A 115,467-nucleotide genomic window follows, 5' to 3' on the forward strand; every position below is an offset into this window, starting at 1 on the left:
CCCTTTCCTGCACCAGAGCAAGTCTTACAGGACGGGTGGCACTGCTCACAGTCACCACCACCTGGTGACATAAATACAACAAACTTAGGACATAAATAACTGACAGTAGAGTACAAACGTATTAAACATTAACATTTAGAGTAGTGGTGGGTGGACTCATAGAATGATCCTTGCTTAATGCTGAGAAATTATAAGGCAGAGCGAAATGGGCTGCGTGGTGGCTTATCCAGTTGGCAAAAGCAGAGTTTTTCAACTGGTGGTCTGTGGACCACTGGTGGTCGGTGAAGGTAGTGCATGTGGTCCCTTGCTATGCATTTAGTAATGTGGGAAAGTGAAGACTAGTGAAACAGCACAATAAATGACCTGGTGACCTATGATGACGTGTCAATATTGTCAGTTACTGGGCAGTCAGATGTTAAGAAAAGGAGTTCTCAAGAAGGGAAAGTGTACCGGATTGACTGGTTGAGTCATCATTGTTAGGAAATGTATCCATACTAGAGGTTCGCGGCCTTCGGCCGCTCACATCTAGAGTCCACGCCCGCTTCTTTACTAAAAAAAAAATTTTTTTCTAAAAAATTTTTTTTTTTTAAAAAGTAAAAAAAAGAAAAAAAAAAATGTTTTGGGGGGGAACTATTGTGGCGGAACTATTGTGCCGCAGCGCACGTTTCCGGTCGGACATATTTGACCGGCGGACGCACTGGAGAGAAGTGACTGTTATGCCCATAGGGCAGGGGTCCTCAAATACAAATCTTGAAGGTCCAGAAATATTTTTTTGAAAGGGGTCCGGGTCCGAAAAAAAGGCGAAGGCGAAATAAGGCGGATACATTTATACAGTATGTACTGTATGTATGTATGTTTATTATAATCATTAGAATTGTTTATTTTGATTATTATTATTATTATTAAGGAACTTTGGAAATCTCAGTTGGAACTGTTACCCCTGCTACCCGATGCTGGATAAGCGGTTGAAGATGAATGGATGGATGGATGGCTAATTATTTATGCATGTAGAGTAGGCTACATTATTTACCATTTATTGTGTAGCAATAAAACACTGGCTTATAGTTTAATTATTGGAAACTAATGAGCCTAAATGCAATATTAGGCTTGTCGTTCAGAATGGAAAATAAAGTGGAACTTAGCGTGAGGGGGAGAGGATTACTTGACATTCAGTTGACACACGTACTGCACAAGCCAGACTGTGCTGGATTGCCTGTCAAATGACCGGTCAAATGAGGGTCAACGAGTCATAGTTATTAACCTAACACAGCCTAGGATAGCTGGCGATAATATGCGACGATCACATTGTTAAAGACGCATGATCACGCATCGCCACCATTTCTCGTCTATGCAAGCAGTTGGAGCCTTACATCGTGGATTTTAATGTGACGATCAAATTGTTAAAGACGCATGATCACGCATCGCCACAATTTCTCGTCTATGCAAGCAGTTGGAGCCTTACATCGTGGATTTTAATGTGTTGCTGTTGTCCTCTCCAATTGAACAGCCAAAGGTAGAAGATATCTAGTTATTAATCCAGTGGGAGCAATGGTTTCCAAGAGGTTTTAGCAACTTTTTTCGGGCAGCGAGCGGCTCAGCGGCATGGAGGCATGAGTGTGTGGAGAGGGGAGGGGAGGGGGGCGCAGCAGCATGGAGAGCAGACTGCGTCGGAGGGGAGGAAAACCTTTGATCTGCAAGGCCACAGCACGTTGCATCCGCGACGCTTTGTGGGCTTGCAAATTGGCGGAGGGGTGTGTCTTGTGAGCCTGTGTATGTGTTTGAGCAAATGAGCGCACACACACACAAACGCACATGACACACAGTCAGTCCGATACAACTGTGCGGAGATTTCTCAGAAATGTGCCGCGGTCTCTCTCTCTCTCTCTCTCTCGCTTGGCCGCCCCCCCTCCCCTGTTGCCTCCTCTCTCTCGTGCTTAGCGAATGAGCGGACGGCATAGGGTTATGGGCGGTATTCCTTACGTCCTGACGACTACCGACTACCTATGCGACGACTACCTATGCGACGACTACCTATGCGACTACCTATGAGTTGGAGTGGATGTAAAGGGGGCGTGGACGGGCGTGGAAGTGGGATGCGGCAATAAGAACAATGTAATAATAGATAATTGCATGTGTCTGCTTGTTAAAATCAGTTAACATGAGTGTAATATACAGTAGAAGTATGGACTGGGATAGGAACCACTGGCATATTTCAGTTAAATAATGACTGATAATGGCATGATTTAAATCGTTGCAGGTAGTGTTGTATCGTGCAACAAATTAAATCAAGCCCTTAACAATAATTGACAGTTTTTTTGACACTTTACTATATATATATATATATATATATATATATATATATATATATATATACTGTATATATATATATATATATATATATATATTATTCGTTCCCTTTCTTTGTTGTACCTTGCTCTTTACTGTACTCTCTACTTTTTTTATTCTTTCCATACTTCTCTGTAACATTGTAAATATCCTTATACTTCCAGAGAGAACTGGATGCTGATGAGTCATGAGAAAGTATTTCGAAAAAATAACAAGATGGTTCAGAATAAGAAAAAAACGACCCTTGTTGCAGTTCTATTACAAAATGTACACTTTCATATTTGTATTGTTATTATCAGACCCTTTTTTCCTGCCGATTTAGTGTTACTGTAGTCCCTTGTCACTTCTGACCCCTACTACGAGCATGTGTGTCCCTCCGATGCAGCTAGTGAAGAGTTTCACCTGGAGGATGTAAGACATTTCTTCTGCTTCCCACTGAACACATTTGGTGTAACACTCACTCCTATGGTTCTGTGCTGCATCGCTGACTGGCTGTGGCTTTCACAGACAACTCAGCTGTTTAACTGAACAGTGTGTTGGTGTGTGTGTGTGTGTGTGTGTAGGGGGGGAAATTGCTGTGCGACCTGATGGTCGCTTCTCGCCCTTACGGCGTGTTACTTGTTTAATCTACTCTCTGCGGTGGTGGCCACGAAATGTACCCATGCATTACCTGAGCAGTAAGCATCCAAAGATGTTTGGAATGTAGATTTACCTTTGACATTAAATGTTAACCTATGTGGCTAGTAAGTTGAATCTAACAGCATTTAGATGGTGGCTGGTATCTAGGTACTCTTCCTAACCTGTGACCCCCAACATATTACTTTGGTACTGAGTTAAAGCAAATGTCCGCCGACCAACGTACTGTTTCTGAAGTGCTTGTCAGTGCAGGAGGCCAACCTCCGGTTATCCAAACACTCCCCATCCTCCAGTGTGAAGCCGTCCTCGCAGGAGTCACAGTCATTGTATTTTGGCCCGCCACAGGTTTTGCAAGCACGATGACAAGGCTCACAGTCCTCACTCTCTTCATCCACAAAGAAGCCCTCGCTACAATGATCAACGCATTCTCCCTCTGGGGGGGGTTAAGACACAAAAAACACGAGCACTGATACACTGTCAAATCCTCAATGTTCATTTAAAAGTGTACAAATACATTTGTATATTCAAGGTCCACAGTAATTCTCACTTAAGCAGTAAACAAACAACATACAGTATAAGTGCATTTATGGACTTTTAATACCTTTTTAATACAACTAAATTAAAATAAAAAATAAGACCATTACTGCGTCAAAGGTGATCAACAAACTATACAAAAAAAGGCAAATTATCAAATAATTACCTATACCTAAATATTACCTTAAAGAGGTGGTGCCATTCTGTTTTGTATGTGTCTATGGAGTTAACATGACTCTAATAGACCACCGGGTGTGGTTATAATGTGCAAATTTGTCTTCCCTGTATATTTTTGGTTTCTTCCTGAAAGCTGAACGCTTCTGAGTCAAAAGGCCTGATCAAAAAACACTGATTTAATGTCATCAATAAAATCATCTCCTCCTCTTTTACCATACCGTACATCCAACACTGTTGGTGTCTAACTTCAGCTGGGCCATACTTAATGAACTGGTGGGTGTGGCCACATAATAACATCATTTTAACTCTTTCTGTATAATAGTACACTTCATTTAAAGCATGTCATGTACGTGTGGCATAAGACTTTCGAGCAGTATTGTTTCTTTCAAATTCATATGCATAATGCATCCTAAATTGTAATTGGTACCGAAAACATAGAATCCTTCTTCACACCAGTAGCACTGGTCCTGGTCACAGTTAGCACAGTGGGGGTCCTCACATCCAGCACAGGTCATTGAATCGTTTGCATTGTAAGTCCGATCTGGGCATGACCTATGGCAGTCTGTATTATACCTGAGAGAGGAAAAGGAAAGGAGATACTGTATTACGATCTATTTGTACACTCTCAGAGTTACACTCTCAGAGTTAAAATAACATTGAGGTTTTAGAATGCATGTAGGCCAAATTATATATAGAGAGATACAGTTTGATCTGAATCATCTATTTCATACAACAGTCTTTTACAAAACAGGTCAATGTCAATCAAGGTATATTTCTGGTTTACACTCTCTCCCCAAAATGTGATGATTTTATACATCAATAACGACTACACAAGCGAGAAACGGAGGTGAGCCATAAACAGGGTCAAATATGTAAAATAAATGTCAATAAATGTATAAAAACAGTACTTGTAGTAGCCTTCTTCACAGCGGAGGCACACAGTACCCTGTTGATGTAGCCCGGTGTCCTCTGCAATGGAGAATGAGAGAAAAACAAAGTAGATAGAAGTAATTAATTTACATGCTATCATCCTATAGTATGTGTACACGTATATGTAGTTATAGGTCAAGTGACAGATTCAGGAGCAGTTTCCCCCATCATAAATTTCCTTTTTCTTGATTACTAAACCGAAGAATTCCATTAGGAAAATCACATACAGAGTGTTTTTCATCAATGTTTGCACAAAGTGTTAGTTGTTTTTGAAGATAAACAGAATAGTTACAGTATACAAGATAGATTATTATACTGACCTCTCATCACATTATAAACCATTTAGGCTACTTCCAAATTATTTTGAAGACCCCTCTCTTAATGTAGCACAATAGGCTATTTTGTTCTCTTGCAGAACTCAGTTTCTCTTCTAACCAGCAGAGGGCACTCTAACATCAGACAATAAAGTTACCCTGCTCACTGTGGAAATGAAAGGGATGCTAGCCTAAAGTCAAACATCTGTTCAGCTGGATCAATGCAGAACAAGCAGGCAAGCATTTGAACTTAAGAGTCTCCAGGCAGTAAATACTGTGAAGGCTTATTAGGCTTATTATTTTCCATTTTAGCTAAAGTCTAATGCTGTCACTAAGCATGTTGTGGATGTGTGTGCTTATGCTGTGTGTGTGTGTGTGTGTGTGTGTGTGTGTGTGTGTGTGTGTGTGTGTGTGTGTGTGTGTGTGTGTGTGTGTGTGTGTGTGCGTGCGTGTACACGCGTGCGTGCGTGCGTGCATGCATGCATGTGTGAGGAAGATAATTTCTCCTTCAACCTAATTAATTCCTCCTGTCAATCAAAACCATCCGACGGGTAACCATGGTAACGCTATCCTGTCATCCTGCTGCGCCATAGGCCTACTGTCAGAACAACCCCCAAGGACCTTGAGATCTAGGGCAGGGGTCTTCAACGTTTTCAGACCAAGGACCCCTTAGTTGAGAGAGAGATGAAGCAGGGACCCCCACAACCTGTTCATAGATTCCATATAGTTTCATTGTTTGACAGCACGATCATCAGTATGTTTTGGATTCATGTCCATTTGTGTTTTCATATATTTAACTAGTTGAACCGTCAATCCTTAATAAACGTGACCTTTTCACTCTGTACTTAGTCTGCTGTTTTTCCCCTCTACACCAAACCTCTTGCCAAAAATAGCCGATCTACAAGCTCACAACGCCTCGCAGCGTTGAGATAATGCAAGGTTAGTTTAGTTAACTTTTGATCCTTTTTTAGTGTTAGTTGAAGATTTTTTTGTAATATAGGGTAGTCAGCTTAAGTACAGTACTTGCGTAAATGCACTTAGTTTACTTTCACCCACTGAGGAGATAAAGCAACAGCAAGAGTGAGAGAGGAGGAAGAAAGAGCAAAAGACAGAAAGGTCAGGTGTGCTTAGTGCAAGTCTCCACCAGGATACAGGCTGGGATGGAATGCATTTCCATAGTGCCTTTACCCAAAGCGCAATCCACAAGTTTCCCAACAAGCTTACTGGGGAAAAAATGTGTGCTTCAATTCCTACACACAGCTGATTCAAATCACTGAACAAGCACCATGTAATCACCATGCAGAGATTCAGGTGTGACAGTAGCAACAGCAACCAGTCAGAATGAAACAGCAACCAGTCAGAATCTTTGAATATATGTATTTTTTAAGCAAACATTTGCAACTCAAATTTTGCTTCTGGGGGGTCCCTGGAACTAAATATTTTGAGTTGGGGGTCCGTGACCAAATACATATCATTTTGGGGTCCTTCACATGAAAAAGTTTGAGCACCACTGACAAAATAAATCACGAAACAGCAACCAGTCAGAATGAAACAGCAACCAGTCAGAATGAAGCAGCAACCAGCCAGAATGAAGCAGCAACCAGTCAGAATGAAACAGCAACCAGTCAGAATGAAGCAGCAACCAGTCAGAATGAAGCAGCAACCAGTCAGAATGAAGCAGCAACCAGCCAGAATGAAACAGCAACCAGTCAGAATGAAACAGCAACCAGTCAGAATGAAGCAGCAACCAGTCAGAATGAAGCAGCAACCAGCCAGAATGAAACAGCAACCAGTCAGAATGAAGCAGCAACCAGTCAGAATGAAACAGCAACCAGTCAGAATTAAAGGGGAACAGGAAGTCATTCCCATTTTCACGCAAGGGCTCACTGGACTCAGGAAACTTGTGGATATAATGTTCTTTAATTAGCAGTGTAAGGTACACCAAACTGCGAATAATGTAAATGATATAATAAAGGACTGTCCCATTATGGTGCAACCACTTGCACAGTAGAGACCCGGCTTGTCTCTACTGTAAACCGAAATCGGACAGAGCGACCTTTACAATAAACGTATAATTTATAAACACACAGACTCACAGACAGACAAACGGGGGTGAATGCAACATCTCTGCCTTGTGGAGACAATAAAAAGCTGAATCTGTAGACACAGCCCTTATGGGACATTCTTACATCTTACTGTTGAGAGAAGCAACACCACCCAGCAGCACCCACAACCTAACACACATTATAGGTTTGAACGTCAGTACTGTCGACAAGCCACTACCTGTGAGGGTAATTACTCATGCAGAGAGAGAGAGACTGACAGCAGACATGTGGGAGGGACAGAGGTAAAGAATAAAAGACAGAGCACGAGGAGCCGGAAATCATGCCTTTGGGCTATCTGTATGACGAGACAAATTTGTGCCCACATAAATATTAATTGCGCAAGATGGTGCAGAAAGATGGTGCAGAAACCTCTTCTGTTTGCATGCACAATCTGTCAAGTATATACTACTCATGTGCACATGTTTACAAAAATAAATGAAAATGTAAATTAAATATATATAAATGAAATATGTGAAATTGTGTATACTGGACATACAGTAAACACACACACACACACACACACACACACACACACACACACACACACACACACACACACACACACACACACACACAAACAGAATGTACAGTAGTAGTGAACAACAGTAGTGAATATAGCTCCTGATCACGTGGCTCGGGAACTGTTGGTTCCCAAGGCTACTTACTTCTACTGTACATTAGCAGTACAGGCCTTTTTCCCATGTGCACATGGACGAGCACATGCACGCACAGACATGCGCACAAGACAAGTTTATTCATGCATGCAGATACACACACAAACCGAGCGTACACACTCTAGTTCACTGTTAGTCTATACTGTATACTGTACAGCAGGGGTCTTCAACGTTTTCAGACCAAGGACCCCTTAGTTGAAAGAGAGATGAAGCAGGGACCCCCACAACCTTTTCAGATTCCATATAGTTTCATTGTTTGACAGCACAATCATCAATTGTGTCAATTTGTGTTTTCAGATATTTAACCACTTGAGCCGTCATTATGTAATAAACCTGACCTTTCACTCTGTACTTTCTTTGCAGAAATAGCTGAGAGCTTGTAGATCAGCAATTTTCGGCTACAGTTCTCAGAATATGGACACTAGGGTTCAAGTTGTTAATATAAAAAGGATTGGAAGATTTGGAGGACCCCCTGTAGTAACTCTGAGGACCCCCTAGGGGTCCCGGACCACCTGTTGAAGACCCCTGCAGTACAGTGAAGACAGCTGACACTAAACTGAAGCATAAATTAGGCTTAAGTCTACAATGGAGTTATAATCACTTGGAATCAGGACGTGGTGTGATTTGCACTTCATGTCACCACTTGGAGTGAAAACGATGGGGCAGGATGTATTTCAAACAAAAGGTGAGGAGAGAAGGATTACAGAGAGCAAAGAGAAAGTTTGGCACATTTTCTCGAATATCAATCCTCCAGCCTTTTTATTCTATTATACTGTAACAAACTAAACGGCTGACATTCTCTCTTTTCTGGGAACCATTGAGCATGTTCACTACTGCATGTAAGCATACCGTTTAACCTGTGCACTGCAGCTCAGTGGGTAAAGCATGGCATTAACACTGCCACAGGGCATCCATTCCTACTGGGACCACCCAAGAATATCTACTCTCACGGTACTGTATGGAAAAAACCCAACATCTACCAACTGGATGCAGTCACTTGCTTGTTTCATTTAATTTCCGTTCCTTTCTCCAACCAAGCTCTCTACAGTCAATCTAATTAAAGAATGGGGAATGTTTTATTACATTTCATAGGCAAACAACACACCCGTGCTCCATTCAACTGAATATAAATATGAATGCTCAGGGATGGGTAAATAAGAAATGTTTCAGTCTGAGTTGGCAGGATGATCTAGAGAGGTAGAAGAGAGGCTTGCTAACAATGAGAAGATTGCCCTTCTCCTGGCCACTGGCAGTGATCGTAGCCATGCTGTATGAATTAGGTGAGGGAGAATATCAGAAACAATGCCCAGCTTCCCTCACCTCTTAATGACACATGACCAATGTTTGCGCAACATTGCAACCACTGAGTTAAATGACATAAGTACTGTACATGGAGTGAATCCAAAATCATGTGAACTGACGCGACACCTGCTCTCCATACACAGACAGTGGAGGCTCCCACTCATAGTCAGGGGCGTCACAAGGGGGGGGGGGTCTGTAGATCTGCTATTTTTCAATAATTAAAGCACTAAATAATGCATAATAATGTGTTCCCAGTCTAAATGGGTTAAACCCCTCCCCCTATGAAGAACATTCATGGGGGGCCCGCAGTGAATCCTTGTACCCAGGGCCCAGAATTTGGTGCGACACCCCTGCTCATAGTCACAGTGCCATGCTTTGAAACTACAGAACTACAGTCAGCCCGGTTATCCCACAACTCCACTGATCCCTATAGTGTAGATGTAGCCAAAGGATCTGAGAGATGAGAAGATGAGAGAGTGTAAAAAGTGATGATAAGCAGAGAAGAAAAGGACAGAAATTACGTGATATGAGAGATGGGAATGGAATGGATAGGGGCTGCTGCTTCTTATCACATGCTATCAGGCTGGTATGCTCTGAAATGGGAGCGCACACACCACAATAAAGAATAAACTAGCATTCACTGTGAATACGCAGTGACAAACACGTACGTCCGTGTCAACTAAGATTCAAATGAATTCAGATTCCAAACAGATACAGACACTGACGCACGCACATGTAAAAAAAAAAAACACACACACACACACACACACACACACACACACACACACACACACACACACACACACACACACACACACACACACACACACACTCTCTCTCTCTCTCTCTCTCTCTCTCTCTCTCTCTCTCTCTCTCTCTCTCTCTCTCTCTCAATTTCTTTTTATCATCATGCTGATTACTCCATTCATTCCGTCTTACTTTAGCCTGTGGCATCACATTGCAAGGGCAACAATCTCCAAGTTTCCACCTAATCTGCTGACTGACTCGTTTACAGTGTCAGAATTGTGATTGCTGAAGGAGAGTGGGTGGTGGGTTGGCTGTGATGGCAGAGAGAGTGAAGAGAGATATTCCACCCAGAATGTATAATAACGGTAGGTTCCGTACGGAACCATTGTTTACTTAGATATGGAAGGATGACCTCCCACTTGGGTAATGACGCCCCCTGGCGATCATTCAGAGAAACTACTTCAGCTCCCGTACTAACGTAGGTAGGAAGGGCCTGTCACTCAAACCGGAGTGACCCGCCTCCAGGCTATATAAGCCCCCGGAGGCGGAAGTAACATCCTCTTAATACCACTCTCTGCCACATTCAGTGAAACAGAGGGGCATTACGTGGGAGGTCATCCTTCCATATCTAAGTAAACAATGGTTCCGTACGGAACCTACCGTTTACTGTCAATATTCCAGGATGACCTCCCACTTGGGATTCTTAAACTCCCCTCTAAGCCACAACCTACTCTCATACCCCCACACACCCCTCATACGGGTGAGCACAGCCCAAACGGGCGTGACCCATCACCCAGAAGGTCCCAGGCCCACCGGACCTGGGTGTGAAGGCATGAGAAAATAAGGAGAGACCCTGACAGACCGAAGTCCGCCTCATTCAACTAAATGAAAAGGACAAGTCCGCCTTATAAGTAAGACACACTATATAAGGAAAACACAGGGTCCCCCCCAAAATACCCCAGGTGGCTACATGCCCACCTGTGGGAGGGGAAGATCCGACTCCTCTATGACGTAGAGGAGGCAACTGCACCCAGAACCGAATGCGCTAGCGAAGAGGATTCGATATCCAGGTGATAGTAGGCTGCAAAGGTAGAAGGCGAAGACCAATTCGCCGAAACACAAATCTCCTGAACGGAGACTCCCTTTGCCAGTGCCCATGAAGTAGCCACACCTCTAGTGCTATGGGCTTTAAGTGCCGCCGGCACTTCCACACCCGCACTAGAGTAAGCCAGCCTAATAGCATCCACAATCCACCTCGAAAGAGTGGGTCTAGACACCGGCTTTCTGACAAGAACATTGCCCATTTCTACAAAGAGCTGAGAAGAAGCTCTAGAACCAGCAGTCCTGTCACAGTAGGCCTTCAATGCCCTGACAGGACAAAGGCAATTCAGCCGCTCATCCTCCGCCGAGACAAACGGAGGAGGATGAAAAGCCAGAAGAACAACAGGCTCCTTAGGGACCACCATGTTCTTAGGAACAAACTTAAGATGAGGCTTGAGCAACACCTTGAGATCATTGTTCATAAACTGCATGCACTCCGCAGACACCGAGAGAGCTTGCAGGTCACCAACTCTTTTAGCCGTGGCCAAAGCCAGCAAAAGAGCCGTCTTGAAACTCAAAAGTTTCAAAGGCATCCCTACAAGCGGCTCAAAGGGAGCCCGACATAGGCCCCCTAGAACCCCCTGCAGATCCCAAACTGGGAACAAAGACCTAGTCACCGGCCTCAAACGTTCAACTCCTTGCATGAACTTGATGACCTCCGGGACTTTAGAAGGTGCCTTGCCCGCCACCCCCAGGTGACAGGCATTAATAGCCGCCAAATACCCCCTAAGGGTAGAAAATGCTAGACCACTTCTCAAGCGGTTCTGCATAAATTCCAGAATTTCCTGGGCTGACGCCACATGAGCCACCACAGGTGGAACCCGCGACTCGCACCAGTCCTCAAAGGCATTCCACCTTCCATCATAAGACGCCCTCGTAGAGGGCGCCTTAGCACTCTGAATGGTATCAACCACTTCAGAAGAAAAACCGGCTGCCAGCAGGTTTAACCTTTCACGTGCCAAACCCACAGGTCTAGGACCTGCAGGCCTTGGTGGAAGATCTCCCCCCTGGCCTGACTCAACAGGTCCCTGCACTGAGGCAGCTGCCAACCCGGTTCGCAAAGGAGAGGGGCGATCGCCGATCTCCACGTGCCCTTGTAGGGAGCCACCAGGAGCATCTCCAGACCGAACCTCCTGACTCTCTCCAGAGTGGGTCGGATTAAGTCGAAGGGGGGAAACGCGTACAGTAGACCTCTCGGCCACGTGTGCGCTAAGGCGTCCAACCCCAAGGGAGGACTGCCCTTCACCGCGAAGAACAACGGACACTTCGTATTCTCCGCTGACGCAAACAGGTCCGCCACTGGCTGACCAAACTTGCGAAAAATCTGGCTCACCACCCTGGGGTGGAGAGACCAATCCTCGTAGCGAGGACCTCCCCTGGACAGGAGATCTGCTCCGCTGTTGAGGAGACCTGGGACGTGTGAGGCCCTGATCGACTTGAGGCGCGACAAGCACCAAACCGTCAATTCTCGAGCCAGACGGTCCAGTGGCAACGACGACAGGCCCCCCTGTTTGTTGACATAAAACATGGCCGTCGTATTGTCTGTCCTGACCAGGACGTGACAATGCAAAATCCAAGGCTCGAAATGCTTGAGCGCCAGGAGTATAGCCATCAACTCCAAATAGTTGATGTGACGACCCCTCATCTCCAGAGGCCAAAGCCCCTGCGCTGTGCGCCCCTCGAAAGTGGCTCCCCATCCACTGAGACTGGCGTCTGTCGTGATCGACTTGTGGGAAACCACCTCGCCAATCGAGACTCCGCTGGTGAGGAACCCCTCCACCAGCCACGGAGACAGGGCGATCGCGCAGGAAGGGGAAACCGTAACCTTCTTGTACTTCAAGGAGGGCGGGATCCCGAGGGATAACATCCATCTTTGAAAAGGTCTCATATGAAACCTGCCCAAACGCAACAGATGTACTGCGGAAGCCATCATTCCCGTCAGTACCATGCAACTCCTGTAAGTGACCTCCTGGCCCACTTGAAAGGAGTCGAGACATTCCCGAAACCTGTCCACCCTCTCCTCTGAGAGACGGGCCGACATGTCGGATGAGTCCAGAAGGACCCCAATGAATGTAAGACGACTTGCTGGAGTCAGCATGCTCTTGCCGTGGTTGACTATGAAACCTAAGGCCTTCAGGTGAGCCAAAACCACTTGTGTGTGACGCGCCACTTCGTGGGCGGAGCTCGCTGAAATCATCCAATCGTCGATGTACGTCGCCAACCTGACGCCCTGCCGTCTCAGCGGTGCGATGGCTGCTTCGGTCACTTTCACGAAAACCCTCGGGCTCAGTGACAGACCGAAAGGGAGTACTGTATACTCGTACAGGCGACCCTCGAAGGCGAACCGAAGGAATTTCCTGTGTGGGGGATAAATCTGGACGTGCTGATAAGCATCCTTCAGATCCACTGAACAGTGGAAATCCCCTTGCCTGACCGACCGTAACATGGTGGGTACTGTTAGCATCCTGAAAACGTACTTCTTCAGGTACACGTTTAGTGCCTTTAGGTCCAGGATGGGACGTAGCCCCCCCCCCTTTTTGGGCACCAGGAAATAACGGCTCCAAAATCCCATGCGGGATTGGGTCCTGTCCAGCTCCACTATAGCACCCTTGCTTAGCAATGAGCTGATCTCTTCTCTCAAAAGACTTGCTTTTAAACCACGTGCTCTGGTATGAATAACCCTGCTCGAAAGCGGGGGTATGTCTGCGAACTGTAACCTGTAACCCCTGGTTATCGTTCGAAATACCCAATGGCTCGGGTTGCATAACTTCCACTGGCGCGCACAGCGTGCTAGCGTGTTTTGAGCGAGAGAAACCCCACCACTGTGCTTCCGTGACGGCGGAGCTTTTTGGCGGCCGGACCGGAAGTGGGGAACCTGCGTATCCGTATCCGGAGCGACCGGATGCGGAGCGCAAGGGTTCAATAGGCCGCATGGCGGAAACACCTTCTGGTTGTACCGCTTGACTAGCGGAGCTATTTTGCGGCGGGACCGGAAGTGGGGAACCTGCGTATCCGTATCCGGAACACCCGGATGCGGAGCGCAGGGGTTCAATAGGCCGCAAGGTGGGAACACCTTCCGATTGTACCGCTTGACTAGCGGAGCTCTTTTGCGGCCGGACCGGAAGCGGGGAGCTAGCGAATCCGTATCCGGTGAAACCGGAAGCGTTCGGTTTTGGCTCGATAGAGCGACAGGAAGAGCAAAGCGATTCGACTGATAAACAGACTCGCCCACAACTAAAGCATTCTCCCCTGACAGGAGAGGAACTTTTACGTTTAATACCTGCTCTAAGGCCTTTATGCTTGTCCCTTGACCCGGGCTCATAGTAGGCCGACAGAATTTCTGACTCAAGGTTAAATTCATAGCATCGCTCACGCGAGGGAAAATCCACTCGCGCGCATGAGGAACCATATAATTGTTTGACGTTAACATTACTGGTTGTTGATAAAACCTCTGACTGATTAAAGAGTCCTGACGGGACTCCATCATTCTTACAGGAGGCATGCATAAAGGATTCATATTGTCGACGCGAGGGATATCCCACTCGCGCGCTTGAGGAACCACATAATTGTTTGACATTAACATTACTGGTTTCTGATAAAACCTGTGATTGATTATCGAGTCCTGACAGGACTTCATCATTACTACAGGAGGCATGCACGATGGGGTCGTCTGTGCTAGTGCGAGAGAGTTGGACAGAGACAGACTTTGTTCTTTCAACATGTTTATTGCCGACACAGGAGGCATCAAAATTAACATTTTCATTTCCCCGACACGGGGTACCGAAAAACGCCCTCGTTTGGGGGGAGGGGGACCGAGAGACACCTCGGACCCCCGCCCCAGCACAATTCCCCTCTTCAGAGTGTCATTTGCGCTGTCCCCTACCGCGGCCACCGCGGTATGAAGACTGCTGCCTGCCATCCTTGGACGGGCGGCGCGGCTGAGCGCGCTCGGGAACCACAGCCTTGGTGCGGGGCCTGTCAGGCGCCCTGGCTGCAGAGGCTCCCCTGGAGGAAGACGAGTGCTTCTTAAAAGAAGCAGAGCGGCCCCTTTCCTTGGCGCGGGAGGAGCGGGACGTCCTCCTAGCTTGCTGCGGTTCATCCTGTGGCACTGTGGTGGACTCGACGATGTCCTTAGCCGCCTTGAAGAAGGTAACTCTACCCTGCAGCAGCTCCAAGCCCCCCACCCATGAGGGTGGTGGGACTGTTCTCCATATTTATGAGAGACTTGTACATCTCCCCGCGAGGACCTAGAGGCTTCTCGCCCACGTCCCTCTTAGGCTCGAGGTCGACATAGTCGAGCCAGCGGGCTCTCTCAGACTGGAGGTTGTAGTCCATGGACCTGCCCATCCACTTAACCGCATGCCAATTGACCTTCAGCATGATGTCAAATAGAGTGTTCAGTTCAGCTGTGTGCTCCCCCGTGGGCAGACCTTTGACCAGGTCCTTGGTGGAAGCGAGCAAGAGCTGGATCAGATTTAGGTCCTTAGCGGCCAGAGCAGCGGACCGGTAGGCGTTACGAGCCCTGTCCGACTGCAGCTTGTCCTCCAGGACAGTGAACCCCGGCGGGTTGGTGCCGACGGGGCCAACAAACGGCCCGTTTTTAGCCGTGCCTACATCTTTGTACTGGGGTCTGACGGAACTCAGAAAAGATTGTGCCAACAGGTGGTCCAGGTTAGGGCAGGTGGACATGCCTGCCTCCGCACCGCCCACCAAATCCAGCACAGAGAAAGGCAGCTTCCTGGGGTCTTTATGTGTCTTCCATGAGGAATGGAGGGCCTTGGTGAAACCTTTCACCAGCGGCAGCCTGGAGAGGACATACGGGGCGGGAACCGAAGGCTCCTGCCCGGGCATTTCATCATCATCCTCTGCCTCTTCAGAGGGGAGAGGAGGTGGCAACTCCTCTCCAACTCTGGCCAGAGCTCTCATGTAGACTGTGAGATGATCCAGCATTTCTGCTGCAGAATCGACGTCCTCTGCTCCCGCTTCACTCGCTTGACTGGCGGGTGGAGGGGCAGTGGTGCCTGAGGAGGCCTGGGAGCTCCCTGCGGCGTCCAGTTGACGTGCTGGAGCCGCAGGGGCATTACCTTTCACAGTGACCGTGAGTCGAGAACCCTCGTCCTCGACGGAGTCCTCCTCCTCCTCGGCCGTGTATCCAGAGTATTCAGAACCAGAACCCTCGCTCTGACCGGAGCTCAGGTCCGACTCTCGCCTGAAGGTCTGGACTGTTTTGGTGATGCTCACGTCGAGGGGGACGTCCCCGACGGTCACATCCAAGCGTTTCTTTTTGGGCACCGCGCCCGAAGGGGAAAAGGCTACCGGAGATTTCGTCTGGGTATTAGCCTTCTTGGTCGCCTTCTTAGCGGCGACTTCACCAGACCCGCCAGCTCCAGTGACAGTGGAGCTAGCTGCGGTCGGTTGCGCGGCAGGCGGTGTCTCATGTAGCACGGCGCCATCTTGACTTGGAATGGCGCGCTGGTTGTCAAGCGGATCTCCGGAAGGCAGCGCCGCACCTTGACCAACGGTGCGGGCCGCCTGGGGAAGGAAAGACTGGGCTGTGGGGTTGAGAGCAGTGGACCCACCTGGTGGAGCGCAGGCCCCGAGGCCTGCCCTGGCTAGGAAGAACCGGTGTATCAGTACATCGTGGTCGTAGGCCACGCAGCAGTCACAGAAAGGTCCTGCTCTCCCCTGAGGACTCAGTGCAGAGAAGGCGTGTGCAACGCCCATGCAGCCGACACAGAGATGGTGAAGATCCTGTCCGTCGATGAGTCCTGGACAGCCTGGACATTGCCTCGGCAGGAAGGCCAGAGGATCCATGGCGAAGCACTGTAGATAGAGTTAACCAGAAGCAGACGAGCTAACAAGCTAACGGCTAAGGCTAGGCCACGCTTGATTCGGGCAGGGCCTGAACAAGCGGTGAGCAGTGTAGCTAACGTTAACAATAGCAGACGAGCTAACAAGCTAACGGCTAATGCTATGCCACGCTTGCTTCGGCGGAGGCCTGAACAAGCAGTAATAATCCTTTGTTATAAAAGGAAATAACCGTCGATTTAGGACGGAACAAGAATAAGTATTCTTAAGTACGGGTTAATTCAACACTCGCCAGTGGGCGACTCCTAATGCCACCGCTTTAGGCTAATGCGCGAAGAATAATAATACAAAGGCTGAGTTTCAACTTATCTGAATGTGATATCGCAGAGAGTGAAAAGAGGATGTTACTTCCGCCTCCGGGGGCTTATATAGCCTGGAGGCGGGTCACTCCGGTTTGAGTGACAGGCCCTTCCTACCTACGTTAGTACGGGAGCTGAAGTAGTTTCTCTGAATGATCGCCAGGGGGCGTCATTACCCAAGTGGGAGGTCATCCTGGAATATTGACAGTAAACACTGTGTCGGCCTGGCTCCTCCTCACACCAGCTCAACACAATGACAGTGTTCTTATCACCTACAGAAGAAAGAAGGATTCTCCACTGATGTGGCTTCTGCTGAATTGAGAGTTATTAGCGATAATGTTTCAGAAGTGATCCGAGGTTGTCATATTTAGGGACGACTCAGAGAGAGAAAACCAATATTATGTACAGATATGTATTAACATTATTATTAGTAGTAGCAGCAGCCGTAGTAGTAGTACTTAGTAGTAGTAGTAGTATCCTTTTATGCTCTTTTTTGTATGGTTCTCATGGTTCTCTTGTTTATGATGTTTTTTTTTTTTTTAACAATAGTATATTGGCTGTTTTCATGATTTCTTGTTTTAATATTTATGGAAATATTTTGTTTAAAAAAAAATCTGAAATAGAGGTTTTTAATATTTTTGAAATAATATATATACTGTGTATATATATTGTTTAGTAAACTTTAATATAAAAAATGGTATAGCTAAAAAGAGAAGATTCAAGTTCCACATGGTGTTCAACTCTTCATGCTATCACAAGATTACTAAATTGAAGTAAAGTCATAAACCTTGATCTTTTCTAACGAAATGAATCTTGGCAATACAGTGGCTTCTGTGAAGGTGGTGAGAAATGTTGTCTACATCTAACCAGACGTGGTCTGAGGTTGTCTATTGTACTTCTAGACAGCATCAATTACATTCTCAGACATCCCAACTGACAGCTGCATTGTCACATGCAAAATATGCAGCGCTAGCACACAATTGAGTATAAATACACACAATTGTGTGTGTGTATTCCAACTGCTCTTCTTTGGGTTTCATTTAGCTACTTTATTTATTTGCTGAGACTTGTAAGAAGATATTCCAACTGTGAATTTGACAAAAAAAAGAAGAATCTGTATTATTATTATACAAGAAGTGTGACAGGATGGTATCCAACAAATGCATCTGTCTGGTCCTGGTGTGTTACGCCATCACACCATCTCATAGCATTTCCATGAAAGAAATGAAGATGAACCAGAGAGAGACAGGGAAAGAAAGAGACACAGGGAGGGGGAGGGGGGTGCTTAGTTAACTCACTTTGTTGGCATTTCTTACAGCCCTCCTCACAGGGTATACAGTCCTCATACTCCGGGTCCGCCACTTCACCTGGTGGGCAGAGAGGACAACAGTAAGGACACAGAGAAACACATGTTCCGCAGTAACTAAATAGACAACAGAGGAGATGCAATGTGATTTTAGGAAATGGAATAAAGCAAAGCGTCAGTCGACAGTGACATTGGGTTTCCTTTTTCCCCTGTCACATCAAAAATGGATATTTGAACTGAGCATGAACAACAGCAGAGAGAGAGAGACAGAGACAGAAAGACAGAGAGAGGCAGACAGATACATAGACACAGAGAGAGAGAGAGAGAGAATATACAGTGAGAGACAAAGTGGACAGATAAATGGACAGTGATGTATGAGGCCTCCCGTGCCAGCCATAGGTGTGGATGCAGGTTCTTGTTGAGTCTGTCTGAAGGGCTCTGGGTACACAATGTGTTCAGACGTGTCTGCCACATGTGGTAAGAATTTCCCCTCTTCCTTCCCCTGCTTGACCTTACACACTCTAATCCTTCCTCCACACTCTGGCTGGCTTTTTCTCAAAGCTTCCATTTCTCTCTCTCTCTCTCTCTCTCACTCACTCTCTCTCTCTCTCTCTTTCTCAATGCTGCCATTTCTCTTTCTCTCTCTCTCTCTCTCTCTCTCTCTCTCTCTCTCTCTTCTCTCTCTCTCTCTCTCTCTCTCTCTCTCTCTCTCTCTCTCGTTTCTAGTCCAATTGCCTGAACCCTATATACAGAAATTACGAAATACATACATTCTCAAAACACATCGCGACCCCACGTGTTGCGAGCTTATATTTTACTGGATATTTGTCTCTTCTCGCCTATCATGACATGGCCAGACTAGGGAAGCTGGTGTTCATTTGGTTAACTGGGACTTGGTGCAGTCCTTGAAGTGATATGGTGTGATGTCTCTCCTAAATTGAACAAACTCTGTTGTATTGTGCAAATTGTCTACTATCCTTATTCTGTGCACGTCACAGGCAAACATTCAGCAAATATAATAGGCGAACATTCAGGTAAAATTGTAGATTCACCAAAATGTTGCGATGCATTGTGAACTTGTACATCTGCCATTTCTGGGATTTCTGGGAGTGACATGCGGCAAAGGTCGTCCGGATCGGGAATGCCTATGTGGCAATGCCTATGTGGTATGCGCCTGGACCAGTAGGCCAGTGGGCGCCCTGTACATCAGCTATTTCATGTACAACAAACTAGGATTTAAGTTGTTAAAATCCTGAATTGCTGCTGGCACGGGGAGGAAACCGTTGTTATTGGGGGCGGGCATCTCCAGCATCTCTCACCATCACCACAATCCAGTGGGACACAGAGTCCATCTCTGAGGTTGTGTGCTGGACTGCAGTGGAGGCATCGGTCAGCTGCAGTACAAACGGTACAGTTGGCGGAACATGGCTCACAACGTCTCCTCCAAGAGTGGAAATACCCCTCAGGGCAGGTGTCACGACACTCGCCCTCAAACAGATATCTGTCCACCCCCATCTTATCTAGATGGACGATGAATAGAGAGAGAGAGAGAGAGAGAGAGAGAGAGAGAGAGAGAGAGAGAGAGAGAGAGAGAGAGAGAGAGAGAGAGAGAGAGAGAACACACAGGGAATTACTATGTGAGGAGCATGTTTTTAAAAGTACTTGAACACACAAATTATATTCAGACACACTCGGTTCTAAACACATGCATTAAATACAGAAATACACCTGTCATGTACGCAACTGTACAAATCTAGTTTGAATTATGAATCTGATGAAAATAGCTGTTCATAACAAGACATCCGAGTTACTGCACATTGTTTAATCCAATCCAAATCTCCCCTTGACTTTTATCCAACTCACTCTCAATCTCTTCCATTGTTCCCTCTTGAGAGAGCAATAGGAAAATCAGTGACATTAAATGGTTGTTGGACGTCTACCAGTGTTTGTGCATGCATTCATGTGCATCTGCCTTTGAGTGTGTGCGGACGGATGCGGCACGCTATCAAGTGTACCCCGTATGACTGGCTGAGATAACGGAGGTTCATTTGAGTGAGAAATGAATCCGACACACAGACACACGGAGGGTCTTGTCGTGTTATTATTGTTATGTCTCATTGAGCTTCAGACAAACCCGCAGTTAAATGGAACCACATTTTCAAACACTGTCTGACAAACTAACTGGTTAATTGAGAGTGTCTGTACACACGTGAGAAAGTGTGTGAAGGAGAAATCTGGTATTAATCATCTCCTTGGCTGTCTGGTCTGTAAGGGCGTGTGTGAGTGTGTAACCGTATCTCACTAGTGTAAATACACATTCTGAGAGCCATAATACTGCCTGTAACACACACACACAGTTATTATTTTAATATATTTATTTATTTTATGCATTTTTATTGCTTTAACCAAATTCCTTGCTAAACCAGGACCTGCGCATACCAGTACATACATTGGAATGCCAGAATAAAGGAGAAAAAGCGGTATCTGGGAGGGCTTTGGACACAAATAAAAAGAAGTAAGCATTATTTATTTTGTTACAGCTAACATCACTGTCCTTTTTGAGCGGTGGTCACAACGCTCCTATACGTGGCCGTGTGTGTGGGTCTCCGTCCGTCCGTCCGTGTCTGTATGTAGCCTAAACTTCGGCGCGTAACTAGTCACCATTTACGCCACTCGCGCAATATATACATCAAAATGTGCGGCTCGGCCGGGAATGGTGTGCTATTACCTTTCGTTCCGATCCGCCTTACCATGCCGACGTAATCGGCAAAAAACGACGCTTAATTGTCCCCATTGACTTATAATGGGACAATGCAAGAAATCACTTTCAAGTATTTTTCTCTCGTAAACCATAGGAGCTACAGTTTCAAACCTCGGAGAGGAGATTCATAATGATTTTAAGAATGAATCCAAAAATAATTACATCACTCGGCCTCATGGTGGCGCTATAACGGCCCACTTTGCGTTTTGCCCCGTAACTCTTGAACCGTAGATTCTTTTTTCCCTGGATTCCTGAGCCTTACCTGATTGCAGGCCACGGCACGGGGCGGAGTGACCGCGGCAAGGGGCGTAGTGAACGCGGCGGTTATCGTGGGCTTCGGTGACGTGTGCAGTGGGGCAACGGTGAGATTCGAACTAGTGATCTCTGGCACTCAAGTCGGCGACGCTATCCATTCAGCCATCAATGCTGATGTTTATCGTGGGCTTGCCCAGGCCTTACGGCCTGGGCATAAATATAACGATTGCATTCACCACGGCTTCGTAACTCGCGCGGCCCTGGCCCGCTCTTCGCGGCCACTCGCGCCTGCGGCGCTCGGGGGCGAAGAGCAGGACCAAGGTCCGCTGGCCTGCGCGCCGCTTGCAGTGTCGTGGACAATAATCAAACGCCTCCGCCCCTTGCCGCGTTCACTACGCCCCTTGCCGCGTTCACTCCCCTTGCCGCGTTCACTCCGCCCCGTGCTCCGGTCTGCAATCAGGTATACTACGGATTCCTTGGGTCAAGACGCATCTCCTCATATAGGCCACGCCCATTTGTGCCAGGATAGATTTTCCGCCATCTTGAATTTTCTCCAAAACACACTTTTTGCTCCTTTTCCTACATATTTTCTTCAAATGTCACAAAAATCGGTACACATGATCTATGAGGTGGGTAAACCACCGCTCAGATCACACTGGTGTGATTTTTATTGATTCAATTGCTTTTATGTTGAGGTTTTTATAGGTGTTTCTACAAGTTATATAGAAGGTACTTGTCAATGCATTGTGAAAACAACACAGATTACAACACTATTTTCCCCAGTGGATCCCGGGACCCCATGGCCACAACCACTTGCAATTTCACAACATTGTAGCTTACTGAAAATGTTTAAATTTCTACCTTTGTCACAGCTGATGCACTTGTCAGGACCCCCGTCAATGCACTCTTGGCAGGTATGGTGACAGAGATGACACTGCCTCTCCATGGCATAGCGCCCCCTCCGGCAACGAATGTCACAGCGCCCTTCATCAAAGAACCTGTATGTTTGGGTTTGGTTGACATGAACATGCAACATTAGTTTAAAATGCACAGTTCATCACAGATCCTTGTTGTGGCAAAAACAGACACTGCCATTCCCACTTATAACTTTTCAGGCCCACATGTTCAGTTTTCTTTGGTATTTCTTTAATACATATTGATTATTTTCTGGTTATTGTATCCATTCTCATTTTATACATTGCCATACTTTATATTTTCATCATTACTTGTTACAGATACAGATCATTTCCTCAACCACATGGTCACCAAACATTTGGCCAGGTATGCTAGCATCAGAGATGAGCATGGTCAGTCGAAGATCTTCCCAGAGCACAGTCGCGAATAGTTTGGTGGCGTTTCCGTCGTGCTCATGGGGTATTTCAACCAGTTACCTCTTGTCCTCGACCTTCCCATGTTTTCAAAAGCCCCTGCAGAAGTCTTGAGCGATGCAGGGAGGAGAGTTTTTGCTCTATTTAAACAGGCTGTCGTGCTTGACACAGTAGAGCGCATCACAGCCAACACACCACACTCAAAGGCCTTCACGGACCTTCTCGCCCGCCTTCGACACGGCGAAGTGACACTCGCCGATTGGACATTTCTCATGCAGTGTTCCCACCACATGCTCTCCGCACAAGAACAGTCCAGTTTCAGTGACGCCCAGGTACTTGTCAGCACACACGAGGTGGAGACAATCATCAACAAGGCTGAACTTGACAGATTGCCCACACCAAAAGCCACGCTAAAGGCTGTCAACGCAGGTCCTGGATCCATGTTTGTCAAAGCTGATGATGCCGGAGGCCTCCCCAACTTCTTGCACCTTGCAGAGGGTGCACGAGTGATGCTTCGACAAAACCTTTGTGTCGATCCTGGCTTGACCAACGGGGCCTTGGGAACAGTCCTAGGAATCCTATACGACCCCAATGGTGCACAGCCACGGTGAGCCACCTGCCCTGCCTCTTGTTGTCTTTGTGCAATTTGACGTCTATAAAGGGCCAAGCTTCCACCCCCATCATGCCCGCACTGTACCAGTTGCAGGTGGATGAAGGCTGACAACGTCTGAACACGCACCCAAATTCCTCTTTGTCTGGCCTTCACTATAAATAGTGACTATTTACAAGAGCCAAGGTTGGACTCGCGAAAAGGTGCGCCTTGACATCGGAACATCTGAGCACTCCCTGGGTATCACTTACGTTGTCTGTTTCAGAGTTACCTCCCCGCAAGGCTTGTGCCTCCATCCGGCAGATTAGCGCGCAAACGAGTGGACGTGCTTCCAGAAAATCAACAACGCCAAGGGGCTATTGACAAGGCCCTGCAGCGAATGCATGGACGAATGCATGGACTGACATCTAGACCTACAGCGAATGCATGGACTGACATCTAGACCTACTGCACATACAGTATGAAACAGAGCTGATACAAAATACCTGTATTTTGAGGAAAATAATGTTGCTATTTGCACCCTGTATATAAAATGTCACAATGCGACATAGCTCTGTTTACACAATGCTGTACCCCCTCCAACTATTATGTTCCCCATTTTCAACTGTTTTGTATTGTATTTGTGATACTTTCTTTGGCAATGTAAACGTATGTTTTCTCATGCCAATAAAGCTCCTTTGAATTGAAATTGAATTGCATGCCACGCTGCAGCGCCAGACTCTGCAACCCTGTTTGTCTACGCCTATCTGTGCCAGCACCAAATCTACTTATCACCCTCACACAACCAAACCACCTCCCGCTCAACTGCCTCTGTGTCTGCTTTCACTCATTTTGTTTCACAAACTTGCACAAGTGCAAACCATATGTCTGTGAGACACTGTGTGTCACACCTTGCATGCTTTGAGATCATGTGTTTACTCCCTTCTTTGCTACATGGGACTGCGCTTTACCATGCTTCTGTGAAGCTTACTCTTCTTACAATAAACTGTCTCTAAAGGAAAACGCCTGTCTGCATTCTTATCAATGACCCACAATGCCCAGCAGAACAGAATGTGTCAGACATAATTCAACACAATACCTATGTTACACATTTGCTCCACCTACATACCAACATATTCTTACTACTTCAACACCACCCCATTACAGCTAAACACCACATTCTCTCGCCCTACCTAAGCAATACATTTGGCACGCACATCCCCTACATCCAGGAACCAATGCCACTTACAGGCCAATTTGTGTATAGAGTCTTAGTTTTTTTTGTCTATTATATATTTTTGAACTTTACGTTTTTGAGCTTTATTAAAGATAAAGCTCAAAAAACGTTCCAAGTTCAAAAATTGCCAGAAGAAAATAAATCGACATCTTTGTAATTTGGTAATCAAGACAATTTCGCTCTTGCACTCACATCATCTGCTGATTGGAACTGTGACAGAATGCTTAAAGGAAGACTTCACCCATTCTACCTCTCTTCATATAATTGGTCCTCACTAATGTTCAAGATAATATGGCACCATTTTTATCTACTCAGTCTGTCTCAGAGGAGAGCTGTTGACCATTCTGAAACCTATCAAATTTCACATAAAATAAATCACGGTCAGGTTGCAATGACACTTGCTCAGTGCATTAATGCTCCCTGGAGAATGACTTTGGTGATCCCATGTCATTTCTAGCACCAGGCTTAGGGCCAAATTGACTTATGTATAACAGTACATTTTACTCTCTTTTGCTGTGTGACCGGATAACTGTGGAGAAGGAAGGGAAGTCATCAGGTCTGCTGAAGACTCACATGGGTCAAAACATCATGCTCTAATATTAAAATGTTATACTGGGAGCTAAGAGCAGTGTGCAGACTTCCCTTCCTTCTCACTCAAGTGCATGTATTTTTGTTCAGCACCTGTCAATTTTATAGTTGAGATGTGCGTGCTTCCCTTTGGACTCGATGAACTGATGATGTGACTGGATAAATCATTGCTAAGTCTCACCTTGTTTGGGGACAGCTGGTGCAGTCCTCTCTCTCAGGACCCATGCACTGCTGACAAGTGGCATCACACAAGTGACATGTCTCGTGTCGACTCATATACTGTCCTGTGGACAATGACAGTGAACAGCAATTAAATATAAAAAAACATTTCACCATCGAAATGGTTTTTGAACATGAAAACATTCAGAATCTATTCAAAACAAGCTCCTACTGTTTTAATTGTGGTTAAAATGGTTGGTAAAGGGGATTTTTCTTACTTGAATGAAAACAGACTTCCCCACCCAACCCCTCCAAACTACAATAAACACATTGTGCCTACAACCAGAAACAGAAAAAAATCTACTCAAATAGTTTTTCATGGTTTTAAAACTGGCTGGATTTAAGTACAATTGAGCCGTTACATTATGAATATAAACATAATGCCTAGCACACAATGGTAATTATTCCGGCATTGGTTTCACTCTCAATATACATAAACAGCACTGTGTGTCTGTACATCATCTTTCGTATTCCAAGTCGACGCAAAAGCTCAAATGATCCAGCTTGGACACATGGCAGCATTATGAAAGAGCTCTTACAGCTCTCCTGCTCCCCTGCCACCTTTGTATCAAAAGGATTTTAGCTGAGGGTGGGGGAGAGGTGGTATGATGTGTGTGTGAATACTTCAAGGCAGTGGCAAGGATCTTGTCTCTGGCTTTCTCTGAAAAAACGGATTGTTCTTTTCAAAACAAAAGAGCTTTTTTGTGTACAAACACAAGAGACAGAAGCTTCCCATTCAGCCGAGCTGGGCTGCAGCCTTTCAAACAGACCCTGAATGTGCACCATCACACTCTCGCTTATACACATACTGCATTTCACCCTCCCTCTCACTCACTCATGCATTTTGTGCGCGCGAGGCACGCACGCACGCACGCACGCGCACACACACACACACACTGAGGGAGCCAACTCCTTAAGGGACAGAAAGCAGCATTCCTCTACTCAGCAAAAAGAGACATTTCTGACTCCACAAGGAGAAGAATGGAGTGCATCCCTCAGGGATCTCAACTCAAGCTTTCTTCTGTTATGGAAAAAAGGACCGACCTTGTGATGGAGGACATTATCCACGTACCTGAATCTCAATTCTTTACCTCCTCCATCCCTAGATAGATACTGTACTTATACAGTATCTAGGTAGTAGGTACAGAATTTAATAGTGTGAAATGTATTCAGCCTCTTGTAGAGAGGTGTTTTTGTATTTATTAATTTAATATATTTAAAGGACAACTTTGTTTTTTTTACAACTAGGGTTCATATTTGAGATTGTAATTAGAGAAAAGAAAAGGAGAGTTAAAATGTTTTAATTTACTGCTTCCTATCGTTCAAGCGATTATAGCGAGTTTGATTTCAGTGGTTTGGGGCATGCGTACAAGTGGCTAAATATGTCTTTTTAGACACAATAAGCAGGCGATTTCTTTATTACTATTTTCAGTAACACTACTAGCACATGAAAGTCACATCTGCACATGAAATATTGTGGAGCATCTTGGGAATGGGCTTCTTGGGTCTAAAAATACATATTTAGCCACTTGGGACGCATGCCCCCACCCACTGAAATCTAAATCGTTAAAATCGCTAAGACGATAGGGAAAGCAGTAAATGAAAACATTTTAACACTCATCTATTTTCTCTAATTACAATCTAAAATATGAACCCCTGTCCTTTAACTCCAGTCTCACCCTCATCTTTGTTTTAAAATTGTAACGGAATGCCGCTCAGATTCTTTGGTTTGAGTGTGGAAATGGGAATATATTCTGTGCCCAATACCATTGTTCTAGAATACATGACTAACATTATGCAATTTCTTTTTGTAAAAATAATGAAAATTAAATTCAAATTGGGGATGTAACACTAACTCATAAATGAGTCACATCATGAATAAGAAATATAAAGAAAAAAGCGTGAACAGATTAAACATTTTAATATGAACATTTAAGTAAAAAAAATGATTTTCAAAACTAGGCCTTTGAGTAACATTAATAATGCATTGTCAGGTATATCACAGGTACACAATAAAACAGTTTTCATAGGAGGAGAGGGGTGAATGCGTGCTTCCTACCACACAATCTAAAAGTCAATTTGAGTCATCTTAAACAATGACCAAAAATACGTTTTTGTTAACCAAAAAAAGGGATTCATCAATTTTTATTACAAATCATCAAGAACCATAAACAGTCAACAGTACAACAATTCATCTAATACTGTAATTGCTCAAGCTGCAGGAGTGAAAACCCACACAAATAGAATAAAATCTTAAACATTTTGTTGTTCTTTATTGGAATCCAGTACCAGACGAATGGAACCTTGGAGTTCCATAGGTTGAAAGGTTCTGAGATTCAGACAGACAGACAGAGACAGACAGACAGACAGACAGACAGACAGACAGACAGACAGACAGACACCCTGATCCAAAGCCACACATCTGAAGCTTGTTTTGTTGTGGGGGCTGCAACACCCCAGTTTTCGCCCAAAAATGCATGGGTGAGAGCAATTCGAAGTGCCTTTGTACAATAAAGGCTCAATGTTTGACATTTCAGAAAGAAAACATGAATATGAAACCTGAACATACCCCTGTAGTGCTTAAATCCCTTTTCCTGCTCTTGATACTGAAACATTTACACCAGGGTGACCATTCACTCACGATCGAACTCTATACTTTATTGATAAGGCATTATTATTATTTTAATTATGTCTTATTACTATAACTACTCTTCCTGTGAAGCAAGTTTAAATATTGGAATTTTTAATCTACTTCCTGAACAAACTGAGATGAAAGTGAATAGAACAACCCCCCCCCCTCATCTGTCTACCTGTTATGCTTAATATTCTGTCGTCCGACTGTGTCACATGTAAAAAATAGCAGATCTAAAATCTCACAATATGTCATGGATGTGAACTTGCATATCAGCTATTTTTGCCATGTGAGCCCATCCTACGACAAAGTATAAATCAGGCTTTAGAGATCACAACCAGCAAATGAAACACACTTAAAATGAAAACATTTGTTTTTGTGATCGCTGAGCCTCCATACCAGATATGTTGAGCAATACTTCAGTTGGTATACGCCGCCATTACAATAAAATAATCTTATATACTCCTAGAAGTTTTGTTTGAAAATATAGAGATGCACCAATACTAGCCGGCTGAAAAATGTATTGTGGAACTTCTGCCAACAGCCACGTGATATATTTGATATATTTTTCACACATACAAGGATCTTCCATTTTCTCTAATGGAGGGATAGGGATTATACCTCAATTGTTTGATCAAACAACTGCAAACTAATCATCCAAGTGTGGATTGTTCATCAGTGGTAATTGTTTGGATCAGTACATGATAACAATGTTTAACCACATGAACCTCCAGGGATCCCCAGGGGTCCTTAAGGGGGTCCCAGGAGGTCCACAGCAAAATGAGAAACAGTTTTAAACACTTATGCCCTATTTTAGTGTTTAGCTAATCGCTTATAAGGTCGCTGACACAAACTCTTTTCAAATGGGGGTCTGTGACCAAATACAGTACATATCAATGTGGGGGTCCTTGACATGAACATATTTGAGAACCACTGGCTTAAGTGGTTAAACCTTTTAGTAGTGTGAATCATTATTGGCAGTAAAATAAAAAGGGTATTGGTGCATCCATACTAACACAGTAATTTCCACTCACTGCCAGGTTTATTACTCCATACAGAAAGATCCGGAAGGAATGACTATTGATGTGCTTAATAGTTCCACAGTAATGAATCAATGCTGTCTGGTCTTACATCAAGGATCCTTGGCCTCCCCCTCCCCCACACCAATAGAGACAAAAACACGCAATCATGCACGCACGCACACACACACACAAGCTCTCTCTCACTCACACCCACACACGCGCGCTTCACAAACTGAGGTGATTTTGTTCAGTCATGTGCATCAGTTTGTATATGGTGCCACTGTAAATCCTAATTCATACTCCGTGGTACGGTGGTGTCGCTTGACGAGAAGTTATTTTCAAGCCAACACATGGACTATAATTTAAGTGTCTGTTTGAGTTTATGTATACATTAGATATCCGTGTGTGTGTGTGTATGTGTGTGTGTGTGTGTGTGTGTGTGTGTGTGTGTGTGTGTGTGTGTGTGTGTGTGTGTGTGTATATGCATGCATGTTTATCTGCATAAGGTGTATAATGACCTGCATGTATGGATTGTTGTTTATTTACACACAGACAAACTGGGGCCTTTCCTAATGTACATGAATCGATGTGCATCGTTGATATTGGATAGCAGAGGAGGAACAGGAGCCAAAATGAAAAATGCACAAAGACGTAACCAGAGATTCACTGGCTGAATGGCTCCTGCTTACTGTAGCTACACACCCTACACAGGCAACAACAAAAATAGAAGGTACAATTATTTTGGCATCGATGCTTTGGTCACAAAATACCGACACTTTTGCTCATTTGTGTGTTCCGTTTCACTTTTGCTTTTGTTTGCTTGTTTGCTCTTGAAGTAAGTCCCAGTCACTTTACACCCTGACCGCGTGCGCATGTCCCACTACAGGAAAAAAAAGGTAGGTTTGTTGTAGTCCTGTCATCGCACCTCCGATGCAGTCCCTTAAAGAGGCACAGATTCTCTTATAAATTATGTGACTATGAATGTGTGGGCTGAGAGGCTTGAGGAAGAGGGGTGCCCCCTGTTCCCCTGCATCCGGTTACGCCCCCCACTTGTGCCCGCCGAGGACGTTCTGTCACCCCTTTTGCGAACACGTTCTGCAGCAGAGCTGCTGCAGCACTTTCCTCTGGCAGAGATTGTTCTTTTTTACGAGCACACAGAAACTGCCTTCCGCCCAAGATTCTTCATTTGCTTTCCATAGAGCAGAAAGAAGAGATAAAGGGGAATGGCAGGAGGAGGGAGGAAAAAAACAACAACAAGGTTGCATACACAGTGTAGAACCATCATAGGTTGGTCAGGAGCAAAAGGCAGAGCCATGTGATTGGTCAGGAGAGGGGTCAGGTGACAGGAAGAGTTTTGAGGATCCAATCACAGTTGTGATGTTCATCGAGGTGGGAAAAACGATCGTAGTCCCGCAGGAATGATTGGATCCATGTCAGGAAAAAGGGAAAACAGATTTGGGAGGGGAAAAAAAGAGAAACAGTAAGAGGACAAACGTCACACAACAGATGTTTGATTTCAAAAAGTCAAAAGGTAGTTTTGCATGGGTTGAAAATATTTGAAGTGGACCACCAGTCTGCAATGAGAATGAAGTTTTAAGCAGTCTTGTTGCCAACTGCACTAAACAGTTACCAGTAAAAGTGTGAGCTTCATCGGGCATTCAGATCTGATAAAGGGCCAAAACATGACCAAAATATTGTGATAATAAAATATTGGGAGCATAAAGCTACATTATATAACTTTCTTAGTGATTTTTTATTTTATTTTGACCAATCTGTATGGTATAGAGTATGCTAATACAATATAACCAACATAACAGTGGTGGTTGTATTTGGTCTCCCAGCTCTTCTATCGAGACATTTATAATTTTGTGGTCTGGCATAATGACCAAGTATAAAATAGTGCATTGAAATGAAATATGGACATAAGATTTCTGCACGACAGTGACAATATAAGCTCACTTTTTTTTTTCAATAAAAAAATAACTGGTGATAAACAGACTGATGGTGCACATTGACTAGGTAAAGCTATCCATCATCATAGTCAACATGACCAGAAAGGACACACAGGAGAAATATTCTTATCCTGAAATGTATCACAGACTGGTAAGGTTAATGGGCGTTTTAGTGAAAAGGTCAGAGTAAAGACAAAAACCAGGAATTTGGGACCTTGTTAGTAACCTTGTTAACAACCAGATCATCACCTTGACCAGTCTGTAATATACAGTATATAGGAAATGAACCACATTAAATTAGCAAATGTGCTGTATTAAAATAGCCTTTCCTAATGCCAAAACATGCACAATTTAATCAAGACTGGCTCAATAAAGCATGCAGCAATGAAAATAGAGTGAGTGCAGTAGTGTAAAGTAAAGCAGACAAGCCAGTGTTGAGAAGATAAGACAAAGCACAAGGAAGCTGTTGAAAAGCAGATAATGAAATAATATTCTTCTTAAAGAGACGTAAAGAATATGTTGGCAGTGTGTGCCGGTGTGAGTGCGCCAGCCCGTGCGTCAAAACCAATTACACCATTTAATTAGTACTCTTGAATGGAACCATTCAATGTTATATGAGATACATGAAGGTTTCCTGTGTAAATAAGCTGAACAGCTTACTACTGTAGGGTCTCCTTTTAGTTGACCATGTACCAGTGAACTGTACTGTCATGAAACTGTACCTTTTCCTATGCAAACTTCAATATAAGTCTTCAAGCAATCAATCAAACCTTTAGAGAAATAGTGACAAAGTTGGACAGACACGACTGAGCCACTTTGCAGAGCAGAGCATATCAGATCAGTGAGCAGTTTGTTAGTAAAAAGCTGAAAATGAAAGACGAGAACATTGTGTTCTCTGCTGTTATTTTACACCAAAGCTCCCTTTTGGCAGCCACTGTGCAGCTGCCCTAGGGACAATTCAATTCAATTAGGAATGCAAAATAGCATGCATTTAAGCAGTGCATTCTGAAAGCGTGTGGAGATCCATCTACAACTTAGGCCTATAGTGTGTGCCAACGGTGACGCAATTGTAGTCCTTAGCGGCCATCTTTTGGGTAAAAACACAGGTGTTTCAATTGTTTGATTAATAGAACTAATGCTTTACTCCAATCAGAACACCTGTGTAAGGCTGTGTTGACCCAAGAAATGGCCACTCTTAGAACTACATTTGGCACACCCTATAGCACACTTGATCTACACAGTAAAATCCTCAGTGTTATTTTAACTCAGCGGTATTGTATAAATAGATAAATTAACCAGCCACATGAACATTGGAAAATAACCCATCTAAAAGCTCAACAATAGCTTGTAGATTGGCTATTTTTGGCAAAGATATTTGGTATACTATTGAGGGGGGAAAAGGGATTGGGCCAAGCCCAGAGCCCTGGGGGACCCCATTTAACAAAGTTTATAGTTATTAATTTATTTCACTGTAAAATGTAATTACAATTACATTGATGTTATTCTTTAAATGCCTTACAATATGTACATGTAGGATAAAGTATGTTTTTTCGGGGGGCGCTTATATCGGATCCAATACACCAGTTGAACAAGGGTTTCATTCAATTTCCAGATGCTAGTCAAGAACAGAACAGAAAGCTGATAACTCACCATCTTTGCAGATGGTGCTGACCACACAAGATGTGGCCTCCAGGTTGTAGCCACTGACACAGCTGCTGCAATTCCTTTCACCAGGCCCTGTGCACTCATAGCAGCTATGGTCACACCTATGGGTGCAGATTTGGTAGTGTCATCAGTCTGTAGAATATTACTTTGTATTACTATATCTCTCACTAAGAATTTGGGTTACACTATTACACACAGAAATAGGGACAAAATCAAACGTCACAATAGTTTTGACAAAAGCAGATCTATCGCATCTAGATGTGATACGTGATCTTGTAGATCGGTTAATGGTAAGAATAATGGTAAGAATAATATCCAAGTCTCTCATTTTTGGAAATAAAGTTCACTGATGGTTCAAGGGAACCCAGGAAATATGCCAATACTGCCAAGGATTTGACACAACACAGGTTTGCCGAGTTGAGGTTGAGCTAATTTAGGGGTTGACAGACATTTATTTTGGTCACAGGGTTGGTTCTGATCCCCAAGAGAAAAATGTATTGGTTATTTTAGCTTGGAGGCCTGAAACCTCTCAGTTCAAGTTGGTTGATGTCATGAGCACATTAAGAGCATGATTGACATCTACACACAGTATATTAGCATTGATATCCACAGTTAATGTAGAAGCTGTTTATATGTGTGATGACTCAAATAGTCGTATTGCAGATATGAAAGATTATGTTGATATAGATACCTAGACTGTATGAGACACAGGGGTAAATAAACATGGGGAAAAGTATAACTTCACGTCTATTTTTACACAGGGTAAAGCTGTGGTAGACTACCGGTATATTGTGACCCCACATGCTAATTTAAAAACGTTAACTGAATTTAGTGTTTGTAGACAAGAGTTAGTGAAGCTGCTAAATTGTTGGATGAGCACAACAAGGCAGAGATGTGAAATGATTAGACTGTGGAACTGCCCTACTCAGCTGCCAGAACAGAGGCTTGATAAAACTATATTTAATTGGAACAGAATACATAATCATCCGTGGATAAGAGGTTTCTTCAACTTTCTTTCTCTCTCTGATCTAAATATATATATTTTATGTATAACCTATAATAGTGTAACATAAATATGGTTAAACAGAGATTGTTAATGTTACATCAGGAGCAATTTAGGCTAGACAATTGGAACATTAATATGTCACAGTCAACTGTACTGGTGTATGTATGTGAATCATGTAAGTGTCTTGAGAGCCTGTGTGGACAGGGCATCTTGTGGTGGAGGACACTTACTTCTTGCATGACCGTTGCACCTGTCCACCCTCTGAGGTCTGCTCTGCCAGGTAGTAGCCAGCACTGCACGTTGTCACACACCTCCATTCCTCTAGCAAGTATCCCTCTGCACACTTGGTACATGCCTCTATCCCTGTACCTGTGACAGGATGCAAACAAGCTTACCATGTGATCAATGCAACTAATTGATTTAATCGATTATAAAAAATAAAAATAATAATCTATCAATATTTTGGCCATATCTAAATACATCATATACAAAAAAAGAAAAAGATGCAGCACATTGTAAGATTGTAGATCAGATCAATATATATATATATATATATATATATATATATATATATATATATATATATATATTCCTTTGAAACACCATTGTGCAACAAATTATAAAGTAAGTAATAATTCAATAAGACGTTCTGTACCTGCACAGGTGGCACACGCCCGATGGCAGGGCTCACAGGTCCTTCTATGGCCATTGTAATAAGTTCCTGGGTCGCAGGTCATCTGACACTTGTTTCCTTGGAGACTGGACACAAACAATGTCATGCATACAGTTACGAGCCTTTCACACAGGACTGGCAGAGGCGGCACGTAACCTTGATGCTCGATGATCTACATCTACAAGCTCACAATGCAGCACGATGTGAGCTAGCAAATTGTCTATTTTCAGCAAAGAGATTTGGTGTAGAAGTGTAAAAAGGAGGGGGCCACTTAGAGCCCGGGGGAACCCCAGAAAATGAAATACATAGGGCTTAACTGTAAGTCGTTATCTTTAAGAGCAGCAAACTTGTTTGTGATTAAAATAGGGATGTTCTATTCTAAATCAACAGGACTTGTTAATCCAAAAAGGTTTCCATCACTGATTAAAATAATATTGTATGTCTTTGAATGAGACAGAATGAGTTTCTTTTCCCCTTACAACTGCAGTGAAATATAAAGGCAGAATTGCGGGGAAAGAAACTCAATAAATTATTAACTATATTATTTAGTGGCGGAAATGGACTTCAATTAATTAACTAAAGAACTAAAAAGAAAAAAAGGAACCTGACAAATGACACTTTAAGGGAGAACTACTGCTGAATTATAAGCCATCATGCTGATTTGTAGTAGTGATTTACAGTAAATCTGGAAATTGCAGCCAAGTAGAAGTTAATCACTAAGCTCTGAGATAACGCTTGTAGGAAAACAACCCAACTCTAGCTCCAATGATACTTAGTGTGGGTGGCCAGGACAATATTTAGGATCAGGAATGTGACCATCAGGCAGTTTAATTTAAGGTATCTATGTACTTGTGCACTTAAAAGTGCATTTATTTTAACTCATACATTAAAATCCTTGCTGCTTAGTTATCCATTTGTAACACAGAGGGTGTACAAATCATGTAACCAAATGTAACTAAATGGAGCCATTTAGTTTACCTTTGTACACTCTTAGACTTAAATAAACACTATTTTTACAATGTCAAATGGAGGGGCAAAAGTCCATTAGAGAGCAGGGTTGGAGGTTATAAACCCATTTCTAAGAAGTCAAAGTGAGGACAGGTTGGTGCTGACTCTATGCTGAGTTGAAAACCAGCTGGGCTGTGTTAGCTAATGTTTCCCAGAAAGGGTCTGGTTTGGTCCTCACTTCCTCCTCTCCTCCCCACCAACCATAAACGGTGTGCTGAACTGGAGAGGGGAGACATTGTGTCTGAGTGCATGTGTGTGTACAGTACGTGCATCTGTCTTATTGTGGTCTCGTCGGTGCTTGGAGACTACTATCCACATGTGTCCCACAGCTCCGTCTCTGACTACGGGCTGGGTTCAGGACTACAATGTATCAAAAATGTTTCACAAGTGCTTCCTTCATGACCTATCAAGAATCCCAGCACTCTGCAACGCCCTATCCCGTATCAGGTCAAGTGCGGTCACTGTGGTTTAAAGAGGTTGCCGTGGAAGTGGCCAGAAAATGAACTTGGGCACGTCAGAATAGATGACTGCCTGGTTCAGATCAGGGGCTCTTAAAATTCAGGTTAGAAGTTAAAACCGGCCACAGGTTTACTTGTTGTGGGTCTCCACATGACAAGAGTACAAGGACTTCTTTTTAATATGCCTGGGTCACAGGGTAAAACTTGCAGTAATTTACTTTTTAAGTCCAAAGTGGAAAAGGTTTTAGAACCCTTGGATTCAATGGTTTAAAAAGCTAACCCAAACCGCAAAGAGAAACACACACTAGCTGAGTATAGCAAGACTCCTACTGCTTTGGACTCGACAGTTTTAAAAAAAGTTTTACATGAATTCCTATTGCTTTGACTGGACACTCACACAAGTAGTACTATGCAATGTTATGCACTATATATGGCCTTTTGGGGCTATACGCTATAGGATACCATGTCAGCATTTGTCCCACTGTATCAATGATTCTGTTGCATTTGTTTTGATAGATACGGTGCAAAATAATGCTCAGGTTAAGCCAAAATACCACATTCTGATGGAAATCATACATTGTAAAACATTTATTAATTTACAACTATATTTCAAACAGCTGTTAGAAGGCATAGGTCAGCTGTCTGCCATAGTGAATGGCATGACAGTTAAGAGTTCAATGGGAACAAATTAAGTGCTTGATTCAGCTATCGGTTGAATCCTACCTTCATGTTGGTGTGTGTCTGGAAATGGGATAATGTGTAGCGTATGCTAGTGGTTTTCAAACATTTTCATGTCAAGGACCCCAAATTGATGTATAATGTCGTATATTCCCATTTAAAAATGCTTTGTGCCGGCCACCCCCATAAGAGTAGATGTTCAACATTTGTCAAGATCTTTCTACATTAAAAAAGCTGAAAAAAAAAGTATTTCAAAAGGGCTCATATGTTTAAACTGTTCCTAATTTTGCTGTTGACCCCCTGGAATGCTCCCCGCCTTCCTGCTCAAATAATCAATTTTGTAAAGAGAATTACAACGTCCACCCATGATAACATGCCCAAAATAGAGATGCTGGGTTGAAAGTAGTTAAGTTACCTCATCCCTGGTTTACATTCTGTGCAGATACTCGAGGTGGTGCACCTCTTGCAGTTCTCAGGACATCTCCTGCACATGTTGGAATCTGGAAGACGGAAGGTCAGTCAAGTCATACACAGTGACTAATATGAACCAGAAGTCTGGTCACATTCAAAATGAAGGAGGGGATGAAGGGAGATGGGGGAACAGCGAGGGTAAGGGTGAATAGATGGTCAGGGACTCAGGAATGTATTATACTGTAAAATAGACTGCAGTAGCCGTGAGGACGGACAGCAGTGCAGAGTATGAACATTTCAAAGCAAGGTTAGACTATATGCCATGATACACCTTTGAGGCTTGATACACCTTTGAGGCTTTGCACAACTGTATCCCCATTTTCAACAGTTTTTTTATTATGTTTTGAAACTTGCTTTGGCAATGTAAAATTATATTTTACAATTGAATTGTCTTCAGTAGAGCCATGGATTAGAAAATGCCCCCCCCCCCCTCCCCCCCACACCCCAAAGAAAAATAAACTGCTTTCACCTTGTGGATATCGTCACTATTTATCTTACAACAACGCATATAGGGCTTAATTAGTTAAATCTATATGGATAGCAGTTTTACTTCTCATAGACTGTCACAGAACACACCAAGCATTGCCTCTGCTGTAGAACATTCCCTATGAATCATGACATATGTTGCATCATGAAAATAGGATTGTGTTTCTGAATTCTGAATTAGGGGGGAGACTAAAGCCTAGTTCAGAGCAAAGATTTGTGACAATCAACTGATTTAAACATTTTTACTTCATTATACAACTGTGTCGCAAGTCGAAACTAAAAAATAAGCTCACAACGCGTTGCATCCGTGACGCGTTGTGAGCTTGTATGTCTGCTATTTTTGGTGTGCCACAGCATCGTAGAACAGAGCATACATTTAGTGAATTAAAACGCTGCAGAGAAAATTCTTAGTGCTATGAATTACCCTTTAGAGTGTTTTTACTTCCCAGAATTTGAAAATACAAGGTGCTTTGCACAAAGATATAGAAGTTGATTTCTTTATTTCTTTCCACGGGAAATGGAGATATTTCTGTGAAAAGCATCGGCAGTGAAAGGGGCATTGTTTTCAATTCATAATCAAATTGATTTGTTTTCAGTGAGGAACTTTGTTTGTGTAGAGAATAGAACAGATTTTATGGTTAAAATGTTCAGTAATTGGGGCCCAAGTCAGTCATCACAGTCAATAAAACCAAAGCCCATTGATGTTGAAAACAAATGTAATAATTATTTCCAAAACTGTTTACTTCTCAAATAATGCAGAGGATTGTTAACCCATCAAAACTGGGAAAGCATCTGTGTTATCTTAGATCTTAAAATTCAAAAATAGCAGATATACCAATAAGACACCCTAAGGGCGAGAAGCGACCTCACCCTAAAGGGCACATGGGCACGTGCAGACTGCTGGGCGAGCGCTGACGCTCCGGCATGGGATCAACTTTGACCAAATAAAATGCACAGACCTGGTTGGTTGTTTAAGTTGTACAAAATGTGGCCAAGATGTGTCCATATTTTCCCAAATATGGAGATGACTGACGTTTGACATAGATGTTTGATGTCATAGACCACATGAGACTTCATTTAATTTGCAAGTGAGACTCGCGTTTGCGGTTGGTTGTTTAAGTTGGACAAGATGTGGCCATATTTTCCCAAATATGGATATGACTGACGTCTGACAGAATTCATTTCCACTGACCTGTCCTGACATCGACAACAACTCATCCACAGCTCAGAAGAAGGATATAGCTACGGGATATAGCATATCATTGTGATGTCAGAACAGGTCAGCTACATCCTTCTGCTGAGCTGGGATGATATTGGTGACATCAGGGATCTCCATATTATGGGCATAAAAGGGACAAGCACAGAATTAATTTGCAACAACATTGTGATGTCAGAACAGGTCAGCTATATCCTTCTGCCGAGCTGGGTTGATATTGATGTCAGAACAAGGCTATAGACAATGTTTTAATTCTAGTAATTAAAGAGTTATTAATAGGTTTGTATGGCTGGCATTAAAGTCTGCAACGCACCATGTTCCAAGAAGAACCCGTCCGCACAGCTGGCAACGCAGGTGTTGGAACCCTCGCTGAGGTGGTACCCCACCCTACAGGTGGTGCACTGGTCACTGCGGCTACCAACACATGTCTCACATGACGACCAACACTTCTTGCAGCGCTTCCTGTCGTCACGGAAAAACCCACTGGGACACTCAGACACACACATCCTAGAAAAGAGACAGACAGATACAATAAGAAGGAGAGTGGAATGGAGTGGAATGGAAGAGAGAGTGTGTTAGGGATAGATGGTGCGGTGATGGTGAGGGGAAAAAGCAGGTTAACATTTTTTGGGAGAATCATCTGAGTGATAAGGTGTAAAGGGTCCATCTATTTTACACTGTCAGGGGCAAATTCACAAAAGGATTGCACAGCTTTAATGTTAAGCTGCTCAAACGAAGCAAAAGTAAAGTGTTTAAAGCTAAAGGGTTGTCCACACCAGGAATGATAACCATAAACTCCAGCAACCTCTCGAAAACAAGTTTTAAAACTATACATTTATAGTTATTGTTAAAGTTATTGTTTGATTAAACACTTCATTGGCATCTTTAAAAGTACTCAGTGCAATCATAAAAAATGCAAAAATGTATACAAATCACAGAAAAGGCATCGGCTTGTTTCCACTGCGATCCAGTGTTCTTATTATGGATGCCACTTCATTCTCAAAGCACCAAGAAAAGGGTGAAATGCACACTTTTATTGCACTGCCAAGTAAATACCATCTCAGTGCACCAGTACCTTTTGCACATTTTTATATAGAGGTACATATTTGGCCCAAAAAAAGAAAGAAATCCAATTCAAAAACACCAACACCAGTGAAAGTTATTGGCGTCTTCAAAGAGTTGGTGGTAACTGAAGCACATGTATACGGTCTGTCACGCCCTGACTTTCAAGTGATCACGGCAGCAGTTATTATAACCAGACGAAGGAATCATGCTCGTGAGCAGATATTTAAACCCTCTACTACAGGTGTGTCAAACTAATTTTAGGTCATGGGCCGATTGACCAAAATGCCACATTACTTTTTGTCTGTACATGGGTGCATGCTCCTAACGCTGAAAGGCGCAGATGCGGTCATCATCAAATTTAGGGTAATGTCCTTAGGCTTTTGATTTCAGGTGTAGAACTAAACAGGAATGGTGTACGCTAGTATACAGTATTTTATTTGTAATTCATACGTTGTCGAGTGGACAGCAGCTTTCAGCCTGTACTAGGGTCCAAGCATTTAGTGATATGATATGATATAGTACTTTATTGTCAGTTCACACTGAAAATTGTCTTGCGACACAGCAGCCATGTATGCGAAACATATACTGTATACAAACATTTGACACAAGGGAACAAAAACAAGACAGGTTTACATACATTACATTTAACAGCCATTCAACGTGCCTATGGTGCACAGCTGTGCGTTCTATGATGAAGCCAGTGTGCAACCAGTGGACTTAATTGTGGCAAAGTAAGCTGTGTACATATTTACAAAAACTCTTCGGTTGAGTGCATTGGCTCTAATATAAACTACATGTTTTTCTTTGTACACTGGCATTGTCCATTTTAAGGCTTATGTTAAGCTTACTTAATGCCTTGGCAACAGTTCTACAAACTCCTCAGTGACCGTCAAAGATGCATCAGTATTCAGCACACAAATAAATAGTGCAGCGTAAAGCCACCATTTAGTTATACTTTGCCACATAGATAATTGCAATCAGATGCAAAACGAGGGCAAATTGCACTCAGCTGCAAAATGTTATGGGTGTGTTTGTGCTCCCATATCATTAGCGTAATATCTTTTGTGAATCAAACTTTAAGACGGGGCTGATAGCGGGTGCAAGTGATGTGCAATACAAGTTGCTATCAGTGGCCGGAATCTCTAAAGCAGGGGTCTTCAACGTTTTCAGGCCAAGGACCCCTTAACTGAGAGGGAGATAAAGTAGGGACCCCAGGTACATACTGTATACAATTGTGTTGCAGATTTTCATTGATTTCATGACAGCACTGTCATCAGTCTATGTTGGATTTGTGTTCATCTTTAGTTAGTCTTTTCAGACATTTAACCAAATCACTGATACTCAGTAAATTTGACCTTTTCACTCTCTACACCAAACCTATTTGCCAAAAATAGACGATCTACAGGCTCTCAACGACTCGCAGAAGTTCTCCTCAGAATAGGGATGCAAGAGTTCAAGTTGTTCATTGAAAATAATGATCCTATCACACAAAGATTTGGTGGACCCCCCTGAAGTAACTCTGAGGACCCCCTAGGGGTCCCGGACGTGAAGACCCCTGCCCTAAAGAGTTAAATGAACGCACTGGATTTTTGCAGTGTATGCTTGTGCTTACAGTAAGAGGAGGGAGAGAAAGTGTGCGTGTCTGTAATTGTCTGTCTTATATGGGGAACAGGTGTCACATCTGTTGGATAACTTCACAGCCCTGCACTCATTAACACTTTTTCACACATTACAAATGTTCCCACATATGGCACGCATGCAGCACATTAAGTCTACTTAGTTGCACACTGGTGGCACCGAAAAGAGCAGATCTACAAGCTTACGACACCCACATACAGCTACGTAAAACTCAGGCCTACGGCATGTGCACAGAGTCAGAGACGCACACAGCATTGCATTATGCCATTTTTCTCCTTGTATCACGCTGGATTTCTCTATGTGGGTGAGACAACAGTACAACACACACCCATAAACTATCCTTCCCTCCAGTTAGTCAAGGCCATCAAAGACATAAGGAGGGATGTAATTACCTGAACATTAAACAGCACTTCTGCTTCTCTAGCCCCACCCCTCCAAGCGTCATTCATCAATTGCTCCCAATGGAAGTGCAGTGCATCTCTAAAGTGGACTAATGATAAGGCAGTGCCTGAGCTTCCCAGCTTGCCTTCATGCACCTGCACAGCTCGTCTTTTATTAGACCCACAACACAAAGGCAATTACAAAAGACTTTGATCCGGGAACAAACACTGTTGCACAGAGACACACAGAGGAACTATTCCCCATCACCTTGATACTTCGAACATCTATGTGTGTAATACTAATAAATATGTAGTCCCACAATCGTACACACACACACACACACACACACACACACACACACACACACACACACACACACACACACACACACACACACACACACACACACACACACACACACACACACACACACACACACACACACACACACACACACACACACACTCTTAATAACGTAAAACTAGGAGACTTAACACTGGTATTCAGCAACATGAGGAGAACAGAGATTAGAGTACTCAACGGGCCTGAAAATTTAAGCCCGGCCCTAACTGGGCCGGCCCGAGGCCCTACCCGGTCCGACTAATTAGCATACATTTTAGGCCCTACCCTACCCTAAACGTCGGGTCGGGTTCGGGCAGAATTTGAGAACTCTAATAGAGATATTCAAGTGTTTGTGGAAATTGCAATGTGCCCCGTTAGCCTCCAAAAAGAGGACTACAATTTCATGCTTAGAGTGGAATCTGACCTGGTATTGTTCTTGAACTTGAGGAAATAATGGAGGCAGTTGATACAGTGATGGGGTCCAGGACCCTCACAGCCATTCTCATTGCATTCCGAGTCGCATGGGCCTAGAGAGACAGAGATTAATTAACACAGGTAAATGTTTTAGAGTATAATCCAGACAAAGTACAGTATGTGCCATGGATGTCATGTTGCTACCAATTCTGTAAAATGATGAAAACATGCCATCTGAAATAATAATAATAATGCCATAGCTAAATATGAGTCATGTGGACAAAAATAAAAATAAAAGAAAACGCAAAAGAGAAAGAAAACAAAGACAAATCATCCGTCATAGAGCTGTGTTTGATAGATGGAAAAACACAGATGCCAGATACATAAAGACAACCAGGTGCTACAGCGGCTGCACCTGTTTGTCTGGCCTCCATTCCGTACCATTGTACTCCTCTGTGAACTCCTCGTCGGTGGGTGCCACCAGGTCTGTGGAGCGGGGCTTGTCACTGCGCAGGGGCGTAGAGTAGGGATGCACGGACGTACCATAAAGCACCAGGGACCACTCCTTCAGCTTACCTTCACACAAAAAAAGGCATCAGGAAAATGTTTTGTTTGTTTGTCTGGTGGACGCTGTTCCATATCCTAAAACTGTTGCTGCAGTCTAGATTAGTAGCTAGTGATACAACAGTGAATTTAACTAATCAATTTAATCGATAACAAACAGTAATAGATAATAGATTTTAATTAAAAGAATAGCTGAATAGGGCAACAATAGCAGATCTACTGCGTCACAATGTGATGTGTCGCGAGCTATTTTGTGCGAATACAAAGTATTAAATAGGGCTTAAGTGGCCAATCAGACCAATCAATTTAGTATAAAATATATATATATATATATTGTTTTATTCAATTAATCAAAAAAGGTAATCGATAGAATAATCGCCAAGAAAGCAATCGATAGCTGCAGCCCAGTTAATAGCTATTCCATACCAGGTACTTTCTGGCTACGGAGCTGAGATGGTGAGTCATGGATCTCTAGGATCCAGTCTCCGGCAGCCTTCTCTCCCCAGCAGTGGGTGGTCATGAACTCCCAGTTCTTAAAGCCCTCCATGGAATGGTCAAACAACCTAAACAGAACACGCACAGCAAATACATCATCTTCGTAAAATCTCCATATTTAAACTTCCCGAGAAAAAGCCCGAGAATTTAACTTGATTTAATTTATAAAAAAGAATCCAAAATCAGATCGCCGATCAGCTCCTCAGCATTTCCCAGTTAGTTTACTTCCCGATTAGGCTGGTAACCCGTAACCGGAAGCCATAACCCATAACCGGAAGAAGCCGTTTGTTGTTCGGCCGTAGTCCTTTCGTTTGTTTACGTTCTAACTAAGCACTGCTGAGGCTAACTGGGGAACGGTGAATTGGATTCACATGCACTTGTTTGTGTTCACTAACGGCGTGCACGTGTCGCATGCGATCCTTGCATGATCGTGTGCGATGGACACACCCACGTTATAAGGTAAGAAAAGTCTGGCAGTCAACTATATAAGTCGATTAAAAATCGACTTTCCGGGTTAGACGCCGATTTCCTTACCTTTTAACGTGGTCGCGTGTGTCCGTGCGTGACCATAGTCCACGATAGTGCACAAAAAAAAAACGTAGGTAGACCAAGAACCTATTCAGTAGGTCTCTGATGATGAGTCTTACCTGTTGGCAAGTAGCTGAGACTTGGTCCCTGAGGGGGAGGTGAGGTTGATCGACAGGTCCCCTCGACGGGGGTGTGTGATTGTAATGCGTACAACCACATGCTCCAGGTAGATCACATGGTGGTTCGAGTTGTCAGTGCAGCCCGTCGCCTTGTACACAGTGCGCACTACATGCTCCGGGCGAATAGTTCTGAAACATAAGAAAAACAATCAGTCGGCATATGGGATTATACTGTAAAAGTTACTTTTTAGGATTTTTACTGTACTTTGGGCTTTGTCTAAACATATACTTAAAAGTAAAAACCAATCCACAACCACTTGTGCCCTAGAGCATCGCCATTCTGGGAGAAGTGTTTGACAAAAATAATTAACAATGTGTGCGTTGCAACACGTTAACTGCTATTTTTTCCAAGATATTTTGTGTAGAGGGCGGAAAAAAAGAGCAGACCAAGTACAGAGGGTTTAAGCGTTAAACCCTTAGTAATATGTTATTATAACCTATGAGGTTGGACAGTTTGTGATTAAGGGACATTTCTAAGAGCAGGTCCATAGAAGTTAAGACAATGAACATTGTCTGTGTTTCAAAGTATTCTTGACTTAGACATTTTCAAATGTATAAATAAGAAAACATTTATGCACTGTGGTAAGTAGGTTTTTTCTCAGTTGATGGAAAGTAGTCATTCAAGCTAAAAATAGTGCTTTAATAATAGAACATTTGAAGGAGCTTTGTGAGCTTTGTAGAGTTATTCAACTCATTCCTCAGAATATTCTGTAGCGCACAAAAACGTCAGCATGATAACATTGTGACAAGTTCGTCAGTATACAATGGGGGAAAGTCAACTTGCACAACATTGTTCATCAGATGCCTAGTTCCGTAGAAACTCAGACAAGCATCATAACAGGAACAGTGTTATTTGTTCTGTCTGCCATACATACAACTAACAGCAGCACATGGTCCAATAGCCAATACAAATATCTGTTGTATGACATAAGAATAACAGACTAAAACAGCTGTGTTATGATGTCATACATGAGCCATAGAATAACCAAACAAAACACCAACGGTCTGGTCCAGTACATGAAGCAGTGGATGTCATCATGCCAGAATTGGGCTTAGGAGAATAGAAGAGTCATAAGTTATTATTCTACAGCAGTACAACGTGAGGCTAGCCAGTGCCTGGGCCAAATCAACATGTCGACAACACTGGATCAGAGACAGGTTCTGTTGCTGGAAACTATAACCTAGCTGGCAGAAATGCACAAAAGAATCACTGTGATTTAATTTCTCTGTCTCTGTGATGGTAATGACTTGCCTTGTTTAGTCTTGTATTGGAAACCTGGCCATTGGAATCCCTGTTGTCAGGGTGGCATTGATATTTTAACCTCTTAAACTCAACAATATATAGTTTGTTTTTCTGTCAAGTAGTGGCAATAGCCGATCTGCCGAACTCACAACACGTCACATTGCACTTGCAACACGTTTTTGAGCTTGAAAGATGTTAACAAACCCAGAGTTATGTGTGGTTAAAAAGGACTTAACTGATACAACACAGATGTAAATTAATATAATCCAATAAATCTACAAGGGGAAAAAATAGGTTCATTTTGTCCTGAAGATAAAACATTTCTTGGAATGTATTCCTTAAACTTGGCTCAATGATTAAATGTGAACATATAATAATGAGGGTCCTTTGACAGCTGAAACTTGTTACTTGCCATAAAAATCATGACAGATCTTTCTTTCCCAAAAGAGGTCGGAAAAATTCTATATATACACTCGAAATATTTTTGCAGGATTTTATTGTTATATTGTTTTTCATGCATATGATCATTTTCCTCATATATCTAGTTTAATGTGCCAACTTTTAACCAAGTTGAAATGATGTAATCATTTTCCTGATGATTTATTATTGAAGGTGGCAGTATCATCGTTATCCCCTTACAGAATACCCTATATACTGTACTTAATTGACCAGGTCCCCCTGGGGTTTATCCTTGGTCTACTCCTATTTTCCTCTACACCAAATCTTTTCTACAAATTAGACAATCTACAAGCTCACAACGCATTTCAACACATTGTGAGCTTGTAGATCTGTTATTTTCACAAACTGCTCACCCAAGAAATATGGCTAAAGTTCAATAATGAACGTTAATACAACTTTTCTCCATAAAGGTAGCTGTTAGGCTTCTTGCATGCCTTTTATTTTTTCGTCTGACAGCAATGTCATAGAAGGCTAAATCCCTGTGGAGTTCTCTTTTTCCAAGGAAGAGCAAGCTAAGGAAGCCATGATGACATGGAATTACAGAGACAGACAAAGCAATCCAAAAAGGACTCTCTCTCCTAGTCCTTGCTCCAATCTGGCCTGAATCCATCTCATCTTCCAACAGTAGTCGATTACTTATTGGAAGGCTGACAGCTGACGCAAAAGGCAAACTTCATGGCACTGGCACCGCTACACAACAACGTCCAGAAGTAGCAATACCAGAGAAGTATCTAACACAAGGGTCTTCAACATTTGCAGGATAAGGACCCCTTAGCAGAAGCAGGGACCCCCTCTACATATTGTATAAGATTGTGTTGCAGATAAAAAATGTTCATAGATTTGTGTATTTTTCAGACATTTAACCACTTGAACCGTCAAATACTTAGTCTGCTCTTCTTTTCCCTCTACAAGCCTCTTTACCAAAAATAGCAGATCTACAAGCTTACAACGCCTCGCAGCGTGAGGCGCTGTAAGCTTGTAGATCTGCTATTTTTGGCTAATGTTCCACTCAAAATAGGAATGCTTCTTCATGATCCTATCACACAATGATTTGGCGGTCCCCCTGTAGTAACTCTGAGGACCCCCTAGGGGACCCCCCTGATACTCTATACTTGGTCACCTCATTTCTTCCCCCTCTACACCAAATCTCTGGACCAGAATTAGCCCATCTACTCACAACGTACCGCAGAGCAATGCATTGTGAGCTTAGAAAAACGAGAGTAAGACAACACTGGCATTACGGAACACACGTTTACTGTGCAGTCTTTTCAGTTCAAGCATTGCTACAAGAAGTCCTGTTTCCAGTTGAGGTCCAGAAATGCTAGAGAGGGCTAGCAAAGTCTTTGTTTACCACCGAGTTCCATTGTTTTCCTTAACATTAATTTAACCAGATTAGCCCTCATGAGATCTCCTTTTCTTCTTCAAACAACTCAGTCCATCTACTCTCTTAGTGGTAGTGGATTACTGGCCCAGGAACCAATAGCAAATGTAAATATTTAATATTAAAATCATTGAAAACAGAGAAACAGACCATAGTGATATTTTACTCTTGCATAAGCTATGGAATGAAAAGATAATTTTTTTTAATACAAAATAAAAACAAAAATAAATGCCTCTTCCAAAAGTAGTCTATTACTGATTGGGTGGATGACAGGAGTAATGGTTGGGGAGAACAGGGCTGACATCACACCTCTGGCTTCTCAACAACAACACAGATTTCGAAACCATACGCATAGAACTGACCAGAGCAGATGCAGGGCCAATTAGGACATGTCTGCAGGGGTGTCGCACCAAATTCTGGGCCCTGGGTACTTTAACTATTGAAAAATAGCAGATATACAAGCTCAGAGTGCCGCGCTGTGAGCTCGTAGATTTGCTATTTTTGGAAAATCGTGAACATTTGTGCAAGAAAAAACTATGTTTCTACGTCAGTGGTGCTCAAACCTTTTCATGTCAAGGACCCCTAGAATTACATGTATTTGACCCCCCCCCCCCCCCCCCCCCCCACAGAAGCAAAATTTGTGTTACAAATGTTCGCTTAAAAAATACATATATTCAAAGATTTACATATATTCAAAGATCTACAAGCTCACAGCGCGGCCGGACCGCACTGTGAGCTTGAATATCTTCTATTTTTCAATAGTTAAAGCATACAATAATAATTAAGGCCCCTCCACCTTGGGCCCTCGTATCTCAGTCCCCCCCCCCCCCCCTTGTGACACCCCTGCATGTCTGATGGCACACAGATCAGCCAGTTTTCCCCGCGTGTGCTGCTCCAAGGGGAGTGAAGCAAACGATTGCAGACAGACATTACCGAACGCCCTCTGAGGGGCCAGCCAGAGGGTGTGTGGGAATGCGGCAAATCTGCGGCGGCTGTGGTTATGTAGCAAGCTAAAGGTGCAATAGCACAAGGACACAGCCACACGCACACGTGCCGTAGGTTCTCATATGCACACAGACAAGTGACACATGCACTCAACAACAAAAAACTAATAAAATGAATAGCCGATCAGCAAGCATCATAACGCATCGCAATGTGATGTGTAGTGAACTTGTAGATCTGCCATTTGAAAAGTAATATTAATAGTAAAATTTCACCTACAATGACATGCCCTAAATAGAGAAGCCAGGTTGTAAGTGGTTAATCAAGGGCAGACCAAAAACCTTTAAGGCTCATTAAAATGTCTTTGTCTGTCACTGGCAACCTTGTGCACTTAGCTACCGGTACATGTACTCAACCACAGGATCAATGTCAGAACCACCAATGTTCACAGACTAAACCCTTAATCCATACTTTGAGGATAGGGATGTTTTGTTTTCCAGCTTGTTTTGGGCAGATTAACATGGCCTTTTTGCAGCGTGAACTTGTTTACCTTGCTGTTTGTTGAACAAACAGTACGGTTTGTCACTTTTCATTCAGCTTAAAAATGTCACACATGGCAAAAAGTGTGTGTGTGTGTGTGTGTGTGTGTGTGTGTGTGTGTGTGTGTGTGTGTGTGTGTGTGTGTGTGTGTGTGTGTGTGCCTCCGCCAGGTGTGCATATGCGTGCATGTGTTTGTCTACCTGATCTGTCGGTCTGCACTCTCCACACAAACGTGCTGGGCGGGAACCTGCTTCCATTGCTCTGCCTCCTTTACCATTGCCTCTGCATCCATCAGGCCAAAGCCATACAGGTGGCTGACTATTAAACACACAGAGCTGTCAGTCAAAAAGCACCCCAGAGCTTTCCTCTGGAGTGCCACCAACATTGGTAAAGATTTTTCAAGACATTTTCCAAGAAATTGGTCAAGACTTTGCTCTTGCCACATACTGTATTCAATAGCTGTTTGCAGTGATTGCAGCATATAAGAAATCCCCAAAGGGACAGAGGATTTCTAATGACGTAACCTGAATAAAGAGCCCTTGATAAGAATTTCAGTTTTTATTTGTAGCAGTCAATGCATAGCCAGGAGCTAAATTAATGTGTATATTGTGAAAATGTATCCCCAAATTGCTTATTAAAGTCCTAAACTACTCCCAGTATGCAGTGTCATAACTTCCCAAGTTAATGTGTGTAAAGCAGAAAGGGCACATTTTATTAACACAGCCTTCACGAAAGCCTGCAGAATCCATTTTTCATTAAGAAACTGAAACATCAGTAAAAGGGTTTCTACAGTAACTTGTCTGTATAGCTAATCAAATATGGAACCCTTCAATACTTCTGTCCACATTTTTAGCTCCAATATACTTTTGCCTGCGATCCCTGCCTGTGTTATGTTGCCCTCCCAGACACACACACACACTCCTAAATTCCTCTCCACTTGGAAAGTCACTGGGCCTGCTGCCTGGCTGACCCCCGGTTCACACACACTCTCACACACACACACACACACACACACACACACACACACACACACACACACACACACACACACACACACACACACACACACACACACACACACACACACACACACACACACACACACACACACACACACACACACACACACACACACACACACACACACACACACACACACACACACACTTATGAATCAAGACAGATTCTGCTAACAGCAGAGTCTGTCAGCACCACTGCCGTAAACATGTAGTGTTGTTGTTAGAAGGAATAAACACAGAAGCACCCGGGAAAAAGTGGACTACGAAAGGGGAGGAGACAAACCCGAGTTCCTGTTTCTACTCCAAAAAGGAGGTGGTCCCCCCAGGGGCAAAAACAAAAGGAGGAAAATATATATTTATTTCCTTTTTTACAGAATGGGTTCCCAGATTGTGAAACAAAGAACGTCACATAGCTGGCTGCAAGTAATGAGCCAGTCTATGTAGATTATATGATATATCTAGACAGAAACATGGAGATATGAGTGAGGAGGATTGTGTAAACCAAAGTGTAGGGGCTGTGGTAAAATGACTCGCACAGCAAGATCGGTTCCACCCTAATTTACAGTACACTAATAAGACAGAATGAGACAGAATAAAGCCAGAATAAGAAATAATGTGTTGGTAGGTAGGACCGGCATCGCTGGCAACTGCCGCGGCAGCCACCACCACACGGTCCGGCAGTTTACCGTGACGGCCCGACGGGACCTGCAGGTTCTATCGCCGGCGATGCAGTGTGACTGCTGGTAGAACTGCCAGTGCCTGCCGTGGCAGTTCCGTTCAGTTCTGTTATTCTGTCTTTGTTTCTGTCTAATAAAATAATATTAGTTCTAATTACCAACACATTATTTCTTATTATGGCTTTATTCTGTCTTATTATTGTACTGTAAATTAGGTGGGACCGCAAGATCTTGAGTGTCAAATCAAGTCAAATAACACTTACCATTGTAACCAGCCGCATTGGTCTTCCAGTCAGGGGCGTTGAGATGTCCTGCTCTTGAGGTCTTCACAATAATATGTTGCACATCTCTCCATGACAGCAGAGTACTGGTGGAAGTGAAACCAAATAATAATATTGCTAAGTTAGAGGAGTAACCAATTAAAAACAACAAAAAGTAAAATGTATGGTGCCAACAACTTTTACATAATCATTTGGATATTCACACAATGAGGTCATTGGAAGAGGGCGAAAGAACTGAAAGGCAGAGGAGGAGATGAGATTTACGAAATCAACGTAATACGGATGATCAGTAAGACAGAAAGATCACGGACAGGAATAGAAGGGTCACAGAGATGCCTACCAACCTCTCCCCCTTCCCTACCACCCTCATACCCTCCCTCCATCCATCCATCCATCCATGCCCACTTCTTCTCAGATCTCACGTGAGATCCATTTACAAGATGGCAGACATGTGTCTCAACCCCTTTGATGTCCAAACGCTACATTAAAAAAGAAAAACCAGGAAGAAGTGGGTCACCAAGTTTCCTGGGAATCCCTTCTATCTCATATGCCAACCAGATGCTCAGTTCCCTCCCCTCGTGCCGCTGCCTCGCCCTCCTGGAGGACCCAATTCCACGGTCTGAATTGAAATTCTGAGGCAGCAGTGTTTCTGTGCAGCTTGTAACTTTAATGTGAGTACACCATTGCAGCTGTTTTAGCATTAAAACTTTACGTCCCACAGCAGGATTTGACAATTTGTTAAAGGTTATTCTAAGGCCTGATTGGGTGGTATACTACACTGAAGAGAATAACAGGACTGATGTGAGAGAGCAGAGAGAGAGCAGCAAAGAATCTGATTTGAGCACTTTGAGCAACTCATCCTTGGCCTCCTCCACTCCCGTATGTCATGAGAGATGATAACATCTGACAGTAGTTAAGCTAACAGTGGTGGACTATCTAACAATCACAGCACAATCACAAGAGCTTGAATAAGAGCTCATCTTGTCAAATGGATCAACAAACTGCCAATATGCTTTTGGTGGTCATCAAGATTTAAAACGCTTAATGAATCAATTGGGAACACGAGGGGAAAGCCTCACTAGAAATGACTTTGTGTCTGAGAGTGCCTAACTCTGATGCCAGAATTATTACAGCCACTCACTTTGACATAAACAGGTTGCTACACATGTTCACAATTTGTTACTGCTGCACATCTCTCAAGCCTTCTCATCCTCACCGATTTACTCAGACAGAAAAGAAAAATCAAAATTAAAATATTGTTATATTACAAAATAGATGTGGAGAAGAGCTATGAAAAGCCAGAATAATTAATGATCAGATCAATATTAAATAGGCTCAGCTTTCCCCCTGTAACTATGTCTCCATGAATGTTTCATGGTCATTAATTAAAAGTGGCTTTGGCGTCATTATCTAGGCCACAACAGACTTCCTATAAACAAGCCAATGCTAATTAATGGAGCCGCTCTCATGTTGGGTAAAAAACCATAGTCAAACATATCTCAACATCTTAAATACTGTAGGCTTTTCTCTGTGCTCCTCCCAAGTGTGACTGTGGATGAAATGCACTCGAGATTGGAGATGGGGAAAGAGGGAGGAGAAGGAAAGATGTGGAGGAAAGGACAAAGATGCTGCATACAGGGGTGTCGCACCACATTCTGGGCCCTGGGTACTTTAACTATTGAAAAATAGCAGATATACAAGCTCACAGCGTGCCACGCTGCAAGCTTGTAGATCTGCTATTTTTTTACAATTGTGAAAATTTGTGCAAGTTTTTGAATATTTCAAATCCTTCTAAGGTTTTTTGAAAAACCTATGTTTCTATGTCAGCGGTGCTCAAACTTTTTCATGTGAAGGACCCCCAAAATGATATGTATTTGCCCACAGACCCCCATCTCAAAATATTTCGTTCCAGGGACCCCCAGAAGCAGAATTTGAGTTACAAATGTTTGCTTAAAAAAATACATATACTCAAAGATTTGCACACATTTTCACAACTTCAAAGATAGGAGATCTACAAGCTTGCAGCGCGGCACTTGGTGCTGCGCTGTGAGCTTGTATATCTGCTATTTTTCAATAGCTAAAGTATAAAATAATTAAGGCCCCTCCACCTTGGGCCCTAGTAACTCAGTCCCACTTTCGCCCCCCCTGTGACGCCCTTGGCTGTACAGTAAGTGTGTAGCTAATCAGTATGAAATATGCAAAATCTGACAGGTCTTGATATGACTATAGAGATAATGTAGGAAATAGGAATAATAACAAAATAACTGTGTTTCGTAAAAATTGGCCTGTTGTGTCGCTATAATAGGCCTATGTAAAAAGCGTTGCATTTCTTTGTTGGCCTAATGAGAATGTGCGTGCAAAGTGTCACTGCCAAGTTGTGTTCAAAACTAGTCACTCCTGCCAATCTCAGCCAATCAGGACGGAATATGAAAATGCAGATAGATCCGTCTTGATCACATGACTAGAGATTTGCAGCGATTTGTGTGATGTTTACTACACAGTGTCACCACCATGGTAAGAGCCGCATGCTGAAACAATGCCCAAATTTGAGATGAGCATGGTGACATCCACCGTGGTAACAGCCGCAAGCTGAAACAATGCCCAAATTTGGAGATGATGTCTGCCATCTGTCTGCATGCTGAAACAATGCCTACATCACCATTGACCTCCATTTGAGCAAAACCTGTGTATTGCACAACTGGATGTCAATGGCGACTATTCTGCCCAACGGGCACCGGTCTGGGTTCTCCAACATTACTTCTGAGAATCCTACATTCAATCCCTCATATACTGTACATACCCCCCGGGCATAGGACTAGTACAGAGTAAAGTAATGTATAGAGATCTACAATAGCTCTCCCTGAGCTAGTGTCCTTGAGCAAGACACTGAACCCCAAACTGCTCCCGATGAGCAGGGTGGTGCCTTGCATGGTTTCCCCTGCCGTCGGTGTGTGAATGGGTGATTGTAACGCACATTAGAAAGCGCTTTCGATAAATGCACTATATAAATGCACCATTTACCATCTACAATACGGAGTAAACCTCAGTGTGTAAGAGAGGTTTGGCGTAATGGTGTCTTGCTGTGCAAGCAGCCCACTTGCTTAAATTCAGCAGATAAAAGGGCAGTTATCATCAGCACCACTCAAAGAGTTTCTACAAATAGTTTTCTTGCAGTATAATGTTGCCTGCATGCCTATTCAAGCAAGGGACTGAATGGAAGGATAAGAAAGAGAACATTTGCATGACAGGAAATTCTGAGAGAAAGAAAGGGAGAGAGAGAGAGAGAGATAGAGAGTGTGTGTGTATGTGTGTGTGTGTGTGTGTGTGTGTGTGTGTGTGTGTGTGTGTGTGTGTGTGTGTGTGTGTGTGTGTGCGCGCGCATGTGCGTGTGTGTGTGTGCGTGTGTGAGAGAGAGAGAGAGAGAGAGAGAGAGAGAGAGAGAGAGAGAGAGGGGAGAGATAGAGAGGGAGAGAAGAGAGACTCATATGGCAGGCAAGCAAGAAGCAGTTTGAGATAATCTTGTTGAGGAAACTGGCTTAGGTGGCCATGACTGCCAGGATACAGAGTATATTTTCTACGGAGTGGATTTAAATTGGATTATCCAGGTTAAATAAAATGACCTCAGCTGACGGAGCTTCTCAACTTGTGATAATAGGGAAAAGCCCAATTCAGAGTCTCCGCAGCTGCACTGCACACACTATGATTGAAGAACCAGGTACATACAGTAGGGTTGATGGGTTCAAAGAGGGCCAGGGAAGGGGGGTTCAGGCATGCCATGGACCACAAACCTCTCTTATGTTGCCATTTATAAATGGGACAGAAACTGAAAAGGTCACTCTCACTCTAACCCTCTCTCAACATTAGCTCCAGGCCACTAAAATGTCTGTACAGCACTTTTTGTTACAGAAAGATTGAAATTGACTGAATCCACTGTGCTTTTGCCTTAGGTTGTATAGCTACCTGCGCATGATTTAAGTTCAAACATTGTCAATCATCTTTGTTTGCTGCTTCTGTGCTACACGTGCTGGATAACCTTTTTCCTTTCTCCGTTCACTCTCACCTCCGGAAAAAGTCTCAGAATCACACTTCCGATTGATTGATTGATTATTTTGGGATGTTGACCTCCCTCTCTTCAGAATAGTTATATGAGGAGAAGGGAAGAGGGATATTGTTGTTGGAACATAAATTCATGACATGTTATTAGTGTAAACGCTTCAGGAGCAACACAATGGCTGATGTTTAGGCATACTACATGGGTGCAATGCTCCTACCAGCCCTGGTTCGATTCCAGGCTGCCCGGATGATTTGCTGAATGTCATCACCCAACACTCTCCGCTCTAAAGTGATCTATCTATTTAAAAAATCACAATTAGTGTGAAGTGAGGGGTGCTATTTTTATGAGTTAATAAATCATCAAGCGTCCCGCTGGCCAATCACAGTACGTCCTGTGAAGCTTGGCCAATGGGACCCTGGGCGGACAACAAACTGTGAGCTGTTTGTGCCAAGATGTAGGCCAAAATGTTGTCTATATGTTAATATAATGCATGGTCAAACACACCTTGTTGGCTATTCTGGAATGTCAATGTATCCCAACCATCCATAAATCCATCTTCAACCGCTTATCTGGAATCGGGTCATGGGGTAACAGTTCCAACAGAGATTCCCAGTGTTCCCTCTCCTGAGCAACATTATCCACTTCCCCTTGGGGATCTCCAGGCTTTCGCAGGCCAGTGTGGAGATGTAATCCCTCCATTTGGTCTTTGTTGGTCTGCCAGGGGTCTACCCCCAGTGGGACGTGGGAAGACCTCCCTAGGGAGCGCTCGGGAGACTAGATGCCCGAACCACCTAAACTGCCTCCTTTCCAAGTGTAGGATCAGCGGTTCTACTCAAAGTCTATCTCAGGTCTTGAGAGAAAACTAATTTCGGAAGCTTGTATCCGGGACCTTATTCTTTCGGTCATGACCCACACTTCATGACCATAGGTGAGAGTAAAAACGAAGATTGCTCGGTAGACAGAGAGCTTTGCTTTCTGGCTCAACTCTCTTTTCATCACAACAATGTGATTCGATGACTGCAATACCGCTCCTGCTGCTCCGATTCTCCGGCTGATCTCCTGCTCCGTCTTCCCCTTTCTCTCATTCTCTTAAACTCCTTCACCTGGGGTCTCATTCCCTAATTGGAGTGAACTCTCCATCGGTTCCCTGCTGAGAACACCACCTGTCCCCTTTTTATGAAGCAACAGAGGGTATGCGCGTGACATCATCGTATCTGGAAGTAATACAGGAACGCCTACTGAGTGGCAAAAAAAGTCAGTAGGAGTCATAAGGAGTCAGCAGGAGTGAGGAGGAGCGCTTCTTAACAAATGCTTCCAATGATTTGCCACTCAGTTTTACCAATGAGTGGCATATGATGCATACCCTCTATTGAGGGGGCTGTATATGATAATCAGAATATCACTTGCATGCATGATGATACTCTGAAAGGAACCATTAAGTGGCGGTGTTCATGTGGCACTGAGGTAAAGAACCTGCCCACCACCTAGGATACTGGGATTTGGTTCATCTACAGTGCGCTTCTTGCTTAGGCACCCGGCCCAACGAACACAACTGACCCATTGTCAGCCTTCTGATTGGTGCCTAGTTCAGCCCTGGTTCCACCTCCTTCTGGATGTCGTGCAATGGAGCTTGATGCCGTTTTTATTGTCAAGATATGAGCACACACTACAGCTCTGAACACCATGCAAGGAGGGGGTGATGGGGGCTTGGAAAGCTCAAGTATAACTGAAAAGGCAGGGGCATCCGTTTAGCAGGAAGCAGAACTGGGATGGATAAAGCGTTCACCCTCCTGTCAGATGATTCATGTGTATCGGAGGAGACGTGGTTGTCTACACCTTCTCAAGACCAACAGTGAGGGGGAGGACAGGGGGAATTGACATAATGCAACAAAAAGAAAAGGGAGAAGAATATAATAAAGGAACCATAAAGGTTTCACCATCAGTCAAAAGTCAGTAACCATCATCAGCTGCTCCACATTCTACCAGCAAGTAAATCATACCAGTTCTTATACTACTCCAATAAAGGTAAGAATACTTATTGATCTGCAGAAGAAACTTGTGTTCCATTACACAAACGACTCCCTGTTTTACTGTGTACGCAACGCAAAATCCATAAAAACTAGACCAGGTCAACCTGGTTGTGCCAGACCCCCTGTCTGTCATCATCATTTATGACATCATGCCTTTTGTAGGCATGTCATCATCATGTCATCATCATATATACCCTTTATATAGAAAACCCGGACAGACCGACATTTGCTTATGTAGGCCTACCCATTTCATGGGTCTGGCAAAAAGGCAAACTGATCTCACCAAGACAAATCCCTCTTGATTACATTTTTCTTTTACTTCATCTTGACTGCAAGTCTAATTGTTGAATGTATTGATTCTAACAGAATCAATGCATTTCTTTGTTGCTGGCCCTGGAGTGCCTCTTTGGCACCAATTTGACAATAAAATGCAGAGAAAAGAACACTGTGTGCTCTCCCCTTAAAAAGCCAGCAGGGGAGAGATGGAAGGTTACCAAAGGTAAGGAGAAGACGGGGTCAAAGAAGGTATAAAGATATGTGGATCTTACTTTGCCTCCAGGGCGAGTGCAATGATGGCGGCAGCCATGGGAGCCGAGGCCGACGTGCCCGTGTGACTGTCTGTGCACCGATGTCTCAGGTCTGTTGTGATCTGGAGAGAGAGAGGAGTAAAGAGATAGTAGATGGAGAGCAATAGAGAGATAGATCAGGGAAAGAGGATGCAGGAGTAATGAGGTTGGCAGAGTAGGAACAGGAGGAGAGAAAAGGGGGAGGTGAAAGAGACCGTTAAGTCTTGAGGATCAGGAGGAGATTTAGACACACCTGAAACTCACATTCCAGCTTTGACACATTGACCTGCTTGAGATAACATAGACATACAAATACACACACACTCACAAATAACCGTGCCATACACTGACACTCACATATAACTGTGGTTTTCTATAAGAAACCAATCCAATGAACGAAGAGCAAATAAGGACATGCGATGGAAGTAATACTAGATGTTGAAGTTTGTTGTTAAAACATGGTATATTCATTCCGACTGTATGGACCTCAGTCAGCCAGTTAGTCAGTCTGTTGGTTTGCCAAGAAAAGCTTGGCTAACTCCCAGTCTGAGCCCCCATCAAAGGACCTTTCCCTAACCAAAGGGTTTGAAGGATTATCTGAAGCCACACATACACACACAAAGTTTGATACGGTTTAGCAAGATTTTTAGTTCCAGCCGTACAGAAGCTACTGTAGACCGGATAGAGGAACTCAGGTAGATTACATCGATTGACCTCATGTGTACATAAGTGAACACAGTAGAATCTTGCAAGTCAAACCCCATAGGAATGGAAATTCTTCCAACCGATTAAATCTGTATGGAATACATTGAAATACAAGCACAACTGGTATTCCAAATTATGTACATGCACATTCCAGAATGCCCAGTTTGGTTTAAATTGATATTATCAACCCAGGAAGGTTAAACAATCCTGTGTGAACTGTATTTGTGGTTTATGGTAAAAGGTTTATGGTTTCAAAACGGGTATACTTCTGAGTTTGAACAAGGGTGCATGCTTTCTATGTATGTACGCTTTGTGGCGTTATTTTTCTTTATTGTCAGGCTATGCCTGACAATAAAGAAAAGCACGTCATTTTCAGAGCCGTCAAACAAACCGCTACAACGTTTCCTGTCCATCTCTACAATGAAGTATAAATAAAATCAGAAAAAGACCCCCAAAAATAAGCTCTTTATGTGACTATAAAAAAATTCTCAGAAAACTGCAAAGGAAAGCATCATACTGTATGCCCTGAGCTGGCATATGATGCCATGAATGAATGATGAATGTTTTGAAGAATATAACACTACAAAAAAACGTTGCAATTGTGACTCTGACTCCTTGGTGGGTTTATTTTCTGTTCATCATTGTGGCCATAACATTTAGGTGCTGCCTTACCTCTTATCCTTAAACCTTTTTGCCATTTTTACCATTTTGAAAAACATTTTAAAATAGTTCAAATAGCAGATCTACAAACTCACGACATGTTGATGTAGATCAGAAAGTTCAATGATTTTAAAATGTTTTTTAAAATAGTAAAATATGGCAAATAATAATGAAAGAATTAGCCAAGTCCTGAGGAAGTGCGTCTGAGACCTGTCCTGATCTGCTTGTGGCTGGCTGCAATCTGATTCTGTTCGCGAATGACTCGGCTCTCCTAGTCTCAATGACTATAAACTTTAAATAAACCTAGACAAAACCGAAGCCATCCTCTGAACAAACTGATTAGGGTCCTGCTTGGCCTCCCTTCTCGGGCCCACCGCACCGCTTATCACTATATAAGTGTGGGGTGGCTCATGGTAGCTGACAGAGTACAGCATCTTGCAATGGGCCTGGTGTACAAGATATACTACGCCACCAAGATACCCATGTACCTTCTTAAACGTCAAAGATGTCCACAATTACAACACCAGAGGCAGCTCCACAAATCACGTTCAACCCATATTTGACTCTAAAAAAGGCTCAAGCTCGTTCTCCTGCTATACCATTAACATGTGGAACGCCCTACCGCAAGCCTTAAAGGAGTGTAAATCCCCAACTTCCTTTCACTGTCACGAAACTGTACTTTTTCCTATGCAACCTTCTAATAAATTCTTCAATCAATCAATCACATACTCCCAATAGTACCTCCGCATGTACCCCCATTAGAGAAACACTTGTGTACACCTCTGCATCCCCTGTCGGAATCATTTCAATTTGCTGAACGTTGGTCACAATGGAAGTCAGAAATGTAAGTTAAGATCTACTGCAAATGTACTAGGCACTGCTACAATGGTTTGTGTGTGCGTGCCCGTGTGAGGGGAAGAGCAGATAGAATCTAAATCTCTCAACACCAAGGATTAAAAAATGTGTGTGTGTGTGTAGCATTAGTGCGAGGAATGTAGAAAGCGATCTCCAGACAAGCTAGCACACTATGGCAAACTGTCACTGTCCATCCCTGTTGTCATGAGAGATAGAGGTATTAGGTCACACCAGGACACAAACACAAACACAAACACACACACACACACACACACACACACACACACACACACACACACACACAGTGTGTGCTCAGTTCAGCGCCGAAGGGCTTTGTTTGTCTCAACCTTGTACAGCACTTTGGTTAGCTTCTGTCGTTTTAAATGTGTGAGTTCATGTACATGAATCTTGTTTTAAGTGTTTTGTTGTACAATTTAGGTTCAACAGCGGAGTAGACGATAATTGAATGGTGATCAAGAATCAAAGTTCCATCTCAGCACCGCAACTAACAGGAACATTTCAAAAGTATGTCTGAAGAGTGAACATTTTGTACTGTACACGAGTAAGACTCCCTAATCGGGAGATAAGCGACTGTCAGGTCGCAGTGTGATTTTAGGTCAAAAAAATGTGTTAAAAAAAATCGGACGCTATATGGGATGAGATTTTAAGAAAGACAATGGTCTTCAGTGAGTACGGCACAAAGTGTTCTAGGCTAGCTTTGCGATTTGAACTAGTAGGTACTCAGTCCCTGTATTAGGTACAAGCCTTTTGAAGTTAGTCATACTCACTAAAATAACACTCAACCACACACAGAGCCATCCTTACAATCTTTCGGTCGTAATTCTCTCCGCTGCTGTAGGTAGTAGTCAGCGTGGAGGAGCACTCCTCCAGGTACCAGGGTTTGCGTCCACTCTCAGCTGTGCTGGAGATAGAGATGGTGTAGATGGAGTTGGTGTAGCCGTCACATGAGCAGTGGTCCCGGCTGCGCCCACCATTGCCCGACGCCCACACAAAGATGGAGCCACGCCCCTTCCTCCCCTGACAGGAAATGACACAGAAAGTACACAGTAAGTAAAACTGTATTTAATCTGCACCTTTTTTCTACTTCACTTCTGCATATGTTGGTAGCAGACCTGTGAAAGGCTTCATTCAATTCATCAATTACAGCATCAAGCCAGAGTGTGACTGAAGGTTTCTTTCCCTCTTACTATAGTACTCTTTTACCTACAAAATCGGTAAAACCTTTTACCACAAAGATGAAAAGATGAAAGAAACACCTCTCTGTGCAATGTAGACCTAGTGAACACACACTTCTCGCAGGTGCTCCGCTCCAATGGGAGCAGACAGACAATGGGAGTCTTGCATTTCATCCAACTATGTCATTGGGCTCAAAGCGCTAAGTGCTATATTATGCCAAGTGTACAACGTTACACTTGGCAGTAATGTAGATTAGTAGTAGATTACTGCCAAGGCTTTTTTAGTGTTTTTACCAGATTTTAAGGGCTCCATCACACCATGTGTCCATTATGTAAACAGGAGGTCTCGGTCACGGGAGACAGTCGTCTTTTCTTTCACGCGGAAAAGAAAAAATACAACCGCGATAATTCGTGCCTAAGTTATGGTCCATAGAAAACAGGTCATTTTGACCAAACGCAATCTGGGAATAGAATCATACAGTAGATAAATCCTTTTTTCTGCAGTCATGATGAATACAAGTGGATGGACGGTAGCATATCCTGACTACATTATTTCATGCTGGATTATGGGAAAAGGAGTATTTTCATCACTCCCGCCCGTGGTAGACCGCTGGCTATTGTTTACAACGGTAATACGCTAAGACATCTGTGAACGTCTTAAGTAGAGCTACAGTACATCTCTCTTTCAATTGATTTGCATTAGGCCTACAATGTTGTTTTGGGTATGCTAATTAGTCGGGCAGAGCCACTGACAAAAAAAAAAGAAAAAAACTGTGAGTTTGAGTATCACTGGTCTAGGGAGTTTAAATAGTACTTCCAGGCCATTTATAATGTTGATCTTTGAAGAGTGTTAAAGGGATAGTTCACCCAAAAAAATAATTTTTTTCAATCGATTACTCACCCCATGGAGACTTGAATTCATGGATATCTTATTTTTTTGTTTTGCATTCCAAAGCCAATAATTTGATGACCAGCAGTGGTTCCCTATATGGAGACACAAAGAGCCTGCTTTGTTCCCTATGGAGATACAAAGAGTCTCCTCAAATGATCGATTTAGGAATGCGACAAAAACATATCCATGAATTCAAGTTTGCATGGGGTGAGTAATCGATTGAGAAAAAAGTAATTTTGGGGGTGAACTATCTGAAAGTGTAAAAAAGGGATCCCTGAGCAGCCACCAGGCAGGGCTGAGTCTGGGAGAAACCCACGTCAACCTCTGAATCCTCAGGACTTTCTACAGTAGCACAACCGAGCACAACCGAGCCATCCTGATGAGCTGCTGCATCACCACGTGGGTATGGGAAGCGCACCACCGTCAATCACAGAGCGTGGTGCGGCCAGCCAGGCACACCAGAGGAGAGCTTCTCTCCCTCCAGGACAGCAGTGTGTAGCCAATTCCGAGCATATCCTCAATTACACTTAGCACCCCAGCCACAATCTGTTAACGATGCTACCATCAAGCAGGAGACATCGCAGTACCAAATGCCGACCAGCTACTGAATAGGCAAGCAGTCCTGCTACTACTAGTAGTAGTTTTACATGCTCCCGTTACAATGGTATTCTGTGAAATATTTTCTTATATTCACTACTAGGTATGGCCTTGCTGTCTTGTGTGCTAGGCTGTATGAATCGTCTTAATGCGAAGAGGTTTGTCCTCCTTGTGAAATGTCCTAGGAGTTTGAATATCCCAAGATGCTACTCTATATCAGTGATTCTCAATCTTTTTTGGCTTGAGTACAAGTACCCCCTTCCCCTGACTACAGCAAAATGTACATCAAAAGTCCAGTTCCAATGCCAATATGTAAAAAAAAAAAAAAAAACAGACTGTCTTTATTAGACACATCTGTTTTGACTTTTGGTATTCTTAAATGTAAATACAATTTGTGGGAAGCTTACACGAAATTGTTTCACCCACTCGAACACCGGTGTAAACTTGTGATGTAACAGTAACACGTTTTTTAATCCTGTGAGGAAATACCCACATTTTAGTGATGGACAGCTGTCAGTGGTGCTGCACAGTGCACACACAGCACAGTTATCTCCAGTAAAGTGTCTCTCCAGACTGTCACACAAATACACACACACAGGGCCGTAGCGCGCCTAATCGGCGCTCTAGGCGAGCTCTCTCGAATGCGCCCCCCCCACTTTTTTTTTTTTTGCGGGTTTTGCCGTGAATTTAGTCGGTTTTGGGTCGGTTTTGGGCTGGTTTGAGTCCACTCCCTCCATTTCGGCGCCCCCTCGGCGCCCCCTCTAGGCTGGCGCTCTAGGCGACCGCCTAGTCCGCCTATAGCTAAAAACGGCCCTGCACACACACACACACTTCTCCAACTACGCTCACGTCACGAGCACTCACATAATTGCTCACCTCTCAAGGCTGAGACACACATCACCCTCGCCTTTCCGTCTTAAAAAGCCATGTCTGTCATGAGGCAGACGGGAACTCCAGCTGAGCACATCCACACACGCAAGCACAGCACACAATCACACAAAGACAAACATGGACTGCACATACAGTAGAAATAAGACCCATTCACCACCAACCAGTCTCGTCCCCATCACCTTCACCTTCTGTCAGATGCATAATCTTTTTCTTTTTTTCCCAACCTGCTACATGGTCTGTCAGGCAGTGAGTCGAGACCTTTTGTAGACTTTTTAAAAAACAGAATGACAGCAATGATGTTCCTCATGTCTAGCTTGCAAACATAATTACACTGCGGGTCCATTTTTTACACACAGATTTAAATTTACACTCAGGCTTTTGCAGGGTATACACCTGCTGAACTTGTAATCATGTCAGCCAGCCAATCTGATGGAACGAAAGTGTGTTTGTGTGTCTGCTCCTCTTAACCTCCATCATAGCGTTTCTGCTCCGCGCAGGTCATCTAGCTAGTTATGCAAATGCATAGAGGAATCTCTAAAGGATGTCATGAATATGCAAATAGATCAGGGACTGATCTAAATCTAAAAGATGGCTGGAGGTGCCTCACAGGCAGAGATAACTGGAGAAGACTGAAACACTGTCATCTAGGCATACATGCATTTCCAGTGAAAGAGAGAGAGAGGGGGGGAGATGTTTCTGTGTCCATTTCTTTCTATTCCCATGTGCACTTAGGCAGGGAAAAAGACTTTGGGTAAGTAAGGCTGTATGTATGTATATAAGTAAGGTTTACAATGGTAACCAGAACACTCACCCCAAAACACACTCGCCCACATTTCTTTTGCGGACCAATAGGTTTAGGCATAGTTTTACTGAGGTTTAGGAATAAGGCTAAGTTTAGGCATAGTTTTATTGAGGTTACGTTTAGGAATAAGGTTAGTTTTAGGCATGGTTTTACTGAGATTACATTTTGGAACACCTGGTGGCTGAGTTCGCCGGATTAGACCCTTAGTGAGCGTGTGTGTGTGTACACTTGCAAGCCTGTCTGTCACCTACCGAGCGGATCCCATTCTCAAAAGCCTGTCTGGCCAGTGAAGCTGGCCCATCCACGGTCTTTCCATCATCATCTGGACCCCAGCTGGCGCTGTAGATGTCTATGTGCCGTGGCTGCAGGCTCAGAGACTTGGCCTCCACCATGTCTGTCACATCTCCATCCAGCATACGCACACCTAGAGGTCATCAAAACAACCACATCCAATATCTAACGTAAATGAAGAATAAGACAAGAGTGAACATGTAACTCAGAATGAGCCTTCAACTCAGGGGTTCTCAAACCTTTTTAAGCCGTGGCCCCCAAAATAAACATATTTGAACTGGGGACCCGCACCCTGACAAGCACTCGGAATTGTAGGTATTACATTTAATGTGACTCGGTTCCACAGATAAATATTGTGAAAATAGCCGAACTACATGTTCACAACGCCTCGCACTGCGAGGCATTGTGAATATGTAGATCTGATATTTTCACAATGTTCGCCTCTTGCTTACTTAATATTTGACAGTTTGGTATTAAAACGCTCTTGAAAGTCCTTAAATTGTGACTTTATAAATGTGCAGAAACCCTGTATACACTTATACTGTATGTTGGTTTGTTTAATGTTGAGTGAGAAAAAGAAATTCCATTAAGCTAATCATCTGTGGACCCCACAAAATAAAACTCACTCTGAGTCACAAAGAAAAATAAAAAGTTAAAATCACTTGAAATACAAAGAAGTATTAGCAAAATGGTTCATATTATTAATTAGGCATCAGACAAGCAACTCACCTCCTATCCTGGCATTATATGCGATCCCCACAATGCAATGGGAGTTATTCGCCGCTGCAGCAACTTCACCTGCACACCGTGTCCCATGTCTGAGGAAACAACAAGAGTAGACAGTATATTACACATCTAACACATACACCACAAGCCATGTGTAGATAAGAGAATGTCAGTGACATTCTAAACTAAATGCTAAAGTAAATGTACTAGTAAACGTACACAAGCATGTTTGTACACACAATCCAAATATAAACAGCTTTTGAAGTGGAAGGCAGGGATCCTTTCAAGTAAACATACATCTACACAGATAAATGTGTACATTCCTTGTCCTGCGGAATTCCTAAACAAAACTGTACAGTCGAGTACTACATATACTTTCCGCAATTTCTCCTCTCTCGTGTCAGTCTCATGGACTTTATTAAAGACATTCATGTTGTTTAGTGAAGCTTTTATAATGTCCCTTCCCACGCATTAATGTGCAGTAATACATAGACTGTTATGTCATCATTCCAGTGACCGTAAACACATTACACGCAAGCCTGTGCTTAAGTGTACAAGACGTGTGCATGCGCGCACGCACGCACACACACACAATGTTAGTCAAATATTTGTCCATTACACATTTCTTATGCCCACGCTCCTAAGATGCCTTACCCCCCCCCCACACACACACACACACACACACACAAACACGCACGCACACACGGGTAACATTCCACCAGTAACTGCAGTGGTGACAATCGGTCCAGGTCAGCCACCAGCGTCAACAAACATGAGTGTATTTTGCATCCGCCGTCTCCTCCAAAACACTGCTCGCTGGCTCGGCACCAGACACACACACACCTCCTGCTGGGAACATCTGCACCACAACACCCCCCGGAAACTGCTCTGACCGCTGCCATGGAAACCCAGCATCTAGCTATCAAAGCCCCCAGGGGAGTGACAGAAATGGGGGGCAGGGAAGCACTTGCAGAGCACTTTAGAGTGATTCCACTAGTTTCAAGCTAAAGTTAATATTATCAATCAAACAGTATATCCATACAGGATACATAGAAGATTTGAAAAGTTCATCCAAACTGTAAAGGCCAGAAGACCTGCCCATGTCTTGGGTTCTAGTTTAGCTTTTCTACTGTGCTGCCTGTCACCACCATTTAAAAAACAATAGGCAGGGGTTGACACTAAGTTCTCAGAGGCACTTGCCCGTAGGGCAAGTACAGGTCATGTTCAACTTGCCCGAAGGTCATACCCACTTGCCCGAAAAGTAAATTGTTCATTATAAAATGATACTGTAGTTGTTAGGATTTTAATTAACGCTCAATTTAACACTTATTTCTTTACTTTCTGGGGCTGTGCGATAAAAAAAGTCATACCACAATACCTCCAAAGCAAAATACCTACTATGATTGAATATGGCTATGGTTTCACACCACAGACCAGAAGACAGAGCGCACTGGCCACGTTCAGGTGTTTAATATCTGATGTTGTGTTTATAGACGGTTGCGTCCCCTCTCAAATGAGCACTTGCCCGGTCGGCAACCTGAAAGCAAACTTCACCTGCCCGAAAGCTTTACAGGTGGGCAAGCCTTAGTGTAAATGCCTGAATAGGCCTACTTCTAATACATATAGTATACCCCCAGCATACTGTACGAAATGTAGGTACACACTCACTCATTCTTGGCGCTATTCTATACTTTTCCAAGAAGACAAAAAAAAAGCTTAAATTAAAATGTTCTAGGAAATAATATTACAATTATCCTAAGGCCATTGACACTTGACAACAAAATGATACAGACATGCCAGAAACTCATTCTGTGCATGGTAACAATCACCTTTTCCATTTAAATTTCTGTACAGCTGCGCCTGGCATTACAACTGAATGTAATCATCGCTCTCTTTTCTGACGTTTCTAATAACAAGTCTTCAGAGTCTTTGTGTCCGGGTAGCTCAGTCGATAGAGCTCTTGCCTTTTGACCACAAGGTCATCAGTTCAATCCCAGGCACCGCAAACTCGGCGTATGAGTAGCACGGCTTGGGTACAGCACATTGCGCGGTAAGTACTGGGAGCTGATCGTAGGTATGGCGCTCCACCACCGCAATCCATCTCCCAGGGGTCTGGCGCATTGTAACGGGATAACGTTCTCGGCTGATACCGACAATAAGCCCTTCCAACCTACATAAAGGTAAGAGCATTCAGTGATACTTTAAAAGCTGATTAGCAATCTTATCTTAAGAGTACCCCAATAGTCTTCTCTCACTCGATTCCACAACTCAACTTCCATAAACTTCCAAAATCTTTGCTGTTTATGGTCTTTGTTTATGCATCTATTTAAACTAGGGATGTCCCGATCAGGATCGGTGATCGGATTTGGGAGATCGGGATTTTCATATATATATATATATATATATATATATATATATATATATATATATATATATTATTTATATATATATATATATATATATATATATATATATATATATATATATATATATATATATATGAGAAAGAGAGAGAGAGAGAGAGATTCTCAAAATCAAAGATCGGGAGCAAAAGAAATTGATTGGGACATCCCTAATTTAACCATCTCTGCCAACTCTACCCTACCCAGGGTCTATTTGTGTCTTAACCAAGATAATCATACTCAGGAGGAACAACGTGCACACATGCATGCACGCACACAGTTACCTCGGTTGCACTTCCATGGGGACAAAATATCTGATGCTGTGTGTGGCACAGACGTGATCACTTCATGGCGAAGCTATGCAAGGGGGAGGGTTTTGAGTGAGGAAGGCCCCTCTTTACATCGTGTTGATTTGACTGAAATTGTAGAGAAATAAAAACTAATCCAAACTGGGGTTCATATTTTCAAAATACGCTGTGCATTTTCCAAATTGGTTGCCTCTCACCAGAAAACAGACCGTCTATTGATTTTATCTACTAATCATATCCATTGAGCTCCATTCTGCAGGGAAGGACCATGAGTGCTGTGCCGGTCTCTTCTTGAACTACACCCATATTCTTGTCTAACAATTAGACACAAAGTGCATATTATTATATCCTGCATGAGTGCTCAGACCTCAGACATTTACCACACAGAGAATGTGGCATTAAAGACTGAACAAACAAACAGTGTTCTTTTTCTTTTGACAAATAATATTGTGGTGTAGTTATGAATTCAGCCTTAGGAGGTGATCCTGTCACTGAGCTGTATGTGTAAGCCTGAGCCTCATGTCTCTTTAAGACAATACATTACCAGCTGGGTCTGAGCCCTTGCCAAGGCATTTGGGCCACAGCAGCCAAACACATACACAGCAGCCAAAACACACACACACACACACACACACACACACACACACACACACACACACACACACACACACACACACACACACACACACACACACACACACACACACACACACACACACACACACACACACACACACACACACACACACACACACACACACACACACACACACACACACACACACACACAGATAACTTGGCCAAATTGGCACAGGATGTTAGGTTCCTAGGCAGGGTAGTAGTGTGGTGACACACACGCTCTCCCAGTTATGCGCGCGCGCACACACACACACACACACACACACCACAAGAAACCACAACCCACCCACGAGTCACCTTTAAACAGACTAATATATTGAATCGCAGCCCACAACAAAATCAACAGCCAAATGTCAATTTCTGATAGATATTTATCAGGAAGACAGACGCGCACACGCACACAAACACACACACACACACACACACACACACACACACACACACACACACACAGAGTATACCTGCACTCATTTTTACACATACATGATGATGATGTAATCCTGGGATAGCGCACTGGTGTCTTACTTGTTCTCATTGTTTGCATCATAGCGAGGCATGGGGTCCATATCATTGCCATTAACGTCAAAGCTGGCTTGTGGATCCTTAAGGAGACACAGAGGAGCAGGTTCAGTAGGGTTAGTAGTCACCTTTTGAAGGCTGTTTTATACTTGGTAAAACAATAGGCTGTGGCACTGTGCATGTCAAAACTTTTTTTCATTTGGGAGTCTGTTATTTATGTTGTCCGACACTTGTATTCAAGTATAAAATAACCTACAAGCATGCAGTAAATAAGAACGGTATATTATTATTTGTTTAAAAGATTGGAGTTTAATTCCGTAGAAAAGTATTTTAGTCATTGAGTTCAAAGTCAAGAATATAAATACCCATTTAGTAGCCAAATAATTTACTTGTGTGGGAGTGGGTGTGAGAGAGGGAATGTGACATCTTAACAAATGCAAGGAGCTTCCCAAACCTAATAAAGCTGTGAATGGAATGCAATCAGTGCTAACCCAATTTGGTGAATTGTATGCCCAGGGCATAAACAAATCAAGGCATTAAAAGTAGCAAATAATCTCAATGTGGGGACTATTAAGCAGGGCGTAAATCATTTGATCTTCTCGTTTGACTGATGGGCTTACCTGCTGCCTCAAGAGCAGAATGAGCTTCAACTATTATGCCTTCTTCGTGTAAACACATACCTCAGCATGTGCATGCACAAGCACACTCACACAATGTATAAATATGTACACAGCAAGACTCAAGATATACAGAAAGATATACATATACATGCACACACATCGATGGGACAGATCATCTTCAAATCGACAACTGCCATGTTTCAATCAAGCCTTTCACATGTGAATTTGGAATGCCAGATTTAATGTACATTTTAATCCATAAAACAAAATGCGATAGATTGCGAAGGAACCAAATTTGTCAAATACAAAATGGAGATTAAATTAGATGACCAGTTGTTCCTCAACTTGGATGTGTTGCTCCATTAATGCAGACGTTGACACTACGTTTTAGCAGCAGCAACTTTGGGAGATAAAAGTCTCCTAGTGAACGTTCCTGATGTCATTACCTTACATCCTCCATTGGGTAAACAAAGCAGCAAGAATTTGAATGGCTATCACCGACAATGTCACCCAAAAGATCAACTATTTTCATATTTTTGGGCCACGTTCCTCCGCCCACTTTTACGTCATCACCTCATCGCCTGCTGTCGCCAGTAGTTGCCCGCTCCCATAGACAAATAACGAAGATACGACCGTCGTCCGCTGTTAAAACACACCGTAAGGGTTGCCCCCCTGACCCGGCAGGTAAATACAACTTTCAGGCAGGTGGATTTTGCTTTCAGTTTGCCCAACCGGGCAAGTGCTCGTTTGAGAGGGGACGCAACCATCCATACTATAATTTTAGAGAGAGGTCAGTCAGTGTGGTCAGTCAGTAGTACAGTCAGTCACAAAATGCATTTCCACCTTTATCTCTTCAGCAACTGATCTCTCTCTCTCTCTCTGCATGCATGCACCGGGTCATCTTTCAACGGTATGGAAAAACTATGTGGAGTAAGTGCATACATCCCCATACCTCTATTCACCTAATTTTGCTGTTAAATTATTTGTATCCATCATAAATATACACGCCTCCATGGGCTGCTCCTTACATTATGATGCTCCCACATATTCTCACGCACGCACCAGTTACAGTCACTTTCCCCACAACCCACACATATTTTGGAGCACATATCTTTGAACGGGTAAGGTCTAGTCTTTATAAACACAACACGGGATATCTGTCTAAACACCTGAACATGGCCAGAGCCATTCTGGTCTGTGGAATGTAAAATAAGACCACAGTTTACCTATAATGTGCCGTTTTCACTGTTGCTACACTTAAAAATACAAAATAAGTGTGAATATTCATAGCTATGTAGGTATTTAGCATAAATATTGAGTTACAATTTTCTTTATCGCGCAGCCCCAGAAACGGTGATTCAAGTTTTACACATTATTTTATAATGGACAGTTTACTTTTCGACCTTTGGGCAAGTAGAACATGAGCCGTCCTTGCTCGATGGCCAAGTGCCTCTGAGACCTTAGTGTCAACCTCTGATAATGACAGATGATGGTACCAGGTACAGGTGGGCTGACAGGGAAATAAACACGCAAAATATGTGTAGTGTATTTCACTTCCGTGCCTAAGGTAGGCTACCTGCTGATGTCTGGCCATTTCCATTTTTCCCTTGCCTTTGATTTCCAATGACCTGAATCGCACCTTAATTCAAAACAAACTTTTTTTTTTTTACCTTTTTGAATCTCGACCCTGACAAATACCCAATATTACAATAAAACAACTCAAACTAACGCTACAAGTAATACAAAACTATACTAAAAAGAACTACACTACCAAACCCACTTTAAATACGAAAACGTAATGAATTGAAAACAAAGAATCTAAATGTATTAAAAAAAAAGAAAAAAAAAAGAAAAAAGAAAAACTATTATAACTGTGGTCTGAGAGCAGTATTCTATTCAGACTGAATCAATTTCAAATACCTGCTTGCCTGACCCTGAAGACTACTTTTTAAAACCGCTGAAGTCTTGTGTTTCATCCTGTGGTTGCCAATCTGTCTAAAAGAAAGACCATAATGAGACCCGGCATGTAATAACAACAAAGAGGTGACCATGGCTTGTGGCCGCGGCATAGAAAGGTAATTGCGACCGTAGGTCGCATTTACTACCAAAACCTCCACGGGCTGTCTGTGGGTCAGTCAGTCAGTCAGTCAGTCACACTTTTGCCCTGCTCATATCTCCACAACCGTTGACCCGATCCATGCCAGATTTTACACACACACTCCTTGCCTGCCAAACTACAACCTCCAAGGACCCCCCCCCATCCCTGGGGGACCCCCAGATGTAAAAAATGACCAAATGTGCAAAAATGACCAAATGACCACCCCAATGGGGCTGCTCACGGGGAATTCCCGGGGACCACCGACTCCTGGTGCTCCAGAACGGATGCAGAACGGTGGCGCCCCCAGTGGAGGACCCCCTGCCACTGCAGCGCACATAAAATGGCTAGGAGCGTCCGGGAGAGCCGGGGCCGGTACCTATTCGTCCGCCAAGGCAACGCGGAGACCCCACCCCTCATTTCTCACATGGCCCTATTCTAGCGCCACCTTCAGGCCGATTTTTAAAACACATTTTTGGACACTGCTCCTACAGTTTTTGCCCTAAAATCACGAATATCACTACACAGCATGTCTACACTCATGTCATCAACATGGATCAGGAAGATTTGGGAAAAACACATTTTTGCCCTATTTGTGGAGATAAGCCACCTACGGTCGCTTATCTCCCGATTAGGGAGTCTTACTGGTCTTACAAGAGAGACATGCCTGAAATAGTGAGAAATCCACACCTCTTTTGTGCAAAATAATGGCACTCATACGTCTCAATTCTATCAACAAGCACAAGAATACAAAGTGTGCATGTGACTGTATTGAGGACTAATCTCAAATACACACATTCCTCTTCCTCTTTTTAAATCTGTGTAACAGATTTCTTTCATCAGCTCATTTTCTTAGACGAGATTCTAGCGACCGTTGGGTACCTCTTCTGGACTGGCTATCCATGTCACATGGTACTGAGTTAAGGGCCAATCGCAGGACAGTACCCCAGGAGCGCCCTGAGTTTACCGCTCCTCCAGGCTATGGGGGAAATTAGCAGTGTTGGCAAAAGTACTCAAATGTTTGTTGTCCCTGCTTAGCATTGACTTAGCATTGACAACGTTGTCATGATCGTAAAACTATCTAGTTTTAACGTTCAGAACGTTTTCTTTTTGGACAATAAAAACATTGACAGCCAGGGGGGAAAAAATCCATGAAGGACACGGAATGCAATCGTTCACTCGCCGTTGGAAAATTGACTTATTAGACTATTCTGGATGTGTGGCTAACGGCTAACGCTAACGCTAGCTAGCGCTAGCTGCAGGCTAACACTAGCTAGCGCTAGCTGCAGGCTAACGCAGGCATGTTATACACAATTACTCATGGAATAAAACGGCGACCCAACTCTATTTTTGCTCTTCTACAAGCTCACAACGCGAGGAGGTTAAGTCTGTCAGAACCGTCAGATTATCTTTCTAACTGAAGTTACACAAACACTGATTATGCTACATTTAGCACTGTTAGCCCGACCAATTTAGATAGGGCACGTAATAAATTCACTTCAACCTCGTGTTGAGCAGTTAAACCTATTTGCTACGTACGTCTACAAAAACGTTCATATTTCAAAGATAAAGTGCTTACTGAAGTCTCACAGATGTCACAGTATGGTACGCTCAAGCAGAATTACCCGTATCTTTCGTATTGTTTAATAAACAGCATTTTAATCCGATCAGACGTCATTTTCTGTTGTTTTTCAGCCATGCGACCCCATCGGTTGCGAGGTGTACTGCACTTAGATACATTAATACCTTTTTAAGGAAACAACGACCGATCGGATTAAAATGCTCCTCTTTAAATAATACGATCATTACGGGACATTCTGCTGGAGCGTACCCTATGGTGACATCCGTGAGCCTTCACTAAGCAATTTATCTTTGTAATCTGACCGTTTGTGTAGACGTACGGAGCAAATTGGTTAAACTGCTCAACAGCAGATTGTGTTGAATTCACGGTTGGCGCAGCGTAGCGTCTTTACATTTAGCCCAATAATGCTAATCTACAAAGCAATAACTACAGTTTAAAACATACATAAACCACTTTAGCCCTATGTTATACCAAGGCTATTTGAAAATAGCCGATCTACAAGCTCACAACGCATTGCGGTGCGACGCGTTGTGAGCTTGTAGATCTGCTATTTTCAAACATTTTGTACTTTTACTTTTGGTACTTTAAGTACATTTGGATACCAATACTTTTGTACTTTTACTCAAGTACATTTGTAATTCTGGACTTTTACTTGTAACAGAGTGATTCTACATTGCAGAATTGATACTTTTACTTAATTATAAAAATGTAGGTACTTTTTCCACCACTGTGTAAACGTTTGTGTTCTCATGCCAATAAAGCTTCTTTGAATTGAAGATTGAATTGAAGATTGCTCCCCATGTGGCGGAGTACACAATAATGGTAAATAAAGTAGCTTACTCTAAAATAATCCATCCATCCATCCATCCATCTTCAACCGCTTATCCAGCATCGGGTCACTGGGGTAACAGTTCCAACTGAGATTTCTAGAGTTCCTTAATAATAATAATTAAAATAAACAATACTAATGATTATAATTGCGACCATCAGGTCGCCGTTACTATGAAAACCTCCACCGCCTGTCTGTCCGTCAGTCCTGTCACGTCACATCACACTTTTTTGCCCCTATCCATGTGAAATTTTCCACACACAATCCTTGTCTGCCAATCCACAACCTCCACCCTTCCAGGGACCCCCGCAGCTCCAGGGACCCCCGCCAAATTTTTTAAAACACATTTTTGAATACTGCTCCTACAGTTTTTGCCCTAAAATCACACAAATCGCTACACAGTATGTCTACACTTATCTCATCGACATGGATCTGTCCCATATAGCGCCACCATCAGGTCGATTTTTTAACACATTTTTGGACCTAAACCTTTTTTTTCTAATTTTCTTTTTTCAAACTTTTTTTTTTTCAAAAATTTTTTTTTACAAACTTTTTTTTACACTAAAACGAGCACACAGATTTTATATTGACTGTGTCAATTCTTGTTTAAATATGGGTGCTATTCATTAAGTTCCACACCTGTGGTTGGGTCCTAAGGCTAGGGCTCCACCAAAAAGAGGGCGTTGTGCTGGCGTCAAAAAATTAACCAGGGCGAATTTGAGCGTCAGACGTTGACGTTGACGTCAGTGGAGTACCCTTCCCAGCGTTGACGTTGACGCAACGCTCGATGCGCCCGGTGGAGTCGGGGGGTAAGGACTACATTCAGGGTATGAGTGTCAAAGACAGGCAATGTTCTCAACTTCTCACCTACTGTGATAGATTAAGAAAATAAATAATCTCTGGCCCAGGAGCTCAAAACGTTTAATCCTTATCCAGGTGGATCAGATTTTGATTTTGGGTAGTTCAAAACCAAAGAACAGCACTCGGATCATTTTGATATCCGTTAAAATGAGGAAATAAAAAACAAGCTTTAATCTGAATCAAATCTTCAAAATGGGTACTGGTAGTTCAAAACATGACTGGGACAAAATCCCTTTGAACTAATGTGGATCTCTGTCATTTTGATGACGTCATATCGATGGAAGGATAATAAGTAATGTGAACTGCATACTCCAGCCCAACCTCCTTCAGTCAGCAGAAAAATAACCAGAAAATGGCGTCATTCAGAACTTCTGGAGTGCCGTTCTGACTAGCCAAAGTACTTTGGCTACTGTGATTGGTCATAAGTGAAAGTGAGTGAAAGCAAAGATTGTTTTGAAAATACTTTGGGTCAAGAGAGGTACTAGTCTCACGAGCCACGGTAGAAACCTCTCTGAAATCCCTCACTAGTGACCATGCACAAACACAACCTGTCGCAAGAAATTGCACAACCTCCTATAATGATAGCACCCACTGCATTGTTCCAAGAGCAACATGGGCTGCACTCAATACAATACACTCAATACTAATAACCTTCTTTCAGACAACTGAAGGACTTGTCCCATGGCAAGATGAGATCTTCTTAAAACATACTTCGTCGTAGGGGCAGTGCACATAGAAAGCTGCCGATTTACAAGCTCACAACGCATTGCCTCCGCAACGCGTTGTGAGCTTGTAGATCTGCAATTGTCTGTGTGAACGTGTGTGTTGCACGCACTGTCACCACACACACACACACACACACACACACATTGTGTTTGTATGAGCGGAAGACGAAGAAGTCATGTTGAATAGTGCTACCACTGGCGCTCGGTGCTCCGGTTGTCCCTGGTCATTAGACAGCAGGACATGCAGTAAAAATGTCCTCAGAACACGGGCGGAGAAAGTTAAACCATGGATAAAATCTCAGACGGCTTGTTTGTAAAAGACTTGCACATTTCTTCCTGGTAAATATGCCATGAAGTTGCGGAATCTTCATAACTATACTGTAGATGTCTTTCTCCTTCTACTCTCAGCATCCTAGCCTTTGTTAAGGCCAACATACAGCCAGTATACTCCTGCAAAATCCAGAGGTTGACATGGGCAGGGGGCGGAGAAGTGTCTACTGCACTAAGCTCTGACGCGTAGAAATTGCCTGCAGAGCATGGACGGAATTTCAAGCCTTATGGTTGCTCCCGCTTGTCCTCTTGCTCTATGACAGTCTATGTCATCCCCTCGTCTCTATGCTCTATTCTTGTACCAAGTCTCCTCCACTTCTTGTCTTACTTAACCCTGAACAACTTTGTTTAAAACAAATTTATAATAATTAGGTAGTAGTCTGTCTGTCTGTCTGTCTGTCTGTCTGTCTGTCTGTCGGCAATGTACATGCCCTAACGCTAACCCTAACGGTTACTTCAAGAAACACAAATAGAAGCCTCATTGTAGGATTGTTGGGCAGAAGTCTACGGAGCTTAGACGCAACCTACGTGCCAGTGTAACCTTGGCATGACATGGTACTGGACTGGTAGCCAACTACATCCATGTCAAGCCGCCTCTCTCCCCCTTTCTCTCTCATCCCTAGCCTGGAGTCTCTCCGGCCCCACCCAACACCCAAGTCATAGCTTGCAAAGTCAGTCGGTCATCCACCACTACGTTTCACATCAGCATGCAAACAGGATTACCTTGATCTGGTGCCACTGGAGGGGTGGATTTATAGTGTATTACCACAGCAAAATATAATATATTAAATTAACTGAAACATAATGTTTAAATATAAACAAGATGTTAATGTTTTTAAATTGAAATTAATCATGATTTGTAGCCTTTATGGTTAATAAAATCTTCATTTATCTCCCCCATATTTTCTGATCCCAGAGCAGCATTTTTATTTTGATTCATCAAAAACATATCTAACAAAATAGGCAAAAGTCCATAATCTGTGACCAACCTTAAAAAGTAATTGTGGACATTATCTCCCAATGCACAACGGTATGCAAATGCAGCAAAGCATATTACAGTCCTTTTTTAATCCATTATTTATTTTAAAGTGTTAAAATGGAAAATAAAATTCATCATTAAAGATTTATGATTTACATTTATGTATTATTTACATTAAAAGCTGGAATTCTGTCATAACACCAAACAGCTCATTAAGAATTGCAAGGTCTGAATCTTAGGTACGCCCACTGGTAATCTTATGTCTGTCTCTTAAATAGTGAGTACACTCTAAACAGTAAACATTCCTATTAATACAACCAGTAAACTCATGACAGGGACTACAGATGCAAACTAGCCATATAGACAACTCTGGCGCAACAGCTATGTGCGTGTGTGTGTGTGTGTGTGTGTGTGTGTGTGCGTGCGTGTGTGTTCTTTGTATTGTTCGTGATAGCCCCTATATGGAGATAGGAAAGATTAAAGCCGTGATATTGCTTTGAGATACCAAGACAAGATTTGGCTGGATTATCTGATCCTGGATCGCAAAATATAGGATTTCTAAATGGGCCCAGGTGCAAACAGATAAACACTCGCTCACACAACCGTTCGCTGAAAATAACACAAAACAAACACAACAAGCAACCAAGCGCTTCCAAATAGTCTTCCCAGTAGTTGTACATGCATACAGACACACATAAGTCAGTAAAACACATGCAGCCTACACCCACCCTCACCACACAAACGCATGTCAAACACACACGTGCATACATACACACTCACGTAGTTCTGAATGAGGTCTGGGTGGTTTCTCTCGATGCCATCGTCCAATATGGTCACCACAACGTCTTTACCAGTGTATCCCCTCTTCCACGCCCCCATGATGTTCATATCGGACTGGCAGTTGAAGACGTCATCATTACAATGCTAGGCATGGAGGTCAGAGAGAGAGAAAGGGACAGAGGCAGAGAGTGGGAAGGGATAGCAACAAAGATGGCAGAAAAGAAAGAATTCATTAGGTTCTCCTTTCTGTTTTCTATTCAATTAACCACTTGAACAATAACTTGATTTTCAATCTATCTTCATATAATTGGTCCTCGCTAATGCTCATCATATAAGATGGCACTGTTTGTTTCTATTTGCTCTGTGTCTTTTGGACAGTCCAGAAACATGCCTAGTACTTGCTTACATCATCGGTAGGAAGGTTTGGTAAAAAAAAAATTATGAATTCAAGGACAATGGCTTTTATTTTAACCTGCTAACTTAGCTTGGAATTCCCATTGATAAGGTCATGGCAGGCAGGATTCTGAATTGTCCATAGCCTACCAATGAGATGTAGAGTGAGTGAGTGAGTGAGTGAGTATTATTGAGGTCTGTCAAATTATACAAAGAGACGATTGAAAATGTGTGAATGTCCCGTTAAGCCTTAATTTAAAAAATATGTGTCTTGATGCTAGCTAATACGATATCACAGTAGCTATTTTAGAAAATGACAGAAAATACATGACGACATGCCCAAAATAGAGATGCCATGGTTAATGTGGTTGTACAATGAGTTGGGAGAGGAGGCACGTTGAAATAATTTTAGACTCTCTTATTAATACTTGGAAGAGAAGTTTGAGTATTGGGATATTTAAACGTTCTGTAATAAAAATGCTTTTTTCAGTACCTTTTTATTGTGATGTTCTGTGATTTTCTTGATTGGAAATGGACAGAACAAGTAAACAAACAAATTAAATAAACAGACGTCAAAGACCAGGGAGATTACAAATACATTTCTCCTCACACACACACACATTCATGCAAGCACCAGTTATTGACCCAACGTTCAGTCAGTTCTGTCCCGAGAGCTAAGAAAATAATGTTTAGGACTTGCGGTCAAAGTATTAACAGTTATCTATACAAAGTTAACGGTTAACAGAGTTGAGGTCAAACAGAGTGAAATATGACATGGTAAATAAGGGAGCGCAATGATCTCATAATTTGTATTATTTATCAAATAAGACCAGTAGCCCACACATTTCCACAGGGCGGAGGTGGTGGTGGGGGGGAGGCTACACATAACATGATAAATATCAAATAATTGGTACAAGATCTAATATCTCACAATTGTATTAGTATACCAGTGAAATTATGTGTCAACCATAACCCAGTCTCGCGTGGCCAGACTGTTGACTCCGCGATTTGGAAATGCTCCCGTCATACAGTCTGGGGCATCGAAAGAAGAACGATGAGTACCCGGTTAAGGCGGAAGTGAAGCCTCCTCGTCACTTTCGTTTCCGTCTCACATCGCGCACATTTATCATTATATAAATAAAAATCATCTAAACATGTTTAGCTTGCTGCTTAGCAGAAATGACATTTTAAAATATATTTTCTTGAACGGTAATTCCCGTTTCCATTACTCGCCGTTCGGGAGCTGTAGTTCCAGACTCTATATATATATAGCATTCAGAGATTGTGGAATAGTTGTCTGGCTACGTGAGACTAACCATAACCTAACACAAAATAGAAATTGACAACAGATGAAATTTCATAGTGGAGAGGCTTGTCCTTATCTTCCAATCCTACCACATCACACACACACACACACACACACACACACACACACACACACACACACACACACACACACACACACACACACACACACACACACACACACACACACACACACACACACACACACACACACACACACACACACACACACACACACACACACACACACACAATCCCTAAGCTCCTCTGACCCTGCAGTAATAAGGACCAGGTTATAACCTCCCTGAACCCCTGGCCCACAATCACAATGACTAGCAGAGTGGCCTTGAATGGCAGAAAAGGGCATGGAACCGAAAAGCACAAAATAGCATTGTACTTTTATATACATATATACCAACACAAGGGGATAAAAGTGCTGCAAGTACAGCTGCAAGAGCCAGAGCAAGAGAACATTAGTATGTTTTATTATAGCAAGCATACTCACAATATACCACATACTGGTCCACTTAGCGTCATTATAAAAGATGTTTTGGGCAGTGCTGGTGTAGGCGGGACTTGACAGGGAAAGGGGCGGAGATGGCTTGTAATCTCTCTTGATCCTCCTCTTCACCACCTGCTGCTCGATCCACTCCACCTGAAATCAACAAAGGGTCACATAAAATGGTGGGACTGTTTTAGCAGTGAGTGAGTACAGTATGTGGCCACAGTAATACTAGGTATATTTTACCGCAGTCCTCCTGAAAGAGAGATCGCTATTAGAGAGTGGGGAAGTTGAACTACAGCAAGGCTACAATCATTTGAAAAGACATACCGTCGTGACTGGTTCACCTTGTCACATTTCACTCAGGTTTTTTCATATCACTTACTTCACACTGTCTACTGCCTTCACCCACTTATGTATTGCAATGTAGTTTCAAATACAGCCACAGGGTGGCACTTAGGAGTCAGCAAACATCAGCAGGATATATAATGTCTCATACAAGAAATGTATTTATCCATGGCATGTTATGGAAAGTAAATACAAATGTTAATCAGAAACAGATTGGTTTCTTCTTTCCCCACCACAGTCATGCAATTTAGCTAAATTATGTTTTAATTAAGATTAAAGAAAATATTGTGTCTAAAAATGTCAAAAATCTTTCTCATTCTTATGTTCAATCACAATCAGAATTGGTTATGTTCAATCACAATCAGAATTGGTTTCTTACCTATGTCAACTACATTTGAATAATAATAGTTACCTACTCCTTGCACGAGGGAAATTCAGTATTTTCAGCCCAACCGATTTGCTGCCCACAAGGAGCACGTGAGCAATTAGGAGTTAAGAGTCTTGCTCAGGGACACACATCAACATTGCTAACATGGTCTGGAATTGAACCAGGGACAACCAGGGGCTCTGGTTTACAAAACTAACATTAACCACTTAAATCCTATTTTATACCTTGGCTTTTTGAAAATGGACGATCTACGCTTTACATAGATTGTGCATTACATTCACACCAATCTCGCGAGACAAGAGTCAATGATGGCTATGAAAGGATGAGTGGGCCGTCCCTTTTCTTGACGATGGCTTGCCAGATTGCATTCACACACACAGATGGCAGGAAACCATGCAAGGCACCAACCTGCTCACCTGTAGCAACTAGGAGTTGAGACTTCAGAGTCTTGCACAAGGATTCTTAAACACTATCTCTGGGGGAGCCCAGAATCGATCTGAAAACCTTTCGAGAAACCTCCATGTTTTATGCCAGTTTCTCTACCCCTGAGCCACCATCACACCTAATAAGAGCCTTTACTCTAGCCTACCTATCTATCTAACATTATATTGATCAATTAATCGATAGCTTAATGGCTGTCTTTGCCACGAACACATAATAGGCAAAACTCAAATTGAAAAACGAATTTACATGATGATCTTCTTCCCGGATTCAAACTGCCTTACCCAAGGATCAAGACATTACAACACATTGATTCTACCACCAAGCCATGGTAACTCTATAATCGTTTGTAAAACACACACATACATCCTTCTGAGTACATTTGCAGAGCATCAGTCTGTCTTATCAAAACTCCTTTTAATAAAATGTAGTCAGCCCATATAACACTATAAACATGTTAGTTAGTTTTGCTATTTGATTTATTAAATAAATAAAAAACTAAGCTGAAATAAATAGCGTAGCATAGCTGAATGGTTAGGGAGCCCGCCTGGGAAACCAGAGCCTCTGGTTGGCCCTGGTTCGATTCCAGGCTAAGGTAGCGATGTCAATGTTTGTCCGTGAGCAGAACTCTTAGCCCCTAATTTCTCACGCGCTCCTTGTGGGCAGCGAATCAGCTAGGTTAGGAAAATACTTAATTTCCTGACGAAATAGGTGTAGGTCTATATAATATATACTGCTCAAAAGAATGAAGGGAACAAAATGTTCCCTTAATTCTTTGAGCAGTACTACAGTATACTATACTCAAATAAATTCAAATAAATTAAGGGAACATTTTGTTCCCTTCATTTCTTTGAGCAGTATATATATATATATATTAAGGAAACAAACACATTATTATTATTTTATTTGTTCTCCCTTTTCTCAATTCAAATGAGCTGTCTTGAGGGGTTCAGAGTCTTGCCCAAGGACTCTTCGACATTAACTCAGGGGGAGCCCGGATTCGGGAACCCCTTCGGGAACCCTTCGTGCTCTAATAACAGTTTCTCTACCCCTGAGCTATGCCGCCCCATAAACATTAACAGAAAGTATGTAGTCTAGTACTTAACCACTGACCATTTGAAATACAAACAGCAACAAGGCAGTGGAGCGCCACTGCCCCTTAGTGGCGGACAGTTGAAAATCACATGACGTGCATGACATCCCTGACATGCTTGATCTGGGCAAATTGCCCCAGGAAATGTGACAAGGTGAACCAGTCACGACGGTATAGTTTGGAAAAGTAAAGCTAGAAAAAAAAAAAATCTTTGTAAAAGTCGATGACGCATTTAATCTGGGCTTGTATAACTCACATGAAAATGTAGGTTTTGTTAGTGTCATGTATTTGTTCAAACATCCCTGCCATAGGCAGGGATTTGGGGGGTTTATCTATGGTGATGCTGCATGATGTGCTAAGTGTAGGCTTATGGATGTACTGTTGAAGTCGTATTGCCTGGGCAACTGCAAATCATAGTTTGCAGTTCCAGGAGTTAACACCAAAAATAACAACATCTGAATTTGTTCAACTACTACAAAACTAGAACATTACAGCAAACTGTAGCTAACTATTTGTTACTCTGCCCAACACAGAACAGTATGAATGGTTTGTAAATAATATAAACTATACAGTAATGATTCAGTTGTGAATCTGGACAACTCAAAAAAGGAGGGGAAAAGAAAGAAATAACAGGAAATAATGGGGAGTACAGAGGGGGCAGGAAAAGCTGGGATCTCCATTAAAAAGGAGTAGGAAATAAAGAACACATCCTTTAGTTATGATTGTCTTGTAGCTGAAGACAAAAACGTAGATCATCATAGAGACTTGCGCAACAACAACTAGCAAGACAGCAAAGCAAATGACTTAAAACTGACATCTTACACCCAGAATGAACTAAGGATTAATTTAAAAAAGAATCTCTTGCAATGCAGAGTTATAAAATACAGGGATACTGTATACAATCTTAGTAAAATCAGTAAGTCATATAAAATGTATCACACAGCAATGATTTTATATCTGCAACACATCTCCATAATCTTTATATCGTATTTGCTGTACTTCTTTCGCCTTCAAAGAACTGGTACAGTGACACAGGGATTCTGTGAGGTGCACTAACACATGTGCATTCACCCACGCACAAAACACAAGTCTCTCAGGTGTCGTCAGTCTCTCTAAAACATTATGCACTGCATGCAGAATTCCTTGGCAGGAACCTTGTCTGAGAGCACCCACATTCAGACAGAATTTTCCGATTTCAAAATCGACATTGTTGGATCAGAGCAAGGCAGCTGGACCTGCTTGCCTGGCTCCAATCACCACTTTTTAAACCTCTAAAATCTTGTGTTTAGTCTACCCAAAGTCCTGCAATCTACAATCTGTCTTGAAGGCCATATGAAAACTTAGGAGGTGATAATGGAAATAAATGAACAAAGTGACCATGGCTGGTGGCCATAGCATAGACAATATTGGGAATCAAAGGGAGAGACAGGGAGAGTCTCAAACTTTGAGAACAGAAAACTATCCTTGGTATACTCATTATAATGCTCATATAGACCTCCCTAACATTTTTGTCATGTTCTCATATCAGTGAGTATAAACAGCCATACGTGTCTCCCATTTTACACAATCTATTAAGTAGAACAGACTCATAAAATGAATCTAGTGGCTCCGTTTACCGTGTCACATCCTTCAGGCTGCCCACACATGGTCAGGATGCCAAGATGCCCAGAACCCAGTCGGGTTCAAAGGACCATATTCAGGGTATTAGTGACAAAGACAGACATACTAATGTGCAGAGCTGACAACAAGGGAAGGGGTCAAAGGATCTGCAGATAATAAGATACATAGAATGGGGCCTATTACCTATAACTCATGTACTAGAATGATTTTGATGTAATATCAAAAGAGAATGTAGTCTCAGAACCCCCAAACATGCAAAAGCAAGAAATAGAGGTGCACAGGAGTCTGAGATAAAGAAAGAAGTGACTGAAATACTTCATAAGAAGATTCCCAAGTTATCAATGCAAGGTTTCTTTTAAACATTTTTTGAACAAGAACGGTTTGGCAAAAGTTTGAAGTCTTTAGAATACCAAATATTATAAACAGATAGTTTCCTTCCAAGGCATACAAATATTCCCCTAAACCTTTGAATTAATTGATAGTAAGACAGTATAGAAGCTGGCATCATGGCAGGGATCACCATGGCGATGGAGATTCATTATTAACTCTACTACTGCCAGATTATTTATTTATTTATTGGGTCTGGTGCCATCAAAAAGCGGCTTACCTTCGCGACGTTATAGTAGATAGATAGACATTTATTTATTTATTATTTTTATTTTTATTTTATTGTGCAACAATGCACTTTCGCAGACCAGGCAGCAGAGGGCGGCGTCATGCAAGAATTAATGTGAATTTGGCTGTTATGGCTTGCCATACATTGAGAGCAGTCTCTGGCCACAGAGCCTCAGGGCCAGAGAAAATCAACACGGAAGAGAATTGGTCTCCGTTGATGTTAACGCATAATGGATTTTTAAGACCATCACTGCGGGCGATGTGATTACAGTACACGGCGGCGCGACCCCTCATCAGCTTACGGACATCAACAAGGTAAACGAACGAACGGCCGTATTGGCGCGGCGCGACCCAAAGAATTGGGGCGAACGGGAACGTCCGTAGCGGTATAAGAGTTAATAGGGCAACGTAATTTTATGTGGGGTAAGGCCTTCAACGTTTTCAGGCCAAGGACCCCTTAGTTGAGAGAGAGATGAAGCAGGGACCCCCACAACCTTGTCATAGATTCCATAATATTGTTTCCTTGTTTGACAGCACAATCATTAGTGTTTTTTGGATTCATGTCAATTTGTGTTTTCAGATATTTAACCACTTGAACTGTCAATACTTAATAAAGTTGACCTTTCACTATGTACTTAGTCTGCTCTTTTTCCCCCTCTACACCAAACCTCTTTGCCAAAAATAGACAATCTACAAGCTCACAACGCCTCGCAGCACGAGGCGTTGTGAGCTTGTGGATCGGCTATTTTTGGCAAAAGTTCTCAGAATAAGGACACTGGGGTTCACGTATGTGGTTGATATAAAAAAGGAGAAAAAGGTTCCTATCACACAAAGATTTAGAGGACCCCCTATGGTAACTCTGAGGACCCCCTAGGGGTCCCGGACCCCCTGTTGAAGACCCTTAAGCCGGTTTTCCATACCACTTTTTAGCCCGACACTACACGACACGGCACGACACCGCACCGCATTTTTTATGTAGGTTTTCCACTACAGAACCCCCCCCCCCCCTCTCTCCTCCTCCACTCTCCCCCTCCTCCCCTCCGCTCCCGAAAGAAATCGACGCCCCTTTCAACATACGGATACTCGGATCTTCTCAGTCTGTAAACACAACGGAGATGCTAACTTGCGCTAATTATTTTTAGAGATGCGGTGGACAATGTTTTATGCCACACACTCACACAGGTCTTCATCGAGTCTTTACAACTATAGCGACGACTAACGTCGGGGTGAACATAGTCAAATAATAACGTTATTGGCCAAACTACACAAAGAAGAGTAGAGGCTAGTTGCGCTAGCATACATGCTAAGCTACAGTACAGTACATGTAGGCTACTGTAGATTCTTTTCCCCATTCAACACGGAGATGTGGTGGACAATGTTTTAGATGCCACACGCTCACACAGGTCTTCATCAAGTCTTTACAACTATAGCGACGACTAACGTCGGGATGTTCATGGTCAAATAATAACTTTATTGGCCAAACTACACAAAGAAGTAAGCTAATGTAGAGGCTATGCTAGCGCAGCAACAGTACAGTACATGTAGGCTACTGTAGATTCGTCCCCCCATTCAACACATGCAGTTACAAATACAAACAGGAGACATCTCACTGACATCTCATCTATATAAAATAACGTATTGCCGACGCATTTGCCGTTGATAATTGCGACTCGCAACGATATAGCCTATGTCCACTGTTTGTGTTGGTTAATGTTCTTGGTGCTTCGTGGCATCTCAACTGCAGGGCTGGGGAACACAATTCTGCCTCAGATATATAAAACAAACAGGCTTTGCTTTTATATTTGATTTGCAGCCGTGACTGCATACTAAAATCTGTCTCAAGTTGTTGTGTTGAAAGACACAGCTCTGCCGTGAGACTGTCTCTGACCAATCAGTATCAGCAGCGTGTATACGTCACTGATTTGGCCTCACTTAGCCCAGGCCGGACCACCTCAAGAGTGGAGCCGTTATAGTACCACGTTAAGTACCACTTTCACACCACTCTACCCAGTTCCTTGTAGTGGAAAACCTGACACAAGTGGGCGGTGTGGTGTGGAGTGGTGTGGAGTTGGGCATGTGGAAAACCGGCTTTAGATGTCGAGAAGGGATTCTCCTAACCCCCTTCAGGTTACAATGTATGAACGATGATGACTGACTACATCGGCACCTTGTAGGACAGTGTCTTGACAGTAAAACCAGGCAGGCACTGTTTTCCGTTGGCCGAGTTGTGGACGTAATTCATCCAAACAGCTGTGATGAGATAGATAACCACAATGACCAAATCCACTCTCTCTCTCACAACTCTAATCTATACTCCACTATTGTTTTCCAGACTAATCCTCAGCTAAATTGCACAACGGATAGTTAGATCAAATGTGCAGTGACATTCTTTGCAGTTAACATTGCATTAACCTATGTCTATGACATAATACAATCATAACACAAACTGCAATTACATTATGTTACTTCTGCTGTATCTTAAGCTGCTTCCAATGCCGTCTAATGTGAATGTAATGCTCTTTCCATTCCACAGTTTCATGAACAATGTGAGAGTGAAAGGGTGAAGCCAGTGTTTCACATCTTCGGCATCAATAGAAGGAGTAGCTTGGAGGAGGAGAGGAATTGAAGTGAATAGTCGACCCATAATGACTGCAGAGTGATTATCTGGTCTCGTGCACTAAAACAATCTGCCAGTCTCTCTGGAGAGGTGGAGAGTGAGGGAATGAGACCAGATAAGACGGGAAATGGAGAGATGATAAAGAACTGGAGAGAACAAGTCCCAGGAGAGTCAATAAAAAAGTACAGAAAGGGGGGGGGGGTGTTAGAACAAACACAGGGCAAGGCAGAAAGAGAAAGACTCAAGAGCCAGAGATTTTATAAGTTACAAGGATTTCATTTTTCTATGACTTTTAATAACCAAAAAATGTTTATGGCCAAGCATGAAGACCTCTCTTCAGAGAGAGATCAGGAAAGGCAGGGACTGATACAAGTAAAGAAGTCAGATGGTACAAAGAGAGGCAGAAAAATAACAAAGGCTTCATTTGATCCCAATGCTAGACCGTCTGCTGAGGTCTCAGCTCATTTCCCTCCAAGTTCTGTCATTATCATCAGCTTCAAAGCAACTGTTTACACACGCCATTAACCCCAAAACAACAGCATCATCAGGATATGAGTATACTTGTCTGTGCATATCCATGAGTGTGTCAGTCAGTGCAATTTGCATACATTAACGTGGTGCCAAACAAGACCTTTAATCAGTAGCATAAACAATAATAAGTTGACCAATGCATCTCAATTAATTCCATGGTGGTCCAGGGATTACTTTGTCACAGCCAGCATGCCAAAGCCCTGCTATGTTATTCCCCACACTAACTGAACTCCTTTATTTCTTCTCCCACAGTTCTGACGGAGGAAAATACTAATAAGTATTAAAAAGTTATGTTTTCCTGAAGCACTGGAATTGAGATGTTATGTTGTTTTCCTTAATTAGTTCAAGAATATGCAAATCAATACATATTGAGACAAGATTATTGAAATGTCTGCTCATCTGATACAGTAGTTATATAATTGTCAATGTGAATTCATTGAACTTCTTGTTCAGGTCAGCAGACAGTATTTTGAAAATCATGGCTTTGCATTTGGCATTAATATTACCAAGGAGAGACCTAGCCTGGGGCCAGCCTTTATACTAATGCAGCTAACTAGTAAGTGCAGTATAGATCCCCTCCTTGTTTTAACCATAGGTTTTAACATGTGTGGGGATGATGACTAGCTCCAGCTAGGCTAGGAGAGACCATCCTTTCTCATCCCTACTCAAAGCGGGCTAGTCCCAGTTGGGCGGTGTCCCAGTTGGGCGAACAGACTGTAAAGCAAGCGATCTTCATCCCATTCATGTGTTTATCGTGCGCTTGCCCAGGCCGTATAACGATTGCATTCACCACGGCTTCGTAACTCGCGCGGCCGGCCCTGGCCCGTTCTTCGCAGGCACTCGCGCCTGCGGCGCTCGGGCACGAAGAGCAGGACCAAGGTCCGCTGGCCTTCGCGCCGCTTGCAATGTCGTGGACAATAATTACAGTCTGTTCGCCCAACTGGGACACCGCCCAACTGGGATTTTCCCACTCAAAGCACCCTCTGATTACAGGCCATTCTCATTGGTTTTGTACCATTTACCAATCTCTCTCCAAATGAAAAATAACATTGTGCCCCATGTTTGCTTCCAAAGGTTGCCATGCATCACTGCCTCAGTTTTGATGCCAATACACTGGCATCGTTTGAACCAAGACAAATACATCTGTTCTGTTCTTCTACTCCAGATAAGCAGAGCAGTGGAATGATCGACCAGTGCCCATTCCCTTTTCTCTCACTGTTTCTATACCATTCCACATAGTCCTCTCTCTCTCTGCAATCTTACCCTCTGTCATCCTATTTTTCTCTCCATCCTGGTCAATGTATCTTTCGCTACATCTGCCTGTCTTTCTCTCTTGCATGCCTATTCTCTGATGTGCCTCCCTCCCACTTCTCTTCCTCTCCTACTCCATCCGTGTAAGGGTTTGCAGGTGGCTCTTACCGGGTCAGTAACCAGGGGAAACTGGGGTAGAGTTCATTTCAATAGAACAAATGAGAACAAATTGATCCACGTTCACCGCTGTTTTTATGACTCAGCTTGAACTGCAGTCAAAGAACTGAAAGCTAGCAAATTTAAAGAGGGTCAAAGGCTTAACCAGCAGGATGGCCATGGCAGTCTTTGGACTAACACAGGAAGCAAAGCTGTGTATTCTTCCACTGTGTGCAGTTCAGATACGCCACAGTGTTCCGTCACCTATCGTGTCTTGTAGCTTAGCTTGAAACTTTATACTGTTAACTCTCAAACAAATGACAAAGAACTGAGAGTAACACATCCCATGAACCCTGGTTCATTGTAATCAACATAAAATAATGTATAATTGTAGCTTTATGCACGCTTAAATAACTCATAATGCTTTATAACAATCATAACACTTAATAGTTCAGGTATTATAATACTTCATGATTGCTAAACAAATGTATTTTTTGCAAGGATCATAGTGTATTATAATAGTCATAGTTGCAATGAATTATATTATAATGTATCATAATTACTTTTACAATACATTATAGTGTGATTAATAAGTCACTATAAGTGGTCATTGGGTGCTTTAAGTAAAGTAATGACATTCCTGACGGAGTAGACAGAAACCTTTTGTGTATTTATTTAGTGCAATTTTTTTCATTCTACATAAAGCACTCACCAGTTTGACATCTAATCATTACATACATTAAAACGTCCAGACCACCACGTCATCAGGATCAAATTTCGGCTCATGTTTTCCGATTTCCTGTGTTCTTCACAACCATCAGATTGTCTGAAGCCCATGTCGCAGTGTTTTGAGGCTAGACCCTGAACAGCCCATCTGAGGATTAGATCAGAACATTGCCTATAGTGCATACATACATTTCCAATGTGATGGCACAATTTGGAATGGCATACTAAACTCTGTGAGTGTGTGTGTGTGTGTGTGTGTGTGTGTGTGTGTGTGTGTGTGTGTGTGTGTGTGTGTGTGCGTCTATCTACTGCCACCCTCTCTTCAGGATCAATTGGATTGAATAAATATAATAGTGCCACTGAAACCCCCTGAAATCAGACATTCTCCTTGCTCTCTTTACAAGATCTCAGGATTGGATGGACCCCATTTGTTTTCAAGAAGTGAGAGAACTGCAAAAGTCTTCCTCACTGCTTGATGACTTTAGTTTCGTTCTGTCAAAATTTCACAAATAATAGTCTTGTACACCGGAGACAGAGAGTTTAAGGTTTCTGTGCGAACAGTTTTTTCGGATGACAGATTAAAATACTACATCCTAACGAGTCACGACTGAGCTAAAGAGGGTTCACCAACTTCACCAAATACCAGCACACATGGGAACTGCCGTAAAGACCTTGACTGCTCTTCAACTCATCCCACTTTGTTTCCTTGATATTATGAGTCTTTAGTCTACTCTGTAGGGATATTATTTGAATGAAAGCGGATTAGTTTGTTTTGGAACCATCCATCCATATGACCTTGGATAAAAATCTAATGCAAGTAAAAAAATCTTGAATATTTATATATTAATATTTATAAGAATTGTAGCGTTCATGGCACTAAAGTAATTAAAACAAATTAAGATTTGATTACAAATGTACTCATATTTTGTAGGTAGAAAAATACTGTTCATGTGCCACCAATTAAAAAGGTCTGCAACCCATCATAAACATTAGCCAACCCTGGCATCTCCCTTTCCTCCTTTCAGCCTTTCAGCATATCCTTTTAAAAATTCAGCTGTGGGTGAATAACAGAGAGCCAACTCTCTCTGTTATTCTGGTTTAGCGTGCACAGCGCACATGGTTGGGTAAATATCCACAAGTATAAAAGCGTTTAAAAAGTAAGCAAACGAGCCTGGAATCCTCATGCTTCTGTGACTGAGTTGAGTAAATGCCTGGATGAGTTTAACAGTTGTTTCTTCCTTCGTATCTCTCTGGGGAATTAAGCAGGAAGGGAAATTATGCAGGGAGAGGCAACTACACTCATGTGTTTCTTTTAACCGTGTCATTGATGTCTTTGTTTATGTGAATTTAAATCAGCTTAATGGCAACCTTTTACTTTTTCCACTTCAAAAATGTCTGAGCTCATAATGCAAGGGCAGACAACATTATTTAACCATCCTTTATTATAACAATTCAGCATAGAATAGTGTATGCATGTTTGTAAGCAGTGCTTATGGTTGCCAAGGGAAATGGCCTTGAAGTTTGAGCTATCAGTAGAATTATAAAGCTGAGTAGCAAAGGTAGTCGTCAATACTTTTGTGTGACTGTGTGTGACATAGTATAAAATAAATCCATTTATGAAAATAAATATGATATAAGGTTTCTGTTGATAGATCATTTTATTTATGCTTTTCCTAGGAAGAATATTGCATTTCTCTGTGCATGAAATGTACTATACAGATAAAATTGGACTTGTGGAAACACATTTAGCTGCTCTAGGTTGAAGAGAAGGTTCTGTAATGTAAGGTAAGCTACAAGAAATAAACCTTTAATGTGGCCCATTGACAGTATTTAAGAAATATGAAATGTATAAACAAGCTTTTACAAAGTTAGGATCAAATAATGTCTGGAGGGATTCGACGTGGGCCAGGTCAATCACTAGCATCAAACCTGAGGAGAAAGTGACCTTTAACCCGAGGTTAGGTGGCAAGGTAGATAGTTTAGTGTAATAAAACGGTAATCAGTGTTGTATTGAACTAGTACAGTGGATGGTAGGCACACCTGTGGCACTGCTACACCCTTCTGACTCACTCTCATACACACACAGGATTATTACAAAGCCCCGTTGCAAAACATCATAAGGTATATGCCAGATTGTGTCCCCCAGATAAGGCTCATGGTGCAATGGCTAACGTGTCAACTACGGATCAGAAAATGTAATTCTAGGTTCGAATTCTGGCTGGCTCGATACCTTTATGGGCGATCATTACATAGCCTTAGTGGATAGACAGTCCGGTATCTGGAAGAAAAAAAAAGGTCGCCGGTTGGCCTCCCGGCCCCGGTCGTGTCAGGTAAGTCTAGGGCTCTACCAAAATGACGGCGACGTTGACGTTGCCGTCGGCAGTGGAGCACCCTTCATTGATTAAAATGGGAGCATTCCCAGAGTTGACGCTCGACGCGCCCGGTGGAGCCGGGGGGTAAGGGAAGCCCGACAACAGAGGCCATCCTCTCCTTGACTGCTTTCTCAAGGTTTATCATCAATGCAACCTCCAATTAGTCGGGGAGCCACAGGCCCAAAAGCTCAAAGAAAAGGGTTTAACCTGTGACGTCATGACACTTTTTATTTTTGTTTTTTCTATTCATTTGGCCATTAAGGTACACAGAATGAGAGGCTTACTCTGCCGGAAACATTGCGAGAAAAAAAAGTTATGGCCATTTGTATATTCACTGTCCCATCGACTTCACTATACAGGAAAAGAAAAATATTAAAAAAGAAAGAATACATCTGCTTTAAGTAGCATGTGAGGTGTCAAACTAGGGGTTCTTCATGATTCTGAATCCATTGCAAACATTTGTTTTGCATGAAAAATATTCTGTGGGCTAAAAACGGCCCTAGAAAACTGTGAAGTGATGAGTTGTCACTTTTTTTGATGAGTCATCACTTTTCACAGTTTTCTGGGGCCATTTTTAGCCCCAGGAATGTTTTTCATGCAAAACAAATGCTTGCAATGGATTCAGAATCATGAAGAACCCCTAGTTTGACCCCGCACATGCTACTTAAAGCAGATTTCTTTCTTTTTTTAATAATTGTCTTTTCCTGTATAGCGAAGTTGATGGGACAGTGAATATGTCCCATCAACTGTCCCATAACCTTTTTTCAGGGCCTTTGGCTCCCCGGCTAAATCATATCTAAATTGGAATCGCATGTTGAGGGGCCTCTTTGGAGTGTACCTCCAGAACCGCTCTCACTTCTGCACATACTGTAGGAGGCTCCACGAACCCCACAAACTGTATTTAACCCCACAGCTTTCTCGTGTCCTGACAGCTGCTCCCTACAACTAACAGAGCCCTGGGTAGGCATCCAGACCTGGCAGAGATCTGTGCTCCGAGGACGAGGAGTGCAATTTTGTAGTCTTGTCTTTCGCTTCCTTCAGCTCTTCTCCCTTTCTCTCTTCAGTTCTTTTTGACCTGCACCACTCTCCTCTAACCCCCTCCTCCTCTCTCTCGTCCCTTATGCCAGCTGGCATCAAAACACAGGCCTACCAGGCCGCACTGTTGGTCTGAGAACGAGAGAGAGAGGAGGGGGGTAGAGAGACAGAGACAGAGGGAGGGAGAAGCACGAGAGAAACAAAAAAACTAGTGAGAAAGACAACTACAAAGAAGACTGATGAGAGACAGGAGGATATGGTGATGAAAAGTAAAAACAGCAGGTAGACAGAACAAATGGAGAGCACAGAAACAGAAGTCAGTGCAGGAGGGAAAGAGGAAAACAGAGGAGTATCGCTGGGAACCCACCAAAAAAAAGCATCGCTCACGCGCTTCTTTGTGCGCGTATGTTTTGTGTGCGACTGTTCTCGCCGAACCTGGCCACAGCAGGACGTCTGGTCAGTGCATTCCAATGAGAATGCTCGCTTGAGAACTACACGTGCGCGACTGGTGCGTCCGTGCACGGGCAGTGAGAACGGCTGCATTCATTAACATGGAGCAGAAGAAAATCAGTGTCTGTGCGCTTATGCTCGTGCGCCTGGTGGGTTTCAAGCACAAGGGGTCGATGACAAGTACTCGTATCTTTTCCTTCCCTTCTGCCTTCTCGTCCTCCTCACTTCCACTTTTGTCGGCTCCTGACATTCTTTCCTTCCACAATCAGCATGAACTAATAAACACGCAAGCATAACATCAATTTATCTTCATTCCTCAGCAGTCACACAACACATTCAAATGCATGCACGTATTCAGGCGCACACTCATACATCCTGGATTGGAATGCATTCTTCACACATGCCTTCCGCAGCAGGGACAAATACACCAACACAGATGTTAGGCTCATATGGTTGCAATATAGGCAGGTGCACTGACTGAACACATGCGCAAACCCACAACAGGTCACAGTTGTTGGGTGAACCTTATTATGGGATCGCAATGAAATCCACTTTCCAAGAAAGTTGCAAACAACCACATTTTTGGAGCGATGGTTGTGGCTAATGATTGATTGTGGCTTTTCACCCGTCACTCAGCAACAGACTGACATTGGTGCAAACTTGAGAAGTTCGTTTATAAAAAAGATTTAAGAAAAGACCAAAGCAAGGCATTCATCAAGCATTCCGCACTTCAGTTTATTAACTGATAGGAACCCGTCTACCTCAGCACTCAATACACTCAGCTACACACTGTACACAGCCAAATATGAAACAAGTCATTAATCAAGATGATGCCATGTCAATATGTCTACACCTCCTCCCCCCTTCCCTCACACACCAATGCACCGACTTTCATTTGGCAATTCCACCAACTCTTTAAGACTAGGGATGCAGCTTGTTAATGTTAATTTTTATTGATAATGAGCACCTTATCGATCATGCTTATCGAGCCAGGCTTTTATCGAGCCCACTATTGAGCATTTTCTATTATTTTGTTGAAAGACGTGAAATTCTGAAGCATATATATATATATATATATGTTACAGGGTAACTGGGTAACTCAGGGAGACTGCGGTAAGAGCGCTCGTTTTGTAGTTCACCACACACTAATCACCACCAGATGGCGACGCAGCCATTCAATAGTGAAGGCGCTGACGTCACTCGTTTGCGACTCTCTTTCTTTATTTACTAGCCTAGCCTAGCCTAGCCTAGCTTAGCCATTAGCTCCATTGTAGTCACTTGGACAGGGCGTTTATCGTGGGCTTAAATAAATATAACGATTGCATTCACCACGGCTTCGTAACTCGCGCGGCCGGCCCTGGCCCGCTCTTCGCCTGCGGCGCTCGGGGGCGAAGAGCAGGACCAAGGTCCGCTGGCCTTCGCGCCGCTTGCAATGTCGTGGACAATCGAGTGGCTCCGCCTGGAGGACGTTGTTGTGGCGACCGCTTGTTCCGCCCTGTGCGGCACGGCAAGCGCTCCGTTTCTCTAATTCTCTGAGACGCAAAAAAAAACGTGACATATATATATATATATATATACTGTAAAACTACTGTAAAACTATACTATAAATAGTATATTTATAATATAAACTATAGGCTAACATTTCCATGTCTCTTTTTTATAAACAGAAAATGCATATTTCTTTTTTCCATAATTTCTTCTTTAACAAAAAATCCATTGCACTACATTTGAATAGGGCCTTCAAATACAGTACTTTAACAGACAGAAGGCAAGTAACCTTTTTACTTTTGGATATAATATTTGAAGAAACTAAATGTGTACCGTCTCTTTAAAAGTGTAATTTATAAGTAATAGTACGAGTCCGACTGTGTCACGCACCAAAAAATACCCAATCTACAAGTTCACACCACGTAATACCCAATCTACAAGTTCACACCGCGTCTGCTCGCACCGCGTTGTGAGCTTGTAGATCTGCTCTTTTCGGTAGACTGAGAAGAAGTCACACATCAATTGTTTGGACCCTAAAAGTGTCTGTGTAAATATTATTATAAAAATGCCAGGCCACAATTCCAGCCTAAATACACCATAAATGATAAAAGGTGTATTTATATAGTGCCTTTATCCAAGGTGCTTTACAAAGATTGTGCATTACAATCACCCATTCACACACATCCATACACCGATGACGGAGGAAACCATGCAAGGCACCAACCTGCTCATCGAGAGCAATTAGGGGTTCTCTCAAGGACACTTCAACACCAACTCTGGGGGAGCCCGGGATCGAACTGGGAACCTTCCAGTTTGCAAGCGGCCACTCTACCCCTGAGCCACTGTGGGCATCCGGTGGGATCTCTGTCCTTTCTAGGGTGGCCATCTAGTGACAAGCCTTTTTGACCTGCTGCAGATACTAGTATTTTTCATTGTGCTGTGTTTGTTTTTCATTCCATGCCATCAAACCTGGCCATGCAGTAATGCTCAACTGCTCATACTTTAATCTGGTCCTGCCCTTTTAGTTAATTCATTTCAAAGAGTCACACTAGAGTCAGTGTCCCAGTGTTTGTCCTGTATGCATCATCAAACAAGATCAGTCACTAGGAGATGTGGTGTGAGGTTCCAGCTCCATCAATAATGCAGGTAGGTTTTGATGACCTCGTGCGGTGAAGTGAGGCGATAGGATGGAGAGGGACAGTTTACCTCAGGACAAACACTCGACTGCCTGTCCTAACATTCACAGTCTGTGAAGAACATACAACACCGGGCCTCACTTGTCACTATTTATTCATCAGGGTTATGATCTGGACACAGTAAAAAGCAAGTTAGGGGGAAACAAGTTAATCGTCTGAGGAAATGAGTTAAAGAGTGTAGCAGGGCTTGACATTACCGGTATGTCAATTTCCCATTCACTTGTCCAGGCACAAAAGTCACTTGTCCAGATAAAGATTTGCCATTTCAGAGTCATTTCTTTTTCTTATTTTTTGACAAATAAATAAGACCCCACTTGGCCCCCTCCACTCCATTGTATCGGCGGTCCATAGTCTGCATACAGCACAAAGCTACTAGGAGGATCACAGAAAAGGTGAAACATTTACTTGTCCAACAAACTCAAATGATTTGTCTTCTCATGTGGTGGTGATGAACAAGGAGCTTATCTAAGCCCAACCCACAGTTTAAGAAACATAACTTCAAACTTACCTTGGGCTCCATGGAGATGAAACTATGGCTACCACGGCTGGATAGAGTGGACCTCTTGATTGTTCTACTGTGGAAGAAGTGGTAGTGGTCTTTCAGGTCCCCAATCTGCAACACACAGACACTCTGTTGTGTTTCCATGCTTGAAGACACATTGTCACACTAGGAAGCATTTCACAGAAAATCCTGAGTGTTCTTTTTTTTGTTTTTTTGTTTTTTTTGTTTTCAACAGTCATTTGTACATAATACATCTCAACAGAATTCAAGTGAATATGTTTTGACAGATCCAGAAAGTACAGGCAGACAGGTAAATGCAGGTAAACACAGAAAGAAAAGGCACATGGAGAGACAAGCAGATCTTTTGTTAACAGACAAAATGACAGACAGATTTTGAGTAGCTAAGAGATTAAGGAAATATAAGATACTCTGGCAGACAGACAGCAAGCTGTGGAATGGTGATTAGTTTTAATAATTGATCAAGTCCACACAATCCCTCAGATGACCAATCCACTATGGTTGCCAGAGGTCCAGTGGCACAATACTGATCCATAGCAAAGCCTCCCTGCCACAGGCCCTAATAGATCACCTTTCATCCACACACAAACGGACGTGTGCATTGGTTTGACAAACTTCTGGGGGCATTGTGTTGACTTACTGTATATTCATTCCCCTATCCACTTAATCTAGACTTTTTTTCCCCTCTCTTACCTTTTACTACTTCTCACAGTCAATATCGTTCTAGGGCCTGAATTTCATATTAATGATAATATGAAAAAGACTGGACAAATGTGCTCCTCCGAGCACAGGTCGCCACCAGGCCAAGTAGTAGAAGTAAATATTGGACAATCAGGATGAAATATGAAAGATCAGACAGGTCTGACCTTTTTTTACCCATTTTTTGTCACCCTGTGTCAATTGTCTAATGTAATCCTGGGCTAGGAACAAGACGAAACGAAATTACACTAATGAAGTCATTTTCTCTACCCCTCGATTCCAGCCGGCAGATTTGTCGCACTCTGTGGCAAACTCACACCGGAAGTTGGATGAAATGCATGGCAGTGAATGGAGCCGGCTGAATCAGCTCATAAACAAAAGCTATTTATGAACGAATCTGCAGACTGGAATTGCAGGGTAGAGAAAAGTGACTTTTCCTTTCGAGACGTTCATTGATCCTGGGCACACGTTATTCCAACCAGTTCCTTTCCCCTCCGTCAGGCGGGCATGGGGGAGATTAATGCATGTTTTTTTTAGGGTACCTACCCTAGGAGACACAGGGAGGACATGCAAATGTGTTTTACGATTAGCTGTGCGAGGACGGATGGACGGACGGGGGCAAAACATCATGTCACACTTAATATAACTTACACTTCACAGAAACAGAGATGTATATGAACTACAAAACTAGGCAGACCAATGTGGAAGAGGGAAGATAAATAGAAGTGTAACAAAGAGATTTGAAAAAGTGGAAAGACCAAGCCCCCATGACTGCTAGAGGCCATGCTTCTATCGCCTGAAACCATAGGGCACATGCTTGGTGCTCATGCTTGGTGCTCAAATCTTTCGCACTTGGGCACCAACTTGGGCACCAATTTGTGGTGCCTAAATCCATCCAGCTTCTAGTTTTTACTATATGGGAAACACCAAGCCCCCATGACCAGGAGGGCTGTTTGAAGCAAAGGTTGACAAGTGGCCAACAATGGTATTGAACGCTTGGGCCCATATCCAACAGAAAGTTCATAGATTGACCAAGGGGCTCAACTCACTGGCTTCTCATGGAGATACTGTAGTTTGAGACATAGGACTCATAGAGGATACCAATATGCAGTCTATCTGACATCAGAAGGTTACCAACCCCGGAAGAAGGGTGTACTTCCTGGAAGCATGCGCTGAGTGAACAAGGTTCATTGAAATGAACAGGCAGGGATTTTATATGACAAAGACATGCAAACATAGCAACAGGGTCAGAAACATGGAAGAATTTCACCACATTAAATGACATAGATAGAAGCACAATGCAAACAGATTATCAAGTGTGCTTAGAGTTCAATAAGCTGCTTGCTCCTGTATTTACACAGCCACCACAACATTTTAGGCCAGCAGAGAATGACGAGCCTTAATCGAAAACACCCAAATACAGTGGGATTTTACTCTCTCCCTATTTCCAGTCTATCTTCAACAGGCTATAAAAATAAAAGGCAGAAAAGCCCAAAAATATATATATTTTAAAACAGTCCCAAATGCCTTGGTTTTTACAGCTAAAGTAACAACTTCACTAAATCAAAAGCCCACACTGCAGATATGTGCTCATTAAACCTTAGTCAACAGCATACAATCCAATTTTCTATTATGTTAAGAGTTACTTTTATGACTAAGCTGTGATATGCATATGTGAGGGATAAATCATAACTCAGCAGTAAGAGTACACCTAAGGTTAATCTATATATCAATCATTTCACTGCCAATAAAAAAAGCTGCCAGTTATGCATTTTAAGCATCGTCCAACACAAAGTACAGATTCAATCCATTACTCGGGAATGTGCTCAGGGGGAAATAAACAATACATATTAATGTGGATCTCCATATAGAATTTTGGTATTTTAGAAATTCTTCAATCCGAACACTGGGAAAGTTACGTATTCAGCCATGTGATATACAGTATTGTTGGCATATTCTGGCCTTGCTGAAAATATTGTGAGGCTAAATAAGGCATGTTGAACCACCTAAGATGCTCAACCTTCCAGTAAACCATTCCAAATCTTCTCAATCAACAAAAGAAAATCAAACCATCAGTTTGAAGTTGAGCGGTGCATTTGAGCAGCTATACCGTGTGCGGGTGTGCGTGCGTCTCTAGAATGCGTAACAGTGCCAAAGTACATTTTGAATATCAGACGTTTATTTGTAAAAGAGTAAATCTGCATTGCAGTATTGATACTTTCGCTTAAGTAAAACAACATTTGAGTACTTTTTCTTCCGCCACTGAGTGGAGAAGCGATGTAGTCTATATATTGATGAGCGTGTGTAGAACGTAACGCTGATTCCTTTCTGTGGGGGTGGGGTGGGGGGGGTTTATGGGGTGCATTTGGTAACACTCTCTATGTCCGTGAGTATGCTACGGACATAGCTACAGACCCATTCAACGGCCTATCTGACCGACATGACGCCAAGGCATCACACTCCCTCAGGTCCTCTGCAGCATGTTTGAGGTTGATCGGTCGATTCGTTCTCGAGATACACTAAGGACAGATTCACTCACACTTACACAATTCTCCTGACTCTCCTCGTGAACACGTGGGAGAGAGTGAGATGGGAGAGAGACAAGGGGAGTGTGTGGGAGTCTACACGCGCATGTGAATGGCCCTGTGCGCGCGTGCAAGCGAGGGAGCAAGTTAGAGAGAGACTGTGTGTGTGTGTGTGCCTAGGCTACAGCGTGTGCGCATGTGTTTAGACTCTAGGTTGCACAACAGTGCCACTTCTGGTCACCCAGCGGTATTGCAGCTGTTCATGCTGCACGGGACAGGGTCGGGGACAGGAGGACACACCAAGTCGAAAGGTGGGAGCCGGCTTCACCATTCCAAAAAGAAGAAAAACTGTTTGTGCACTCATCAGCTGATTCAGAATCAGTTTGAGGTCTGAGCCAGTGTCTTACTCTGGGTAGGGCCTCTGTAAGACGATTACAATACCTGATAGACGTGTTGTGCCCTCTCTCAATTCATGCCAACTTTCTTTATTCATCCATCTATCCATCCCCCCCTCTCCGACTTCCACCACCCCTCTCCCAGTGTGTCTGCTTAGAGAGCTTATATATAAATATCTATACTATAATTTTGCGAATGTCTGAGTGAGTGTCTGTCTGTCTGTCTGTCTGTCTGTCCCAGCGTTTCTCCTCGGTGGCTGGAGCAATTGATCTGAAATCGCATCACCATCAGCATATGAACACACCTGACATAACTGTGAAGCCCGTTTGTCACTTTCACAAATCGTATGCTGTATATTCGCATTTTTATGGTGTTTCTATATCTATTTAGCCTACAGTACCTTTTGTGACCACACATGTTAAGGGAGGGGTGCTGTTGTTCAGGCCATGCACAATCACACACAAACCCACACACACACACACACACACACACACACACACACACACGCGGGGGGGGGGGGGGGAGTGTGTGTGTGTGCAGGCGGGCGGGCGGGCGGGGGGGTTCTGGCCCTGTTGAAATCGCATCACCATCAGCATATGAACACACCTGACAGAACTGTGAAGCCCGTTTGTCACTTTCACAAATCGTATGCTGTATATTAGCATTTTTATGGTGTATCTATATCTATTTAGCCTACAGTACCTTTTGTGACCACACATGTTAAGGGAGGGGCGCTGTTGTTCAGGCCATGCACAATCACACACAAACCCACACACACACATACACACACACACACACACACACACACACACACACACACACACACACACACACACACACACACACACGGGGGGGGGGGGGGAGGAGTGTGGTGTGTGCAGGCGGGCGGGCGGGCGGGCGGGGGGGGGGGGGGGGGGGTTCTGGCCCTGTTACAGATGTTGTCCAAAATCATGCAGATCGGTACACAGTATCTCTGTAGCCGTTAAATGGAACGGGTATTTCTTACATTGATGCTCCTACATATTAGCATGCAAGCACCAGTTAAAGTTACTTTCCATCCCTCATATACTGTGTGCACAGTGCACATCCCATAATCCACACACTGCACATCATTTCGGAGCTCATATCTTTGAACGGGTAAGGGCTAGTATATGTAATGCAGCAGTTTGGCATGCAAGCCTTTTTAAGGCCTATAATTGAAACTCAAGGGGGAAAATCCTTGCATTGCTGAGGTTACACTTACATTTGTAACCCATGGAATAATGTCACTCCAGAGGTTGCTGTGTCTTAGCACTCACTGTTGCAGAGTTTCTTGCCTTGTGTATTTGCTTCCCCTTTATTTGATTCTTTAAGCAGAGTTGATCACATGCTAAATGAATAGAAATGCAAAGCAACTTGGAAAACATTTAGCCAAAACAAAATATATTCACAATGTATTGTTGTTTAGATTACAAATGTTCAACTCGCAATATGCAAATGCACATTTCAGTAATTGTTTTTTTTTTGTCAGGTGGACCTTCAGGTCTAAAACTACCCTCTGTTGTACACAGGTTGTTTAGGTTAGCAGTATGTATACATTTGGTTTGTGAATGTTAAAAGCTCCACAACTAACCATTGTGACACACACTGACCCTATTTTAGAGTACATGGGCCAGTTAAATGATAATGCTCTGCATCAGTCAACCGTCAGCCTTGGACAAAGACAAAAGGTCCTCATCACTACTGTGGGAAGCAGGGTGGTTGTAGGGATGGGGAGGTGAGGTCAGAGTTCACATTAGCAGACTAGAGTGTGTCGTTATCACCCTACACAGCTGACCCCAAATCCAGGAAGTAAAGCAAACCTCTTGTCTATGAGGTGTCAAAGTCCAATGAACACTCCTTATTGAGATGTAAATGAGGGCGAAGGGTGGAGGTTGGAGGCGGGGGGCAAACTACACTTCTTGGTAAATTCCTAAGGGGGGCTACAATTGGGGGGTTGAGGGGCACTACTATTAGTTCCCGTAAATGAAAGGGGGTAAATAGGGCCATTAGGGCCTACTCTCTGGGGAGTATACTGTGTGGGTGGGTTGGAGAGAGGAGGGGGTTCAATAGCTGTTGACTAGGCTACCCCACAACAACCTGTCAGAATGCCCCCTTCTATTCCATGCCGTCTTCACGTTGAGAGTCAAGAAAGCACAAGCAAGTGTGGGCTTGAACTACCAGCCGATTTCGGTCACCATGTATAGTGTTTGTGTGTTGGGAGGGGGGGGCTCATCAAAGGGCAAATTATTTCAATTATGATGTTGCTAAGAGACCACGTTGTGAATCCCTCTCCCTGCTCAAGCCTCTGTTGTTAAAGAATAAAATGACATTAATTCCACACATAAACAAATAGCCTATGTCACTTTCTGTCCCCAACATTAAAGTTGGGGTTCATTTTGGGGAATTTGGACTCAACCATGTTTCACTCCTTGCTTCTGGTCCAAGTGCTTTATTATTAAACTTGTTTTTGCAAGTATGTTGATGGGCCCATATTGTGTTTGGGTAAAATTCTGTGGCAGGCAGACCAACACCGTTCATGAAAACAGCAAGGAAATATCCCAGCTACCATCCTCATTGTATAGCCTACACTACAGCTTTAAAAACAATAACAACTAAACAGCCTGGGAGATACATTGCTTCAAACAAACCCGAAGACATGCACAGGCAACATACCTGACTGCTAATGGGAGCATACTACATGATACAGACGAGAATAAAGGATTCCTCTTCTTTATAGTAATTACAATGTAGTGTAACAGTATTCGAATAGAAGCAAAGCTGAACCACCAGGATAAAGGTTTCCTCAAACTGCAATAACAAACATTAGACAAATCACAAGACAAATACACTCAAAAATGGGTGACTGGGCATACGAAACTATTTTGGTCTCAAACTCAAACAAACCCCACACTACCAGCGTAATACATGACAAAAAAATATGAAAAAAAACAGTCAAAAATGACCAAAATGCACGAAATTGGTTAACAATATTAAAGCCGGTGCTTTTTCTGCATGTCCGGCAAACTGTCATGTTCCGCCGTGGGGCACCTGTTGTGCCATCGGCTTCCAGTCCGTCTCATTGTTCTTTTTTTCTCCCATCTCTCTCTCTCTCTCTCTCTCGGTTCATGGCAGCCTCTGCTCTGTGTACGTATGCACGCGTGTTTGTGAACGGGGACACAAAAGCCGCAAGAGGGCTGTGTTAAGAGGAATCAAGGTACATAATTTAGACTAGAGAGAGGGCACTGTGGCTGCACACGTTTGGACTGGTTCTGGGAGACCAGAGGGGTGGGCTCTGCTCTGAAAGAGGCTCTTAACCTTGACGTTTGAACCTCCGTCGTAATGACAGTTTGTGAACTGTTGCAATAAAAGAAGGCTAGAGAATGGAATACAACCACCCCAAGGACTACAAACCATTGAGTGACATCTAGGCCTACTGCACACACAGTATAATCAGAGCTGCTACCTTTAAACGCATTTTAAATGTTTTTTGTATAGGTATTAAGTCGTATTGAGAAAAAAATAAATGCTGCCGTTTGTTCAAAAAAGCTTTATACCCTGTACATAACGACCCTAGCCGCAAATTGCAATGCAGCAACCACATTTATGTTCTACTATTACATATACAGTATATATATAAATACATACCGACCGTACATAAATATCTTACATGTACAACCAATTTTCAACATATTATATTTTGACACTTGCTTCGGCAATGTAAACTGTAAACGTCGTATGTTTTCTCACGCCATAAAGCTCATTCGAATTGAATTGCATTAGTGCAAACAAGTGAAGTTTTATGCGTTTTTTCTGTTATTATACACACAAGACAAGAACACACACAGACAAACAACAAAACAAAAAAAGACAAACTACTTTGATTCATGCCACTAACATCCTTACCTGTCCCATATTCCTATAGCCATATTTTTCCGCTATCCGGTCGGCTTGCTCCGGTCCCCCGGCTATCCTCACAGCCCAGTGGTTGAGGTAAGTCCGAGCGTCGCACGGCGGGGACGCAACCCCCAGATAGATGACCAGGACGCACAGCAAGCCCCTGCTCACAGCGGCAGAAAGGACCATCTTCTTCCCCCACTTTTCACCCGACTCTTCTCCCGCGTCTCCCTCCTCCTCCTCCTTCTCCTCCTCCTCAGCCCGGGCAAACAACCAAAAACTTCACTTCTTTCTCAAACGAGAAAGATTCTCATAGAAGCCCGACTGCCCGTTAAACCTCCACATACACGCACAGAGAGGGGAGAAAAAGAGGGGGGAGCAGCAGGGAACAGAGCCCGAAAAGAAGAATGCCTCAAAAAAAGCTCCGCGTCCGCACGTTCCTCGCGGCTCTGCTATGATCCACGCGTGTTGTGCATTAGATTAGTTTGTGTTCTTTCCACGGTGGAGGAGGCGGAGGAAGTCTGTGTGCGGAGCCCAAAGCTGTATTTCTGTTCTCCAGTACAACTCGTATGTTGGTTGTTCGCTCATCGGGCTTTCATGTGGCGAAATGGCTACACAGCGCCTCCCCCCAAATAACTAGCGACACTCGGTAGAGTAGAAACAACTAAACCCGCGGGGTTTCCCTCCGAGCTCCGCCGGGTCTTAAAGACACACTTGTTGGAGTGCTGCTGCCTGCCGACCCCAGAAAGTAATGTGGATAGTACTGTTTTTGAGGTGGACCCCTTCCGAAACATCGATTAAATCAAATTTCTCTCCCACCAAAAAAAAGAAAAGCTACGATGTCTAGAAGACTTCATTCCAGTGCTTCTGATTTTTTATTTTATGTTCTTATTTTCCTTTTATTTCTTATTTTATTAGGCAATCTGACGCTCCATTGACCATTCATGATTTGAGGCATTTTGTTCCAAAAATGTGTTTAGCAAAAGTCGACCTGCTGGTGGCGCTATAACAGGCCAATGTGAAAAGGGTGTTCCTCAACCTAGTGGGAATGTGTGTGCAAAATTTCACTGAAATCTCACTCTGCGTTCATCATTTGAGGCATTTTGTTCAAAACTGAACAATCTTTGGAAGCCATTAGCTAATTAGGCTGGAATATGAAATATCAGAGCGATCTGTAGAGATATTGTGTACCGATTTGCATGGTTTGGACTGATTCTGGGAGACCAGAGGGGTGGGCTCTGCTCTGAGAGAGGCTCTTAACCTTGACGTTTGAACCAAAAGTTTTGAACCAAAAGTGAAAAGGCACTTTGGGTGCCTTTTTCCACAAAGGCAGATGTGGAAAAATGCAGGGCCAATGTTTTTCCTTGGCCTCTAGGGAGTGTGCATAGTTACAACATTTTACACTGATCGTGGAAGTAATAAAAACACAAATCAGCCTGTTATAGCGCCACCATGAGGCTGATTTGAAGAAATTCAGGTGGCATTTCTTCCTCTACAAGTGGGAATGTGTGTGCAAAGTTTCACGGAAATCACACTCTATGTTCATGATTTGAGGCATTTTGTTCAAAATGGAGCACTCTTATAAACTTTGGAAGCCAATTAATCTTAGCCATTCAAATATGAAAAATCACACCCAATGTGAAGTGAGCGGTGGTCGTGCTTGCATAACGTCTTCAGACTAGGATTTGAGTAGTACAGGGTATGCTACACACACATTTTACTATGGCAAAACGCTGAGGAAAAAGGCTACAGACACACGCACAGCCACTCTTAGGAGCGGTTTACCACCGCTCAAAAAATCTGAAAGACCCATTTCGTTTAATGACTATAGAGATACAGTGTACTGATTTTTGGTCAAAATCTGTAGTACAGTCCAAAAAATTGTTTTACACAAATGAGCCTCTTGGTGGCCATTTGGGGCAGAGGTTCTGCTCTGGGAGTGTGTGTGAAGTTTCGCTGCCAATTTTGTGCAGTGGCGCCAGAGATTATCTGTACACTGACGGATAATCTCGGCCATGCCTTTTGACCTGGCGGAGAAACAGCAGAATAAGCTGTTTGGCATTGCAGCGAAGATTTGGCAATTATTTCATGGGCACGCAACCCACATAAATATGCAGCTGTGCTGCTCATCTTACAATGCATGTTCCTTACAAATGGTGCACCTCCAACAGTATAAAAGTTATTGATAAGAAGTAGCTTATTTTTTGAGCGGTGGTCACAACGCTCCTATACGTGGCCGTGTGTGTGGGTCTGTCTGTCTGTCTGCGTGTCTGTCTGTCTGTCTGTAGCCTGCAGTAACCTTTTCTGACCACACATGTTAAGGGAGGGGCGCTGTTGTTCAGGCCAGGCCAGACCAGGCACACACACAAACACACACACACACACACACACACACACACACACACACACACACACACACACAGGGGGGAAGGGGGGGGGGGGGGGAACCACCGCTCAGTTCACACGGGTGTGATTTTTATTTCAGTCAGAAGGCCTAAAGGTAACATTCGATAACATAAGGGACATACAACATGGGGAGGGGGGGGGGGGGGGGGGGGGGGTTATACATAACTAGAAAGAAAGTGTGGTTGCCAATATAGTCTGTATTTTTACACTTTCCCATTCAAGTCAATGGGAGAGTGTTTTCTGCAGGTATTTCAGTCTGAGTGTATCAAAGGGTGTGTGCTCAGTGTAGTGAGTGCCTAACTCTAACCCTAATCATAACCCTAACCTCAGTAAAACTATGCACAAACCGAGAATGCTGCTTCCACATTGGCTAAAAGTTTATCTAGAAATAAAGCTGCACTAGTACTATAGTGTGTTGCCCTGTTGGGCAACCACACTAATAACACCCTCACCTCATGTGTCGCACCACCGACTCGACCAATAGCATCTGAGTCATATAGTGTCGGGGGCTTTGTCAGTGTACCCGTTGTACCCTTTTGGGCTCATATATGGATATCTCTGTTAGCTGTCAGTCTATGTCCCTTTTATGCCCATATATGGAGATCCCTGATGTGAACTGTATATGCCATCCATGTATAGGCATATATATGCACATACATGGGCATATCGGATGGTTTGACGGCAGGAACCACACTTGCCTGGGGGCCATGTGACACAATCCGTTAAGCCGACAGGTCGATATGGCTATAGGTACTTATACTGGTTTAGCGTCATATTTGGAAATATTGAAAATGTGTCTCTGGTCTCTCTGCCAATCACAATGCATGATCTAATTGTGACGTGGCAACCATTAAAATGCTGCTGATGGCGCAGCTACTGTCCACTGAAGTTATACAAGCGTTGTTGAATTTCATTGCTCCAGCAGGCTTGATTATTGCTAACTTATTTTACACAATATGAACCAAGGACATAGTTCCAGAACCAAGCTGGTTGATGAAGTGACTGCTGCAGCGTCCTTCATAGTGACACTTTTGAAAATTAAAGGTCTTGATGAACTTCAGCTTCAGGTGTTTCAGGAATGTCTCCAGGACTCATGAGCGCCCACTACCAGCACCACTGGTACCCTGACAGTACCCTGAAGGGCTCCCCCTACCGATGCATACGTATCAACCAGAGATGCCCTATATCTCTTGGCCCAGGCTGCCAATCGAAGTGGACTTACCATTAAACAGCTGTCCAGTCTGTTGCCTCTGGAGCTGACGCTGTGGGTTGACCCATACAAAGTCTTCTATCGCATTGGCGAGGAGTATGGCTCCATCTGTGTCCTGTATGAGGCCAAGGACACGTCTAGTCCGATAGTGTGGCCAGTCTTCCTGGCTGACCAGCCATACAAGGTCACATCTAGCCCGGTAGAGGTCACGTCTTGCCCGGTTTCGTCACCAGTCTTCCTGGCTTGCCTGCCGTATGACAATAACCACTTTAACAATAACAATGGCAATTGACCATGTACTGTAACAACCTCTGCTGGAAACCAGCTGGACATTGGGCAGATGTTTAGCTCCCAGTAAAAAACAAGTTTCTGAAAAAACTGTGTAACCCTAACTCTAAACTTAACCCTAACCTTAAACTTAACCTTAAAGGAATAGTTCACCCCCAAAATTACTTAAAGTTTTTTTTTTCTATTGATTGCAACTGTCAGGTCGCATTTACTACCAAAACCTCCACCGGCTGTCCGTCCGTCAGTCCGTCCGTCACACGTCACACTTTTGCCCTGCTCATATCTCCGCAACCGTTGCCCTGATCCATGCCAAATTTTGCACACACACTCCTTGCCTGCCAAACTACTACCCATCAATTCTCACATGCCCCTCTTCTAGCGGCACCATGAGGCCCATTCTTGCTAAACACATTTTTGGACACTGCTCCTACAATTTTTGCACTAAAATCACGCAACTCGGTACACAGTATGTCTACACTCATGTCATCAACATGGATCTGTCCCATATAGCGCCACCTTCAGGCCGATTTTTTAAGACACATTTTTGGACACTGCTCCTACAGATTTTGCCCTAAAATCACGCAAATCGGTACACAGTATGTCTACACTCATGTCATCAACATGGATCTGTCCCATATAGCGCCACCTTCAGGCCGATTTTTTAAAAGACATTTTTGGACACTGCTCCTACAGATTTTGCCCTAAAATCACGCAAATCGGTACACAGTATATCTACACTCATCTCATCAATATGGATCTGTCCCATATAGCGCCACCAACAGGCCAATTTCTTCAAACACATTTTTGGACACTACTCCTACACATTTTGCCCTAAAATCACGCTGCGACCTGACGGTCGCTTATCTCCCTATTAGGGAGTCTTACTGGTTACTCACACCATGGAGACTTGAGTTCAATAACATTTTTTGTATTTGTCGCATTCCTAAGACAAACTTTTTATTATCGTAAATTTAGCCCCATTAATGATTCCGGATGCGAACACAAAATAATATTGAACTCCATATGGCGTGCATGAGTAAAAAGTTATTTTGGGGGTGAACTACTCCTTTAACCCTAACCCTATCTGCATGCATGTCGGACTAATGGGACTCGAAATATCCTGCACAACACCAGCTAGGCAGCGTCCAGCCCAGATTTGGCTCAAACAAAGGGTTAAATTTGTTCTCTGACGCAAAAATGTGGAATGCCCTATGTCCCTTCATATGCAAACCTCTAATAAAGTCGTCAAACAATCAATCAATCAATCAATCAATCAATCAATCAATCAATCAATTTAAAAAATCAACCCAATCTCAAATCGACAAGGGATAGGCCTAGATTCCACCCAAGCTGCATTAATAGCTGCCACGCAACAGTAGCACAAAAGGGCATTATTCTTAGGCTATAAATATATATAGAATATATTATATTATAACTACCTGCCACCTGCCATTATTTTAAGCTCTGCGTGCATGGAATGCCCCGCATTCCAACACAATCAGAGGCAGTAGGCTAAATGCTGTCATTATGGAATCTATCTGCCATGACGTTATTGTCAAGCCTTTCATTCATGCTTTTGTTGATTGATGGGTTTTTGTTTTCTAGCGGTTTCCCGGAGGAACCCAGTGCATTATGTGCACAAGCGAAAACTGTTCTGCATGGGACACAAGCGCGAATCAGCATAATTGCACTAATTGCGGCCAATTTCTCCGTGAATAGACCCCGCTGTCAAATCTCACAACAAGCTGGGGAACAAGAATATCTCACGGTCCTCCAAAATGAGATGAAAGGGAATAAAACACCCTGTGACCGTTCCCCATTCAGAGCGATGGACGGGCTTGTAATTTAAAGAGTTTTCAAAGGGGTGAACGAAACACAGAAGAAATTGATTTGAGTGTCGAAATCAAGTAGACTACTCAGCTGTCTCAGCTCACGAGTAGCTACCCCCCCCCCCCCCCAATGCCGGGGGACCCAAAGAAAGTGCCACCCTCTGCATCTGCATGACAGACACCGTGAACCGAATGAACCCCAACAAAACGTCTTTGTCAACATCTGAGAACGGAGCAGTCACAAGTGTCAACAAACACTCGGGCATTCCTGCGCGTATAGCCTACATTCCTTCCGCTCTTCAATGAAATAATCATGTTTAGGAACGAAAACAACCTTGTGAAAGCTCAACATACCACCCAATGGACGGCAATGGAAACTCTAGGCTACTTCATCAATTTGCAGTGGTCTAAAAAGTACTTGAATATTTTATTTAAGCAAAAGTCAGTAAAATAAAGTAGGCTACCAAAAGTAAAATTAATCATTATGCAGGATGTCCCATTTCATGTTTTCATATGTAGGCTAGACCTACCAATCCTTTATAGCACATTTTTATGGCCAACATGTAGGCCTAGGGGTTGATAACTGTATGTTTTGTAATAGCCTAATTAAAATCTACAAGTAGTAGTATTAACATTTTCCAAATAATTGTAGTGGAGTAAAAGTTCAATATTTGGACTACAGTATGCATACTTAAAGGAAATGTAAACTTTCACTATGTAAAATACAGGCTACAAATAGCATAGGCCTATGCATCTGACACGCTCTAGTAAAAGTAGGCCTACAACATCAACACGTGTCCTTTAGTAAAATTAAAGTGACTAGCTCTTACCCGTTCAAAGATATGAGCTCCGAAATGATGTGCAGTGTGTGGGTTATGGGATGTGCACTGTGCACACAGTATATGAGGGATGGAAAGTAACTTTAACTGGTGCTTGCATGCTAATATGTAGGAGCATCAATGTAAGAAATACCCGTGCCATTTAACGGCTACAGAGATACTGTGTACAGATCTGCATGATTTTTGGACAACATCTGTAACAGGGCCAGAACCCCCCACACACACCCCCCCCCCCCCCGCCCGCCCGCCCGCCTGCGCACACACACACACACACACACACACACACACTCCCCCCCCCCCCCCCCCCCCGTGTCGTGTGTGTGTGTGTGTGTGTGTGTGGGTTTGTGTGTGATTGTGCATGGCCTGAACAACAGCGCCCCTCCCTTAACATGTGTGGTCACAAAAGGTACTGTAGGCTAAATAGATATAGATACACCATAAAAATGCTAATATACAGCATATGATTTGTGAAAGTGACAAACGGGCTTCACAGTTATGTCAGGTGTGTTCATATGCTAATGGTGATGCGATTTCAGATCAATTGCTCCAGCCACTGAGGAGAAACGCTGTGACAGACAGACACTCACTCAGACACTCAGACAGACAGACAGACATTCGCAAAATTATATGTTTGATGTGACAGGATAGGCTTGCCTACATGTGCCTATATAGTGCCTTTTCTGTAGGTATTATGAATATAGTGTAGATAGGTACCTTTATTATCCCAAGGGGAAAATTCAGTCGCCAAGAGGCGGCACAGCAGTTATAAGGTTACACGTTACAGGGAAGACAAGTATGAAAAAGAAAAAAGTGCTGTTGTGTAGGCCTACAGCGAATTACAATTAGTCTATCCACTTTATTGCAACCATAGGTCGCTACTTAGTATGATTGCGAACAGATCCTGTCATTCACTTAAAATCCCTCATTAATGTGTCACTCTTCTGACCTCATGACACCTCATCGCAGCGATATAGCATCATATCATTGTGATGTCAGAACAGGTCAGATATATCCTTCTGATGAGCTGGGATGATATTGATGACATCAGGGATCTCCATATATGGGGCTATATACTCTTCTCCATTGATGGGGCTATATCCTACGGTATATCCTTCTGCTGAGCTCAGATGAGGTGATGTCAGAACAGGATCAGTCTAAATATGACATTCATGAGCACCCAGATTACCCCTTGAGCTCAGAAGATGCAAGCAGTTGTGAGATAGGCTAAGCGTAGAGTATTCTTCATGACTCCTGAGCTAAAGGGTAATGGCCACCCTTTATATAGGCCTAGCACCTTTATATAGTACCAGTTGTATACTAATACCAATGCACACTATCAGCAAAACAAGATGGAAGATTTGCATGGATCAGGGCAGTGATGGAAAAAAACAGGTGCCTGCCCACAAATTCAAACATTCAACTTATTTCTACTCAAAGGATAAGTTCCCACACAAATGGCATACCATAAATTCAGTGGTATGCCATTGTATTGCTGTGATCAGTGTCTCTTGCCTTCTTGAGCAACTCGGCAGACTAAAGACTTTGTGAACCTTCTTTATAAATATACATGGCCTTTCTACATTCTGCTGTTTGGTGTTGAGCCTGATTATCTCTAATTCACTTTATCAAACAGCACTGATCTGTAGGCAGTCTTTATATCTCAACATTCTTGCTTTGCCAAGCCTGTATCCCTTTATTCATCCTTTATATCAGCCTTACACCTGTCCATCCCTTCAGCTTGCTTCTTTTCTTTTATATATTTATTTTACAGTATTGTGTCCTCCACACAATATAATCCCGTGTAACTGAGAGCTTACAAATGTGAGGCAAGGCAAGTTTATTTATAGCACATTTAAACTAAGGCAATTTTGACGTGCTTTACATAAAACATTATAAAGGGATATTTTAATTCAGCAAAAAGGAAGGAAAATGGAAAAGGGGAAAAGGGAAGTTCAAGACACAAAGCAAAATAAATATTAGAAAGGACAAATGTAACCAAATGGACCTGAAAACACTGAGGATTTTACAGCATAGCTAGCTGGTCTACATGTATTCTTTTCCTAATTGAATTATTGTGCTCACATTTCTTTTCACTTCTCTCCCGTGTATATTTTCTTCATTTTGCCTGTTTGTTCTCTTTAACCTTTATGTGTCCTGCATTATACCCATCTTTCCCTCTATTTTCTCTCACTTATCTGTTCCCTATGTGACCTTCTCCTACTTATCCCTATCTCTCTTGCTGGGTGGGCTTCAAGAGAGACAGATTTGACCTTTCAACTTCACTTTGACCCTTGACCTTGTTGCTGTATAGGCTCCTGCACTCAGGCCACAATACCACCTGTCACTCATCGATTCTCTGTAGTCTCTGTTCCCTCGCCCTTTCTCGGCCACATACCAGGGTCATGGGCTGTTCTAGCTAATAGTCTCAACATTCAGAGTAGAGAAGGATGTGCCATGTGGGGGAGGAGTCTCCAAGAGTGTTAGGATGCACAGTTTGCAAAAAAAAAATCATTAACGATTTCCTTTGTTTGTCAACGCAATAGCTGTGATAGAATTTGTTTGCTTGTGTGTGGATTCTGTGTGTGAGAATTCTACACAGAAATGTTAACAAAATTGTATTATATATATATATATATATATATATATATATATATTCAAAATTCCCTGTACCTTTATCGGTACAGTGGGCAACCCTGTTCTATTATCTTCCGTCACATAGATAAATCTGAAAAGGCTTTGGTCAAATAAATATGTTGGATAGTGATCCATAGTGAGCTGGATAGGATTTTCCCACTATCCGTTTCCCCACTTTTGAGTTTTTGAAAATGGCTTGTATTAGTTCCTCTGAGAATGATGGTTTCCGCACACCACCTGGAGGTCACTATTATAAGTGCAGTATGCTATGTATTCCTGTAGGATTTATTTTTGAGCGGTGGTCACACCGTCTCCTATACGTGGCTGTGTGTGTATGCGTGCGTGTGTGTGCGTGTCTGTATGTAGCCTCAAGCCTGCAGTACCTTTTCTGACCACACATGTTAAGGGAGGGGCGCTGTTGTTCTCACACACACAAACACACACACACACACACACACACACACACACACACACACACACACAGGGGGGAAGGGTGGGTCAGCAAGTCCCCCCCCCCCCCCCCCCCACAGCCTCCACGACCACCGCTCAGTTCACACAGGTGTGATTTTTCTTCTTTTTTGACTTTTTATAGGGACCAAACTGTCAGAAAATGACAGGGGTTCAAATTCCCCCAAATTCTCTCTCTCACTTTCTGGGGGGGTCACTTCAGTTTTGAACAAATCAAAAATATTCTTGCATCCATTTATGCGACTTGTTAATCTATTTATATAATATAAAAAACTGCGTGAATGTTTTTAAGTGTACTGCATTTATGGTCTTGGCTAGGCTGAACTCTGCCCCAGATTTTTGAGCGGTGGTCACAACGCTCCTATACGTGGCCGTGTGTGTGGGTCTGTCTGTCTGTCTCCGTGTCTGTCTGTCTGTAGCCTGCAGTAACCTTTTCTGACCACACATGTTAAGGGAGGGGCGCTGTTGCGCGCGCGCACACACACACACACACACACACACACACACACACACACACACACACACACACACACACACACACACACACACACACACACACACACACACACACACACACACACACACACACACACACACACACACACACACACACACACACACACACACACACACACACACACACACACACACCCGCTCAGTTCACACGAGTGTGATTTTTTCAAGTCAGCCTTGTGGTGGCGCTATAACATGCCACTTCACATTTTGGTCTATAACTCTAGTCCGGCTGCCAACTTAGCATCATGGCATAGGTATGATATTTGGTATATAGTTTTTTTTTATTGGCCTATTAATATTGTCTATATACATACATTCATGAAACCACCTGCTGACCGCCTGTCAGTATTGAGCAATTTTATTTATAGAGGTAAAAAGTTTGGCCCATTCACTTACTATACACTATACTATAAAGGAAAAAAATACCGCCCAAAAATCTGCCTTAAGTAGCATGTGAGGGGTCAAACTAGGGGTTTATAATTATTCTGAATCCATTGCAATTTGTTTTGCATGAAAAACCTTCCTTGGGCTTAAAAGCCCCTCACGAAATTGTGAAAAGTGATGACTCATCACTAAACCATATTTTTGTTTGTCTGTTTTTAGGCCAAGGAATGTTTTTCATGTCAAACCAATGCTTGCAATGGATTCAGAATAATTATAGGCAAAGGAATGTTTTTCATGCCAAACCAATGCTTGCAATGGATTCAGAATAATTATAAACCCCTAGCTTGACCCCTCACATGCTACTTAAAGCAGATTTTTTGGGGGGTATTTTTTTCCTTTATAGTATAGTGTATAGTAAGTGAATGGGACTAACTTTTACCCCCTATAAATAAAATTGCTCAATGCTGTCAGGCGGTCAGCAGGTGGTTTCATGAATGTATGTATATACACAACATTTTAGGCCATTTTAAAAAAACTATATACCAAATATCATACCTATGCCAGTTGGCAGCCGGACTATCTTGAACCATAGGTTGTACAATGAAAATATTTCCCCCCTGGATTCCTTGGACCATAGCACTACTCC

The 115,467-nt window shown here is 43.0% G+C and overlaps 1 protein-coding gene across 3 annotated transcripts; it reads right to left on the reverse strand.

Annotated features, from left to right (window-relative positions):
- Positions 1-27,221: 27,221 nt before the first annotated feature.
- On the reverse strand, positions 27,222-104,853 carry pcsk5b (proprotein convertase subtilisin/kexin type 5b). 3 transcript variants are annotated; one of them, XM_080739580.1, is made up of 22 exons: positions 104,257-104,853; positions 96,701-96,805; positions 79,869-80,018; positions 78,552-78,578; positions 77,666-77,809; positions 68,871-68,947; positions 65,000-65,088; positions 64,231-64,403; positions 60,427-60,639; positions 57,364-57,464; positions 50,714-50,817; positions 48,955-49,072; positions 44,130-44,318; positions 43,414-43,550; positions 42,865-42,999; positions 42,434-42,536; positions 38,897-39,090; positions 36,826-36,910; positions 34,249-34,352; positions 33,824-33,962; positions 32,573-32,688; positions 27,222-30,150 (listed from the first exon to the last, which is right to left on the reverse strand). In XM_080739580.1, exons 1-22 carry the CDS (start codon positions 104,434-104,436, stop codon positions 30,044-30,046), a joined length of 2,790 nt encoding a protein of 929 aa, XP_080595706.1. In that variant the 5' UTR covers positions 104,437-104,853; the 3' UTR covers positions 27,222-30,043. The 3 variants fall into 3 exon arrangements, with proteins under 3 accessions (XP_080595706.1, XP_080595705.1, XP_080595707.1); XM_080739579.1 differs by having other exon boundaries at positions 27,222-30,159; XM_080739581.1 differs by lacking the exon at positions 78,552-78,578 and having other exon boundaries at positions 27,222-30,159.
- Positions 104,854-115,467: the final 10,614 nt, after the last annotated feature.

The sequence above is a fragment of the Nannobrachium achirus genome (assembly GCF_963921795.1).
Source record: "Nannobrachium achirus genome assembly, chromosome: 12".
In the NCBI taxonomy this organism is placed as follows: domain Eukaryota; kingdom Metazoa; phylum Chordata; class Actinopteri; order Myctophiformes; family Myctophidae; genus Nannobrachium; species Nannobrachium achirus.

Coding starts and splice junctions, on each gene's coding strand:
- pcsk5b (XM_080739579.1), bottom strand. CDS start 104,436: ATGGTCCTTTCTGCCGCTGTGAGCAGGGGCTTGCTGTGCGTCCTGGTC. Junction 78,579..79,868: donor GGACCAGTATGTGGTATATT/GTGAGTATGCTT, acceptor TTTCCAATCAAG/AAAATCACAGAACATCACAA. Junction 43,000..43,413: donor CCGTAGCCAGAAAGTACCTG/GTATGGAATAGC, acceptor TTTTGTGTGAAG/GTAAGCTGAAGGAGTGGTCC.